Raw genomic sequence first — 116,767 nt, 5'->3', positions numbered from 1 at the left:
GCGAACCCGCTTTGAACTCCCGAACTGACTCAAATGATTCGCGAACCCGGTACGAACTCCCGAACTGATGATTCGCGATTCCGCTCCGAACTCCCAAACTGACTCAAATGATTCGCGAACCCGCTCCGAACTCTCGAATTGATTCAAATGATTCTCGATCCCTCTCCGAACTCCCGAACTGACTCAAATGATTCGCGATCCCCATAACTGACTCAAATGATTCGCGATCCCGCTACGAACTCCCGAACTGATTCAAATGATTCGCGATCCCCAAACTGACTCAAATGATTCGTGATCCCGCTACGAACTCCCGAACTGACTCAATCTGCCTTGGGCACCAACTCCCAGAGGGGGCACCATCCCAGTTGCTTCAAAAAAAAAAAAAAACTTCCTCCGTTCTCCCATCCGTGCTAGCGACCGCTCGCACCTCATATGTTTGCGGCTGAATGTTCACAATTAATGGATGAATCCAATCCAGCGAAGAGAAAAGAAAACTCAAAGTAAAAACAGACAGACATAAAATTGGCTTGATGTTGGACATTGAAGAGTCTCAAATTTAGGGACCTAAATTCTCTAAAGTTACATGCGATATTGGTATACACTTTTCTAACGTCAGTAGCATTTGAGGAGAATGACTTCTAGTCATAAAAACAACTGTAATTGTTCATGTAGGTGTCAGCTATAATGCACAATTGAATTAAATGTTTGATATTTTTAAAAATAATCTGTAAATCATATGTAAATTATGCTACTCTTTCACATGGGCTCAAACGCAAATTTAAAGCTCAAGAGCATTTGAAGAGAAAGACTTGCAGTCACAAAACAATTGTAATGTGTTCATTTAGGTGTCAGAAAAAAAATGAGGCCCGTTTATCATTTTCAGGCACAATCCTGTGAAAGTTTTTTTTTTTCAGGTTCCCTTACGAAAATTACCCATGGTTTTAACAATAACACCACAAATCATTGTTTTTGTAGCCATGGTAACTGCAAATTAACCATGTTTTTGTTACTTCAAATAATAATTGACAAAGTATTAATATACTGTAATATTTTTTTTTGTTGCTGTTGCTATAAAAATAGACCTAAGCCATCAATAGCCTTTAAAATGACAGCGGCCCTGAAGGTGTTGATATACACGTCTCTGGGAATGTGTGCTCTACTACACACACACACACACACACACACACACACACACACACACACACACACAAACACACACACACACACACACACACTCTGAAGCACGCATGGTGTTTTCAGCTCTTTACTATATTGACACATGATGTAGGATACACATGTGCACGTCAGCGCGCTATGAGAGGATTTCACCATTTCATCTGATAAAATCTATCGTCATTCATTCATTTAGCAGAATAAACGTATCGTATACACAGACTGACAGAAACGGCAATGTCTTTATGACAACCTGTCAAAATAAAATCTCGGTATAACTTGAAGACATTCAAACAGAACTATAGTACTATTGCACAGTAGAGTATGCTATACTTCAAGTAGGCCTAATAGCTAATAATAATAGTTTATTAATAAACACAGAAACTCTACAATTCACAAAAATAAAAGTTTGGTCTAACTCAAAGAAATTATGTAAGAAATTGCACAGTAAAATATAGCCTACTTTAAAAAAGTTATCCTAAAACATTATTTTAAAGGAATATCACACAAGTTTTCATAGAAGTTTTAATTTAAGCTTGCCAAAACAATAACACCATATTTTTCAAAAACAATTTCTAAAAGTACATTTGTATTTGTGTCTATAATGTTTATTTGTTTATTATTATTGTCAGCTAATAAAACCTATGTTTCAGGGACCATATTCATATAACATCTAAGGCTAATGTAGCTCTTGACTGGTTGAGTTAGATGATGATTAACACTAAACAGTAGAAAATCAGTTGAGTCTCCCCAGCTGGAAATGTCATTGGCTGTTAAAATCTTGTGTTTCTTATAATAAACTGACATATTGATAACACTGAATCTTTTATAATGCTCTTAATGACATGTCGATGCATACTGTATGCATTAGTGAGTGTGGTGGTGCTTATGGGGTATGGTCACTTATTCCTTATATAAACTGTTTAAAATGCAAGACATTGATTGCATGAGATTAAGTTTGTAAATGACAGCCTGTGCACTTTTGTAGTGTGCACATATATTTATCATCAAACTGTGATAACTGTGATTAAATTCAGTATATATACGTCTGCCCTATGTTGCCACCCCTCAAAAATTCCTGCCCCCTTCTCGCCACCCCATCAATATTTTTCTAGATCCGCCCCTGACCATAACAGACACATTATCGTAAATTATCTTTTTCTGCGGGCAGTTTTCGCTTTCTTTCATGATGAAGATTTGCTGAGCAAACTATTTAAAGTTTAAGTGTCACGGTCAGCTCCTTAAAAATTTTTTTAGGTTGCACTTGGTTGAAAGACATTTTGATCTCTATCGCCCCCTGTAGTTTGTTGACGTCACTGCAACAGAAGAACATGTAATTTCATCAGGATGCATGCTTCCAATGCTATGGTATTTGCATCCGAATTGCATATTTAGGTTTTCCCTAAGTATGAGCAAGTGCAACTTTTTATGACACTGGGGAAATATCTTGAAGTCCACTTTCATACCTGCTTTCCACAAACTGCATTGGCTGCTAAATGAGGTGGCGTATAATGCAGGTTATCCCCTATGTACGTGTGTGTGTGTGTGTGTGTGTTTGTGTGTGTGTGTGTGTGTGTGTTTGTCCTATTTGAACCTGCCAGCAATAATGTGTCAGTTCTCCGGAAGACCACCTGTCAAACCCATCCATGTGTAAAACAAGGAGTGTATGCGAGAGGAAGAGAGATAAAAAAAGAGGGAGAAGCGAACAAGCACGGCTCGTTCATTGATGTGTGTTTTTTTTCAGCCTCAAGCTCTCGACTACAAATGCAGAGATTATGAAACATTTACACACATGTAGTGAGCGCGAGAGGGAGGAGGTGTAATGGAGGGATGTGGAGGGGTGGATGGGGGATGCCGAGTGCTGTCACGGTCCGCTGGGGGATTGGTGTGCTTCCTGATCAACATGCAGCCGTCAGTCCTTCCCCTGCTCTTCATCTCTTCCTCTTCCTCTCTGCTGAAAGCCATTTATCGCTGCCTTTCATAAAGCTTTGTTTTCAGTCCTCCTGTTCCCTCTTCATCAAGGTCGTCGGCAAGGACATTCACAGCATCTCCTCTCTGATTGGCTGAGTCACGGGCTGTGGCTTAAAGAGACGAGCGATTAAAACACCAGCCATGTTGGATCCTTAGTTCTTCACAGAGCAAGCATTTAGCTTTTTAAACCCAAAATGGTCAGGAGCGATTGAAAGAGCATGTTGTGTTTCCAATCTAAAAACAAAGCCTGCATAACATTTATCATAAAAAAAGATTTTTAGCATATGTGAAAAAGACAAAGAACAAAACCAGATTATAAGGATTTTGCATTCACAAGCAGACTACAATTATCTTGAGGAGAATTGTGCATTACTATGACCTGATGATCGTATCGTTTGCAGATGTACAGAAGAAAAGACGGTGAAAGCAAGAAAAGAAAAAGGATATGAGCTTTTGTGTGATTTCTTATGTGAACTAAAAAGCAGGTTTGGTCAAGAATCAGGTCTAGGTTTCACAGCAACTGCTAGAAATACCATAACTGGATGCACTTTTTTCATATGTCTTGCACAGAATCAATGGTTTTTATGGAGAAACTGAAGCTTACACATTTTGTGCTAGATATGAGCCCAGAGGAATAATGAAGGAGGGAGACAGAGACAGTCTGAGTAAGAGGAGACTGTCTCTTTGGCTACTACACACACACACACACGTATGTATACATACTGCACAATGTTTTGGCATGCAAATCAAATATCCAGATTCAACTTAACCTTGCCACATACATAAATCTATTACGGCTGGACAGAAATCTAATTTCATTCATTTTGCTTTTTCTACATTCCATGCAAATTAAGTCTTCATGTATGATTGCAACATTTTTTGACATTTCATGCCTGCTGTCCACATATGACTAGATGTTCAAGTCAACCTTCTGAAAAGAGTTTTTTTTTTCAATGACATTTTCCTCTGCATCTGTTATGCAAAATGGCCCCATCCTCCTCCGTGCTTTGATTGTCTGAGCAGATCTAGTAACATCTTCTGTGCATCTTTTGTCACTTACGAAAAGAGAACATGCAAGTAATCCCTGTTTATTCTTTTCAGTTGCTGTAGAGTTAGTGTTTCAGACAAAATGAGAGGAGGGGAGGAAGGAGAGCAAGAAGAGGTGCTTAGAAAGAAAGGAGGGTAACCAAAAAAAGCAAACGAGAGAGAGAGATAGAGAATGAGAAACATTAGCAACCTAGTCATGTTCATGTCAGAGGAAGTGTGAAAATCTTACACTTGTGGAATAGTTCCAGCATTAATATTAGCAGGTGAAGCACAACTATTTTGTCTTGCTGGATGCATAAACTTACATGGAGGCTTAATGAGTCACCATTCACAGGTGTTTGGCCAGATGTATGTGATTAGATTCTAGTTGTCTGGTCACATGCACACCCAAACTCAGCTCTCTGCCCTCACTGGTGGGTTATGTAACAGCAGGTGTGGGGGTGGGTTTTAGCTGCAGAGGTACTCACAAGAATAGTAAAATTCAAAATGAATTATACAATCTTTTATTTCATAACTCCTTTGTTTATATTAAAAAACAATCACAGATACAAACATGCAAAATCAATCAAAAATAGACATTACAATACACATTTAAATTGTGTATTAAAAAAATATCACTCATTCATGCATTTGTGAATGTATTTATGTGAATGGTTGGGCTATAATGAACCTAAAATGTCCTTAAGGGTCAGTTTGGTGTTTACTTTGCAAAATCACCTTAAATAAAGTGAATGCATGTAAGTCACAATCAAATTCTTGTTTTTAATGGGATATTGCAAAGTTTATTATGAATGATTTATCTGTGCTCATCATTAATTAAAAAAAAATCCCATGCCCTCGTAATCTTTAATCAAAACAACTTTCCTCTCCCTTGCAGTGACATCTCTTCTCCTCTGATGTGTTTACCAGTGCAAGGACGGGACAATAACCTCGCCTCTCCGGTAAACTGTCACTGAAAAAACATCACTGTAATAGCAAGCGATGACTATCAAATGATCCAATCAATTCTTGATGGACAAAATCAAGTGCCATCCATTTTTTCTCGTTTGAGAAGCCATTTTACTCGGATATACAAAATGTGGCCCCATTTACTTGAATTCCCCTCATGACAACATTTGCACAGGCACACATCTTCAGTCTTACTCTCATGAGTAGGGTGGTGGTGGTTCAGGGCTCTTCAGGACTCATACTAAACTACTCATTTGCTAATTCAAGTCACTCGCGGCACCCAAGATGATTGATTAGCACCAGAGAGCTGTTATTTTGAGCTGATTAAAATAGTGCTGTGTATTTAGTTGCTGCAAATCTTGACATCATTTCAACACTAACTGGCATGAAAATGAATTTAAGGGTAAATATGGAAATCAATAAACGAATCTGCAGTTCTCAAAAAAAAAAACTAAAGATCTAAAAATCTATACAATAAACAATATGGTTTCTGTAAGTCTAAAGATGGCACAGTACTCCTGATGTTTAGATTTGGCTCAACTTTTGAACTAAAGGTGCTTGAATTATTCTGTCGTATACTAGGCTTCAATAAATATTTCAGATGCTTCAAAGACTTTTTCCTAACATATGGCTGAACAGTCATAGGCCTTTAATGTATGGGATCCATGAAGCACTTAGGTTCAGCTCCAATTTCTTGTCGCTACCACGAAATTGCTCTTCAAAAAGCTTTTATTTTTACTTTCACTAGAAGTTGGTTTTGCTTCAGAATCAGAACCCAACACAGGGCCGAAGTTTATAGTTAAAATATAAATAAATGAACATAAAAAAAAAATATCCTTAAAATTAATACTGAGGTGCATTACATTGACCAAGGACTCCATAAGCCCAACAACAGGCTAAATTATAAAAACAGTGTATATAGTTTGACTATGAAAACTGATGATTTTGTTAAATATTTATGAAATTTTTATGCCATTCATATGTTCTTGATAGCTTTCATGTTTATATGCTTTCATAAGTTCATTCCAATTATTTACATTTAACACTATTTTTACCTGCTTTTCTAGATCCTAGAAGAATATGCTTCTCACCCATTCTTGGGTTGCGACCGACCAGTTGAGATGCACTGCTCCAGAGAGTTTCACCAGTCTGATGAACCTCAGAGTTGAGTATCCATTCACTTTCACTACATTTAAGACATTTTGGGTACTTAAAAAAGCCTGAGCCATTGTAAATGGGACCGGTACATTATTGCACTGCTGAGACATGTAATTAAATTAAGAATTCAAGAAGCAGCATATAAAACAGCAGGTGGAATCCAACTGGACAAATAGCAAGATATTTAGGCATCCCTGACCCTAACCTTTGTATACAAAATGGAGACTCCACCACTGTACCGATTACAAATATAAAGTTCTTCAAGCTAGAGGTTTTGACAGTCTTGAATGCATATGTGGACAGATGCAACAAAAAAAGGTGTAGCAATGACTCATGTTAATTAACCTTTTGAGCGTGCACATAAGGAACACTGTGGGTCATGATAGTTCAATGTGTTCCAAGCACTATAAGTGAACACTCTTCTCTTATGAACAGCATGACCATTACAGTTCAACTCAGGGATCAGTAAAGTATTAAATCTATTGCTTAAATATTTAATATACCAATTACTGCAGGGCTTTACAGAGCATCAAAACAAACTTAGGAAAAGGAGAATGCAAGTCAATAGTAGAATATGTGCACTTCATATTCCTTCGTCAAAGGAATATGAACAGACGCTGTTTTAACTGCACTTTCAAACTAAACCAAATGATTAGCTTCATTACCTAAAACTTCTGTTGCAATCAAAATTCAGAAGTATTTGCTTAATTCAGAAGTTTTAGCTTGGAGAGGTTAATTAAACATGTCCTTCAGTCCCCCGACTGCATCTCCACAAATCATTTTCTCAATATCTTTCCAGCTTGATTAGGGGGCAAGGTTACTTAGCAGCTGTTGCTATGGGGACCTGATGGAGGATGAAATGAAAAAGAGGTTAAGTATAGTGTGGTTTGGATGCTGTCAGCTAATTTGTTCAAAGAACTTTGTTTGCAAGATTCAATGGGACTTAAACAGATGAATGGCAAACATGGGTTGCTAAAAACAACTGTAAAAGATTTGTGGCCTTGAGGACACAGTTGGAAGGTAATGTTATAGATTGCACAGTATCTTTTGGTTAATCTTATGTAAATACAGATTGACAACCACCTGCACTATTATATATATATATTTTTTCATCTTAGCATTATGTTAAAGGTAAGTACAGATAAGTTGCATGCATATTTAAAGTTTGCGGCATAGAATCTTTTAAATATGTCAGAGAGTTTACACACCGGTCTGGTATTGTGGCGACATTTCCATGCCTCAAAACGTAACGATGAACAAAACAAACTGTGATTGGTTGTTTGACATGTTGGTCAAACGGCCTCATGGGTGGGCAATTATTTACTTTACACCACATTTTTAGGTTTAAATGGAAAATTATTTCCACTACTTATTAAAAAAAAAAACTGCAACTTTTTATCTCACAATTCTGACATTTTATCATGCAATTCTGACTTTTTTCTTAAAATTGCAAATTTATATTTCAGAATTGCAAGATGTAAAAAGTCACAATTACTTCTCTTTTTAGTCAGTGGTGGAAACGGTCTTTCATAGTTTACAGCCTTGTTTAAATTAGCGTTTAAATAAATATTCATATTAATACAACTTTTTTTGCTATCACTGATGGTGATAGTGAGGTCTGGTTTTCAGGATCCATCCTGGAAATGTGATTCTCAGATAAATGGTGTGACCCTGATTATTTTAGTCCCCATTAATCTATTTTTAGCACCTGCATGTGGTGAAGCGCTTGAAATCTTCATGTCATCCTGAGTTTGTTTCATCCATTTGTCTCTCGATTCAGACACTGATTAGATGGCTGACTCATTCTGTCTCTTCAGCTCATTTATAACTCTTTTGTTGCCTGTGTTTGACTTTTTCTCACTGCTTTTAAAAATACCTGATCGCTGTATCTGTTGGCCCTTATCTGCCACTCATACACAAAATCACAAATATCCAGTCTTTATCACTAATAGATAGCATAATCACCATTTCATTGCAAGAAACATTCGCTCACACACAACCAACACTACCTAAAAACCTTTAGTCCATCATATTTACTTTTTACATCCCATTATTATATTTTTTGAAAAGTTATTATGTTTTCTCTCTTTTTAATTCTGTCTTATATCTATCTGTAATACACCCACACAGCTTTAATATTCAGTCCATTTCAGGGAACAAATAGTGCTGTTACACAGGCTGATCTTCTGGAATATATGCCAAGAATCAAAATAAGTTTGAGAAGCTTTTGATCATTTGTTGAACAGATTTATAAGTAATCGAGAAAACCATTGTAGCCTATACAGCTAAAAATAAAAGTTTTGAAAGGGGGGTTCCACAGCAATGCCATAGAAGAACCATTTTGGCAAGGGAGATTTCTGTGAACAGTTCTTAAAATAACATTTTTTTTTAGTGTGAAGGACATTTTTAATAATCTAAAGAAACTTTATCTACTGTAAAGAACCTTTTGTGGAATGGAAAAGTTAAAAGTAAAAAGTAAAGTAAAAAGGTTCTTCATGGAACTATATGCAAATCAAATACCTTGATTTTCGAATGTATATAGCAACATCTCAGTATAAATAATGACAATCCTTGACAACAGTTGTTTAGAGAACTGTTTGGATGTTTTGTTATATTAACGTATTATAGAAAAAATTAAAAATACTATGGTGCTTTGATTACCACATTCTTCTATGGCATTTGCACTCAAAGAATTTCGGATGATACCATGGTACATGCTAAAAGCATCACTGTAGTACAAGCGTACTAGTTGTTTGTGAAATACTATGTCCATTAGCCTGTCCAATGATTCGGCCATGATTCAGCATAATAATCCATCTTCAGGTATGCAATCGAACAAGTGTCTGCTGATATTTTTCATTGGAGACACACACTTGTAATATTCTCTTAATATAACCAGATTCTTCTGGAACATTATCTCATTGTCATGTCTGTACACTACAGGCGTTTACGGGGCTACTTTCGCTCGCGGAGGGATAAGAAGTTCTGGCCGAAGCACTAGCGGCGGAAGGACACAGAGTGTCAGACTGAGCGCGTCGGTTCTTCATCTCACCGGCATCATTCAGCCAGAGTCGCTTCATAATCCTCTGCGCTGCATATGCTCTTCAATCATTATATCAAAGGCAGCCCCATGTGCTTTTAAAAACCAATGCAGCTTGGGCCCTTCTTTAAGTTTATTCTTCATGAAGATCCCTTGTAATAAAATGCTATGCATGGTATCTTCAAGAATATTTCGATTTAATTTATAAACAAAGGGTCATTCAAACGCTGCCCGTCGGTATCAGTTTAAGAGCATCATTGTTTCTTCTCCCCTGCTTGACTGAAACCAAACGTAGTTTGTAAGACTGAAGAGACAGCGACTGACGGCTCCAAAATGGGGGTAAGACTCTATTTTAAATCCTTGCATTTTGCATCCCATACACATTAAGAATAATTCAGAATGGTAACGTGTCATTATGTAGCCTAGGCATTCCGTTCTCAGTTAACGTATTGCTTTATATTAATCAGTTATAGCCTACTGTGGGCGTTTTAACCACAGACTGCGGGTTTAACATCGTTGACACTAACGTTACGTTATATGAAATAACGCTGCTCTATCGTGTGGCAATTGCGCCATTTCGGATGCGTAATGATGCAGTTAAAGGGAACAAATGAAGAATAGCCTACTGGTGAATAGAAATGCACAAATTGGCATATGAGACATATAGCTAAATAGATAATATCTAAGGCGTTTGGCATCTAAGCTAGAAATTAGGCGCTAACCGTGTCACATTCGATGCAAAAAGGCGTACTGATTAAACGTTAAACGCAAAAAATGACAAGAAATATCCAAATTAACTGTGATAACTACTATCACATTCTGGTAAGATATCACAATAGCACATGTAATAGTAGTAAGCTACTATAACGTTTTTTCGCGCCTCACTTCGATCTGTCAAACAACAGCCTGTGAGGAAAATAACGTTGACGACCACAGAAATGACCGTTTGCCCTTAACGTCATTTTCATGTTTTTAAAATGACTGCCAAAACCTGAGTGATCAGTTTTGATTTGTGAACTCAGTTGCTTGTTTTTTATTTTAAATAGCCTACACTATTTATAAATGCACCATTTCCCTTTTAATGATGACAACAACGTTTTATAGCTAGGAAAGCGACATCTTGTTTATCCAGGTAAGTTTTTCGACAATTATTTTCTGGGAGTCTGGAAAGTCTGAGGAGATATTCCTAAATGAAAGGCGTTAACCACGGATGGGATGGGGGTGGGGTTGGGAGGGGAGGCATGGATTTGATGATTTCATCTGGTCTGACCCGTTTCAATAGTTCAGCAGCAGACTGTCCAACATGTATCACATTTATGACGAGAATTAAATCCCAAAGAGAGTCGAATTGGTCAGTAGACGCGCGGACAACTGCTTCAAAATGGTTGATTCACGCAACTGAAGCGCGAATATATCGAACTCATTTGTCACACCAAGAGCCTTCTAGCTAACGTTAGTTATTTGGCGACCTTGCAATAACCAGAACTGAATATCTAAAATTCATAATAAAATAAACAAATTATGAAGTCTGAAATGAAATGGTGATGTTGTGACGCAAAGACCATGTTGTCCTTCGATACCTTTTCCATCGCACGCCACGCGATGTTCTGTCTCTCGGTTTCTGTGTCGTTTTGACATGTTGTGGTGGCTGCGTCAAAGCGGAGGCTGATCAATGAGAGTGGAAATTCCCGAACAAGATCCGCGATTGGTCTGTGTAGCGCCACGAGGGCGGTGATGACGGGAGGGCGGGGTCGTATTCGTAGACGCTGATGATTGATTGGTCAATAACCTATCAATCAATAGCTTGAGGCTGCTTGATTGGCAAAATGCACTGGGGGCCAAAATGAAGGTTTGGGGATTGAGAGGGTGGTGGACCGATGCAGGAGGAGTCGAGGAGAATAAAATGAGCATGGAAAGTGCATGATGGGGTTACAGGAGGGTGTTACCTTGAGAGAAGCAGCTGAGTGAGTTTTTGTAGGAGGCTCAGGTGCTTAGGGTTTTTGGCAATTTGTGTTAGTTGAATTGGAGGTTGACTATGTTAGGAATAGTACATAGTCAATTCTACAATTTAAGTTTTCTTTTTCTTAAAAAAAATAAATAAATAAATGATAGCTACTATTTTAACTAACACCTGGGGTAGTTATGGTTGCAGTTAGAGAGTAAGCCTTATTGCCCGAAGGTTGTGGGTTCCATTCTCAGTACTGGCAGGGAGGGGGAGCAGGTTACTTATTAGACTTTTGCATATTATAATCAGGAACTTGGATGTGGGAAATAATGACATTAGATCATAAAAGATCAACACAGTGCAGATGCTACAGAACACAGTAAACTGACTAGCTGTATAAGATTGTGTGCTATGCTAATATATTACTTCAGAGGCATTCCTGCCTAGTACTTTTTATAGCCATAACATTATAAATTGACAGTTTATTGCTGGTCTGTGATTTTACAATGCTGTAATGTTTTAAAGATTTTAGACTATTGTAACGTGAGCTTTAAGAGTGTATTTCTATGAAAATCACACAGCTTCAGTGTGACATCAGTAAAAAAAGTAGAATCTCATAGATATCATTAATAATAGTTGTTTCATAATAAAATATGTATGAACTTAATACATGACTTAGGTTATTTATTTAGCTAAATCTTGACAAATTAATAAATATTACATGAAATTTGTAAAATTAAGCTTAGTGTGCTCTCTTTAAACTCTTCCTCACTGAACGTCTTTGTTAATACATTTACATTACATTTAGTCATTTTGCTCGTGCTTTTATCCAAAGCGACTTACAATTGGGGGATACATATTGCGATTCTTCTTAAAGAGGCAAACAGACACAGGAAGTGCTCGTAATACCAAGTTTTAGACATTGTTCAAATAAGTACAAGCTAGAAAGAGAAGGCATAAATAAAGATAAATAATTTTTTAAATTTATTTTTTGATGATGAAGTCAAGTAGCTTCGAAAGAGATGAGTTTTCAGCTGTTGCTTGAAAGTTGTCAGGGATTCAACATTCCTGTTAGGATTGAGGAGATCATTCTACCAGCCAGGAATGATGAACGAGAATGTTCTGGAAAGTAATTTTGAGCCTCTTTGTGATGGTAGCACGAGGCGTCGCTCACTAGCGGATCTCAGACTTCTGGAGGGGATGTCGTAATAGTGAGTGGAAGTAGACGGGTGCTGAGCCAGTGTCTGTTCTATATGCAAGCATCAATGTCTTGAACTTGATGCGAGCCGCAACCGGTAGCCAGTGCAAGAGATAAAGAGAGATGTAACATCGGCTCTTTTGGGCTCTTTGAAGACCAGTCGCACAGCTGGAAATACTTCAGAATCAGACTTGAAATATTAACTGATGGTTGTCACCTTAAGTTAAGTTAATTGATTTGCTATAGATTCTGTCAACTCAGATCTGTAGACTGGCTCTGACTTTTGACAATAGTGTTAACTTCTTCAACTTCTTCGTAAATCAGTGTATTCCAGCCTTAAGAGATTATAGATAAGATGACATCCATTTCATAAGAGGCTTCATAATGAGGCTAGTTTCTGTGTTCATCACCATGAATGAAATGTTTTATTGGTTTCTTTTATATGATTTTTGAAATTGTGTTTACTAACATAGCTGTACATGAATGCCTTGTTGCTAGATTTTAGTGTTTTATTTGTTATTGTTGTTATTGTTTTTTTTTTATTATCATTTAAAAGATTTTTTAAAATAAACAATTTTTTTTAAAATAATACACAGTGTGAGCTTAATGGGAACAGGGGTGTGCTTAATGGGTACAAACATGTACCCATTAAGCACAGCCAGACTTTTTGCATTTAATGATGTATATCTTAATTCAAATGCCTTTGTCATTTAAAATAAAATTAATGGCCAGGTTCTTATTAAAGATAAAGTTCATCCACTCTTTCCTAATGTTAGGATCAGAAGCAAGGCACATGTCTGTGTTTTTCGTCTGCTAGAGGCAGTGATGCAGGAGTAGGCGTTGATCTTCTTCTGAAGAGGTGGGCTTTCGGCACACTATGATGTCATAATGTGACAAGATCCAAAATGAGTCGTTTTAGCAGCTTGGCTGTTATATAAGCCATTTTAAGATGTACTGGCTGTCATATAAGCCATCATATCTAGAAGGTTTTGAGTTCTGACACTTACAGAATCTATGTAAAGTAAAATGACTTCTTATATGTCAAAAGATAGAGAAAAAATAGGTTTCTCAATTCATGACCCCGTTAAACAAATTCTGAAGTAGAAAAAGTATATTTCTTGTTAAATGTACTCCAATAGTAGGGCAGGAGAGGGGAACGATGGGGTAACGTCAGGCAGTTACCTGTCACCTTCAGAACAGCAGTGAAGCAAGCAGCTGTAGGAGGCTCAGGTGCTCAGGGTTGTCCGTAATTAATATGATGTGAATGTTTCTTGGAGAGTGACTCTGCGATGCCCTTGGGACATGCATTCAAAGACACAAGCTTGTCTGAAGGCTTCAAGGGCACTGCAGGTGATCAGGATATTTACAATCGCAGGAATGGCATCTGCTAGTGTGAAACCAAGCTTTCTTTTGGTTTTAGTTTCCTAAAATTTCACTTTGATGTCTGCCACCATTTTGTTTTGTTAATAAATCATTTTGTTTAAATATGGCAACAATGGAGTTTAAATATCTGTTTACATAACTTTAGATGTTACATGACTGATAATTGTGTATCCAAGAATGTTAAAACAGACTAGTGGTGAAAATCTTATAATTGATGGTTGTGTAATGGATGCTGTTCAATAGCTCATTCTCATTGAGTGATTTTGGATATGTATGTGTGCGTATACTTTCCACTAAAGCACACAATCATGCCTTATTTTGTGTCCAAGCCCGGGGTCATATGAAGCAAAGCTAGCAGACACGATATCAGTCAATTTACCAGACGCCAACATGATGTCATATCCTGTAGGACCTTCAAGGTCAGCCAGTAAGCTTATTTGATTGGCCCTCAAATGTCAATAGCAGGTTTTAATCAGTTTGTTCCATGCCAAGGTTGCTTTCCTGTATATTTAGCAAAACACAGTGACCACAATTGCATTAACAAACGGTCTGGTGTGTGCTATTTATTCACTTAGTATTATTATACTAAGATTTAAATTCTACTTCCTTAAAAATGTATGTAGCAAAAACAATTATGGCATTTTTAGCCACAAGGAAGTTATAAAATATGTATGGAACAAAAATATAGCACACATGTAATGTTTATTTTTCTTCATGTTTATATCAAGGTTTATTTGTAGTATTTCACTCATTTAAGTGAGCAAGTGAATTATGTAACATATTACAGAAAAAAAAATCTAGTTTGACACTAAAATTAAATGAAAATATATATATATATATATTTATGTTTAAATTATAGTTGAAAATGAAGCCTGTTTTAGAACCAGTTATTGCATTTGGATAAGCAATTAACCACATTTATTATTATTCTCAATTAAGATGTTCATTAATTCCCATTACTATAATAGAGTCATTTTTACTGTATGACTGTAAAACATAAGGGTTTTATTCAAATGAACATATAAGTGCTCATTTATTTATATGAAAATTATGTTTTTTTTTGTATTGTGGTAGTAAGAATTTGATGGGAGAGCTATTCTCATGAAAATGATGTCACAGTGCAAAAATCGTAATGGTCATTCAAATAGACTTAACTCTCTTAAGGAATTTGTTTTGATTTTGTGGTTATGATCAGAATAGTTTACATGAGATTAAACTACAGTATTTTAATAGAACATTTGTATAAAATACTAAAACCTAAGCCAAGCTGTCTTGTTTTCAGAACAAATTTGGTGTCAAAGCAATTTTCACTGAAAAATTGCTAGTAAATTTCACAAACAGTTCACAAAGATTTTTCTTAAAGAACTGGCAATTAACACATTGAATTAAACATGAATTTTTGTAGTAGAAAGAAAAGCTTAAATGGTATTTTCATGCAATGCATACTCGTATAATCTTTATTTAAAAGTTTGATCTTTTGCAGTGTACATCACATCTGTTATCAGACACTTTCTTACTACATTTTTTAATTCACACCCATGCTTTAGGAATTCATCCATAAACACCATTTAGGAAACCTGCTTCATCTTTGGCTAAATTGAATGAATGCACAGTATGCTTCATTTCTGGACATAACTCAGTGCACTTAAATTAAACACCACACATTCTCTTACTACTTGATTTTAGCTTTTCTGCTGCTACATAATGGATAGCTCTAATATTTAATTAGTAATTTAGTATCAGCATTCATATGTGGTTTGTTTTATTGGTATGTGTAGTTATCCAGAAGCAAGGTTTCTTTAAAAGCTTTATGGAGGGTGTAATCCATTACTGCATGTTTTTCCATATCCTCAAGTTAATTAAATTAGATAATTACTTGAGTAATTAATTGTAAAATGTACTAATTACTAATTTACAAAAAAACTTCCAATTGTAGATTTATGTAAGGGAAACAAATCTTAGTTGTGTTATGTGAATATACAAATATTTAAATCTAAAATTTCACAACAGTTACAAGACATGCGACAACCAGATTTAAAGCATCATTGACATCAAATCTTGCATAACCAATCTGTGAGTAATGAGTTGCATTTTGGTTTGTTCCTCAAATAAATCTAAAGACAAGTTTTTAGAACAACATGAGGGTGAGGAAATGATTAATTTCATAATTCATCTTTGTAAGAACTAATAATAAGAGCTAGCGGCAAGTATGATACTTTGAAATAAATGTGAAATTTTGAAAGAAAAAGGCTGTATTTTCTGGTAAAACGTATTCCGGTAATCTTTGTTTTATTTAAAGATTTGATAGATAATTTTTATAGTGAATCATTTGACCAAAAAAGTCTTGCAATATGGCAATCAAGTCTTATAGAGTACATGAATAGAAAATTATTATAATGGATAATTTTAAAGAGTTGCCCCTATCCATGATCACCAGGCAGGGAAGGTGATTTGGTTCAAAAACATTTTTTTGTTGTGCTAGTTGAAAGTTTCTTCACATCCAGATAGCAATCAATATGTTAAGTGGTCTAAATTCATTTCTATGTATCAATATCATCTGTGGAAGGTATAGGACCATAAAATGTTCTTGTAATCAAAATGTTAGGTCCAAAAATTATGATAGGCTGTCAAAATATATTTGCATACCTCCACACTGCTGCGTACCATGTTTGCGTAATCAGTGAATTCCAGTGAGAATGAAAGGCCTTATTATAGTTACTGTATATTATGCGTGAGGGTGAATAAATGATGGCAGATTTTGAATTTCTGAGTGAACTATTTCTGTAACATTAACATGATGGTCTCAGACTCAAGCTCTCATCCAGAAACCTCTTAAAATTCAGTCGTGGATCTTTTAAAGACAACGTAATCTTAATCAGGTTTGAGACCAAGCCCACTGGATTAACTAGTGTGGAGCAGCTACAGTTCTCCACACATCCTATGGCACAGCGACCAATGGGCTTGAACATGAATGTGCACGTGTCCCTCGTCTGATCTCAGTGTCACGACCGAGTCTGAATCTGTAACTGTGATGCACGTGTTCATGAGCGATGAAGAGAGAACTGCATGCAGTCGAATTGATGATGTTTCATGAATGACGATACAGCGATAACACTGTGTACCAGAACATGGCTGTGCTATAAACTTGATTAGACTACATTAGACAGCAAATAACAAAACAAGTGGATGAGTTAAGACAAAATACATATACAAATGGACAGTATACAGTGTATCTCAAAGCATCTGCGCGATCTCTATGTATGAATAAGAGAAAAGCAGGAGCAGGATTACAGTTGTTCAGTAGGTTAATCCAGACGGTAGTAAACAGTCTTAATCCTGCACTGCCGTCTCACCCAGAGGATAGAAAGAGGAAAAACCCTTGACAGATGGTCAGACTGTTTCAACACACGGCCACAAGGATGCTGCAATCTTGCCCTTTTTGTTTTTTGTAGTGTTTTTGGGTTTAAATATTTATTAGTTCTTGTTTTTTTTTTGTCTCTCTCTTTTTTTAACAAAGGAAATACTGTCAGTTAAACATGATGATGAAAATAGCAGTGTTATTTTAACATCACTGCGATACTCTAGGTTTTCTACTCATGCTCATTTTAGCTTTCTTTTAATTCAGGTCTAAATAGTTTTTATTACTCTTTATTTCAATTTTAGTTTGAGTTATTTTAGTACATAAATTGAACTAAATGAAAATTAGAAATCTTGCCTTGGAAACTAGATGAATTTTATTCAGTTAACTTTTTTTTTTTTTTTTTTAAATAACACTATCTTTTATTTATTTGTTTATTTATTTATTTCTATAGTTTTAGTTTTAGTGAACTATAATAATCCTGGAACATAGTTTATTTAAAATAATCTGCCACTTAAACAGAGTTTATCATCATTTAAATTTTTCAATATTTTTTCATTGTTTATTAAGGATTGTTTGATTTGTTTCCCCCCGTGTTTTGTTTTAATAATATAATAGTTCCTGAATATTATTGAGTTACTAATTTAAAAGCTACCCTTGGGTAAATTTATTTGATTTAACTGATTTTTACTTATTTTTTCTTTTTTATTTAATAGTTTTTGTTTAATTGAAGTTAAAACGTACAGTATAATACGCATAAATCATTCATTTTAGATTATAGAGTAGAGTTTTTATATCATTCAATGATTATATTCCATTACATTTTTTATATACATTTTTATGTAGAGTTGAACAGTATGATGGGCATAAATGAGAAAAGCTGCTAATAAAATACAAACTATTTCTATTTTAAATAATTCAATTCAATGTTCATCATGCGTCAATGGTAAAATTTAAATAACCACTTTGGATAAAGTTTATTCAGGCGTGACCATAATGTATTAAAATAAAAGCACTCATAACAATTTATTCCTTTAATATTGTTTTAGTTGTTTAGAATGCAATATTATCAAGCAACATCAGAATCATTTATGAATGCATTTTAAGTATTGCACATTAACATGTAAGCATGCTGGTGTGTGTAATGGTGGATTTGACTGTAATACCGTCTGGTTGTGCATTCAAGCTAAAATAGGTCACAGAAGCACACATGGCAAATCAGGGGATGCCACATCAATGCAAAGCCCTAATGTGGATTGAAGTGCACTACACCACCCTCAATGGCCCCCATGCTCACACAACCCCCGTATCCCGCATGGGGTTCCTGTTAAAGCTTCACGCTTTCAAAGATAATCAGGATAGTGGATGAAGCATTATCTGTTGCCATTTCCTCTCTCATCCTCATTCATGAAGAGCATTGCCTCCTCAGGAATGCATATCACTAATAAAAAATTAAGTTTTGATATATTTACGGCAGGAAATGTACAAAATATTTTCATGGAACATGATCTTTACTTATTATCCTAATGATTTTTGGCATAAAAGAAAAATGTATAATGTACATATAGAACATATATAGAATGTTTTTTTTTTGTTGTTGTTGTCTATTGCTACAAATATACTCCAGCGACTTAAGACTGCTCCAGGGTCACATATGTCAGCAATATATATTTTGTTTATATATGCAGCTTTATTTAAACAACATACACATCTTTTTTTTTAATACATGTCTTTCTTTTAAATTTACTAATACAATATCAACATGTATCGATGGTTTTTTTTCATGGATTGCATGATATATATAGTATTACACATACATACCATATGTATTTGTATTGGCTAGAAAATGTATGAAATTGTCCCAATTTCTAATAGGGTTTAGATAAAGATGAAACGTTTGATTTTAATAATCTATTAGCAAATGTTGAACTTAATATTAACTTAGATTAATAAATGCTGTATAAGCATTGTTCATGTTAACTAATATAGCTAAATAATTTTAACAAATTAAACCTTATTATAAATTTTTACCTTAATATGTACATATATAATATTTACCTATGCCTTCCAGTGTTAGCTGGTTTTATTCTAGGTCTGATTAAGTAGCTGATCCAAGAATAATCATAGTTTTTTTTTTTTTTTCTCAGTATGGACGGTCGGACAGCTACCGCGTGGCTACCACGCAGGACACAAATGAGAAGGAGTCTCCCAAAAAGGGAAAGGGAGGAAAAGATCTGGATGACCTGAAGAAGGAAGTACCACTGGTAAGACACATCCACACATATCATACATGTCTGTGTTCTTGTATGAATCTTTAAATGCACTCTTTGACAGTCAGTGACCTGTAGTGAATCATTTTATATTGTACTTATATTGTAATTTCACTGTGAGTTCACTGCCTCGTAAATGAATTTTCATACACTGTTTTGCCTTGAATCTAATGTAGCAAGATTGTGGTTCAGTCTTTGCGGTTGGTCGCACTCTATAGCAGCTCATCCTTTCTTTATAAATATAAACTCTCTTTTCTCTTTTTCTCCAGACAGAGCATAAGATGTCAATTGAAGAAGTATGCCGGAAATTCAACACTGACATTGTACAGGTGAGTTCTTCACAATTTAAAATATTGAAATCATGTAAACAAGCCAGCTGTTTTTATATGATGGTATTGTAGTGCAACATAAAAAAAATTAATAATAATAAGATAGTATAACAAGAATAAGGGCTCTTTCACAAAAGGCTTTTTCCTACAATAAATGTGTGGGTTTGAGAATAAAGTCATAACATTTTTAGATTAAAGTAGTAATATTTAGGGAATATAGTTACAATTCTAAGAATCAAAGTATCAATGTATTATGAGATTAAAATAATAATATTCTGAGAATCAACAAAGTGATATGGAGTGGTTTCTTCTGTGAGATGCAAAAAAATATATTTAGAAAAGTTTCTGTGTTTGTCACATACAATGTAAGTCAATGAAGTTTTCATTCAGCATCCATTAAGTTTTAAAATATTGGAACTGTTCTGACTTCCTTTACTCTTGTAGCATTAACTCTGTACTGTCAAATTAAAATGAATTAATTCTTGTAATTCTAAAGCTTTATTACCTACAATGTAAAGTTAAAGCTTTGTTTAATTTTAACATGACAGTCAAACTTTTATTATGCACTGCAGGAACGTAAAGCTTGTATTAATCTTAAAATCTATTCGGAATCATAATTGATACTCAAAATGTCCAAGGCCTCTAAATGATCAACAAGATCAAAACTTGCTGAAAATCTTTTCGTTTACAATTTACATGCCTTTTGTCATGTGTTTTTGAGGTGAAATAATTATATTTTTTAATGAATAAACACAAGAATAACTTTTATAATATGTCAAGATCCTTGATTACACGCAACGCTTTTTAATAAAAAGAAAACACCAAAAGTTGACACATCAGGGCTCTGATTAACGGATGTTCATCTTTTATTGATGTTTGTTTGCTCATATATGTTTTTCCCCACAATAAAAAAAACGAAGTGTTTAAATATCATCTCACTAAGATGCATTATTAGGCTATATAGAGTGACAGCTGATATTTATATGTATTTTATGTAAGTAATCTGATATACTGTTCATCGATACTGAAACACTTATCATTGATTTACATTACAAGCTATCAGAATGTCATCTTACTGGCCATATAAATATCATATATATATATATATATATATATATATATATATATATATATATATATATATATATATACAGAGAGAGAGAGAGAGAGAGAGAGAGAGATATCATAATATTTATGCTCAGTTTGGTCCTCTGAATGAAATTTTTTCATCCTCAAGTATGAGCTCCATATTCTCACTATAATCACACTATATGAGCCATAAAAGCCTGATGTATCAAATATGAAACTCAAAAAAACAACAAAAAACCTGCAAACATTTGGTCTTAAGCTTCAATAAACTATTTTATATATATTACTATATATATATATATATATATATATATATATATATATAAATCTGGTTATTTTTTCATATGTAAGGTTTCACAGCTTCATCTAAAGCAACTTAAAGGGACAGTCCGCCCAGAAATGCCTCCATTGACCCTCAAGTGGCTCCAAACCTGTATGAATTTTAACTATGGTTAACTATGCCTTTAACAGTGAACTAATTTCACTTTAGTGAGTTTATGTGAAGCACTAATGTTTTAAAAGAGGAACTGTGATCTCAACCAGGTGGCAAGGAAGTCGACCAGAAGTTGAAGTCATTTTGGCGTCACTTTGATAGCAAATAACTTTACATCTGAGGCGTTTAAAAACTCCGTTTGTCCATTATTTATTTCTAAAGATACACGACAATGTATAAAGGGCTCCATTACCTTCTATGTTACATTGGCCCCGTAGAAACAGTTTTTGTAAAAAATAGGCTAACTCCCCGCTCAAGCTCGCCGTCACTGCAAGATTAACGATGGCAGTTTGCACGCACAGCTACTAGAAGATTTACATCTGTCAGACAGGTTGCTGACGTCATCAAGCTTCGTTTGAGTCTGCGCGTCAGAAACGGAAGTGCTAAAAAACGCTAAAAATGGGCTTCACTTGTCTCAATTGAGTTCCAATGGGGTCGCTGTGTCCATTTATTTTACTGTCTATGATCTCAACAGATCTCCTTAAACACTGCGCCACCATCGCCCTCTAGTGGCAGTGCAGGAGTGTTTGACATGAACTCTTGAATCAGATTACTTCTCTCCTTTCCCCTGAAGGGTCTGACTAATGCCAAGGCGGCGGAGTACCTCGCTCGGGATGGTCCCAACGCTCTCACCCCACCCCCCACCACCCCGGAGTGGGTCAAATTCTGCCGACAGCTCTTCGGAGGATTCTCCATCCTGCTGTGGATCGGAGCCATCCTCTGCTTCCTGGCCTACGCCATCCAGGCCGCCACGGAGGACGACCCTGCCAATGACAATGTGAGGAAACTGCTCAAAATATGCATTATGCTGCTTTTTAGAGAAGGTCATGTTTGTGACATAATCAGTAATCCTATTCGTTCCTAGTCGAGAGATTGGGTTGAAAATAAAAACAGCCCCTCCAATTTAGATTTAGCAAATTAATTCTAAGACAAAACATTTTCGGTCCCTCTCTCTCACAAAAAAAATAAAAAATAAAAACTGTAAAATATTGTGAAATATTATTGCCATTTAAAATAACTATTTTCTAAGTGAATATGTTTTAAAATGTAATTTATTCTTGTGATGCAAAGCTGAATTTTCAGCATCAGTACTCCAGTCTTCAGTGTCACACAGTTGTTAAATCAAACTCCTTAAAAATGATACTGACTCCACACCTTTAAAAGGCAGTGCATTTCATTACTACATTTAAATAGCATTTATACATTTACCATACACTTTTCAGTATGTGGCATCTTGGAGTTTTTATAGCTCAATTAAAACACTAACTCTTCAAAGTAATAACAAAACTAAGATTGTTCCTTATATCATGGAGAAAAAATCATTTTGTAATAATTTGTCTCATATTCCCAATTGCATTGCCTACTGTACTTCTATGAACTGTTATTAGAATAAACACTGCGACGAGAAACAGGAAAAGAAACATTGATGCATGCAAAATATAGAGGAAAAACTGCCTTGATGTCATATGTATTCATGGTTTGCTTCAGATGAATGATTTTTGGGTAGCACAAATGCAAACAAGGTGATTCAGAGAAATAAAGGTCTGTGACTTGAGGATTTTCTCCACATTCATTTGATAACCTGTCCCTTCTGTCTTCTCTCTGCTCTACAGCTGTATCTGGGCATTGTGCTGTCTGCTGTGGTCATCATCACTGGCTGCTTCTCCTACTTCCAGGAGGCCAAGAGCTCAAAGATCATGGAGTCTTTCAAGAACATGGTTCCCCAGGTACACCAAAGCACTTTAATAACCTCAGTTCGGATTCCCAGTTCTACTTGACCTAAGTGATCATTTAAAAGTGACAAACTTTTTCAGTGCATATTTCTAGCTTTACTTCTCAACTCAAAATATATTCAACTCAAATAACCAATATACTCCAAAAAACTTTTGCTTTTTTCCCTCTCTGGTCATAATCCTAATTGTTGTCTTCCAGCGCTGAGTCTCTGACGCCTTCAGTTTGTATTAATGCATCTTTAATCTCTCCATTGGCCTTAGAGTCATTGGGGGCTGAAATTGATGTGTGTGTGTGTGTGTGTGTGTGGTCCGCAGCAAGCTTTAGTGATCCGTGAAGGTGAGAAGCTCCAGATTAACGCTGAGGAGGTGGTGGCTGGTGACCTGGTGGAGGTGAAGGGAGGAGACAGGATCCCTGCTGACCTCAGGATCATCTCTGGTCATGGATGCAAGGTACAGCAGCTACACAAAAACATTGATGGACATATTTACTATGAACACTTACATCTATCTATCTATCTATCTATCTATCTGTCTGTCTGTCTGTCTGTCTGTCTATTGTTCAATCTATCTATCTGTCTGTCTGTCTGTCTATCTGTCGTTCTATCTATCTATCTATCTATCTATCTGTCTGTCTATCTATCTATCTGTCTGTCTGTCTGTCGTTCTATCTATCTGTCTGTCTGTCTGTCTGTCTGTCTATTGTTCAATCTATCTGTCTGTCTGTCTGTCTATCTGTCGTTCTATCTATCTGTCTGTCTGTCTGTCTGTCTGTCTGTCTGTCGTTCTATCTATCTGTCTGTCTGTCTATCTGTCTGTCTGTCTGTGTGTCTGTCTGTCTATTGTTCAGTCTATCTATCTGTCTGTCTGTCTGTCTGTCTGTCTATCTGTCGTTCTATCTATCTGTCGTTCTATCTGTCTGTCTGTCTGTGTGTCTGTCTGTCTATTGTTCAGTCTATCTATCTATCTGTCTGTCTGTCTGTCTATCTGTCGTTCTATCTATCTGTCGTTCTATCTGTCTGTCTGTCTGTCTGTCTGTCTGTCTATCTGTCGTTCTATCTGTCTGTCTGTCTGTCTGTCTGTCTGTCTGTCTGTCTGTCTGTCTGTCTATCTGTCTGTCTATCTATCGTTCTATCTATCTATCTATCTATCTATCTATCTGTCTATCTATCTGTCTGTCTATCTATCTATCTATCTATCTATCTATCTATCTATCTATCTATCTATCTATCTATCTATCTGTCTGTCTGTCTGTCTGTCGTTCTATCTATCTATCTATCTATCTATCTATCTATCTATCTATCTATCTATCTATCTATCTATCTATCTATCTATCTGTCTGTCTGTCTGTCTGTCTGTCTGTCTGTCGTTCTATCTATCTATCTATCTATCTATCTATCTATCTATCTATCTATCTATCTATCTATCTATCTGTCTGTCTGTCTGTCTGTCTGTCTGTCTGTCTATCTGTCGTTCTATCTATCTGTCTGTCTGTCTGTCTGTCTGTCTATCTGTCGTTCTATCTGTCTGTCTGTCTGTCTGTCTGTCTATCTGTCTGTCTATCTATCGTTCTATCTATCTATCTATCTATCTATCTATCTATCTATCTATCTATCTATCTATCTATCTATCTATCTATCTGTCTGTCTGTCTATCTATCTGTCTGTCTATCTATCGTTCTATCTATCTATCTATCTATCTGTCTATCTATCTGTCTTGTCTGTCTGTCGTTCTATCTATCTATCTATCTATCTATCTATCTATCTATCTATCTATCTATCTGTCTGTCTGTCTGTCTGTCTGTCTGTCTGTCTGTCTGTCTGTCTGTCTATCTATCTATCTATCTATCTGTCTGTCTGTCTGTCTGTCTGTCTGTCTGTCTGTCTGTCTGTCTATCTATCTATCTATCTATCTATCTATCTATCTATCTATCTATCTATCTGTCTGTCTGTCGTTCTATCTATCTATCTATCTATCTATCTATCTATCTATCTATCTATCTATCTATCTATCTATCTGTCTGTCTGTCTGTCTGTCTGTCTGTCTGTCTGTCGTTCTGTCGTTCTATCTATCTGTCTGTCTGTCTATCTATCTATCTATCTATCTATCTATCTATCTATCTATCTATCTATCTATCTATCTATCTATCTATCTGTCTGTCTATCTATCTATCTATCTATCTATCTATCTATCTATCTATCTGTCTGTCTGTCTGTCTGTCGTTCTATCTATCTATCTATCTATCTATCTATCTATCTATCTATCTATCTATCTATCTATCTATCTATCTATCTATTTATCTGTCTGTCTGTCTGTCTGTCTGTCTGTCTGTCTGTCTGTCTGTCGTTCTGTCGTTTTATCTATCTATCTATCTATCTATCTGTCTATCTATCTATCTATCTATCTATCTGTCTGTCTGTCTGTCTGTCTGTCTGTCTGTCTGTTAATATTTGAAAGCACTTCTAATCTTTCAGACAAGGCTCAGTCAAACCAACAGCAGTTTGTTACACACACATACGGTATATATCTATTTGATTTATTATTTTTCAGGTTGATAACTCCTCCCTGACGGGCGAATCAGAGCCTCAGACCAGGTCACCTGACTGTACCCATGACAACCCTCTGGAAACCCGTAACATCGCCTTCTTCTCCACCAACTGTGTTGAGGGTACGGTTGCCATAGCAGCTGCATCACTGCTCCAATTTCTTTCTCCATGCTGTGTCACTCACACTCTTTCTATTATTTCATTTCCAGTTCTTTATGAACTCATCTTCTCCGATCGATTTCCTCTTCTTCATTTCACCCCTTTCCAATCTCTCTATTTTTCCCTGGTGTTTTTTTTTTGTGCCAGAAACAGCCATAGAGGGAAACTGTTGTCATGACAACAACCTCTCACTTCTGCGCCCCATCTCGCCACTCGTCTACTGCCTACGCAATTGCTCACGCCCTCGTTTTTCACACATTTCTCTTTTTGTGTCACTCTTTTGGATTCATTTTGATGGTGAAACACAAATCATTTCAGATCTTACTGAATAATAAATGAATAATACTGCAGGAGCTAATGGCATTTTCTCCTCTACATCATTCCAAATGAGGTTTCATCATTTGTTCATCTAATCTTTTAGGTTTTTTCTACCTTCAGAAAGATGTTTAATATTCATTATAAAAATCTAGCTGCTTCAATGAAAGCACTCACATGTATAGTTCTCTCAGAAATGCCTGGTTTCCCTCTCAGATACAGCTCTTGTCAGTTGCGTAATGCTGTTGTTTTGATGGGTCAGGAGACCTCACATATGCCCTCTGCTCAGCAGGGTGTCAGTGTTTTGGTGATCTCAGACCATGTCCTTCCTTTGTGTCCAGACTCAGCTGGGTGACTCTCTCCTGCCACCATGTGGTGAATTACAGGATTAAACAAGATCATTATGAGGCTTCTAGAATGTCACACAGAACTCTTTCATGTCATTACAAGACATCAGTCAGGATGTCATACTGGATATTTTTAAATGAAAAACAAAGAGCTAATATGAGACATTAATTTTAATTTCTTAAGGATAAAGTGTTCTTTGTATTTAAAGAGAGGTTCAAATAACACCATGCGGTAGTAGTCAATAAATAAAAAATATTTATTTTCATTAAAATAATATTTTTTTTATACTAATATTTTTTAAAAACATTACAATGTTACAAAAGATTTCTATTTCAAATAAATTCTGTCCTTCTGTATTTTATATTCATCTAAGAATCATGAAAAAGAAAATTTAAACGGCACAGCTGTTTTCCTCATTGGTAATAATGTGAAATGCTTCTTGAGCTGTAAATCATGTTTGAATCATTTCTGAAGGATCATGTGACACTGAAGACTGGAGTAATGATGCTGAAAATTCTGCTTTGATCACAGGAATAAATTGCATTACAAAATATATTACAATAAAAACTATTATTTTAAATAATAATATTTCTAAATATTGCTGTTTTTAACTGTATTTTTGATTAAAATAAATAAATAAATACATAAATGTAGCTTTAATGAGCATGAAAGACTTATCAAAAAGTCTTATCAACCAAAAAATTTGTATGGTGGTTTTTATATTAATCAAAATAAGGGATTTCCTTTGCCCTGTAATAGAAACATTAGTGTTACTGCCAAACCTATAACTAAAAGTTGTACAATCTATGTACTACTAGAAATATTGCATAATACTGTAGGTATACCAGTATACTGTAGGTCACACATTCTATCACTCTTTCTTCACACGCAATAAAATAATATCAACTTAGATTAATATTTCCTGTTCTTTTATTTATATATTTGCTAAGGCATCATGTGGTAATTGGGATAATGTCTTCTGATCTTTGTAACGATGTCTTTCTGTTCTCTTCTCCTGTCAGGTACCGCTCGTGGGATTGTGGTGTGCACCGGTGACCGAACCGTCATGGGCCGCATCGCTACTCTGACCTCCGGCCTAGAGACCGGAAAGACCCCCATCGCCAAGGAGATCGAGCACTTCATCCAAATCATCACCGGCGTGGCCGTCTTCCTGGGCGTCTCCTTCTTCATCCTGTCAATCATCCTGGGCTACAGCTGGCTGGAGGCGGTCATCTTCCTCATCGGCATCATCGTCGCCAATGTGCCTGAGGGACTGCTGGCCACCGTCACTGTGAGGACTCCTCTCTTTCTCAGTCTCAGGGTTTTGTAGTGTGTATTGGTGTCCCTGCAAGTGTTTTTGTGACACGTACATGTTTTTATTGTTATTTTTCAGTATAATTTGTGACTTAATGTTTATTTGTCGTCATCTTTATTTGTTTATTTTTTGTTCATGGCATGTTTGAAATGGACGTACAACATATTAACATATTTCATAGTACGTACAGTACTACATACTGCACAGAATGTACCGCATACTCCCTACTGAGTATGCAAAATATTATGTATAACATTACTCCATATGCAATGATAAATATATACAGTAGAGGGCTAGATTATTTTTGCTATATAAATTCACAAGGGACAATAATATGTCATTAAATAAATGTGCACTATCGTTTAAAAGTTTGGGGTCAGTAAGATTTTTTAAAGAAAATAATTATTTTATTCAGCCAATCAAATGTCTTTAAATGTCACTTTGGAGTTCATTTAATGCATAATTAAGTGAGAAACTTCTTTCAGAAACATTAGAAATATTACCGACCCCAAACCTTTAAACGATAGTGTTTTATGTAAAAAAAAAAAAAAAAAAGTAAATAAAGAATTAAAAATAATCAAATAAATATATAAAATATTGCCATTCAAAACAAATAATTAGACAATATATATATATATATATATATATATATATATATATATATATATATATATATATATATATATATATATATAGTGTATTACAAACATGCATATATTTATTTATTTATTTTTGTCTAATTATTTGTTTTGCATACAAAAATAAAATTAAAACATTTATGCAAAATAATGTTTAATCACAGGAGAATATATATATATTTTTGCACGTTCAGTAGATAAAAAAATTGGTTTCAGTAGATAAAAAAAAATTTGGTTTAATTTAGTTTCTTTTAATTTTGCAGAGCTAGTCAGGGGAGGTTACTACTTTTACTACTTTTTGTGCCATTCTGAACATATTCTCACACTTGAATCTGTGTTTGAATCATTTTTGGTCTCTGGTTGATTTCTTCTTGGGTGTAACTCTTGACAGTGTTAGTGAGTGTTGTGGCTTCTCGTCTGTGGTTGTGTGGTGTCAGTATACGCTCATCGTGTGTGTTCTTGAACTGTATTCCCTCTCTCTAATCCTCCATATCTGTGACTCTTCGTGACTCTATCACTGTCTCTCTTTCTCCCTGTCTGTTCCTCTCTTTCTCTTCCTGTGTTCTTTTACAGACTCTCACTGTTGAAAGCCTAGGTCAATATGAAAATCTGACAAAGTATTACTCTGTGGTATCTCTAGTTGCCTGTGCGAGCTAGTGGCTGCCACATAGAGACCGCCGGGGCTCTGGCTGTGCATCAGGGCTGTCCTGTGCCTCTTGCTGCGATGCACAACTAGACCTCAAACATACTCTACGCAGAAGTCAAGCTTGGTTTCATGCTTCACTGCATTCAGAAATGTGTAATTCATAATGCAAAGCAAATGTGCATGCTGAATATGCATGCTATATACACCGACACTGAGACTTTTTACAAATATTTTTTGACTGTAAGGTTTCTAATGCTTTTTGGACCAAACTGGCAAATTTGATATCATACTTATTTACAGTAAATGTTAGTTATTCTTTTAAATTACAAAAAAACATAATCTACAAATCTAAGGTTATTACATTTATTTTTCAGCTCTTTGTTTTTTTAGCAAAATTTCATGACTGTAAGAAAAAAATGACTGTAAAAAAAAAACTCCACTACCTTGATTTTTCTTGAAAACGTTTTGCAATCTTCAATGCTTATAAATAATAAGTTTTCTGTTTGAATATTTTTTAAATATAATTTATTCCTGTGGTGCAAACCTGAATTGTTAACAGTTTTCAGTGTCACATGATCCTTCAGAAATCATTCTAATATGCTGATTTGCTTCTCAAGTAACGTTGAAAACAGTTGTGCTGCTCTTTATAACTTATTTTATAACTTATATACTTTGACTTTTTTATAACTTATATCTTATATGTTTCATTGATTAAAGAAAGCATCTCAACATTTCCATAAGGGTGCGATATTGGACATTCACAAAAAAAATCACAAAAGTAAACAAAAACGTGGATAATAATTATTAATGTGATATAGAGAATTTGGATTTTTAAATCTTGTTTTATGCAAAGTGCAAAGCTACACCTCATGCTTGAAACTAGTAAAATGTTTTGGTTTTTTTTTGTATAAAATTTGGATGATCTTTATATCAAATTTTAACACTGAGTTTTCTCTAAATCTGATTATATTTGTATGAATTATAGTTGTAGTCTGTCACAGGACAGATTGTGGTCTAAAAGACCAAATCTGAAAAAAGTACACGTGTAACACCTGCATTTTGCATGTTCTCAGCAGCCAATAATTTACCTCAGAAAAATTATTATTACTGTTTTTTTCTTCACTGCAAGTGAACACTTATTTAAAATATTCTGGGTTATATATCTAGAGTATTTAAGGCGGTTTTGGATGTAAAGGGCATGTCACAACTGTTGATTTTGGCAGATGAATTTTGCAAATATTCTTTAGATTTTGATTGGCTGGTCTTTTGATGTCAATAACAAAAGACAGACGTTGTGTAGAGTATGTTTGTGACCTCTCTGCTTCTTGCTGTGCTTGCCTTGGCTCTTCAGAGCCTCTTTTTGATTTAACACTCTTCTCTTACTGCACGATGCTGCATTGTGCCACATTACCAACAATGTAATGTCACTGAAGTTCAGTTCGCTTCTCTTTCTCTCCACCTCCCTTTCCTTTCAACTTCTGCCTCACACTTCCTTGTGCTATGTTTTTCTCTTCCTCTGTTTCCATTTCTCTCTTTCTCTCTTTCTGTCTTTCTGTTTCTGTCTCTGTCTCTCAGGTGTGTCTGACGCTCACGGCCAAGCGCATGGCCCGCAAGAACTGCCTGGTGAAGAATCTGGAGGCTGTGGAGACTCTGGGATCCACATCCACCATCTGCTCTGATAAAACCGGCACCCTGACGCAGAACCGCATGACTGTCGCCCACATGTGGTTCGACAATCAGATCCATGAGGCGGACACCACCGAAGATCAGTCGGGTGAGTTGCTAGGGAAACTCCACCCTAAAATGAACATTTTTACATTAATCACGTAACCCCAAGTCGTTCCAAACCCGTTAAAGCTCAGTCCGCCTTCAGAACACAATTTAAGATATTTTGGATGAAAACTTGGAGGCTTGAGACTGTCCTATAGACTGCCAATTAAATAATAGTGTCAAGGTCCAGAAAAGATATGAAAAAAGCCGTAAGAATGCTCCATCTGTCCAACACTTTTTGTAAGCGAAGAAAACCAAATAATGACTTTATTCAAGAATTTCTTTGTGTGTTCCACGCCACTAGGGTGCGCTGTTTTAATTTAAATCAAAGCTAAATAAACGTAGAAACAGCGCATCCTTGTGGCGCGGAGGACACAGAAGAGCATACACAGCGCAATGATGTGGAGTGATACAGAGGAGATCGTTGACAAAGGAATTATTGAATAAAGTCGTTATTTTTGTTTTCTTCCCTTACAAAAAGTGTTCCCGTCACTACATATAACCCAGATTGCACGTCTGATAGCAGATGGAGTATTTTGACTTTTTTTCCACAGAATTGAAAGATAATAAACTCACAATTGCGAGTTATAAAGTCAGAATTTTGAGATACAGTATAAACATTTTTCCCTCAGAATTTGACTTTATAACTCACAATCATGAGTTCAAATCTCACAATTCTGACAAAAGAAGTCAGACTTATGAAAATAAAAGTAAGAATTGTGTGATATAAAGCCACAATTGTGAGAAAAAAGTCAGAATTGTGAGGTTAAAAAATTATTGTTTGAATTTTTATACAGTGGTGGAAATGGGCTTCTATATTAATGGAATAGTTCACCCAAATATTCTGTCATTATGTAGTCACCCTCAAGCTGTTAAAAACCTGAATGAGTTTCTTTCTTTTGTTGAACAAAAAAACAAAAAAACAAAACAAAAAAAAAAAAAATATATATATATATATATATATATATATATATATATATATATATATATATATATATATATATATATATATATATATCTTTTCATAATAAACAGAAGAAAGAAACTTATACTATTTTGTAAGTAGATAATGACAGAATTTAAATTTTTTGGGGTGAACTATCCCTTTAAATGGATCAAAAGCTTGTTATAGTTAACAAAAACTAAAACCATACAAATGTGTTACTAATAAATAAAAGAAATGTTTACAGAGACAAAATAAACTATTTCTCTTTTTTATGTAGTTAATACTGATGTTCTACAATAGCTGAAACTAAACCTGGAATAAAAATGAATAAAAACTATATAGACTATATATTTTTATTTAATAATTTAATGGTTTATTTAATCTATTTCACATCTTCCAACTGTTGGTAAAAATAATAATAACGTTTTTGTGGGCACTAAATCAGCATTTTATAATGTTAATATTAAATTAGAATAGTATAATTTCTTCTTCATGTGACACTGAAGACTGGAGTAATGATGTTGAAAATTCAGTTTTGCATCATAGAAATAAATGACATCTTAAAGTAAAGTATATTCAAACAGAAAGTAGTTCATTTGCATTATCCGGGTGTTCTAGCTGGTTGTTAAGCTGTATATAGATACTGTATTGATTCTGTGTGTTCTCTAACAGGTGCATCCTTTGACAAGAGCTCTGGGACGTGGTTGTCTCTGGCCCGTGTGGCGGCGCTCTGTAACAGAGCCTCGTTTAAGGCGGGACAGGACTCTCTGCCCATCCTGAAGCGTGATGTCGCGGGGGACGCCTCTGAATCGGCTCTTCTCAAGTGCATCGAGCTTTCCTGCGGCTCCGTCAAAGCCATGAGGGACAAGAACAAGAAAGTGGCTGAAATTCCCTTCAACTCCACCAACAAATACCAGGTTTGGTTACTGTTCAGTATCTGATGTGACTGAATTACGCATCCATTAACTTGGTTAATATTCAGTCAGTGTAACCTTACATAATAATATTGTATATTTACTGTCAATTCAAAATATATCAGTATAATAATATAAGTATAATATTATGTAAACTTTAATTTCCAAATAAAGGGTTGACATGTTCATGTCCTTTTTTTTTAAGTTACCACAAGATTTTGTTAAAATGTATATATATATATATATATATATATATATATATATATATATATCCCATGTTCATTCCATGTATTCATTTAAAAAAAGAAAAATTTCAAATGGTCCTTATAGATAAATAGATTATCGTCACACCACAAGACACAACTTTCCAAATTCTCTAAAATTTAATTTAAACTAAGAATTTTTTAATATAATTTTTTTGTATGAAATACTTGTACATTTTTGTTAATAATAAAAATACTTAAAAGTCATTTCTAAATTTGATTATGAATAATTTTGTCTACAGAAATCTACAGAGTTGTTTAGGTCATCATTATAAATTAAATGGTAAAGAAAAGATGTGTGTAGTCCATCATTAGACAATGCCATTCCTCTTAAATTTTTATTTTAATTCTTAAGAATGATTAAGCATACTAATCTTAATTCACGTGTAAAAGATTATTCAGTTTTCATGAACTTTTATTTTCATGTGTTTGGGTGTGTGTTCACATCAGCTGTCAGTGCACGAGTCAGATGAGGGTAACGACTGCCATTACCTGCTGGTGATGAAGGGGGCGCCGGAGCGCATCCTGGACCGCTGCTCCACCATCCTGCAGCAGGGCAAAGAACAGCCCATGGACGAGGAACTGAAGGAGGCCTTCCAGAACGCCTACCTGGAGCTCGGAGGACTGGGAGAAAGAGTGCTGGGTGAGAAAAAGAGATGTGACGTGGAATATCAAAATCAAACCACAGTGATGGATGTGCATGTGCTTTTCTGTTTCCTGATGCTTCATCACGAAGCTCTTAAAAATCATTTTAAAAACCACAAACATGAATATAAATCCAAGGCACATGACAGACAAAAACACTGGATCCTCAAAACTTTTTGACAGTCTTTTTTCCTCCTTTCCATCCAGGTTTCTGCCACTTGTTCATGCCTGAGGACAAGTACCCCAAAGGATTCGCCTTCGACACAGACGACATTAACTTCCAGACAGACAACCTGTGCTTTGTGGGTCTGATGTCCATGATCGACCCTCCCCGAGCTGCCGTCCCTGACGCTGTGGGCAAATGCCGCTCAGCTGGTATCAAAGTCATCATGGTGACCGGAGACCATCCCATCACGGCCAAGGCCATCGCTAAAGGTGTGGGGATCATCTCTGAGGGTAACGAGACCGTGGAGGACATCGCCGCTCGCCTGAATATTCCCGTCAGCCAGGTCAACCCCAGGTACAGACAACTTAAACCATGTAAAGCCTACTGTGTCAGATTTGATACACACATTTCTGAGGCCACTAAATGATCAACATGATGCTGTACAGAGTCTACTGCATACCTTTCGCCATTTGATTGATAGTTAAGCCTTTTTTAGTAAGTAAAATGCCTTTTAGTTTAATCGTGAAATCATGGTTAACTTGTCTTTTTGCTCTGAAATAAGAAGTAAACATTTTAATAACTTTGATACTTGGACACTCAGGTTTACTTGATTATTTATTCGGAAAATCATGTTAAAATTTGTCTTTTTTAAAGGCTTTTGAGTAATGTTTCTCTGTCTCAGTCATCATTGTATTGCATTGCTTTATATGTTTTAAATAAAAAAAACTAAAGAGCTTTGGTCATAAAACCAAGTATTATACGTGAACACTTTTTATTGGGAAATATAGAGTGATGACTCCTATTCATATATGTTTTATATATGCATTCTGCTATACTGTAATAAAGATCTCATTCATTTATATTACAATACTAGAATTTCATCTCACTTTTTGCCCATATAAATATCAGCAAATGCACCAAATTGCATATTTTTCCTCAGCTTGGGCCTCTGAATCAAATTGAGTTTTAATATTGGGATATTATTTCTAGGAATGACAAAGGATCTTGATCCAGGAACATGTCTAAACTGTTCTGAATCAATAATCTCTATACTACTTACAGTATATAATAGTACAATACTTCCTATAATAACTTCAGAAGTTTGTCACTGCTAAAACATCCACACTTTAAGAAAATAAAAGTTCTTCATTGGCATTGATGGTTCCATAAAGAAACTTTAACATCCATGGAATCTTTTTAATGCGTAAAATAAGTTTCTTTCGATTTTTTTAAATGCTCTTCACAATAGGAATACATGGCTCTTTTAAGGTTCTTTGAGCGAGTCTTCATTTGCAATTGTTGGTGTGTATGGGTTTTTAGGGACGCTAAAGCCTGTGTGATCCACGGCTCGGACCTGAAGGATCTCTCGCAGGACCAGATGGATGAAGTGCTGAAGAATCACACAGAGATCGTGTTCGCCAGGACCTCTCCTCAACAGAAACTCATCATCGTGGAGGGCTGCCAGAGACAGGTGCACACCTAAATAACACAAAAAAGGACTTAGTTCTATAATCATAATATGGAGGGAAATAACTGACTCATATTTGTACACACAGGGTGCCATTGTGGCGGTGACTGGTGACGGAGTGAACGACTCGCCCGCTCTGAAGAAGGCAGACATCGGTGTTGCGATGGGGATCTCTGGCTCAGACGTCTCCAAGCAGGCCGCAGACATGATTCTGCTGGACGACAACTTTGCGTCCATCGTTACTGGAGTCGAGGAAGGTAAGAGAGAGGATATGAGAAAGAGAGAAAGAAATCCAGAACAAGCCAGAAAACGAAGGCAGCTCACATCAGGAAATTGTTTTTGTCTATGGACCGGATTTTGATCTATATTTTTCATCATTTCTTCGTTTATTGGAGCTCCATTCAATTCCATAAATCTAGTTTTTGCTAGTCTACCTGGGGTCCATATAAACATGACATAACTTAACAAAAAAGAAATCGCTTTTAAAACTTAAGCTACAGATAATTAAATAAACAACAATTTGATGCAAAACAAAAAAAAATGATATCAATAAAAAATGTTATAGTTTCATCATAGTACAATATCGTTTCATATAGTTTAATCCTTTAATAAGAAAAAAATCTAATAAAATGACAACAACAGTGAAGAAAACTGTGTGTGTGTATATATATATATATATATATATATATATATTTTTTTTTTTTTTTTTTTTTTTTTTTTTAAGTATGTGTTAATTCAAGTTAAACATTTATTAACTATAACGATTTGACTTATGGTTATATTTAAAATTTGTCAAAATATTTGAACTAAAATTCAATAGAAATACTGAACAAAAATGTTATAAATAAAGAGTCAAACTTAATTTTAATTCATTTTGTTTGTCTTTTTTAAATTAATCATATTTTAGTTGTTTTAATACAGTATTTTAGTATTTATTTACTTATTTACTACAACAATACTACAAAAAATAAAAGCAGGTAATATTTAAACAAATTAATAAACACAAATTAGCATGTCATTGTATAATCACTTTAAAAAAACATATATTTTTGGATTTTGAAATATAATCCAAAAATATATAAATTAATTCACTATAACCATTTATTGAATACAGCCATATGGTTTTATAGCCTATAATTCCATTCAATATTTAATTCTATATTTAATTAAAGTTTTTACATTTATTCATTTGGCAGAGACTTTTATCCAAAGTAAATTACATTTGAGGAAAGCTACAAGCGATTCAACATATAAATGATGGTAATGAACACGAGAAGTGATAGTTACACAAGATTTCTGTCCTCGTTCAGAATAGTAAAATCAAGGACAGGAAGGGAAGAGGGGATAAGAAAAAAGTAAAAGCTTCAGTTTTTTTTTATTGCTTTAATAAAGAAATCTTAACAACAGTGAGGTAAAGGTAGATCATTTTTAAACCAAAGAATAAACACTATTGAGAGATTTTCCAGGCAGCATAATGCAAAGCATTTCTCTGCAAGCAATTTGTCTTGACAAATGTTGGAAAAACACAGAAGCACAAGACTTGACTCAGGTAATGATGATCTATGTTTCTTTTTTTCCTGTCCCAGGTCGTCTGATCTTTGATAACCTGAAGAAGTCCATCGCTTACACACTGACCAGCAACATCCCTGAGATCACTCCCTTCCTGTTCTTCATCTTGGTCAACATTCCTCTTCCTCTGGGGACCATCACCATCCTCTGCATTGACCTGGGCACTGACATGGTGAGACACACACACACACACACACATCTTATCTCTTTATTTTTTAACAATGAACATTCTGGTGAATGTAATAATGACTGTTCTTTTCTGTTTATCATACTTCATAACATTAACCAATCATTGCTTTCCATCTCAGGTCCCTGCAATCTCATTGGCTTATGAAGCAGCAGAGAGTGACATCATGAAGCGCCAGCCTCGTAACCCTCACAGGGACAAGCTGGTGAACGAGCGTCTCATCAGCATCGCCTACGGACAGATCGGTTAGTGAACTAACTGAAAAATGTCTCTAAGTTCAGGTTTGGTTTGACCGAACTGCTGTTGAATCAGACCAGCTGGTCTAACTGACCCAAACTGAATAAAAGTGACGTCCTGTCTCCCTTTTTTAAACATGTAGGTATGATTCAGGCCCTGGGAGGTTTTTTCAGTTATTTCGTGATTCTGGCTGAGAACGGCTGGCTTCCCAGTCTGCTGGTGGGCATCCGGTTAAACTGGGACGATCGCTCTAACAATGACCTGGAGGACAGTTACGGACAGCAATGGGTAAATCAGATCACACAAACTCAACATTTGGTAGATGCTCTTGTATGAAGCAACTGCATTTCTGTGTATTCATAAAGGAGATGCTTCTTAGAGCTTCTAAGAAACACCAACTTTATTGATTTGAACAAGCTTATCAAAACATAACATTACTACTGTAAGAGCTAATCATGTTTTTAGAGTTGGTCTGTTACTGGCTATAGGCTTTCATCTTAGCTATTAATATTCCGGTTTTGACGGAGTAGAAGAAATCAAAACAATTTAGCAATATGATTTTGAAGAGAGGAAGTGTGATGCAGAAGATGCAGAATCAAGGTTTATTAATAAGGATGCATCTATAGATTGTTGTTCAAACACATTTGGAGAGATATTCCACAAGTGTTTGACAATGTAGGAAAGGTAAAAAATCAACAATAGGGATATCTATAAACCAGGGTTATTTCATAAAAAAACTAAAACCATTAAAAAAATGTTACTTGAAATGAAATAAATGTTACATTTATTTTAATTATTAATTTAGTTTGCAAAGAGACATTTGCTGTACTAAAACTGTAAAACTGAAATAATATAATAATAATAATCTTTAACAAACATTTTAAAAAACATTTAAACAAAAATCAATTAACTGATAAAAAATTATATTTTCTATTTAAATATATTTTACATTGTAATTTATTTAAGTTATGTCTTCAGTATCACGTGATCCTTCAGAAATCACTAATTTTAAACTCATGAAACCAAATCATTTTTATTATAAACTAATATTGTGTTGCTTAATATTTTTGTGGAAACCATGATGCAATTTTTTCCGGATTGTTTGATGAAGGGAAAATTCAAAAGAACAGCATTTATTTGCAACTTTTTATCAATTGTGACCCTGGACCACAAAACCAGCCATAAGGGTTAATTCTTTTAACTGAATAAATAAGCTTTCCATTGACGAATGGTTTGTTGAGAGATGACAATATTTGGCCGAGATACAACTTTTAGATAATCTGGAATCTGAGGATGCAAAAAAATCTAAATACTGAGAAAATCACCTTTAAATTTTCCAGATGAAGTTCTTAGCAATGCATATTACTAATCAAAAATGAAGTTTTGATATATTTACAGTAGGAAATTTACTTAGTATCTTAATGGAACATGATCTTTACTTAATATCCTAATGATTTTTGGCATAAAAGAAAAATCGATAATGTTGACCCATACAATGCATTTTTGGCTATTGCTACAAATATACCCCAGAGACTTAAGACTGGCTTCGTGCTCCAGGGTCACAATTGATTGCATCTTTGCAATAATTTTTTGGAATCTTACTGATTCCAACCTTTTAAACAGCAGTGTATGTGAATGTGGAGAATGTGAGAGTGTGTAATGATAAATGTCTTTCTGTCAGACGTATGAGCAGAGGAAGATTGTGGAGTTCACCTGTCACACGGCCTTCTTCGTCAGTATCGTGGTGGTGCAGTGGGCCGACGTCATCATCTGCAAGACTCGCCGCAACTCTGTGTTCCAGCAGGGCATGAAGTTAGTAACGCTCACAATATCCCGTTAACCAACAGCACTTTTAGTAGTTAGATCAGATGTGAAGCTTGGGGTTTGTAGTGACTGAGTTTAACGGTTGTGTTTGTTCTTTGTAGGAATAAAATCTTGATCTTTGGCCTGTTTGAGGAGACGGCTCTTGCTGCCTTCCTGTCTTACTGTCCCGGCATGGATGTGGCCCTCAGGATGTATCCTCTCAAGTGAGTGTTACCTGCATAGAAACCTCCTGATGGAACATTACAAAGCAAATTAGATCTATGCTTCATCAGAGCAATAGCTGAGGAAACAACAGTTTGACTAATCTGAACTCTCTTTATTTTCCCCCCTCTCGTTTCTTCTCTCAGGCCCAGTTGGTGGTTCTGTGCGTTCCCTTACAGCTTCTTAATTTTTGTTTATGATGAGATCCGAAAACTTATCCTGCGCCGAAACCCAGGAGGTACAGAGCTTTGAATTATTCTATAATTATATATGCAGATATTTCCATAGCTTTTTTATAGCCATTTATAGTATCATTCAAATGTTTGTGGTCAGGATGGTTTTTTTATGTTTTTGAAGTTTCATCTGCTCACCAGGGCTACTTTTATTTAATATAAAATCTTGTAAAAACAGAAATATTGTTACATTTTAATAATGTACACAATTTAAAATAAATGTAAATCATACTAATATACTAATTTGATGCTAAACAAACTTTTTGGTCACACTTTATTTTAGGGTCCAATTCTCACTGTTAACTAACCATTAACTATGACTTTTGCCTCAATTAACTCCTTATTTGCTGCTTAATAATAGTTTGTAAGGTAGTTGTTAAGCTTAGGGTATTAGGTAGGATTATGGATGTCATGCATTATATGTACTTTATAAGCACTAATAAACAGCCAATATGTTAATAATAGACATGCTAATAAGCAACTAGTTATTAGTGTGAATTGGACCCTATACTAAAGTGTTACACACTTTTTTTAATCAACTGATTTATTATGGATGTATTCAATTAAAAACTGACAGTAAAAAAAAAAAAATTGTAAATTTAAAATATAAATTAAATGCTGCCCTGTTAAAAAACTTTATATTCATCAAATCCTGAAAAAAAGTTTCCACAAAAACATTAGGCCACAAAAATGTTTTATTGCATGAAAAATGCCACACGGACACTTATGTGAACAGTATAGAGTTCATGATGCAAATGAATCAATCAGAGTTTTGAATCAATTCACTGAAGTTGACCTTTTGAATGGATTCATTTAAATGATTTTTTATGCCATACATGCTCTGAGGAAAAATTAAAGTGCTATTAGTAATATTCACTATATTCCTCATATAAATATTGTGAATATTTGATCGCCTACAAAGAAGCAATGTTTATATTCATGTTGTTGATGCTGAATTTGAATGAACTTGTACTCTCTTTCTCTCTCTCTGTTTTACTTCAGGTTGGGTTGAAAAGGAGACGTACTACTAATTGTCAAATCCTTCACTCACAGATTTTTCCCTTTCCCTCACTCTCTCTTTCTGTCTCTCTCTCTCTCTCTTTTACATTCTACCCATTTTTCCCTCCACTATAAAATCACCAAAACAGAAACAACCATGTCACTCTGAAATATAAATAAGATGAGAGGACCAACCACAGAGTTTTTTGTATCGTTTCTTTGTTTCTGCCCAAAGACTACAGCTGAATCTGCCAGTGTGATAGTGGTAAGGTTTCCTAATACTGTTAAACACACAAACGCACGGCTTTTGTAATGGATGTCACACATCACGTCTGTTCAAGACTCCTTCACGGTCGACAGGGACTCCTGTACAAACACTGCCACGCTAGATTACTGTCCTACATCCCTCTCCATCTTTATGATCAAGAAATACAAATAACCTAATGATCATAATTCATCAAGGCTCTCGCCCTCTACTGGGGGAAACGAGGAAAACAGCCTTCCTCACCCCGATCCAGCATCTGCTAACTCCTGTCTGGCTCTCTTTCTTTCGCACGTCACTGTTGTTGTTGTTGTTGTTGAGTGTTTTTTTTTATTAATCATTCATACCTTTTTTTGTTCGATACCTTTTTATGTTAGAAGTGTGTCTGAGAGCTGCTTGGTTTCATTTTTCTCAGACATGACAAAGCACATTGCCACCCCCTCTTTCTCTCTCTCTCTCTCTCTCTCTCACTCCTCCTCTCCCTTTTATCCTGCACTCCCCCGTCCTCCCTCCCTGCTCTTGCTCCTTCTGTCCGTCTCTCAGTCCCCGTCTGTTTGTCTGTTCGTGAACGATGTGAAGAAGCCTCCCTCCTCTATCCGCCCCTGTTTTCCCTCTTCCCCTGTTTAAAAAAAAATCTTTCTGTGTCCTAGGAAAAAGAGATTTCGCTCTGATTTCATTGTTTAAATAAGTGCAGAAAAAATGGAATAGAAGCAATGTACCAATATGTGAAACAACAGCAAAAAATGAAATAAAAAAGAAGGATCTCTCTTTTCTCAGCTTGGCGTCAGTTTGTTTTTGTGTCTGATGTCTGGCATGAAATCAAATGAAATTTCATGTTTTTGGTTTAGCTGAATATCATCCAGAATGCATCCAGATGTCTTTTCAGTTTGGAATTCACATTATTATCAGTGATTGTCATTATTTAATCAGTTCTGTATTAAGGTAATGAGAATCATCCTGTTATTAAATTTAATTTAAACTATAAAAATGTATAATACTGATATTTTATTTTGTATTTTATTTATTTACTTTTATTATTTATGTATTTATTTGTATTTTTTTATACAAGGCACATTCTTGACAGGCTTTGTGTGATTCAGACAGTTAATTGTGTAAAAAAAATATATATATATATATTTGCAGTATGTTAATGAGAATATGGGGGTAAGAAATGTGATTTAAATGTTATTGAAAATAATTTGATAAAATAAAATGGATTTAATTATTTTATAATATCTTAGAATTTCTAATTTTTAATTATTTTACTTTACAAATATTTTATTTTTATTTTGAAAGATGGAATACGACCTATGCACATTCTTGATTCAGCCAGTAAATTGCTAATTCAGCTAATAAAGTATCACAACCACTCGCTCGATTAACATGACCAGTGTGAGAACTTTTATCTCTGTAATGGCTTTTCTCTGAACTCTGCAAATCTCTTAATGGTTTTACTATCATTAATTCACTCTCGCAGGTTTATGACCTTCTTTATCATAGATTTTATGAATTCGGTGCTCTGACATTTATAGAGGTGACTTCTCCCAAAATCATATCACAGCTATAATCACATTAAACACATCTCACTCGAAATCACTCCTTAATATTTGAGCAACATTCATCATTTTGAGGAAGTTATTTTTCAATAACATTTCGAAAATATCAGGTGGTCGTAAATTTAATTTGAGATAAAATTGTCTGTAAAAAAATAAATTAAATTGCTTTTTCGCAGACAGAGGAGTGGGTCACCCCGTTTAAAGACTGTCTGCTCACACAGATAGAGACCCAGGGCCTATAACAGCTCATATATTTATACAAGCTATTATATATATATACAGTTTGGGGTTTTATATGAAAGAGAAAGGAGGAGACGGGCTGCAGTAAAGTCTTTGATGAATTCCCTGGTTACATTCAGCCGCTGTTTCATTTTGATGATGAAGAGGGCTCACAAACACACACACACACAAAACCACACCTCTAAAAACAGAATTACAAACATGCCTTGAAGCCAACTCTCCAAAATAACAGAAATATGTCTCCTCATTATGAAACACACACACACACACACACACACACACACACACACACTCCTTGTCAGCTGTCCTGCCTGCTTTAATCTTTCTGCTCAATGCAAACCCCCAATCTCTCTCTCTTTCTCTCTCCCCCTTTCCCCCTCTCCCTCTCTCGCTCCACTGTTCTGTGTGATAGAATATCGATCGCTCGCCTCGTCTCAGCAGAAAGGGGGAAGGGAGGGGGCAATGGTCAGATGTGCTCCAAGGTTGTCTCCTTGGCAACTGCCGAATAGGTCATCGGGGTCACTTGGCTGACCAGTAATGTTTGGGTGATGAGTAATTGTGGACATGCTCTGTGTTTGGTGGGGATGGCAGTCATGTTCATTACCGCCGTGTTTTGACTGATCTCCACTTCATAAACACAGACTAAAACAGACTATATATAACTACATATTCCATAAAAAGGTGCTCTTTGCCACAACACAGCAGTCCAATCGAAATAAACCCTGATAGCACAAGTACATCACAGAGACGTTTATTTGACATCTGCATTGTGTTTGCTCATCTGCAATACATCTGTAGGACGTTTAGGATTTAGAATGTAAAACTTAAAAAAAAAAAAAAAAAAAAGTTTAGAATCTTAATAGACATCTATCAGATGTTTGTACACATGCTTTCTGGATGAAGTGATCTTAGACATCTTGCAGACGTATGTGTGCTATCTGGGAAAAGTGTGACTTTTGTGTGTAATTCTTCTATTAATAATAGCTAATAATATCAAAGGCTTGTGTGAGTTTCAGTTAAGGTTGCTGGAATCAGCTTATATTAAAAACTACTCCGGTAATATGAGAATGTGAGGTGTTAATTAACCATGGTTTTAGTAAAAAAAAAAAAGAAGAAAAAAACGGTTTAAACAAGGTATTTGTGGTAAAATTCTGGTCATACAAATATTAATCACTCCACGAAAATCAATGGTTACTTAATTTTTAGTACAATAAAACAATGCTTAATTTACTCTTTCCAAGAGCAGTCCGATTTAAATAAAGAGTTCAACTGTTGGTTTTAAATCTTAACATCAAAGGATCTAATATGAGTTTCTATCAGTTGAAGTTGCTAAAATCAGCGTTTGTTCTTCAAAACTAAAACTTTGAGGAACGATATTGAAGTAGACCTGGGCCTAACGTTATACAAAAAACGGAAGCAGTTTTCGCGTATATTTTAGTATATGCTATCCTTTAGACTTGTGTATTAACACTTTTTGAGATATAACGTTACTTGTAAAATGTAAATCTATAATAGATTGACACGAGAATAAATATATCGTATATTGAGACGAAAAGCTCTCGAGCGGTTAGTTGTTGCTATGGTTACTTTCTGAGGCCAACGGACTTTTCTGTTCATGAGTGCCCCATATACGTGCCCTTAATTAAACTAACTTTGTCTAACTTTTATGGTTACTACTAATGCTGCTGAAATCAACTCTTAAGACGCCATAAACATTTGTTTTTACTTCCCGATGGGGGATTCAACCCTTCATTCAGACCGCAACAGTCTCCACAAGCTATTTTGGGTGAGTCTGTCTCTTGTAAAGAACGATTCACACCGCTGGATGGCGACCTAACTTCCCAAATCATCTGATTTCTTGTTTATAATTGTCTGAACGGTCAAGATTTGGTTCAAATGGTTTCTTCAGCTCGGAGTTCATCCTTTTAATCAGGTGATAATGTTACACATTTATACATATGCACGTTTATGTCTGATTGTCACACAAATGGGGCTTCATTGACGAGATTTAATCTTGAAAAGTGATTCCGCTATTATTCTACTCTAGTATTCCTGTCAAGAGGGATTAAATGTGATGGAAATTATTTTTGTTGGAATAAAATAATCTAATAGGTTGGTGAGGGACTTGGATGAGACTCTTACCTAAACAAATACTGTTTATATTTATATTTAAGTAATATATAGCCTACATTAGCCTACATAAAATGTTTGTTTACGTTACATGATGTCAGCTGTTGTTGTTGTTTTTTTTTCAAAACCGACTCGAACTCTAGTCAACTTTAATCAATTTAATTTAGGACAATTTATGACAAAAAAAAAAAAAATTAAATCACTGAGCTTGTAGTTTGTAACAGGTTCATTGTCTAAACTGGTAATTGGCTAGTTAAATATTTCACACCATTTTACAAAGTCAACCTTAAACTTTTATAACCAGCTTGAAGCTCGTAATAGTTAGTAAAAATAAAAAAAATTGACAAGCTAGAAATGAGTTGCCATGTTGCAAAACACATCTGTAATTCCAGCAGTTTGAGTATGAAGCTTTGGTGTAAAGAACTGGTAAGAAACCAATGTACAATCAATTTTGATTAGTCTATTCAGTGTCAATTTGAACCAAATCTTAGTGGCTTAATTAAGTTTTTTAAGTGTTTCAAATAAGGATGTGTGTATGTGTGTGTGTGTGTGTGTGTTTTCAAAGAGGCAGGCAGGCTAAAGGCTAAAGCATGTCAATTTGTATCTGATTTAAACCGGTCAGCTGGTCTGATATTTGGAGTTTGGAACCAGGATAGAAATGGATGGAAAGATCTGGACTTGGATGAGTAGGAAGTCTTCATGTCGAGGGGATTTAAGAGACCAGAAGTGGCTGATCGCAGTGACCTGACTGGGGGTGTTCGAGTTTGATGAAGGATTTTAGGTAATGGTTCTATGGGCCACTGGCAGCATTGCAGGCTAGGACCAGTGTCTTGGGTTTAATTCGTGCAGTTACTGGCTGTCAGTGTAGAGTGCTGAGCAAAGGCGGAAAATGAGAGAATTTCCAGAGGTTAAAAACAAGTCGGGCGGCAGCGTTTTGGATGCGCTCGAAGGACCGTGTAACAGATACAGGTGGACCAGAGAGGGCTTGAGGTGCAGATGTTTATCTGTGATCAAATAATGCCTAAATGATATACGGCATTATTAGTGTTATATTCAGTTCCTTGCATTTGTCCCTTTGTCATCTAAGTGATAGTTTATTCTTTCTTTAGAAAGTAAAAGCACATGTTTATCATTCTAGATTTTCTTTAGGTTTACTTGATTTCTATACATCTTTAATTTATTTATTTTTTAGAAAAATTATGTTAAAATATAGTATCAAATATGATGCATTTGGCTTTTGAGGAATATTTATTTGCACATCTCTCAATTATCATTGTATGTTTTACCTCTCACAATAAAATGAATGAGCTTTGATCATCATTTAAATGTCTTAATACAAGATTGAATTGAGAGATATAAAGTGACAAATGCTAGTTATATTCATTTTTGTAAGTAGTCTTTACTTTTATAAAGATCTCAATGAATTAGATTACAAGCTATCAGAATTTCATCTTTGTGGCCATATTAATATCAGCAAATGCATCAAATTACAGGAATATACTGACATGACAAAAAGTTAAAGCGAGATTTGATTTTATCCTCTGTAATGTTGTTCAACATTTTGATGAAATACAAAGCCGATGGTTTTTTTCTTTCTTTCTTTGGAACAGAGTGCACTGACAATTCTTGTATTGAAATATAAATCTGATTGATTTTGAATTCATGGTGACTTTGAGTCAAACATTATATCTAATAGTACTGTGTAAGTTCTTTAGAGTATTATAGAGTAGTGTAACCTTGTGCTTCTATTGTTATACAGTACATGCAGAATTATAAATCTCATCCATTAAGTCATGAATGATGGATTTCAAATGTGCCAATGTCCATCAAGCGGAGTCCCACCCTCAGCAACTCTCAGGCTCCCTCACAAATGTGCCCCCTTCCCCATCAGTATCTACTCAGTCGTCATGGAAACAGCAAAGATGCTGGGTACAACAAGGGAAAGTGAGAGAAGGAGAGATGGAAGGTGAGGGACGCAGGGGAAAAAGTGTCTGAAGGTCGCTCACAGATTAAAGGTTGGTGAGGACAACTGTTAGGTGTTCAATTTTGGGTCCTCTTGTTAATAACATTAAAGATTTGATCTAGTTAACACTGTGTATTTGCGTAGTCCCGCACAAAGCCCCAAATATATCACGCTCGGCTGTTGTTCCTCCGGTTTCTCGCCGTGTCATGCCCATTGATCTTCCGCTTTCTCCTGATCTCTCTCTTTCTTTCTGGCTCACTCTTTCTCCCTGAAAGAGCCAGATGGGGTGAGCGTTTTTTATTCTCAGAGGCCCTCCTGCACGTGCCTCCTATTCAGAGCCTTAAAGCGTTTAATTCATGAGGGGTTTGATTCTACAGAGAAGGGGCCTCTACATCCCTCCCTCCACCCGTGTTCTTTCGCCCCTCTCTCTTTCTCTGATCCACTCTTACACCATCTTATTTCTTCCACTTTTTCCTTCTCAGCTCCTTTATGCACTCCCCTCCTCTTTTTGATGCTTTCTTTCCTTCGTGCATCTCTGTTGCCTTCCTGTATTCAGCCTCTTTTGCCTTTTACTTTTCAGAAGTGCATTTCTTAATATTAATATTTTAAAGCCCTACCTTCATAATGCTTTTGTTTGGAGGAAAATACAATGGTAAAAATGAGAGGTGTGATAATATTATATGTTTTGTTGTTGATCAAACTAATCAATCAGCAATCAGATTATTATTATTTTTTTTTAAAATTAACATGCAAACATAATCTTTGGCAAAAAAATTATAGCTTTTGTTTTTCAAACAAATTAGGTACAGGATTGACCCTCGTGTTCTCTGATAATTACACATTGAGTTAGTGACCATTATCCTGTCAGGTGCCTGCTTGATAAAGCTGTGATAAACCTTTCTCCTGTCCTTGCTTTCCTGCCTCACTGTCTTTCTCTGTTCTTGAATTTCAGAGCCGGCTTTCTTCAAAAGCTTGGGATTCTCTGCTTCTTTCTCTTTTACAAATGAAGTTTAGAAATTCGGACCTGCTGGTTGCTGAAAATGTTCCCATTTTTCACACCACTAGAGCTACTGGCACTGAAAAAATATTTTTAATTGCCTAAATAGGAAGTTAGATTATTTTAAAAATCAAATGGAATAATTCAGATGATGCTTAATAGGATTTAAAAGGTCCACTAAAAGCAAATCATTGACATTTAGAGGACAGGGCTTCACCAAATTATTCAAATGAGTTTGTTTTTCAGTAGCTGATTTTAATTTTTTATTGCACTCTATTACCAGATAGAAAATGGCAAGTCACACAAAGGTGTGTGAATATGCATATGCTAAGTTTAATAATTTATGTTAGGAATATGTTTTTTTTGTAATTAGAATAATGTTTATTTCAATTTATGATGAATTTATCTATCAAAAGACAGAACATAATGCGTAATCCAGTTTTAAAAAACAGGTTTTCTCTTCATTTTGACGACCTCTCCACCTGTCGAGGGGACCTCTGTGGCAGAAACAGTGGGATTATTTAGTACCGTTAGGCTTTAATTGATATTGAGTGTGGTCAATATTTACTCGGCTTCAGTTAACGCGAAAATAATAAGGCCTTATGTTCGCGACCGGTGTGTTCCCGGATAGAGAGGCCGACGCGCCGTCGAGTGGAAATCGATCAACACTGAGTTAATTATGAGAAATCAATTAAAAGGATGGAATTGTGACTTTTATAAAGAGCGAACTACCATCGGAATATCGACAGGTCGAGAGGGGAGCGAGACACACTTCCTCCCGGCGCGCGCCTGGTATCTCTCTATCTAGAGAGAGAGAGAGAGAGAGACGGAGACAGAGACATGCTGACACCAACAACAAAGATTCAGTGAAAATCCTCAGGTTTAAAGGCTGTCTGTCTTTCTTCAGCAAGCTGTATTTGCCGCGTAAAAGGGCTTTCCCATGAAATATAATTTAAGCTATAATTAAATTATTTATATGGAGTAAATATTTGAAATTTGAGGATTGTGTTTAAGGGTATTCTAATGCATGATTTGTCAAAAATATTCAAAATTCACCTTACTTCATCCTACGCAACCAAGATATACCCAACCCTTTTTCTCAATATACTTTTCTCTTTTTCTTTTGGCATCATTCACCATTTCGTAAGGGTTAGTCTAAAGACAAAATTGATGACAAACAGAAAGAAAAAAGGCACGAGTTTAAGATTAGTCTTACCCTTTTAATATTTTCAGAGACTAACTATAGGTTTGCCGTTGATTTTGCAATGAGGCGCTTCCATTGTTTTCTTTGCCAAAAGAAGAAACGCATTCACACACATTTGTGGTTTTGTGTTTTTCTTTTATAGCCTTAATGTGTGTAGTTGTTTTTTTATTCTGAACCTTTATCTAAAGCAAATGCAATATGCAAACTTTTCTTGTGTTCACTAGTTTATTTCAGAACAGAATAAAAAGTATTCGTATGTTTCTGTTTTAGTATGTATTTGAATGGTGTCCGATTATCCCAGTGTTTAATCTAATGTTTCCTGTAGGTTTATTTGATTAATTCAGGTGAACTGTTGTGGCATTGAGTGCAGTGGCTTTCGTTTAAAGAACTGGATCGTCGAATTTACAATTTAAATGTAATTTATATAGTACTCTTGCATTTCTTAAAATGTGTTTACTGCTCTTATGTGTGTGGTGTTCACGATATAGCACTGAATTAATTTATTGCTAAATGGTTAAAATATATAATATGTCAGTATTTGCATTAATGTTTAAATATGCATTGACATGTTTGCATTATTTCATATTCAAAATGCTAACGTGCTATGCCTAAGACTTTAATATAAGGAACATATTCAAATTTTAAAATCAAACGCAAATTTATGTAAAAAAGTGAATATTAATTTTAGTCTCATAATGCCTTTGACTCCAGTCGTCAAATTTCGATAAGGAACTGAAAGAATCTTTAATATTTCATTTTTTATTTTTATTTTTTTTATTTTTTTTGCGAATTAAAACGTTTAGATATTTGAGTTTAAAAATGCAAATATGCATTCATTAAATAAATGCATGCTAGTTACAGATAGACGTAGCCTGTGTACGCCAGCTAAGAGTTTTAGTAGGCTAATGCATGTGCGTGCTTTAATAATTTGATATTAATAAATTTGTCTAATTTTAATGTTTTTGTTTTTCTTTATTTTTATTTTTTAAATTTATGATAAATGTAGCATACCCACATCACATGACAGAGCAACTAAAAGGAAATCCATTTTTGACACCTGAACGTTCAGGTGTTGGTAAAAACTCGAAATGGAAGATGCAAAACTATGCAATGGTCACGCATGTGATTTAATTTGCACATCATTTCTGGTGGCCTCACATAGAGTTTTAGAATTGAAATATAATTCATTTAATAATTTATTATAACCTGCATGCATGTGTCACAAAAATTATATTTTGATCATTGTTATCTTAATTATGTAAAATCACGCAAAATGATTGCATAATAAATTACATGACTAATACGTTTAAAATAGCCTCATGTAAAAAAAAAAATCCAGATATTGAACAAATATTAATATTTGAATATCGTTTGCATTTCATGACTAAATGGAATGATATCTGTGTGAGTATTTATTTCATTTTTTTGTCATGAAGGACAAAATTTCGCTCACCTCGGCAAAATATCGATCCTTCAATTTAAACCTCAACTTTTGGTCCAAAAGGCTTTGAAGAAAAAAAAAGAAGGAAAAAAAAAATAACGTGGCATTAACACTTAAAAATACTAATAGTCCACACAATGTGCAAAGCCCATTAGCTCACGACCTCACAGTGTCAAAGGGCACGTGGTCAGACTCCAGACGCGCCGGCCGCGAGAGCGCGCATCAGCTTCTGTCCTCAAAATTATATCTAAAATGCTTTGCTAGATATCATTGTATCTAATATTTGAAATCCGAAGAAATAGACTCTATTGGAATACTTTAAATATCCATACCTGCTCATAATTGATAGCTGTTTTTGAATTAAATCTTAACCTTTGCTATTTAAAATATTGCACCACATACAGCCTATTATTTGTATTTTCTCATAATTGTAGAATATAAAATAGAAACCGAAAATAATCCATGAAAGTAAATTTATACTATTTAATATTTTATATAAAATATTTGTTCCTCCAAAATAATGCTAGATATTAAATAAGGATATTTCATGGTTGAATTTACTTTTAATTAATTTTGCCGGAGCATTGACACAGTGTGTAGATTGCATGTCAGGTTTGCTCTGTTTGTAATCAATAGCTTTGATTCTGGAGCTGATCATTGATTTTTTGATGTGCCATCATAAGGAGAGTTAGTGAGGAATTGACCTCATCGATGCTTTGCTTCGTCTTCATTGTGTGTGCTTTTATTACAGACCAAATCAAGTGTGTGTGCATGTGTTTGAGCTGCATTAAGGCTTTGCTGTATTACTTAAAAAAAAAAGAATAGAATAGTATGGTTAATTTTTAATAAGCTATGATATTATTGTCTACCATTGCCAATATATATTTAGGCTTGAGAACATGTATGTATGTTTTTCTATAAGTGAAACGATTTGATTGTTTTGTGACAAACACATATACGCATGCACACACACGCACGCTTTGTGAGCTAGCTCTGTGCTGGTTGGTTGTCCAGGTGCTTAGAATGCGGGCAAGCGATCAAGTTGAGGGGTTGAAGGTCAGTTTCATCCCAGACGAATGACCTCATTCACTAGAGTCTGACCCCTGTGGTCAAACTGGTATGGTGAGGAAAGAAAGAGAGAAAATGATTGGCACTGGGGCCGGTCATCTAGCAGTCATGATGGTGTCATTTCTTGGTGTTGTGTGCATTTTCGTTGTTTTGGTCAAATTCTGCCATTGTCCTTTTAGATTAAGTAGATTTTAACTCTCTGTGTCTCTCTCTCTCACTTGCTCTCATGAATTAACACCTGACCTTGACCACTGACACTGAACCTGACCTTCAAGAGGGCCTAACATCAACCCCCACGGCCCCAAAATACACAGTCTCACACACACGTACATAAAGAGAGAGACGGCAGAAACAAACACACACAGATGTAAAGGTAGAAGCCTGTGTGAGGATGTTAAGTAAATGTCATCATGAATTGCATGTTAATCTACACAGGTTTGTCCTCTAAATATTCCTGTTTTTATTGAACAATAATATGGGGAAGAAGAAAAAATGTAACCCCTAAATATGATTTTCTCACAACGTGCATGTTGTCATCAAAAAGGCCTGTAGTGTATTTTTTCAGCAGCTAAATAAAGTGGTAAGGGTGTGTGTGTGTGTGTGTGTGTGTGCGTGTGTATTTTTACTGAATACAAAAAAGACATATGCTCCCTATCTTTTTTTTATTTTGCCTTTTTTATTTTATTAAATTTTATCTTGAAGAACCTGCAATAGTTACTGTATAGTTAAGAATTTATATTTTAAAACTGAAATATAGGCCTACCAATAAGAATTAGGTAGGTAGACACAAACGAGGGAATGCAAGGCCAGAAAAGTTCTTAATTGAAAAAAAAAAATCTCCAGACTAAGTATTTACACTCCTATAGGTTTTGTTACTTCTCCTCCCCTCTTTTTCTTCCTGCTTAATCCCTGCCTACACCACGTTTTCTAATCCCAAATATCAGAGGTATCCCCCCTCGCCTTTGAGCCCCTAATGCTGAAACCTCCTTTGATACAACCTTCTTTGCTTCCTCTTCCCCTCTTTTTTTCCCTCGTCTTATCAGTCACTCACACTCCCTGCAATTGTCATCTTGTGCCTTGTTTCTCTCACTTATTTTTCTTTTGTTTGTGCAATGTATTTATCTTCAGTGATGTTCCTTTTTAAGCTACAATTAAATGCATTAAAAAAAAATCTTGATACTAAATCCCATAGTTATTGCCCATTTATTTTGTCTACTGTATCTTTATGTTGATGGAGTGTGAGTATATGCAGTGTCATGTGCATGTTTGTTCAGGTTGCCAAGTGTCATATCAATAGGTTAATGGGTATAGTGTCACATTCATTAACTCACTGATTAGTTGGCACTTCACCAATCCATACATCAGGAATCATAGACCCCTCCGCATTGATTTCCCCCCTTTGCCTTAAGAATGAGGTAGAGGTCAAGATGGGGTTCAGCTATTGATCGACCCCAAATCACAACTCACCCACTCTGCATCAACCTGTGCCACCGTAGCTTTCATAGACTGAGCCGACGGCGCTTCACTTTGCTTCCGATTGGCTGGATGCGACTTGGTCAAGGTGCATCAGTAATTGGCCCTTGTTTTGATTGACAGCTAGATTTACATGCTTACCCATGGATGAGCGCCCCTGTGTTCGGCCATCTGATGGGACCGTTGAACCAACTGCTGTACAGTCGCACATTAAAAACATGGCCGCTAACCTTTGACACCCTAATTTGCTTAGTCACCATTTAAAATTGTGTGATGGTCCATTTAGGTTGGCCGTCGTCCATAATTGAGTCCTCTCGCTGGCACTCGTTCATTATTTGTGTCAAATAATTCCACCCTTCCCTTCTCCCGTCCGCTTTTCCTCTCTTTTCTTCTCTGCTGGATAATAACATGTCTGATTTCGTCCTCAATTTTTCATCATCTCCTCCTGCTTCATTGACACCATAAATTCCTTTTCCTCGCCCACTTCCCTCTATCAATGTTCGGCTTTTCAGCTCCCCTTTTCTCAGCACTTCCTGATTCCCAGCTGTAATCTCATCGGCATTGCTCCCCTCATTCTCCTTTTCCCCCACTCTCTCTCTCTCTCGTCTTCACTGTGTAAGCAAGAGAGTAGAGGTTGTTAAACATTTTTCTTCTCTCTTAATTGTTTTGACTTGTGCCATCGGCATCCCGATTAGGGCCCATTGATTTCCTAGTGCTAAGTGCATTGATTTCTACATTTCTTATTGATCTCGGTTCTAAATCTACCCACACACAGTCTCAATGCACAAGGCAAGACAGAGAGAGAGAAAAGAGTGGAGAGGAACCTGTTAAGTGTGTCACTGTTAGACAAAAAAGGAGTTCAAAACTTATTGGAATTACCTTGAATGGATATTTCATAAATGCTATTACTTATGCTTGTCAACAAAAGTCTCTTTCGAAATATTTGTATATGCCATATAAACCATTTTAAATTTTATTAATTAATAAATATTTTAATAAAATATCACATTTATAATATTAAATATAGTAAAAACAATTGTTATATTAAATAATACAGATTTTTTTTATATAGTGATTTGTAAAATGTAATACATAAACACCTATTTTTAATGTAAAAACACTGAACATTGCACACACTTATTCACCACCTGCACGTAGCTGCACACACTTACACAGACGCCCAGCAACCCATAAAGATCACAAACAGGGTATTGGGGCATTATCCTCTTCCGCTGTAATGGAGGATCACATATTCAGCAGGCCTCTGACGGGGCGAAATCAGCTCCCCCTCTCAAGCTAGTCTGCGCGCTACTGATAGCCCCTTCCATGTCATAGCATTAGGCCGCGGCAGGCCGCTGCGGGCAAGACACATCGCCAGCACTTTGGGGGTCGATGTCTTTTACCAGCTCTGACTGCTGGATCTTCAGCTGCTGTCTTTGATCGTGTTAAAACTAGCATAGCATGGAATGGTGGTCAAATCTGTATGAAATGGAAAATACTTTTTGTGGCGGTTCCTGTAAAGGATGCATTAATAAAAAGAAGAAATAAAAATCGTGTTTTTGAATTTTAGCCGCCATAAGCAAATGTGTGAAATCGAAATATTGTAAGAGTGTTTGGCAGGCTATGCAAGAAGAGCAAAAAAAAGCCAAATGATGTAAGCAGCCTAGACTGTGTCTGAGATTAAAAAGGACGTTTGTTGTGGTATTATTCATTCATACTTTTGTCAGTGAAGAAATAAGCCAAATGTTTAATCCATTAAACAAGATATATAAAGAACTACAAATCCCAACATTCCCTTGCATTGATGAGCAGGCTACCTGTCAATAAGACAAGATCTGATGTCGATTGGTGATTAAGAGAAGACAGCATTAGCACTGTGTAATTATTACCCGACTGCGTGTGTTAAAAGAGAGCTACGGCTCAGAGGATGGATTTGAATTAGGGTTATTGGCAGAATTGAGCTGGATATTGACAATATGTCAGCACTGATCATTAGATCAACTGAAGAGAGAACGTGAGTGAGTCCCAGCTTGAATCACGTCTAACTCCATCATTCGGGAATTGAACAAATAACGGAGTACAGTAAAAGTTTATAATTTTTTTCAGATCTTTTTAGAGCTTTGTGTGTGTGTGTGTGTTAAGAGGTATACAACATGCACAAAGATTGAGCATACAAAGAGAAATCTAGAACCTGTTCTTGTATCCGTCAGTGTGTACCACAGTGGGAATGTGTCCTAGCCACGGTATTATCTGCTTGTTACAGCAAGAAGGGGTGTTGATATAATTGTAAGCTGGTATTGATTGGGGCGCCTTGTTATTGATGAGAGGGAATTTAATTCAACCAAAGCATTTGTCAACATGACATTGCCATTTAACGATGAACTCTTTCACTATCACTGTCTGGTGCACCCACCCAGACACACAGAGGAGGATGTTTCTTTTTATGTGTGCACTAAGTAATGATTATTTCTATTGATCAACAAGTTCCTTAATTTACTTTTTTTTTTTTTTTTTTTTAAACAGGAACTTGAATAATGATAATGATGGCAGCATTAATGCCTGTCAAAAAATGATGTTAAATAATTTTATTAGTGACTTTATTTTGTTTTTACCTTATACATTGTAACAGTTGCTCAAACTGTTTTAACTACAATGTCTTGCATGATACATTTGCAGTAGTTTTTGTGTTAATGATGACATGGCCATTGAAATTCCTATTGGTGTTAAGGGATTTGTGGAGTATGAGCTGACCATTGAATGTAACCAAATGGAAATGTCATATTTGGAAACAGTGTTTCAGTCTGCACACCTTTCTTCTCCGCGCTATAGACGCGCAAAACACACTATATTCTACAAGAAATAATTGCTTTTGTCTGGAAGGAGTTTGGATGGGGGGGTTCGCAACGCGTGGCCTTTCAGGCGAGGGGGATTCGTGAAGGACAACTTGTCGCTTCTTCTTCTTTTTTCGTTCCCCCCTCTCGCTCGTTGGACACGCGGATGTCATCTGTCAAATGAAGGGGGTGCTTGGGGACAATAAAGCTCAAGGAACCATTGTGAGTCTGTTGTGTTGCAGGAAAATATATTTTTGAACAAAATATGGCGTGTGTAATGCTTTATATATTTGGTTAATCAAATAGCTATTAGGCATATTGCATGTTTCAAATCAGTTGATAATTGAGTATTTGTCTTATTTTCTTATGAAACGCTCACACATAATTGATCTATATCACCTTGGATATAGTAGAACAGATAGACGTATAGATATAGAGAGACAGGAAGATTGGGGCGAATGTGAGTTGGGGTGGTGGGGGGATCAGGCGCTGAGCTTTCGATTTTTCCCATATTGACTGCGATGTTTAGCGTATAGATTTTTCTATTTAAAAAATCTATGTCGGCAATAATCTGGAGTGTAAGTGCGCGGCATAGATTGTAGCTTTATTACTGACAGCATTCAGTGTGTCGGAAAGAGAGAGAGAAAGAGAGATGAGATACCCTGAGACTAGCAATAGACCAAATGAAACTTTTAAGAGGTATTGATGATCGGGTTCTGTTTGTTGCTTTTTTACTGTATAATCCGCCACGTTAAATAATCACCATAACATATCAATGGCTTCTCCCTGGTCGTTTATATCGCTCGTATCTTTTCCACAAACAGCATACAGCCTACCTGCATGTAGATGAGGATATAATCACCTGATGTAAGCCACTCGGTGAATGTGTGTAAGCCTATCGATCAGCGGCCCACAGCGATCATCAGACTCATCATAATGAAGAGTAATCAAGCGATCAATACGCAGGATGGCTTGCCTTATATGGGATTAGTAAAAAAAAGGGGATGGGGAGAGAGGGAGGTATGGATGGAGGGAGAGAAGGGGGGGCGGGGGGAGTATAGCGGCTGCTCCTCTCGTTTCAGTGTTGCTTTCGTACCGGGAGGTGGACAGAGCTCGCAAGCTACCGGGGTTCCCAGATAACGGGACTGTCGTAACGGACACATAGGCTACGCACACACAGACGGATGGTGGTGGGACAGAGCCAAAGAGCTGAATTCCGCTTAACGGGTATCGTTTTGTTTTCTTTCCGTTCAGTTTTAAGATCTCGTGGACAAGCAGTGCTGCTCCTTAATTTATTTAGGCTATCGATTGATTGCGTTTTAATTACCGGCTCGTGAGTGGAATCGAAGGGGGACCGTATCGAGCCGCTGCGCAGCCTTATACGTGGTCATTATTTAAATATAGGCTACTAAGCGATTCTATTATATTTTATACGATAAAAAATGCTGCTTGAAATGCATGTAATGTGCGCGAGGTAAACCAAACAGTATACGAGAGCTAGAAACCAAATACAGAAACGAAATATTCCTGTTACACCTTTGTAAACCGTTTTAAAGCCAGCAAACGCGACTTGATTGTTTTGAACCAAATAGTTTTTGTACTAAAGGGAACACGATTTTGACTCGAGAATTGTTTAAAAAGCGAAACCAAAGTGGAACCAGATCGAGACGCGCGCAAGGCCATTGTGACGTTTACCGGCCGCACACCTGGTCTCGCGCGGGATATGCAAAACCCAGGAAACGTTATGACAGTTAGGACAACAAGTGAGTTTTGAATTTAAAAAAAAACTCAGTTTCAACCAACGGTTCGACATTTGCCAGCGTAGGTCTAAATGTCCCGTTATTCTAATTTGTATGTTAGTTTAACGGATTTTTCAGCCAAGCAGAGAAAGACTAAACAAACGTTAAGTGACAACAAAACACGTTTTATATGAATGTAGACTATATTTAGACCGCTTGAAAGATTCCGGCTATCCGTCTGTGTGTCAGTCCGAGATATCCCTGAGGAAGAAGTTATGACTGAGAGGCACAATACCAAAAATGTAAAGATAGCTTGAGAAATTTAAACCAAAAACTATTACCAAAAAAAATAAACAACCTCAAAACACAGTCTATATTTGACAGTATAAGCAACCAAAGGAAAAGAACCCCAAGACAAGCACCTCATACAAGAGCCCATAGAAGAAAAGCCCAGCCGACAGCGGATCATGTTTGTTCCCTTGCCGGTGCCGTTGGTGTTTCAGAGAACCGCTCCTGATTTCAGCGCCTGGCGACTCAAGTCTCCGCTGCCTCTGCGCTCCGGGAACTCCGGTAAGAGATACCTTTACCTCCCTCTGGTTAATGTCGGTAACAGTTTTTCTTTTTTCCCTCACCACTGAAAAGGAAAAGAAAGCGAGAGAGGGAAAAAAAAAAAAGTTAAACGTGGAGCCGAAACACCTGCTCAGCCCCAATAGCCTACATATTTTGGTAGCTTAAAAAATACGTTCAGATCCTTTTAGTTCTGTTTGTTTATGTATATGTATATATATATATATATATATATATATATGTATGTATGTATATGTGTGGTGCCACTTTGAGGGTGTATTAATTGAAGGCTGGCTGAGCTGAAAAGACGTCTGCCCATCATTGCTCTTGTTTGAACGGTTCGTCTCGGCCTCTTTTGGCTTCTTTCATCCTTCTGTCCTCCCCGTATCTGCTTCTCCATCTGCCGTCTGACTCTTCTCACGACCGGTTCAGGGAATATTCATGGTATTTTATCGATTCCGCCGAGATCGATACAAGCAGACAGCAGGGGGGAAAAACGGAGCGAGTGTGTGAATTTAACGACAAGTTTAAGAATGAGACTGGATGTCACTTTATTTGTTGATGTTTTTGTCGATTTTAAGTGCTTTCACTTTAGGCTTAAATAACGTAAATAGCTTAATCTAATTTAAAAATACACTCATCAATACCCGACTGCAATTTAACCAAGATATTAGGCTACTGACGGCTTGAAATGGCAGATATAACTTTTATTTTTAGTCAAGACTTTTTAATAGAATTTGCATATTTGTATTCGTGTTTCAAATAAACAACGTGTAGGCCTAGTTGTTTATGTTTTGTGGAGTTGCTTGGAGTCTTTTATAATACTATAATTACAGTAATTACTTGTATTTGCATGAAAATTGTAACAAGACTTTGTAATGCGAAGTGTTACCAAGAAAGCTTCTCGTCGGTTTGAAAGGAAAAAACATCATAGTTTTCCTTGCATAAGGAGTATTTGTTCTGAAGTAACCTACTGCATTAGTGGGGGGCGGGGGCGCGCAATGTGTGCGCGCATCGTCTGGCATTCAACGAAGCGGAAATTTTCCAACCAGCAGATGGATTAAACGTATGCACCACTTATAGATCACGTGTCACCTTAAACGCATGTCATAGGCCTCCACCAGCACACAATCAATGCAATGTAAATAAGGGATTTAAAACTTTGCGTTTTTATCTGTTTCATGTAAGAGCTAAATACTAAAATGTGGATCCAACATAGACCTTATTGAAAGTGGAAGCCATGTTTATATTTATTTATTTTTATCAAAAAGAGGCTGAGAGACAGAGTCCGCTCATAAGGTTATGCATATATCTATAGTTAAAGTTTAATTTTCCTATCGCCTGTTTTCCAGAGTTTTGTGGATATTTTTTTCTTTTTTTCATTGTTGGATCTGCAGAACGATTGGGGACAAAGTTAAAAACGAAATAACCAAAAATACTTCACAGCTGCTTCTTCACAAAAAGTAAATATGGCGTCTGCACTGAATAAGGTTTATACCGCAATAAATGAAAGCAAGATCGAGTCTTTAATTACTTACTGGCGCCTAAATGAGCAAAGAGCCAGACGTTAAGCTTTCATTAGCTGCATCACATAATGGGTCCACATGGTGATGGGCTTTCTTGAAATGCAGGTAGTGTTAAAATGGATTGGCCTGCTTGTTTGGTTGGGATTTGTCTTTATGTCAGTGAACTGGAGAATATTGAGGAAGGGGGAAAAAAAAAAGAAGCATAATTCCCGAAAATTATAGAGACATTGATGCTTAAATTTACATTAAAAAACAATTTAAAAAATAAATAAATAAATTGCAAGCCTAAACAATGACAGTGAACAACTAATTATGCACCAAGTTAATTTTGTACATACTAATGGTGGTTTTGTGTTTTTATTGACGGTGTGTGTACTTGTGTTCAGTGTTTGCTTTTATGTGTGTGTGTGTGTGTGCTAATTAGCGTTTTTAATGTCTGGTGATGAAATAATGTTACCACTTGATGTGTCACATTTTATAATTTCACTAAATGAAAAAAAAAAAGAGCTGTATGTATTTGGCGTTTGGCTGCCACTTGGTTTTAAGAGTTTTAAGACCTTTTCGGCTTTTAAAATTATGCCAAAGATACATTTCTTTTTTGATAATATAAGACTCAAAATGGACACCAGGTGCCACAGCTGACATTAAATGCTGCAGAGGTCAGAGTGACAAGAGGAAGAGCCAGAAAGGATCTCTATATTGGGTGAGGAAACCACATTTGTGTTCAGCCTTATTTACAGATGATAGACACAATCGAGGGCGTTGGTTCAAAGTTTTTACTAGGTTTTTCCTTGGCGATGACCATGAAGATATCTAGCAGTTTTTACCCTGTGTGTTTACTGTAGCATCTTAGTGTCAGAGATTGGGATAGTCTGCACACTATATTTATAATGTAACTTTGAGGGCTGATGCTGTTAGGAAGCGTTTATTTTCTAACAGATTCTGCACTGTTGGTTATGCCTCAGCGGTCTTTTTAGTAGTTCCAGAAATTCATATAGTAAACATTAAATTGCTAATGTGATAACCTTCCTGTAATTGTATGTGTCAAAAATTTCACAGATTTTCATCACATTGTGTAGCACACTCTCACAAAGAAATGCTATGCAGACCACCAAAACATTTGATCTGTCATTTCAGCTAAGCTTTGGTTAAATGTAGCTAATAAAACCAATGCGCTCAATAGTGTTTATCTGTAAGGAAAGCAGAAAATAAATGTACTGTCCCTCAATTAGCATCCATATTCATATTGGCTGTAAAAGATGTACTGGTCAGCCCAAAAGTCTGACAAAATATTAAAAAAAATATTTATTTATATTAAATTAAACCTCTTGATAAAAGTTTTAGAATTTATGAAAATAATTAAACAAAAATATAAAGAACATTTGGGAAAAAAGGAAATATTCTGTACTATTCAGTTAAAATAGAAGACATTCATGATGTTGGCCATGGTAACTGGTGGAGTCCATGCAAGCTAAAGTATCATTAAGGTAAAAAGTTGATATGCACTATATATATATGTGTGTGTGTGTGTGTGTATTATGCTGCTAATATAATTTGTAATATAATTAGATAAATATAATCCATTTCACTAGTTAACTCAAACATGTAGCCTCATTGTGTAATGTGTTTTTAGCTATAGGGAGCGAATGCTACAGATGTGTAACAGGTCCACTATTATTTTCAGGCCTTATTTTCCTGGTGCTATGATAAGGAACCACATTGTTGCATTGTGCTTTTTTGTGCTGTCTTTTTTCTAGTTTTGTACATCACTGCGACAAAACCTCAAAATAGTTTAATGTTGCTGTGTAAATCCAAGTAGCAGCTCTTTAGGAGAAGATAGGGGTGTGCTTCAGGTCAAAGGTCAAATGCGATCAGGTCAGTCTGTGTCTCCGTCGTGGTCTGTCTGCGCAGGTGAACTGTGTTTACACTGATACAGATTTACAGTTTGATGTGCCGTAAAGTGTTTTAACCTCAAACAGGTATTGATTAAGGAAGATCATCCCTGCTGTCCGCAGCCAGAGAGCATGAGTGTGTGTGTGTGTGTGTGTGTATAGATCGGATTTGGGCAGAAACGTCGGCAAGTCCCAGTGCTAACGTGATTGCGAATGACAAAATGTCCACCCGGGTTTGTTAGGGACATAATGGGGAATCAATAGACACAACAGAGATGTCAATACAACATGCTTTATTGCATTAAACCACCTCTCTCTTCCCCATCCCGACACCTAGGCTTACCCTCCACACACACACACACACACACACGTACTGGTTTGCATCCTTTTTTTTTTTTTGATGTTGCACTTACAGGAAACTGAAATCATTTGAAGTACTGCACTCATTGCACTAAGTATCTCTGGACACATACACACATATGCATTAAGCCAAACGCACTCACACTCGCACGAGAGTTCCCTGTTGAGAGCCTACCTTTCCGATCGGAGCCATCTCTGTCCCTCCATCCATCTCTCTCTCCCTCCTGAGTATCCATGGAGACATTCATAGGCCATTAAGCAGATGGTAATAAAGGGATGTAGGTAAACACTCTCTGCTCTGTGCTGGCCCTCACCTCTGCGATGGAGACCACCATCAAGACCACTGCCGACTAAATGGACCTCATTCGGTCTCCAATACCCCATATCTGACAGGGCCAAGTGGTTTTTTTCATGCTCTGGTGTGTGTTTGAGTTACCTGGTGTGTAGGTGAGGACGTATGCATAATGATCGCTGGAGGGACAGTGTGTTGGCCGATTTCTGATAGCTCTTAACACACTGAGCGCTATTACAGCCCAACCGTGGGAAATGGGATCCGGTGGTCATATTGTACAGACAGAGCAAGGCATCACAATCTCGATAGACCTTTATCAGACTCAAACCAAATTACACGGTACGGCCATGTTAATAAACTCCCGCTGGTCAACTGTGACCAGTACCTTTATGTTTCCATTCCTCTCTTGTTGGAAAAACCAGTTCCAGTTTAAAAAAATAGTTCACATTAAAATTTAAGTTAAACGTATGTCATTCCAACCTATATCACTTTATTTTTTCTTGGAACACTAAAAGAAGTTTTGATGAGCATTCTTGCTGCTTTTTCCGTACAATAATAGTGGATAGTGACCAAAAGTTGTTTAAAATAGGCTAACAAAAGTGCTATAAAAGCTTCGTAGAAACTTAATTTGTTCTAAAACCACATGATAGTTTAATCTGAGGAACAGCCTGAAAATTTAATAGCTATGGTCCATATTTACTTTCATTGTATGGAAGAAAGCAGCTTGGACATTTTGCTTAAAATAGCTAATTTTGTGTTACATTTTGAATAGGAATCAGTGTATCTTTTGTTCATTAGTTTTTTTATTTACTTTTAAAAAAGTATGTATTTTATTATCTCGGTTTTCCAGTTGTTCTTGCGTGAAAGTTATATCATACACTCAGGTCAATAGATTATTATTTTCCTTTTAGGACTATATTAGAGTTTAAAATATTTAATTAAAAAGTATTTAATTAATTAAACAAACTTACTGGGCGACCAGGATAGGCTGTGACAGTGATATTATACCCTGCCATGCCTAGCTGATGATGCAAAGCATAGAATTGATATCTACACAGAAGAAAGCTGCGCAGAACTGCAGAAGTTCCCGCCCACGTCTAGAAATCACATTTTCAAGCTGTATATTCACTAAAGATAAATGGTTCTGTTTTTTGGGAACCCAGAATGGTTCTTCTATGCCATGGCAAAACTGTAAAAAACATTTTGTAACATTTATTTTTAATAGTGTTGGATGACCTACCTCTATAGCATGAAATATATTATGTGTGTGAAATATATGGAAGTTTGTGTATGAATGCAAAATTTATCTGAACTCATAATCCAATGCAAATCCAACGGGATCAACACAGAAAATGTGGCTTTTGTTTTCCAGTTGAACATTTTCTAACAATTAAATATAATAGCATAAAGCAGAAAAAAAATCTTTAAGGTACTGCAATATTTCTATGCATGTTAAGTATGTATAGTGGGACTACGTGCTTGCAGTGCATTGGCCATGCATTCACATTCAAGTTTAGCATTAATTATGTTTCTGACCTAAGGTGGTCAAGCTGGTTTGTTGCTGTTCTAGGGTGGTCTACCAGCCTAAATAAGCACCAAGACAGTTTAGCCAATTGAATACCTAGCTGATATAAAAAACTAGACCAATTAGAAACCAGAGAAGCATCATCCATCATCTTAGTTGTTTGTACAGTATGTTCATAAATACCAAATATCTTTGCCTTATAAACAGATTGTAAAAATCTCTTCCTCTGGAAGCAGTGTGTGTATAACCATAGGGCTTGTCATTGAGGTCAGGGTCTTACTGTCTCTTAATTAAACTCAGGAATTAGATTTCACCAATCACAGATACATATTTACCCATTTGAAATCACATGCATCATTACAAGATTCTTATTTCGCCATCTTGCTTTCTCTCTCCACCTCACTGCCACTTTTTGAGCCCTTATCCAAGGAAATCCCGCTCTTTTGAAGGAAAAGAGTCAAGAGTTCACACATTTTGTTATGAGGAGAAAGAGACCGTAGCCCTCTGGTCAGCTGTGCGCCATGCAGAACAGAAATTGTTGGTTGCTGAGTGGCAGAAAGAATAAATGTGTTAGATGAAGACAGAGGGCCGGTGGAGTGTAAAGAGGAGCGTAAAACAATCAGGTACACATTCATATTGATTTTAAATTTTTACTTGCTTGAATTAATATTCGCCTTTAAACTTTTATCGATTGGTCTGGTCTCACTGTGCAGGTTTCAGAGTGTGTACGCATGTCTTTCACAAGTATCTACATTTGACCAGCCGCCCGTGATGTGGCCATTTAAGTAATAACGTGGACTCATAACAACCAGAGCATGTTTGATTGAATTTGTCCCTCTGCCCTGCATTTCATATAAGCTCCTGGACTGAGAGTGTCCAGTTTTGGGGTGGGTTTTCACCGCCCAGTTTAATTTGATGGACAAGCTGTATGAAAATGAGCACGTGCATGTATCTGTGTGTGTGTTTGGACCGCAGGGACGTGCTGCCCTTCCCCGTGGCTGTGTAGTGGTTACAGTTGGGTTCGAAGGGAGAAATTTAATATCCCTCAACAATGTATACACAATGAAGGAGGTATTGCAACAATGGTGCGGGAGAGAGAGAGGGAGGTAGGCGTGAGCAGCAGCTTTTAATAAATCAGAGTGCTTTTGCGCTTCAATCTTCTCAAAGTAACCGCATCTTTACCCTATACCCCTCTCCTGCAACACACATTCACACACAATGCGAGCATGTACTCTTTCACACTTTTGACACTGCATGTGGCCAAAAGAATTGATAGAAAGACAATCAAGTCCACATATTCATGGAAAGATTGGCGAGGAGCTCCTTTGAATTTCTTTGAAATTCATAATAATAAAATATGTATGTTTTTGTTTTTGCTTAAAATATTTGAAAATTCAACACATCCGAGGGTGTCCAATGGAATACTAAGAGCCTGTCCCGCACATACACATTGTTAGGTCAAGGTGCTTGTTTAAATTTCGACACAAGCACAAGTGCCTGAGTTCAACACTTCATTTTCTTGTTTTCTTGTTTTTCTTGTATGTCCACTTATACTCAAATATTTTTTTTTGGTCTTTCAGTTCTTTTGATCCTGAAATGAAACTAATCTACTGTCTTACAACCATCTTTCTTCTATAGTTGTCCCTTTAACTCTTTATTTGCCATTCTGCATGTCAGAACTGAGGTCTTGCAACTCTTCTAACTTCGAACTTTGAAATATAAATCTTTTGTAACATTATAAAGGTCTTTACTCTCACTTTTAAAACATTTTAAGTGTGTACTTGATGAATAAAAGTAATAATTTATTTTATTTCAGCAAATATTGATATATATATGATTAATTTGATGCAAATCATGTTATTTGGCTTGAAAATAAAAAAATGAAATCATATGATAGCACTGACAAAGGCATATAGAAAGCAATGTTTCCAATCTCCTAATGCACTTCTGTGTTTACTCATGATGACACTTCTGATTTGTGTATGTATGAATAATATGTATTTGTGAAGAATAACTAGGTCAGGTGACCCACCCCATCACTTCTGCTCCTCCCTACGTCTATCCATCTTGCCCTGTTCCATATGCAGGATGAATATGGTGAGTATACATGCTGGTCAGCTGCATAATTTTATAAAGAAATCCCGCTCTGATTACCCAAGAGGGTAACCACGGGAACTGTGCAGTTGGTGCGGGGTGTGGTTTACCTGACAGGCCGCCCGGCTAATCCCGCAGATAAGATAAATAGCTAGCGTAGCTCCGACCGTAAGTGGACTTGACCTCTGCCAGCACGGCAGCGATGCATGTTTTAAGATAATAAGGGAGTTGTGACGTGCAATCATGCATGTGTATTGCATCTATATTTAGAAGGAGATTTGTTATCATTTTCTTTGAGTCGTAACGTACAGGCAACAAAGGAAATCTTCAGTCACATTAGCGTATTCAAAAGAGCCCGCGTGCATACGTGAACTTGCAGAGCGGCTCTTGAAAAGGAGACTCTTGTCAGACTCTTGTATTCAAATTTCTCTTTTTAGAGACCTTGAAAGGAATCTGAATGTCTCAGTCGGTTCAAACAGCCTCAAAAGGATGAGCTGCGAGTGTGAAAAACGCTCTTTTCTACTTGTGGCTAAAGAGATACCCCAGATTGGAGTGTGTTCGCCAGTTGTCCATTCAGCCGTGCACTCTGACCCCTCGCGCCTCCCTTTGTCTGCCCATGAGGGGCAGTGGGGGGTTGACAAGTTGACCCTTGACCCTCGCCTCAGCCCTACCCCTCCTCCCCTCCTCTCTTTTGCCCCCTTTAATTCACATGCAGCCACTCATCATCCCCCTTTCCTCTTTTTCATCTCGTCCCGTCTTTCTAAAAGCACTGTTTTCTTATTGACTCGCCCGCTGTCTCAAGTTCAAGGCCTCGCGGGCCGCTTGCATTGAAGCGGGAACCTCTGCCTTGTGCCTTAATGCACCATGTGCTTGGACTGCAAACAACATTATGATGTGCATCAAAAGTGTCTCCAAGCACATTGTATGCACTCTTTATTGGCATCTATGGTTCCATGTAGTGTTGTTTTTGGTGGCCTGTTTTAATTTTAGTTTTAGGCTAGTCTTTGTATGAAGCTGTCATTTTTAGCTTTTATTAGTTTTAGTCACTTTCATACTCCTTTTAGTCTAGTCAAGTTTCAGTCACCTTAAAGTATGAGCAATTTAGTCTTATTTTAGTCAGAATTATCCATGACTACTGTCGTCAATTTTTAGTCTACGAAAACTGATGACATTTAGTCTAGTTTAAGTCATTGAAAATTTTATTTTAGTGTCTTTTTAAAAATGCAATTCTATTTAACCCAGTCCATATAGTAGGGTATTTGTCTATATAGTATTTTAGTATATAGTATGTTTTTATTTTAGCCAAACCTATTTAAAACAAGGTTATTTTATTATATTAATGTTACCATTTAGACTCAAGAATACATCCATTCCAGACTCAGAAGATGCTCTGATCTGAATTTATAAAATTTATTTTTACCAAACAAACATGTTAGAAGTACACACATCCTTATAACGTTAAAGCATTTCGTTTCATATTGTTTTGGTCAATTGAAAATGAAGACATTTTAGAATAGTTTTTATTTTGCAAACTACATTGTCTCGTTTTTATTCGAAAGCAATATTGCATTATACATTTAGTTATAGTCAATCGTCACATGACCAGCATTTATGTTGTGTCTCGTCTTGTTTTCGTCACGGGATAAAGGTCGTTGATGACAATATTTAGTCACAATTTTCTTTGATGAAAGCAACACTAGTTCCATGAAGAACATGTAAAGTTCTAAAAAGGTTTTTTTGAAACAGTGTCATTTTAAAAACATTTTTGGTTCCTCAAAAAACCTATAGTGAACAGTTCTTAAAAGAACCACTTTTTCTTTTATGTGAAGAACATTTAAAAAATATAAAGAATCCACTTTAAAGATCTTCTTATTGAATAGAAAGTTTCCATAGATGTTAAATGTTTTTCATCAATCCCAACAAAGAACTTTTACTTTTAAGAAAGTAGTTTATAAAAATATTCCTCAAATTAATAAAAGATTTTGAAGAACTGTTTACTGAATGGTTATTTGAGGAACCCAAAATTGTTTACGTTGTTGCCTTAAATCTTTGAGATTGCTTCCAAATTTATATCCAAAATCCAAGAAAATCAACTGTGGTTGGTTTGAATATGATTAGATGTATTTATTTGAACCATAGCTGATAAAAATGCATAATGATGAATATTCATTATGAGCCCAGTAGCACATGCAAGATTATTCAAAAGACACAATAACAAAAGCAAACCTGAATTAACCAACATTAACATTAACCAAAAGTGCCTCCAAAAATTGGACATGTTAGACATTTTATAATGTCATTTGCAGTAGATTTTTGAGATTGTCTTCCAAGTAAATCAACTCTGGGTGCTTTGAATATAATGACCTGTGTTGCTTCATTTAACCGGACTTGATGAAAGTTCCCAATGATGAATAAATGCACAATTCTTGCGATGCGTATAACAATTTGTGTGTTTTTAGTGACATGACGTATCCATTAGATGTGTCTTTGTGATGTTCCAATTCTTCTATATGTATTGATGCATTACGAAAGTGTTTGACCTCAGTTTCAAATATCCAATATGAGTTTGGCTCCTCTCACATGATTAATCAAAGCACGCAAGAATAACTGCAAACCTGAATGAACCAACATTGTGATGTGCACCAAAAGTGCCTCCAGAATATGGAGATATTGCCTATTGTATAATGTCGTTTGCAATATATCCTTGAGACTGCCTCAAATTTATCTCCAATATTCAAGTAAATGAACTGTGGTTGGTTTGAATATAATAAACTATGTTGCTTAATTTAACCAGAGTTGATGAGAAACGCATGATTCTTGTGGTATGTTTGATGCTTTATGCGTTTTTGAATGTATCCATTATGAATGCTTGTGTGACGTTCCAGTAGAATTTCTTGACATACGTATTGATGAATTTCGAAAGTGTTTGACCTCAATTTCAAATCCTCATTATGAGTCCAGCAGCTCTCACAAGATTAATCAAAACACGCAAGAATAACAGCAAACCTGAATGAACCACAAAACACTTGGCTATTAGTTAATACCACAGTCCACAGCAAATGACCTTTCGCATGTCACAGAAGCACAGACGGTGAAAACATGCCAAAGAAACGCACCATTGTGTCATTATTAGCTTCTCAGCAGACATGCATTCATATGTTTTCCCTCGGTGTGGTTCAGAATGGCATGAGAGGTGGAGGTGAGAGACGCATGAATCGTTGAATCGAGAAGAGACCAATGTAAAGGGGGAATAAGAATCCAGATATATTTGAACATCAACTCAAGGAATATTTTTTTGCACTTAACCATTTTGTGCGAATGTTGTTATAATGCCCTTTCTTTGTATGGTGTAATTGAATGATTATCAGAATTTGAGATTGAGATTGGGTCAAATTGAATTTGTCACATTTTAAATGCATGAGTTCTGAATTTAGTATCAGAAGTCACTTAGCTGTAGAACAGACAGAAATCTCTAGGACATGATGTATTTTCTTTAGTATTATTGTGTAGTGTAAATTACAGAAATGTGCACAGTCTTCAGAGTTTTTGGTATACTCAGTTAAACTTCATTAAAATATTTACTGAACATTATTAAAATTATCTTAATGACAACCGACTGTCTGAATGCTCTACCGTAGATGACGATAATAGTTCACTGTGTAATTGTAAAAGGAAATAAAACATTATGGTGTTTTTATAATCTGTAGATGCCGTTTTTAAGACCCCTCTCTTAACACACACACACACACAGATGCAAGCTCACATATACACACACCAACTATGCTTTCGGCCCTAAAAGCCCCTTTTTACTCCCTCAATTTTGTCCATTTCTCGTCCATCCTCTCGGCTTTTATATTAGAAGGCGGTGAGAAACCACATACAGAAAATAACACAAAAAGATGTGCTTGTCAGAATTATATGCCTCACCGCATGTGTCCTACCTTGAACATTTTTCCTCGCTCCTTTATTTATCTGTCAGAAATTACACTGATGACAATTAGGTGTAAATGCTGGGAAACTGGAGTATGTGGTCACTCACTGTAAGGCTATGTGCCTGCAGAAATGGTACTGTATATTGTGTGTGTCCTTTTCACTGCTTTTATATTATTTGAGCACCGGTGATGACCATGTGTCATTAGCAGGGAGTCCATGTTTAAGTAATGCTGAATGCTAGAGCATTTCCAGTCTAATTATTGTTGGAAAAGTCTCATGAATACACAAAAATGCTAATGTGTTGTCAAGTTGTCATATAGCATAGTGTATATTGTGTATGCTATGCTTAAGAATGCATTTAATACTGCCTGTTTACTAATATATTGTATTGACTTATACCTATAGCTTTTTATTATTTATTATTATTATTTTATTAGCAGAAGCTAAACGTTTGGGGTCAGTAAATTGTCACAGAGGCTTCATTTATTTGACCAAAAATACAATAATATTATTAAACCATATTACAATTTAAAATAACTGGTTTCTAATTTAATATTTTTCTATAATGTAAAGCTGAATTTTCAGCATTATTACTCCAGTGTTCAGTGTCACACGATCCTTCAGAAATCATTTTAATTTGCTGATCTGGCTGTCACATATCTTCTTCTAAATATTGAAAACAGACGTGCTTCTTAATATTTTTGTGCTTTAATATTTTTGAATATTTTTGAATTATGGATTACTTGGCAACAGAAAGTTCAAAAGCTTGCTATTTATTTGAAATACCCTTTTTGTCACATCACAAATGTCACTTTGTTTATCAATGTAATTTATCTTTGCCAAAAAAAAAAAAGTCTTATAATTTTTTTTTAACTTTTGAATCCATTTAAATGAAATGAAAATTTGTTTATAATTTTTTTTAAGCTTTAGAAACTCTTAATTAACATGCATTTGTTTAAATATGGTGTCTGATGATCAGATTATTCATTTATTTAACTAAAAATACAAGGTTGCATAGAGTTACAGACATCGTATTGATGAAGAGCGTCCAGAGAGGTCCTTGCGTGTTTGCATCTGAGAAGGCTAGTTAACAGGAAGGGGGGAGGTGACCGTCCAGGGTTCGGAAATGAGAAATGACCCAACGCCACACCACCAACCCCTCCACCTCTCCCCTCCCTGACTGTCCCATCCCCCTCTCCTTTATCCTTCCCCCAGGAAAGAACATAGCAGAGGGATGGGTCAGGAGAAGGGTGGAGGAAAAGGTGGATGGGGGGTATAACAGAGAGAGAGAGAAAGCATTAAAATTCATGGCCTTTTTTATTTTCCCCACTGAAAATCAATACTGTCTACTATGGATGAGGTGAACAGTGGACAACAGTGGTTGTGGGCAGGGGTGGATGGGAGGGGGTGTTGGGGGGTAGATAGATGGATGATGGTGGTGGGGGGGGGCTGTTGTTCATTAAGTGTAAGCTGCAGTGGTGGGGACATTCAGTAAGGGCTATTGTCCAACGATAGTGACATAAGGAAAAGGGGATGATGGGCCAAAGCAGGACAATGGAACAGGCGCAGGTACAAACAGAACTACTCATGGATTGATGGAAAAATAGTATTAGGATATTGGGCATTTACATCTGGAATTCAAAACCTGGAAAAGAGTAATGTAATACAAAGAAATGTTATGATGAAAAATTAATAAGTCAATAATTCATCATTATAATTCATCATTAGTTATCATTTACCCTTATGTAATTTCAAACTTTACTTTTTTCTGTATGGAATTTTTTTTTTCCCCCTGTCCATTTAGTGAAAGTCAGTGCATTCCAGTGTTGTTTTTTATGGACACAAAAAATTCAAACATTCTTCAAAATGTTTCCTTTCTGTTCCACATAAGACTATAATTCATGCAGGTTTGGAACGTGGATGAGTAAACGAAGACAGAATTATGCCTTTAAGGTTCTGCTATTTCTAAGGTCAATTATGCACATTTGTGATACTAAATGAAATGGTTTGTATGGAATCTGAATAAATGTAAGAATCTGCAAACCTTAAGATGAATTTGAATCCCCCAAACTCCATTTTGAATTTAAATCACATTTGTGATGATGTGAAGCTCAAAATCGAATTTGAATCACTGCAAGCTTCACTCAAATTCAAATTAATGCAAGTGACAAACTGAATTTGAAACACTGAAAGTTCCAAAACGATTCACTCCAACATTGCTGTTGCTTTTGAATCACTGCAAACCTCACACAATAAATAAATAAATCACTCTAAAATTCTTACTTACAGAAATTTGTGACCATGTGATGCTCAAAATCAGATCAAACAAAGATGCAAACTTTGAAATTAATTCTAATGCAAGTGTCAAACTGAATTTGAATCACTGCAACCTTGAATCAAATTCTATTACATTTGAAATAACTGCAAGATCCATATAGACCAGAATTACTTCAACATTAAAATTTACTTTGAATCACGTCAAAATTAATTCAAATCGTTCGAATCTATTTAATTTCAAATAGATTAGTGATCACGTGAAGCTCCAAATCTAAGCAGAAACACTGAAAGCTTTGAATCGAATTCAAATCAGTGCAAGAGGCAAACCACTGAATGACTCACTTTTTGAATCACTTTATGTTCGTGAATGGATCTGAATCACTTATAATTGACCACGAATCTCTAGAAAAAAATGAATTCAAATGACTGTAACTCAGAATATATTATTTGTGACCATGTTAACCCCTTTGTACAGAAAATCAGATATATTTTTCCTTTGGCAAAGATACAATATAGAAAACTGAAACCCTTTTCTATATTTCTATATAATGTCCTCATATGCAGACTGTCATTGTCCCATCAGATACGACAGCATCTTGTCCCAGCTAGTTCACACTCAGCGGTAGTCTGCCTTCTCACTCCATTCTCAGGGGCATGGAGAGACGCTCACCCCTCACACTTCCTCCCCAGGACACCAGGAAGCCCATTACCATTGTGCATACATGTATGTCCAAGCGTGCACTCACACATACTCCTGTATATGATATGTGCTCTGTGAGGGCTCTCTGTGCATATACAGGACTTGTGAGGCTGGTAACTATGGGGATAGGTGTGGAGGTGTAGGCCCATGCTTTTTTTTTTTCTTTTTTTTTGATGTGGGTAAAAGAGTCATAAATAATGAAAAAGAAACTGCATTGAAATGCAAAGGCTGAGGCTTAGACATGTGAGTCGTATCGACATTTGTGAATTCAGGGATCCACACAGCACAGAGTTTCTATCTCAGACCTGTAGAGCCTGAGAGGGACTGAAATGTAGGAGCGTTTCTACTGATCTTGACAAGTTGTCGCTTAACAGTTATGTCATAAATTATAAAGGTGTTTATTAAGCCAAAGAGAAAGTACCTGAGGTTTTTTGTGCATTTACAGTAGCACATTTTTATGCATTTAGATACAAATAAGTAATATGCAGATTTATTTATTTATTTATACATTAATTGAGAAGTACATTTATCGTAACAATCGTTCATGTTGACCTAAAAGAATGTTATTGCACGCATCCTTAGCATTCATTTGGCATTCAAATATTTACATTAAGAATACTTTTTTCTAGAGAAGTATTTTATTATGCATCAATAATTTGTGAATGGATTGTCACAGAAAATGTACTTGCTGCTTTTTATGCATTTTCAATAGCTTTTTTATTGCATTTAGACAAAAATAATAGAGATAGCATTAGTTAATGCATGTTATTTCATGCGTCTTTAGTTATTTTTCATTCATTTTTCATTTAACATTTTCACATGGTTAATTTTATTTTCTAGGAAAGTACTGCAATATGAATAAATAATTTCTACCTGAATTGTAAGTCACAGAAAACATACATGCTGATTTTATTTCTTTTTAGAATATAATCATTTTTTTCATAATTTGAACTATTAAACACTTGTATTGTTTTTAAACATAAGTGCAAATAAGCATGTTTAAAACGTTTAATAACTAAGAGCTTTGATTCGAATTTCAATTAATATAATCTTCAAACTCAATGTGAATAACCACAATGTTGAATTGAATTTGAATCACTGCAAGCTTTGACTCAAAATCAAATCAATTCATGCTTCAAACTGAATTTGAATCACTGCAAATATGAAACACTAAAAGCTCCAAAACAAATCTAAATCACTCCAGCGTTATAATTAACTTTGAGTTACTGCAAACTTCAAAAGTAATTTGAATCTCTTTAAACTCCTTGTAAAATTGAAACCAGTGCCAGTTCTAAACCTATTCAAATCCATTCAGATCTTCAAAGTGGATTCTAAAGAATGCTATCTATGAATTGATTTTGAATGACTGCAAGCTTTAAATCAGATTCTAATCCCACAAGCATCAAAACAAACTCCAATCACTTTACGTTTCGAAACCGCTTCGATTATAATAGGAGTGTTTTAGATTTGCGGTGCCGCTCGCTTGCAGTATACAGTAGATGGGGTTTTATAGACTTTCAGATGACAGATAGAGGTTTGAATTGCACATTGAATCGCACTTTGAGTGCCCTTTTTTATATCTGAGATTACACATGGAGGTGGACATCACGGATATAGGCCTGAAGTACAGATAGAGGTTGGAGTGCATTTCATGCTCACAGTTGAGGATGAGTGTGTGTGTGTGTGTGTGTGTGTGTGTGTGTGTGTGTGTGTGTGTGTGTGTGTGTGTGTGTGTGTGTGTGTTTGAATGTGTGTGTGAACGTGGAGCCTTTGAAGTGGAAAAGGCCTCTGGTTGGCAGTAGGCCAGTGCATCAATAAAGGCAACTGGAGTTTGAGAGCCAGTGAGAGGCATTTAAGTTCCATTTCTCCCAGGCCTTACAGCTCAGGAAAGACCTGCTCTCTCTCTCTTTCTTTCTCTGTGTCTGTTTTTCACGCATGCCCTGACAGAGAGGGAGAGAGAGAAATCAGGCCAGACTTGTGCACCACAATGTTGGAGTGTGCCATAATTGAATATGTGTGTCCAGCTGTTTATGTGTGTGTGATTGGTTGCTGATTTTGAAGTGGCTTGTTAGACACACTAGCACAGTATGGTTTACTTTCAAGTTTAATAATACAAGATGTATTTTTAAAGAAAGTACAAAGCACACAACTGCAGTGGGAGACCCAAACACACTTCTTTCTTTAGTTCTTGTCTGCTTGTCTGGCTTCATGTTGTCACTAATAACCGTGACCCCCTCACTTTGTCCATCTGTTTGCTCAGCAGTGATTTACTATTTAGCATCAAATACATGAGGTGGAAAACTGCATTTATGCAAAATGCCTGAAAAACTTGTGTTAACCCACCATATCTCAATTTCTTTCCAGAAATGTCACAATTTCAAGGCTTTTAGCCATTTTTATTCATTTTTATTGTGACTCGAACTTTTTGTTTTCAAGTTTTTGAATTGTACAGATTAAAAAAGTTTTTCAGATGCTTTAAGTCTCATAAAATTACAGACGGAAAGAGCAAAACAACTTATTTTTTCATGTTTCCCTTTCATTGACCTAACAAAACGCCCTCCTTTCTTTGTCCACCGCTGCCTTTTTTCTGTCCCGTTTGCTTCGTACAACTGTTGCATCACTTAGCTTTTTTTTCTGCCAACTCACAACCTATTTGCAGTACCCCAACAAAACACACAGCGGTCCTCCCTCTCTCTCTGTCTCTCTGTGTGTGTCTCTCTCTCTCCTTCTCTCTATTGATCTAGTCATAGTTTTCTGTCTTCAGCCTGCTGGCTGGCTGGCTTTAATCAATACAGATAATTGTCTGCTTTCTCCCGATGCCAAACAGTCTGTGTTTTTTCTCAATGAATCCAGGTCTTCCCCCAACTTACACACATATACACACACGCAGGGCCCACCTACCCGGGATTCCCCCCCATTAATGACGGGAGATAACCTGCTTTCCTTACCGATTTTTCCTCCACCCCCCCCCCTCCGCTCCCCCTCTCATCGATTGCCGTGAGATATCGCCCCATGTGCCCCGCTCTCAGTGTGTAAACACACCGAACACGTGGTGCCAGAACTACATATGCCCGCGCATAAACAAATATGCAAAGCGTGCATTAGCAAAAATGTGAAACATTTATGTTACTCTGACTTTGGCTCTGGTTTACTCTGTCTGATTAAAAGAGCTAAAGATGTCAAGTCTATATTCATCAGAAAGTTACAGAATAGTCTTTGCTTTGCAGTTCATTATTTGTTTTGCCATTCACAAATAGCTGAAAAGTATAAATGGCTTCGACTTCAATAGTGAATAAGTGAATTTGGCTCAGAAGTCTTCTGATTTCACTCTACTGATTGAGTTGATTACAACTGTGGTATGATATATATTGTTCAGTATGTATTGAATCTAACATTGACCTTGGATAAAAACATTTTTTTTGCAGACTATTGTGTGGGCTTTGAATCCTCAATATGAACCTAATTTTGAACCTAATTTTTGAGCATTGAGCACAGACAACTTGAATGATGTTATGAGCATCATTAAGCATGCAGGAGAATCTGTTTCTTTGTCAGGTTAATGCTACATATAATAGCCTTGTTAATTGTTAAAGACAACATGAAATCAATATCGACTCTGATTTACTTTATTAATAAATGCCCTCTGGTCTTATTTTGCACAATTCATCAGTACATGTTTTTAAAGAGAAAAAATGTAGAATCTGTCATTACTTTCTCTGCCCCTGATTTGATTAACTTGATGTAACTTAGGGCAGCATAAATGGGGAAAAACAATATTAACCAGGAATATCACAGTATGATATGTTTTTCCACAGCACTAATCAAATCAAGTCTGTCAGAGACGCAGATTGGTTTGCAACCAGAGTTCGAGTCTAGCTTTCCGTTTTCCACTTATATTGCTTTGAAACTGTCAAAAATCCTCACGATGGATGACATGAAATCCTGCCTACTATTATTTCTCTTTTCTAATATCCTAATATGAAATATTTTTCCACATTATGCATTTCATGTTGTTTTTAAAGACATTGTGGCGTGTCACTTTGCATTAATATATTCTTATATTAATATAGTCTTGCTACACTCTTACTGTTGCGTTACTTTGTGTTACAAATGTTTTCCTCTGTCCAGTCGTCAGTGGTCCAGTGTCCAGTATTGCGGTACTGGAGATTCAGCCATTTTGTGCGTCTGATTTTTTTGCTGGTGCAATGAGAACACGGCCTGATCCAATTTGTGTTGGTCACCAGTGTGAAATGGCGGTCGGCCGGGGGACCGGCGCTCTCCAAAGCCTCTCAGCTCTCTTCCTATCCTCGTTTTTCTCTCTCTTTCACTCTTTCTCTCTGCTGGTGATGTGCCATTCACCCAGCACCTCACTACCCTGGCACCCAGCATGACCACAAGCCAGCAATCAGCACACACCACACATACATACATGTGCATACACACACACACACACACACACATGCAGACACTGACACAAAGCTAAAGAAGAAATCAGACTAAAGACTAAAGAACAAACCTTTTTAATGTAAATACAAATGTATTTTTTTCCTTAACAGGTTACAATGTAAAATAATAGTTATTAATATTTTTAATAAATTATATTGTAATATAAACAATATTAATAGGTTATACTGTATAATTATTTTAAATGTAAAATGTTATAAAATCTAATTTTAAATATTTATATTTAAAAAAAAATATTTTCAAATATTTAATATATATTAAATATAATATCCTTGTGAATACTTCTAAAAAAAAAACACAAAATAACTTAATGTGCTTTTGATATATTTATTCATAAATATCTGATACAGTTCTTACTTTGATAAGTCATTTATAGATGAAGATCTTAAATAACCAGACTAATATGGATTTGTGTGTGTGTGTGTGTGTGTGTGTGTAGTGTTTGTTTTTTATATTCACTAAGATATCATTTTAAGGTTACACCGTTTAACAATAATAATAATAATAATAATAATAAATGATCATAATAATAAATTATGTGTAGGTTATACTGTAAAATTAACATCTAAAATATTTAAAAGTAATATTTTAATTAATAATATTGACTTTTTTTTAAAATATAGTAGTCAATGTGTATGTGTGAATACAGTGAATACTTTAACAACATACTATACAAAAATGTCCATATTTGTGTTATTTTCACATATGTTTTCCTTACATCAACATAATGTACAGCTGGTGTATACATCCATTTGTAACTTCAAGACATTTATTGAAGACTTTATTATTTTTTAAGTAGGAATACACTTAAACTCCATAAGTCATAAAAGTCATAAGATGGTATAATTTCATACTTTAACAGGTTAAAGTATCGATTTATTTTATACAGTTTTTATGAGATGATTTTATTTTTTTCCACAATAAGATCTGTTTCAGTTCTGTCTGCACCTTTTAAACGAAAGTGCAGTTCCCTAACACACTACAAATCAAAAGGTGACTTCACAAAGTACTTTTAAGCCACAGTGTGCACTCCCCTTTCAACATCTTTAACACAAAAACACATATCTTGCCATTTCCCCTTCAAATACACACACTCACTGTGATTTTGGCAAAATTGCCATGCTTGACGACCATATAGACGACGTCGTAGCAACAAAGAGAGCGGGCGAGCGATGGATGGATGGATGGGGGGAGATGGGGGTGTTTGTGTGTCATTTGGTGAGTGGACATAAGTGGCACTGAGGCGGTGGAAAGGTAGGCTGATGGAGAGGGCGAGGTAAAATTAGACAGCAGAGTGGCTACCTTTTTTTTTTTTTTTGTACAGCCAGAGCTTAGGACGACGTCCGAGAACGAATGTGGCCATGAGCCTCACAATTCAAAATGGAGTTTGGTTAAATAACGTGAAAGAAGAGCAGGTGCCGTGGTCAAAATGGACGGCGAACACCACAGAAAGACAGAAGAAGAGGTTGAACACACCCCAGGGAACCATGGGTGAAAAACCTTGCCCAAGGGCACGAGCGAAGGGTAGAGGGGGCCTTCATCCATTCAACTATCCCTCTATTTCTCCGTTCCCTCCATTCTTCAGGGGAATTGTCAGTCAGTGTATTTCCACACAGCCATCCTAATGTTTCCCGACGCTGAGGTGCTGTTAGCATCGCTGCGGCGCTATCCAAAGACAACACACCTACCTTACAAAGCAGCTTTCGATCCTTCGAGAGCAGCATGTAGCCGCCTGCAGATTTCTCTCTCTCTTGTCACTTTTTCACTGAAACACAGCGCTTAACCAAGTGTGTGAGGCGATAAAAGAGAGATGGGAATGAAGAAATTAGGCTGAGGATGAGGGAATAAGAGATCTGTAAGTTTGTGTGTATTCATCCATGTTTGAATTGTGAGGCCCTCTGTTGATTCGACTCCCCGCTGCACTCGTGCAAGAAGCGCTCAGGTAAATACACCCGAAGCGTCTTGAAACTGTGATTTTTGAATCCCCAGGCCGCAAAAATGACACAAAAAAGAATGCATGAGAGAAAGGAAAGCAGAACAAGAAAGAAATATGAAGAAGAAGAAGAAACGAGAGACGGGGGGAGGTTGAAGGCGTTGCAAAAGTGCCTCCAATATGCGCGGGTCTGAGCACCCTCTGAGAGGGGCCCCGATCGATACCAACTCGGAGCAATAAAGCTTTCTCCCTGTCATCTCCACAGAATACAAAGCAGAATGGGGGAGAGAAGGGGGGGTGGTGGTGGAGGGGGGATAGAGGGGTGAAAAGCTGTTCCGCTAGCCAGACCAATTTCCTAACCCTCCCTTCTCCTCTCCCTCCACCTTTTTTAGCCCTCCAACTACGACTACTACCCCTATGCACACCACATTTTCTCTCCCTTTTCACGCACTTCTTCCTGTCCGCCTCGACTCGAGGTGTTGTGTCTGCTTATATTATTAATAGTGTTTGAATAAATAAACTTAATAATTAATCTCCGCAGTTTTAAACTGGATTGATAACGGGTGAATGATTCTGCAGGATCCAGCCGATATTGAAAGAGGGACTGGCCTCCAGGTTGGACGAGCAGGCCAGAACAGGTTTGAGGTCGTAGCCTCAGCATGTGAGAGAGAGATGGATGTGCAGGTGAGAAAAGAAAAGCAAGAAAGACGTGCGGCGCAGGCAGAAAGAAAGAGGTCAAATAAGTGTTCTCTTTAATTGAGAGCCAATTTAAGTCCAGTGCAATCGATAAACCTATACACCGAGCAATCTGCCGTCCCCCATAACACATACATCATGCTGTTTAGTTGCTTAGTAGATTCTGTCAGGGACGGACACCGTCCCCCAGATGCGATTCGTTCAGAATGGCTCAGTGCTCATTGAACTTGGCGTACGATTTGGATTTCTGTAAATTCTGGGCATAATTATACGCTGCCTCTCTCCACGTCTGAGCCTTCCCTCTTATCCTTTATTAGGTGACAGCTGTGTAAATCTTCTGTCATTCCCTCCTTTTATTGTAAGATCACAATGCACCTGCACTCACTTTTCTTCTCCTCTCTTTGTCTCTCTACCCGTCCTGCATTTACTCATATCTTAATATGCTTCCTGCCACTTTATTTTGCCCGTCGTCCTCTCCATCCCTCCATCACTGACTCCTCCTGTCGGAGGGAAATAATAGAAGGACAGAGGGTCGGGGTGGATGGACAGAGGGATGGAGGAAGGGTGGAAGCATCGGCCTCCCTCCCTGTTTTGTGTGTTCCCCCGGGGAGGGTGGTAATAATGGTAGCCATACAGGGGAGGGGGGCGAGAGGAGCGATTATTGTCTTGTAGGGAGTCAGAGGTATCGATCGGCCCAGAAATATGTGGTGCGCGAAAGAGGTACTGTATCGGATATAATATACACTCCTGAGACGGCAGACGCAGAGGCGCGCACACACACAGTAATACAAAATACCAACCCAGAGATGCTCACGTATACACACAAATACAAAATACTCACCGCCAGAGAGGCTTAACACACACCCGAGCACGAATATATTTACGTAAATCCGCTCTTAGAAATGCGTATGGCTAATATGAACTCAAAATACATGCACACAGCTAGAGGTCGAGAAAACACACACAATACACTAACACAGATGATTCATATGAGCTGAAAAGCTTCTTAAAATTGCATTAAATTGCATTTAGTGAAGTGTTTTTATAAGTACAGAGAAACATTTTGACCTTGGAAATACTACTCAGGTGCATGGTGTTAAAGTCCACTGGATGGTATATTTAATTCACACTATGGCGGTCTGAATTTGTGATACATTCCTGTTTGAAGTGTGTATTATTATTTTAAATGTAAATGTTAGAGAGGAAATTTGCTTGTATGAACAAGAACAAACCAACTTATTATGTGAAACCAGAACATTTTAGTTTTTTAGTTTGATTATCACATACACGCTCTCTCTCTCTCTCACACACACACACACACACACATATACACACACATGCAGGTCTTTCACTGCTGTTGCCTGGCAACGAGGCTAGGTGTCCTATTGGAGAGCTGTGCTGTCCAGTGATGTCATGACCGCAGCTGACCAGCACTGAGGGGGGGGGGGGGGGTATACTGAACCACAGCGGCACGAGTTACCATAAAGTTTTGTGGTAGCATTAAGATTTTGTATATTTTATTGTACATATCATTGTGAAAACACCACAATGATATTTTGTGTGTGTATATATGATTCTACTAAATGTATTATTAAAACATACCATGGCTGAAGTGAGTCTTGAATACAAAGCCTGGGCAGCACATGATGCAACTTTATAAGTATATTTCGGTTACGGACAGAGAGAAAGTGCGAGGAAGGTCTTCTTTTATACCTGTACCCTCCATCCATTGTTCTGCTCCATTGTCTTTAAATCAGGTCAACAGCCAATAAGATTTAACACCCTAAGCTGCCTCTGCATCTCTCCTGGAGTCGAGGGGGGGTCACTGCTGTGCTTGAAGTATGAGAAGATGTGTGTGTGTGTGTGTGTGTGTTTGCGCTGCATCTCTAAACCTGTTCTTAATGTTGCATTGGTTTGGGTTAAAGGAATATGGTGAAAGGACCCTGGACACACGACTGTGGCATGTTCCTGAATATTACTGACACATCCTTTAATTTGTAAGAAAAAATAAACCTAATGTGTTGTGCAAGTAAGTTCATTTTCATGTTTTGGTTCATTTCATTCATGTTTTGTTTGTTTAGCCTGAAAAATTTTAACCAACAAAGTGGTAACATCTATTTTTCATTTTATTATTAAAGACAAAATATTAATTATGGTGTCACAATATTAATGAATAAAATGTTATTTAAAGCTAAATAGATTGGGTAACAAACAAAAGTAAATTTAAAGAATAAAGTGGGGTAGAAAACGAATTGAGATTGAGATTCACGGTTGTATTGCTTGGATATTTGGAAACCAAATATTTCAAATGTTTTCCCAATTGAATGCTAACATTTTTAGTAATATTACATGTAGTATTACAGTACATGCTATTTATTGATATGAAATCTTGGCAATATTATCAGAAATTGTGGCATATGACTTTTTAACCTCTTGAATATCAGCTTTAATATTAAAAGAAGACTGAAAAGTACAAATATATGTACATACATGTGTTTGCATACCCATCTTTTAGCACTTAATTACATCAAATCTAATTGGGACCAGCGCAACTAGTCTGTGATCAGCGGGCCAGAGTTATTTATAGAGCCGTCCCTGCGAGAGACCCCGCATCCTGTTCCTCCGAGGCAGACGTACCCCCTTCACTGGCCTCCCCAAAGGTCAAGGGGGGCAAGACCAGGGGGAAGGGGGATAAGGGAGGGTGCGCAGCGGACTGACCCTTGACCCTAACACACGCCACCCAGCATCAGTCCCTCGTACGGACACACACACACCCACGCGCCGTCTGTCACGGCCCTGACAGGCGTTACTGAGGAGCTTGGGGGGCACATAAAGGAGGCCCAAAAACTTGCTAAACCCCTGACCGTGACCCTGAGCATCACACACACACATACTCAGAAGACAGATCCATTATGAGTGCTGGGGTAAAAGGCTTAAACCAAAAGACGCATCAACTGTCCTTTGAGTGAATCAATGTGTGCGAGGGGTCCATGTGTGGCTTTTTTTTTTTTTTTTAAGTTCACTGCAAAAAATTGTTTATCTTACTTAGTATTTTTGTCTGGTTTCTAGTCAAAATATCTTACAATTCTTAAATCAAGATACTTTTACTAGATAAGCCAAATGACTTTAAGATATTTAGTCTTGTTTTCAAGGAAAACATTTTTTTTAAATTCATTTTGCTTAAAATGATCTGCCAGTGTGGTAAGTAAAATACTCTTTTTTTAAGAATTGTAAGATATTTCGACTAGAAACCAGACAAAATTACAAAGTAAGATAAGACATTTTTTGCAGTGTTTTAAAGTCAATGTGTATGTATTCTCAGAACCGATGTAAGTAGGTGATTGATGGTTGAATAGCTCAGATAATGCACAATATCTCACTTTTTCTGCTAAAACCTGCAGTGTTATTAGTAGTATTTCTATGTACAAGCTATATTTTGGATCCAAAAAACCTCGCCAATAATATCAGGCTAGAAATTGTGGCATATATGTAACTACTTACAATGTTTTGTCATGAATCATTTCAGCAAATGTGAAGAGTAGACATGCAGTCTGTTTAATTATTTCCCTGATTCTACATTGAAATTAAGTTTTATTGTTATATTCTAATATTTCCCGATGACAAAAATAAAAAAACAATCCTGGAGAAAAAAAGTGTTTTGAATATTACACGTGATAAAGGGCTTATTGTATGGATATGAAAACCTATTTTCCATATTATGGGGTAGGCTACGGCACCCGTCCCGAATAATGCCATTATTTAAACTCTTAATAACATAATATACACCGTCATCTGTTTTAAGTCCGAAATAAACACAACTTACTCGGAACAAAAGCAGCTTTCCAATGACAAAGCTCAGTCAAAAAAAAAGGTAAAATTAAAAACGAGAGGGAGAAGTTGAAAGCAGAAACGACTTATTATATAATTAATTCGCTCGTGCGGCGAGTGATTTAGTCTTACTTTCTTATAATTCACATAATTTACAAGTAGAGACTATATACCTTGAAATAAAGCTCAGGTAAAGAGTAAAATTAACAGGACGAGGAGAAAGCTGGAAATATCAAGGAAACGTCCGTTCGATCCGTGCAGGGTTAAATTTGCTCTCCCTTTTTAGCTAAAATCAATGTGCATTTAAAAGGCAGCTGTATTAATCAAAACCATAGTCTTTGAATATGTAAAATAAACGCGACAACAAATAAATAAACAAATACAAATAATAAATCGAAGTGGAAAAATCACCAGAAATCTGTAAAGCAGGTGTCAGGCGTGATTATTAAAGACAGCGCTGCCCTCTCGCGGTTCACTCGCGCTACTTCAGTTTCGTTTTCGCTGGGCAGAAGTGGTTATTTTAGCGCATTGAGAACGAGCCATGGAAAACAGAGGCGTGTGAAGAGCGAAAATGACATATACTTGTTTTTCGTTCTTGTGATGAGCACTTTCCAGCCACCCCAGCACTTGAGCTGTGTCTCGCTCTTTCTCTTTCGCTCCTTCTGCCTCCTTCTTTCTCAACATTGAGCTACACCACTTCAAACCAGCCTTGATAACTGCCCACAACAAAACAACATAGAATAACCACCTATTTAACCTGATATATGTCTCTAGAGAATAACTTTTTCCTTTTTTGTGTGAGTGTTCACTTGTACCCCTGTTCAGAGATGTCAGAGGAAGTGTAGGGGTGAGATAAGGTGGTGTTTGGGGGGTGGAGAGAAAATGTGGGAGGGAAATGAGGAGAGAGTGACTGTATGAACACATATCTCATTCAGTTTTTCATTTGACAATTAAATGCAGCTGAACCAGGACGGCCGAACACCTATCAAGCTAGAAGTTTGAGTCAATAGCCTTGTTTTGGGTATGGATTCTGATATTCAAATGAGAGCATGAATATTCACTCTGTAATTTGCATGAATTGATCATCAAGAGCAGTGATTGGTCAGCTCATTAGGGCTCTGTGAGCTGGACTGAAGTCTTGCACACTGATAAACCTGAGAGACTCAGACAAACGCAGACAGAAGGCTGTGGTTTATTTATAAAATGGCGGCTATGGCGAAATGTCTGAATTCCAGGTAAGTCGTTGTGTCTTTCTCTCTCGCTTTTCCTTCCCTCTAATGATCTCTCGAGAGGGGGCCGCAAGGTTAATTAGCTTGGCCTTCGCTAACAGACTCTGCTAATGAGAGGACATCAAAACTAACTGGACTGAGGCCAGAACTAATGAAATGTCAGGAGCAACTCTCTGGAGGAATGCAAGAGACTTGAATATCAGTGTGTGTGTGTGTGTGTGTGTGTGTGTGTGTGTATATGAGGTGTAATGTATGCTGGTGTATGTAGAGGCCTGATGTAAGCAAACAGTGTGTACAGACTCCCGTTACTTTATTAATACATTAAAATATTAGAGAGATGAGGCAATAAGTTTAAAAAAAATCAGTGGATTATGTTTTATTCCTATAAAAGCTTTTCTATACTAAATGTCACTCTATGACCAGAAAAGCTCCAGGTGGCATATCAGGCATATCAGATTACAAATACATAAACCACAGCCCAATAGCACAAATATGACGGCTAAAGATGGAGAACCCCAATATTGTTGTTAGAGAAGAGGAGCTTTTAGATTTGAATGTGTTTGTAGGAAATGTGAGTGGTGTACTGTACTTAGTTTTTTAAGAGGTTCACAGAAGGATTTACCGGTGTAAATGAAGTTGTTATTTGGGCAGTTTTGCAGTTTCTTGCTGTGTCTTTACTGCTTTACTCCATGTTAAGAAAATCATTAACATGCTTTTGAGGCTTTTAACTTTATTTGAATCACAACCTTAATATTGTTTTCCCACAACAACACACCTACATAACCATACATCTTATTATCTTTAATAATCTTTATATATATATATATATATATATTATAGCTTAAAAAAACTTGCTTAAAGCTATAGACGAAAATTTAATTAAATAGGTAATTTCATATTCATAATCAAATTATCATTACAATCACAGGCATATATACATACATATATGCATTATCAATGAATTAATAGGTGCATGCATACACTATTATTTAAATATGATAAGAATTTTCAAAGGCTTTTATTTTAAGATCATGATTTGTACATTTGTTTCCCCTGGTCAGCCCTTTAAGAAGATGTGACTGAAACTGATTGATCGAGTTTTTCCAAGAATATCTCTAAACCTGTCGTTCTGTGTGTGTGTGTGTGTGTGTGTGTGTGTGTTTGTGTGTGTGTGTGTGCGTGCGTGCGTGTGTGTGTGTGTGTGAGTGGAAGGCCACACAGTTAAACAGGAAATGGGGCTGACACTACACTGACTCACACACACAGAGGTTTGTGGGTAAATCTGACACAGAACCGAATGCATGTGAATCAACCTTCACGTTTTTCACACAATTTTGTATTTCATAACAGTGTCATCAGAATGATATTTCCACCTGGCTTTGTGAGGTTTATGGTTAGTTAGTCATGTTTGTTGTGTCCTTCGAATAAAAAGTTCAGCCATTTCTAAAATATACCACAGGCTTTCGACAAGCATATAAATGCCTTTCATTCCATACAGCTAAAAACTAATATAATAAAAACAGACTTTTTTATTGTTAACTATTTGAAAGGAAATTATATATCTTTGTGTCACATTAAATTAAATGTAAAAAATATATATATTTAAACAATCAAACATGTTTAGTAATATATATTTTTTTTAAGTTTAGTAATGCTTTTAAAAGCTACACACAACCCACACTGTAAAATCAACAGAAAAATAGATAAAGGTACTAGAAGTTTATTTGTTTTGGTCAGGACATTACACGTTAAGTTTATGAACATTTCTTTTATTCCTGAAACACATGCATTGTGTCATTTAAAAAAAAAAATCAATAGTTTACTGAGTGCAGTTTAGCATTTTTCCTTATTCTACCTCTATCCTGAGCGTCTTTCAAGTGTCTCTGTAGTTATTTTCACCGTTTGTTTCATCACAGCCTCATTATCAACCAGACTTTTGCTCTGAAGGTTCCTCGTGTCAGAAGGGTCTCGAGTCTCAGATAAAGGAAGTACCAGACACTTTTATGCAACCGGCGCGTCATATTGAGCTCTAGGCCTTTCGTGGCTTTGCATCATGACAGAATAACTCGGTGGTACACTGACTGTGATTTACAATGTGCTTACGATCGCAATCTCCAGTTCACCTCACCGGCGTGATTGTCTGGAAGCAGATGATCAACCTTTTCTTTCATTTCCACTCATTTGACTATCAATATCAGTGAGTAATTGATCCTAATTTAGTAACGCACTCGAATGAGGTGGGCGGCGGAGGATGGAGGTTTCGTTTGCTTCAGATGGAAAGTGACTTTAATTTGACTTTGCCTTCTATGACTAAAGCAAGTGAAATTTGTGAACCACCATAAAAAAAATGTAAAAAGCGCCCACGGCTGGTAAAGTGGCATATAGAGTGAAGGATCTGTTCTCATCGAGTGATCGGAGGACAGAGAGAGAGCTGAGCTAAAAACATTCCGGTGAGTCACAAACACACCGAGCTTCAGTAACGTGTCACTCTTCACTGAAGCGCGACTTAATCTAATATCACTTGAATATCAGGTTCAGATTTTTGCTTTGTGTGCGCGATTATTTTGAAGTGGTCAGTGTTTGTTTGTAGGGTAAGTTGAAAGGGTTTTGATTTGTCCAATCACACGTTGTTTTGAAATGAATTTAAATATTGGGATTTGTTGTCTAGATGTCTAAACATCTAATTGAAATGTTTAATATGCTGATTAAAAACGTTTTGTTTGGGCTCAAAAATTGCTAGTTAATTTTAAACATGAAATTTTCATATGGTATTTTCTTGTAAAACATCCTCCAGTCATCTTTGCAACGCCACAAAATTGACAGTAGGACTTACAGTAAGTTGTTGAATTTTTTTTATTATTTTTTTATGTTTTTCATCTTGATAATTAATTTAAAGCTATAAATAAAGCAAGAATCACTGGAGTTGACAGGAAAATACAATTTCAGTTTTTTTTTAACTTCAGAATTTCACATTTAATTCAACATTGCTTTCCATTTCTTTATCTGTAAAATTGACTAGCGATTTCTGAGAAAAATTTGTTTATTTCCGGTGCATTTGAATCTATATTTTTACAATGTTTGTGCTATAACTGTTGATTTGTTTGCATGAATGCCTGTTAAAATCTCTGCTGATGCATGATTACTTCCATACACATAATCTTTATAATAAATTGGATGTGCAGCGTACACGTTCCAGCCATGTAATATGAGCTAATTTAACATTGAGTAAACTGGACAGGGAAATCAATTTGTTCTGGGAAGAGATGGTCTGAGGTGGCCATCAATTTCACCGTGAGTAAGAAAGAGAAAAGCTGTTATCCTCCTATGAAGTGCAACACGTGCTCTCGCGGGATGAGATCCTCTCCCGCCTGCATTAACAGCTCTTTCTGGTGTGTGTGTGTGTGTGTGTGTGTGTGTGAGTGTGGATCTGTATGAACGATGGCATGCAGGATGGGACATGCCCCTGCATCCCTGCTGCTCTCTGGGAGGCGCAGGTGCTGTATTAGGATGAAGAGAGTGTCAAACAGGACCAAAACAGAATGAAATAGAAAAGGAAAGACAGATAGAGCAGTGGAGCTGCTGGAATAGTTTTGCTGATGGGAATTGACTTTTGATGCAAAGGTGTTTGTTTCATTAATTGGAGGTTTTGGGTTAAGGATTATTCACATTTTGGATGAAGTTGTTATTAATATTATGATTTTAAGTATATTTTATATTTATTAGGCTATCTTTATTATGTTATATATGTTCTTTTAGAATGTTATGATAAAATAATGTTATGTTGTTTAAATAAAGTTCAATTAAATAATCTGTCAGTGTTTTTGGAATGTGAACTATTATATTACACAAGCTATGCTTAATGATAATTATTTACATTTTATTTATTTATTTTTAATCTGAAAATTTGGATTTGGGGATTTTAAAATGAGGTGACAATATTTGTGCTTTAAGTTGCAGACTGTAGACTACTTAAGTGAGCTGCTAAAATTGGTTAAATTCGAACTCTCTTGTCATCCTAGGATCCTCAAATCAAATTTAATCCGAGTGTGTAAATTCATGTTTTTTAATTGGTCTCTAAGTGTTTACTTTAGTAAAGTATTTAATAGTTAAAAATAGGTCGATTTTTTTTAAACGGATATAAAATAAAACAAAAAATTAATCCACAAACCTAATAAAAGTACTAAAAACAACCAATAAGTTATTTTACTGAAAGTGTTATAGAATGTCAGTAGTGGGATGAAAAGAATAGCTGACCATTTTCAGCACCTACAATATACATTTAAATGTTTTAAACCATGACTCTTCGTGATGAAAACAGGTAATTTATCAACTACCCTTTTATGTGGTTGATGATATAAGTACGATTGAACAAATAAAGTGTTTTCAGTCAGTTTCTCTCTGTCTGTTTCAGTAGATATCAGGATGTCTAAAGCCGTCGAGGATGACAAGATGGGGACTGAGCTTCCAGTGGACAGTACAGGTAAAAATCCATATTACAACTGATTATTAAAGGTCTGTGTGAGCCTGAATGCTTTAAGATGTAGTAGAAACTTATATTATGTGCAGTATCTATAAATAAAATCACTATAATTAGTGTTATCAGTATGTGAAATCATGAAGATGGAGAGTGTGTAGGTGTGATGCTATTGTTGGAGAGAAACACTGCATGTGTAAGCATGTTTTATCATCTATACTACTATGATTCATGAATATTCCTAGATGTGTTGCGAGTGTGTGTGTGTGTAAGCGTGATGAGATTTTGTTTCGACATAATTCTCACATTTTCCACTTGGTCTGAATCACACACAGAACACTTTAGTCAGCCGTGGCCTCAATCTGACACTCACACACACACACACACACACACACACATAAGCTATGTTAAACGCTCCATGGTATTCCAATAATGCAGTGCCTCTGGCAAACCAGACCATGCTTTTGTTGATGTGAGGGCTGGAGCCTGAGGCACTATTCTGACCTGATGTGTGTGTGTGTGTGTGTGTGTGTGTGTGTGTTTGTTTCTACAGACTCTGAGAGGAACAGTCCAGAAGCCAGCGATCAGGTGTGTGTATAGTTTTTATTAGTTGTTTGATGTCAGTGAATGTGTTTTAACTAAAGAGATGCCCGTGATAGAGTCTCCAGAAACTTGACCATCTACATCAGGGTTGTCAAAGAGTTGATTTTGAGGAAAAACAACATAGGGATATTTAGCATATCTGGCAAAAGATGCTAAAAACCATTCGTATTCCCGACAGATCAAACCTTTCTTTTAATTACATGCATCATTTGTCATTTGCAAATGTCATCCCAGGTGAATGCAGGGACAGTCCCGTGGCTAACATGTTCATTTTCCCACTTTGAAGTGTGTCGCTTACTGCAACGAGAATATGGACAGATGCAGTGAAAAGTTCACAGTTGTTTGCAAGTCTCCCCTGAATGAATAATGAACATGGTGCATTAATACTGTTACACTCTTAACAATACAGGATTTATTTGCATCTGTGGTTCTGTGTAACCTCCTCATTGCACCAAAAGGTTCTTTCAAGTGAGAAAAGGTTGTTTAGATCATTAAAATGCACACAAAGAATAACGGTTCTTTTAAGAACTGATCACTAAAATGTTTTTTCTATGGCTTCACTACAAAAAAAAAAAAAAAAGAAAAGAAAACATGCTTTTGGAACCATGTTTTTAGGTTCCATGGTTCCATGAAGAATCTTTAACATCCTTCTTTACATTCCACAAAAGGCTCTTTATAGAGGAAAAGGTTCTTTAGGTCATTAAAAGGTTTTTTCTTTTTTACACTAAGAAAAATGGTTCTTTTAAGAATTGTTAACTGAAAGTTTCTTTAAAGAACTTAAAATGGTTCTTCTATAGCAAAAACCTTTTGTAACGTTTAATTTAGATTTTATCCCTAATCAATTTTTCCTGTCTCATTTAGACCCAGCCAATGAAAACTAGTCCTTTCTGCCTGTCTCCTGCACCCAGCAACACAAAGGTGTGTGTGTGTGTGTGTGTGTGTGTTTTTGCTCAGATGGAAGCCTTCAGGTAATTCTCCATTGCCACTGTAATATGCAAATGAGATGTCCTTAGTCATTTGAACTGCATTCCTAACAAGATGCCAGACAAGACACAAAGAAGAGAGAAGGAGAGCGTGAGAGAGAGAGAGGTAGAGAGTTGATAAAGTAAAGTAAAAAGAGATGGATCGACCGGAGCAGATACAGTAGTTAGCAGAGAGATTCTTGATTTATATTCACATAACTGTACAAGTTGAACTGCTGCTCTTCTGTTGAATCGGTGAGTAATCAAATGAACAACTGGAAGTGTGTGTGTTTACATATGGAAATGGACTTTGTGTGTGGTTTTTGTCTTTGTCAAGAAAAGGCATGAAGTGGTAGTTAGGGTAATCGGTCGTTGACATTTAGTAAGGGCAATTTGCATAGACGTTGAAAACTAGCTATACCAGTAACAAATGATTCATTGTTCATTTGATACAGATTAAGGGAATAAAAATGAATAATGCTGTTTAAGTCTTAATATTTAGAGTAATTATAATAATTTCTATTTCTATTTGTTTGATATTGCATTATGCGTTTTAGTGTGTTTTGTATTGTTGCTGTTTATGTGTGTGTGTGTGTGTGTGTGTGTGTGTAAAGAACATAAGTGTATTAAATTATTAGTTTTTATCTGAGTGTTTATTACACATAGCTCATAGATGAGATGTCCCATTATGTTGATTTCATCATCAAATTTAATTTACAAAATAGATTTTATGTACATAGAAAGCATATTAAATGCAAGTAAATTGACTTCTTGAACGCTTGTGAAAATAAAATGTCAAAATATGGGTGAAATAATGGTTCATCGTCATACTGATTCTGACCACTAGTAAAACACGTGATCATATAAAATGTTGTTATATTTGAATGATTAAGAACTTGCTGATAAATGGGTATAACCTAGTGGTTTGAAGGATAGTGTAAAAACTTGAATGAATTTGTTTTGGGAGCTGTGCTGTGAATGAGCTGTGTCTAATCTCATCTAATCATTCTTGTTATAAATATGCCTGACAAGATTTTTGGTATATGAACTGTTGTTACACTGAATGACATTTTAGTGAGTGTCTTCTGTAAATCATGGTAAAATGTATAATAGTCATTCATTTTTGCTCAGAAACAAATACAGTTAAACAGGACACATAATGTAGTGGGGAAAAAATAAAGCTGTATTAAACTTGTATTGCTTTGAAGCTTGAGAAGTTGTCTTTGATTAACATATAAACACAGATTGAGGTATGTGAATGTGTTTGATAGGTTAAAGCTGAGGAGGCAGCTGAGATGATCACTGTTCACGCTCCTCCACCTCCTCCAGCTCAGCCAGCTCTGCCACACACACAACTCATGCTGGCCGGCAGTCAGCTCGCAGGGGTATGTGCTCACACACACACACACACACACACACACACACACAATGAGACAAACAGGTTCTCTAGTGAAGATTCTAAAACAAGATGTTTCGCATTTTTGAGCGGGAACAACCACACTAGAGTAACAGTCTAAATTATTATTATTTTTTTTTTTAGTAAGCACCATTGAGATTTTAAGTGTTTATTTTAAAATTAAGTATAATAAATGATACATTTATTGAGTTTAAAAATGATCAGATTAAAACATTCTATCTTGATTGTCAATGTGACATTTTTACCAAATTAATCATTTTAATTATATATATTTTTATACACATTTTATACATGACCATTTTTTTTTATTCAAATACTTTGCTTTTTTCCATTGCCATAAACTGTAAACAAGCCATTCGTACTCTGTAAAAAAATATTTTTTTAAATTTTAAACAAAAAAAGTTTTAGGTCATTAGTATTTCAGAAAATAAATACTATTTCAGTCTTTCTACTTCAAATTGTTTAATTAAAGTGTTGCTTGCCAATTCTTTGTAATTATTTCCAACGTGAAGCATAAACACTGGCTTTGTGGCACTTTTATTTAACCGATAGTACTATTTAGGGCAGAAACAAACTTCTTTTTGATTTGCTATGTTATATAATAATAAATCTCAATGAAAACTTATGGTTATTATATGGATACAAACATTGGAGCATGGCTAGCAACTCCAAGGTCGTGAGTTTGATTCCCCTTGAAGCAAGGCTCTCTCTCTCTCTCTCTCTCTCTCTCTCTCTCTGCTCTATGCTTGTATTAACTAAATGCAACTACATGCCTCTCTAACTCAACCGCTACAGATGCCGCTTGGTGACACTATTCTTTTCTCTTCATCCCTCGCTCCTCTCCTTCCTGTCTTCAGCTTGCCGCTCTCCTCCCTGCGCAGCAGCAGCTGTTGTTGCAGCAGGCTCAAGCGCAGCTGTTAGCAGCAGCCATGCAGCAGTCGAACGCTGCGCATGCGGCCCACGCAGCTGCGGCAGCCAATCAGCAGCATCAGACACAACAGCAGCAGGCCAATCAGGCAGCAGCACAAGCCCAGTCTCAAGCCAAACCTGAGCAAGCTCCGCCTCCGCTTCTGTCACAGCCTATCCAGCTCACTGCCCAGGTACTTTCAGCGCTGCGCTTTTGGGTTTTCAGGAAAGCGCATTTTCCTAAAAAATATTTTCTGTATTTCAATCGAAGGAACATTCACGGTTAAATATACTCCATCAGCAGCATAGACCAAGGCTACTTTTGCGTCATCGAAGGTTAACGCCCCTTTTTGGGGGGAAAACAAACGCATTCCCCTGATACAGAACTCGATAGCAAAAATGGCAGAAACACACACACTCTCTTTGCCGGCCGAGGACCGGTATTTTGCCTGAGAGGTATTTAAAGAAGCAACTGGATACGGTGTTTACAGAGGTGTCCCTTTGAAATGATTGAAAACTGGATTAATAACCCCACGCAGTGGCCAAATATGGACATCTAACGTTACCATTATCTCGTGGAATCACCAAGTAACCTACTTTTGTCATTAACACACTCACAGTATGATAAACTAGACGATGAGGCCATGTCAAGAGGAGTCGGTGGCTTACTTGGATCCTATTTCACTTGATTTAAGCTATTGACAGTTTTGTTGTCGACTAGCTATACTAGTTAGAAATACGAAGCTGCTAGCAGCTACGTCATTAACGTTAGCTCTCATTAGGAACGCTACCTTGGCTGTTCACTGATTTTACGTTTGAAATATTTGCAGGCTAGGACTAAACCATATCTGTTTGAAATTGTGTCTGAAAGGCCTGTACAAATGAGAAACAATGAAAAACAAAAGGTCCCTGGAGCGAGTTCTGTATCAGGAATCCGTTTGTTTTCCCCCGAAAAGAGGCGTTACCCTTAGATGACGCAAAAGTAACGTTGGTCTATCTGTGGCATGCAGCCAGTTATGAAGAGAAAATTACTGCATTTAAATATTCAATGAATATATATTTAAAAAAAAAACTAAATTTGAAAAATTTAAATATTATTGTATTTTTAATTTTAATTATTATATTATGTTATTTTGTTACTTACATTTATGTAATACAATTTAAAAGTCATTTTGAATGAATGTTTTTAATTTATATTGTAATTTGTTGATTATATTATAAATTAAATATTGATTATATATTTATTTTATATTATATTATATTATATTATATTATATTATATTATATTATATTATATTATATTATATTATATTATATATTTTATATATTTTATACATTTTATTTAATTAAATATATATATACACACACACAAATTTATATAATCCTAAAACAAAAATATGATAATTTTAATATTGTTTTTATATAATAAAATTATGATATTGTTATTTTGTTGAAATGTAATACAATTTGAATATAATTTTGAGTAAACATTTTTTAATTCATTCAGATGATGCAAATTAGAATACAATTTGAATGCATACCATGTTTTATTTAATATTTAAAATATGCGTCTATATAATGCAAGGAAACATTTTGTTAGTCAGTCATTACCAGAATGTGAATTGCGACCACAGTTCAAATATTCAGTAAAAGGATCTACGACAAAAGTCAAATACAAATTATGATTTACTTGAGGCTTCTGAATCTTGGCTTTGTAGCTTAACTGTGCCTTTTCTCTTATTCCCCTGTCTTTTGTTGCCCACTCTCATAAGGCTCTCTGTCTCTCTCTGAAGGACATTCAGCAGTTTCTGCAGTTACAGCAGCTGGTCCTGATGCCAGGTCATCCTCTACAGTCTCCTGCTCAGTTCCTGCTTCCTCAAGCCCAGGCTCAGCAGGGGCAGCAAGGTGAGTTCACACATTCTCATCCTGCCAATGGGGTCTCTGTCACACCAATAACATTTGTGTGTACTGATATCTTTAGTGAGAAATTGCCATTCACGCTCTTTCAGGTTTGCTTTCGACACAAAATTTGATTCCACTACCTCAGCAAAGCCCAGGGAGTCTCCTGACCTCGCCATCTAGACTGGGCCTTCAAGCACAGGTATGCAACCAAAACAGGTTCAAACTACATTGCTGTCAACCTTATTATTGCTTATTTAATTAGCAAGTGGTGTCCAGTTATCATATCAGCAATAAATATGGTTATTTTTCTTTGTCTTTTTTTTTTTTTTAAATAAGTGTTAATTTTCGACAGTACAATAAAATAATGAGTCAACAAAGGAGTTTTATAGATGCACAAGAAATGGAAGGTCGAGCACATTACAGTGTGCTCTGATGTATACAGCAAATATAATCATTTCAATAAGTATGCTAAGAAATTGTTTCTTATTGTGCATTCATTACCAATCTAAAGTTTGGGGTTTGGGGTCATAGGATTTGTTTGTGTTTTTTGCAGTTGAATGTCTCTTATGGTTACCAAGGCTGCATTTATTTGATCAAACATACAGTAAAAACAGTAACATTGTGAAATATTATTGCAATTTTTTTTTAAAAATGCATAAGCTAGTTTTTTATAATTAAAATATCTCACAGACTCCACACGTTTGGAACATGAATGTACATATTGAATATTTTTGAAAGTATGTAGTATGCTTTCTAAATTCTAGATTTGTTCCCTTCAGAACAGTTCAAAACCATAGGGGTAGAAACGAATTTTCAGGGAATATGAAGAAGATTTTTTTTGTGATGTGTTTGAAACGGAAGCGCTGTCTGTGTCGCACCATACCTGTGTTTGAGAAAGTAGTGTGTTTCCCCAATCTGTGCTGTAGCATCATCTTGACGACAGGCTGTGGTCATTGCAGAGGGAGAAGAGCGTGGAGACCGCTGTGAGCTCCGCCCCCTCCTCAGCACAGCCAATGAGCTCCATTTCTACGGTGACAGCTCACGCAGAGGAGCCCAGTGATCTGGAGGAGCTCGAACAATTCGCAAGAACCTTCAAACAGAGGAGAATTAAACTGGGCTTCACACAGGTGTGTAAACATTTTGAAACATGTTTTAAAAATCTAACTCCAAAAAATATGATTTTTAGAAACGTGTAGAATTTAGGCAGCTTTAATGCATTTACATTTTTGGTAAATATATGCTAAAATATTAAATATTAAAATATGCAACTATGATCTTTTTTGTATTTTTATTGAAATAATACTTTTCACATTTGTATTGATCAAAATAACATTTTAATACAAGATTAATGCATTTGGAATTTTAATAAATATTTAAAATATGAAACTATCATCTTGCATTTTTAAAGAAATAAACAATACTTAGTTTTCATATATGTAAATAAGGGAGGCATTAATTACATAGAAATGACAGCTTTTAAATATTTGTGTTTTCATTTATTTAATACCAATTTAAATTACAATACAATTAAGTGTTAAAAATAATTTACCAGGCCTATCTAAAGGGTTAATGGTCCCACCTAGTGATCAACTGTAAAAAAATATATTTTTTTACCTCTTCCCAAAAGGAAAAATCAAAAACAATCAAGAATGCATGATTATATGGTGTCATGGCTTTGCAACCAAAAAATGACGTTTTAATGGAAGTCAATGGGGCAAATTAGGGAGAAAAAATTAAAATCTAATGTTGCACGAAAACTAACAATGCATCAAAGCCAATCTTTTTACTAATCTTTGACATGCCCAAGACTGTGATAAAAGTTAAAAAAATATCTAGTCCACAATCACTTATATTAAAAAATATGTAATTTTGTGTGTTTTTTCCCCCAAATCAGTGACATCATTTATGAACTTGGTAATTAAAGAGTTAATATCTTGGAATTTTTTTAAACATTTGGTAGTTTTGATCAGGACTGAGGTTGATTAATAGATTTATGCAAAAAAAAAAAAAAAAAAAATTTTTATCTGATACATTTTTACAGCAGTTTAATTTAGTGGATGTTTTCATCCACGAACATACCGAAAGGGTAGTGAATTTGCCCACAGTGTACCGTTGAGTTTTTGAAAAATGTCTAAGCATTTTCCCAAAATATGGGTCAAAATAAGATTTGTCACCAAAAATCATTCCATTAGCTCAAACACAGAGAAAGTTGTGGCCAAAATAAGACTCAACTTCTTGTGGACGAAAACGTCCCCAACAACGTATAAGGGTTCATTTAATTTTTTAATCAGATAGGACACCAGCCGTACTGTTATTTTACCAAGAGATTTGGCAAAAAGGTCCAAAACCCGTGATGCAGATGCAAACAGTTGCCATAGTGAGAAATTTTGATTTAGTAACGCTATTCAGTGAAGATCAAAATTAATTAGATGCTTTGTGAGAAAACAACACAGACATTTCTGTCAGATCAGATCAGTATGTCTGTGAAACATAAATCGAGCTGTCCTCAGACTTATCTATTCATGTCTGCATAGGGATAAATGAATAAAATGTGAATGTTAACTCTGCTCGATGTCTTCTTGCAGGGGGATGTGGGTATGGCCATGGGTAAACTGTACGGCAATGACTTCAGTCAGACCACCATCTCTCGCTTCGAGGCTCTCAACCTCAGCTTTAAGAACATGTGCAAGCTCAAACCCTTGCTGGAGAAATGGCTGAGCGACGCAGGTGTGTGTTTCTGTCAATTCCCGATCGCCGTTTCACGTTAGCGTTCCCTGTGATTCATGTATGTGTGTGTTTTTGTGTTACAGAAACCATGGCGATAGACAACATGCTGCCGAGCCCCAGTTCTCTATCCTCGCCTCTGCTGGGCTTCGAAGGCTTGTCTGGACGCCGCCGAAAGAAACGCACCAGCATCGAGACCAACGTCCGCATAGCCCTGGAGCGCAACTTCATCTCGGTTAGACACACACACATGAACACACACACCGCAACAAATGTTGTATGATTTTTTAGCACATCTCGGCTTGATAAACAAGTATATTGTTTTTTATTTTTTGAAAATGCTGATGCCATTTTTTTTCTCTCTCTATGGAGAATCAGAATCTACCAGCAAACTAATTTATTGCAATATGCAGTATAAAAATTGTCCCCGCATTAAAATCTGGCGTGATTGTAAAGGCATTAATTGAGCATATTATTATGCATTATTATCATAGGCCAGATTACTAGAGATACAGTAGAATGTCTTTGAAAAAGTGTAGTAATTTGACAGCGGTTCCCAACTGAGGAAAAATAACAAATAAAAAAAGAACATAATATAATAATAATAATAATAACTCTCATGATATCTTATTATAAATTGCTTGCAATGTTGTTCATTTGTAGATCTATTTGGATAAAATAATAAATAATAATACATTAAAATGAAAATATAATCCCAAAATATAACAATATGTCATATAGAATAAAACATAATTCCAGAATATAATATTTGATATATTTTCATCATAATGAGTTTTATGATATGCTATGATAAATTACAATATTCTTGGTTTTGGTTCTTGATAAGTCAATTTGGATACAATAAATAAATACAAGTAAAATAATAAAATAGTATTCCAAAATATATTAGTATTTCATATAATATTATAATGATGACATATTTTAAGATATCTTTTTGTATGTCACATTTGTATGTTGCTTTGAATAAAATAAAATATTCTTTGTAAATCTATTTGGATTAAATACATTTAAAAAAAAAAGATTAATATTTTTAAGTATAATAAAATATCATAATATTAGAATAATGATGCATTTTATGATATCTTATTATAAATTGCTTTGGATAAAATGAAATACAGTAAAATAAAAAATTGAGTGTTTATTGGTTCAAATGGTGGAACACCAAGTAGCACTTAGTGTTGGTGAATCTAAAAACCAACATGGAGACCAGGCCTAAAAAAAACTCATTTCCAGATCAGTTCAGTGTCTTATACCACACCACACAGATTCAGTAATTCCCAAAAGCAGTTTGTTGCACTTCTCTGGTAAGCACCACACCTGTGTTGGTAAGACTGATGCTTATTTCCAAGGAAAAGTGTCAAGAGATCAAGCCGAGGCAAACAGCCAATACACTCGCGGCACTGTATCGTTCCATTTCTGAGTAACTCTACTTGTAGGCATTACGGTCAGTGCCTAAATGCTCTTAAGGACTCAATAAATCTGTTTACATGCATTTTTGTGCATCAGTTGCTCAACTGCTTCTTTGATCATGCATTGAGTATTTCATGCATCAACATGAAATTGTTTCGGGCTGAAACTTGGCCTTGGTGCAAGAGTTTGGCATGTCTCATGTACTCATGCACCTCATCTCACCCCCAGAACCAGAAGCCTACCTCTGAAGAAATCCTGTTGATGGCCGAGCAGCTCAGCATGGAGAAAGAGGTCATCCGAGTCTGGTTCTGCAACCGACGGCAGAAAGAGAAGCGTATAAACCCCTCCAGCGCCACCCCTCCTCTGCCCAACCATCATCCAGCTTCAACGCACAAACCGCTCTGCTACAGCCCGCACATGGTACGCCCACTCACAGATTTAGCCATTGATCTGGCCCAAAGCCATTTCCGGGAAGATGGCTGGTGTTGAAATGTTATTTGGATGGTGCATGGTGAGAATGGGGAGGAGACATGTCCGGTCATGATGCGTTCCACCATAAAATAATCATTGGATCTGTGAAGGAAAATATTAAGAATGTCATGAGGAGACGCATGTCTGTTAATTAGTCTTATTCCTTTTTTCCTGTAGATGTCCAGTCAGGGACTGGCTCAGGTTGTTACCAGTCTCAGCACAACCGGTAAGAAGAGCAGTTTGAATGAATCAGAGTGTTGCACGACTTCACATTTGTGGTTTTGAAGACTGACACTGAATTCTTCCTCTTGAATCTAGCCGTCAGTCCCACACCTTCTGTGGCCTGCCCTCTCAACCCCAGTGGACATGCAGCAATGGGCTCCGCCCCTTCCTCTGTGACTCCGCCTCCTCTCAGCACAGTCAGCCCGACTCCACCCAGTCTCAGCAGCCCTGGTCTGAACACAGGGTAAGAAGCGCTTTCATCTGTTTAGGGCAGGAAAATGCTCTTTTGACACTGCTTTTATAGTAATAACGATTATTTTTATAGTAATAACTATTTGAAAGTGAAACAACAATAATAATTATAATAAATATTTGTTATTAATAGTAAATAATAGATTTTTTATTATAAATAATATGAATATTTATGATAAAGATGATTATGAAGAAGATGGTTATTGTTATTTAATCATTTATTTGTTTTCGGCTGTTTGAATCAGCTAAGAAAGTAATGTATCGAATGATAAATATGCGAATGATATATGTGATCCTGGACCACAAAACCAGTCTTAAGTGTCAATTTTTCGAAATTGAGATTCATGCATCATCTGAAAGCTGAATACATAATCTTTCCATTGATGTATGGTTTGTTAGGAACGGACACTATTTTGCCGAGATACAACTATTTGAAAATCTGGAATATGAGGGTGCATAAAAGTCAAAATATTCACCTTTAAAGTTGCCCAAATTAAGTTCTTAGCATGTATATTACTAATCAAAAATTCAGTTTTGATATATTTACAGTAGGAAATTTTTTTTTTTTTGTACAAATTTACAAATATCTTGGAACATGATCATTATTTAATGTCCTAATGATTTTTGGCATAAAAAATATACAATTTTGACCCATACAATGCTACAAATATACCAAAGAGCCTTTTGTGATCCAGGGTCACATATATGAATTTTAATTTATTCATGTGTATTATACTTTACAAATTTGCACAAATTCAGGATCCAATGCTGTGCATAATGTAAATGACAACAACATAACAACAACAATAATAATAATAATAATTATTATTATTATTATTATTTTTAATATGTGCAAAATTTGCTTAATTACATAATGTAAGTCTAATTGTTACAAATATTTCTAACAATAATAATATAATATAAAGATAATAATAATAAAGAAAAAAAATCTATCTTTAGGTTGTTTCAATCAATTAATTATATCTGAATATATAATATAAAATATTGTAAAAGTTCATTTATTATTGTTTATGATACCTCTGATAATCAATAATATTTGAATAAATCTGTCACCCACTGTTCTGCATTATGTGAAATGTTGAGGTCATAAGTTTGAAGCCTGTGATTACAACGGAGTGTAATTCTGTCAGCAGCTTTCAGTGTGATTAAGCCTTCTGAACTCAAATAATTACAGCTATGCTGTAGTCTTATCATACTTGTTTTCGCAATGAGATCTCTATTCTCAGTTGTGTTCCAAAGCTATCAACTGTAATCTAAACCGTCTGCTGAACTTCTTGCTCTTTAGTTTTCTTTCTTTGTCTGTCTCTATGCAAGTCTTTCCAGCATGTGTAATGAACACAAACTCCATGATGGACACAGTTGCTCTGGAAATGTCACTCAAAATGCTTGCTTCTCTCTGCATGTATGAATGGCGTGTGTTTGTGGGCATGTGTAAATGACACCACACACGTTACAGGAACACAATGATGGGTGTAAGCACAGGAATGAACCAGGCCCTCATCAGCAGCAACCCCCTGGCCACAATGCAAGGTTTGTTATAGTGAGAGGACGAGAAAAAGGGCAGAAAACGGTTGACAGATGGTTGCATGAAAGTGTTTTTATAGAATGATATGGAGGAGAACATAATTAGAGATCAGTTAGAATAACATTTCCATCAGTCATCACAAAGAGCCGTCTACTTTACTCTCACCGCATCTTCATCACATCTTCATCCTCACTACTTACATACGTGTGTTTGTGGTGTACGTGTGCGTATATGTGGTGTGTCTGTGCACTTTGTCTGTCTCTTTCAAAAGCACCTGCCATTTCTGTGCCCTTATGTTTGTTCTTGAACTCATTTTCATCCTAACCACTTAAAACCCTTTGCCCCAAACACAATGCTGGAGCCAATGTGCATTCTAGAACCGTTGTATTAGTTTACCCTGAAAAAAAGACAACTCTGGACCAAATTATATTCATTTTATATTTAATCATATTTTTTTTATATATTTAATCATATATTTTCTCTCAGAAAAAAAGGTACAAAAGTTGTCACTGTGGCGGTACCTTTTCAAAAGGCACACCTGCGTTTGGGCTTAGAAAGAAACATTTTTGCAAGAAATTATTACTTTCATTCAGCAAGAACAAATTTGGTAGCACTTTATTTTACAGTCCTGTTCCCCATGTACATGCTATGTACATATTATAGTAATTACAATAACTATGTAATAACTAGGTACTAACCCTGAATCTACCCATAAACCTCACCCTACCCCATGTAGTTACCTTGTATTACCATAATTTCTTAGATAAATACACTGTAAGTACACGTACTGTAAAATAAAGTGCAACCACAAATTTGATAAATCAAAAATAATTGTAAAGACTTACACAAATATACTAAGCAATACTGAGCACCAAATCAGTATATTTTCATGATTAATGATGCTGAAAATTCGGCTTTTTCATCTCAGTAATTAATTACATTTTAACATAAACTAATAATAAAAATATGATTGTAAATTGTAATAATATTTCACAATACTACTGTTTTTACTGTATTTTTGATGAAAAGCACCAGCATCTTTTTTTGTGGAAAAGAGCCATCTGATAGCAATCGTACGAGTATATATACACTGCATGCCCTAATTTCCTCTCTTTCCCCTCTCTTCTCTCATCTGTTTCACAGCCCTGGCTGCCAGTGGTGGGCAGATGTCCATTTCCGCTCTTGAGGGCAGTGGTCAAATGTTCCTGGGTGGAGCTGAAGGTCCAGGAGCTGGTCTTCGCCAGTCCCTCTTCCTAAACCGCCCCACTTTACTGCCCCTGGCGAGGAGCGCAGGCATGGGTCTGGTCGGCACCCCCAGGGCTTCTCCACTACCTGGCGCCAGTGGCACAAGCCCAGACTCCTGCTCCGTCTCCCCCTGCTCAAGCCCCGCCTCCTTCTGCTCATTAGGCGAAGCCTCACCACCTCCTCTGGGCGGAGCCATGGCTGAGTGACGCCCACACCAACCTGCTGCACCTGAGGGGAGTCAGAGGAGCGGAAGAAAGAAGACAAGACAAGACTCACCTTTTCAACCAAAGCCATCTCTCCCTCCCTCCATTTCTCTCTTGTGCTCGCTCTCTCTCTCTCTCATTATGTCTTTTAATGCCAAAAATACAGAGAAATGAGCAGAAGAGAAAAGGGATAAGGAGAGAACAGGATAACAGGGGACTGTTTAAACCAAAAAATTGACCTATACAGCGTGGAGAGGTGGCTTCAATGGAGCTACTTTGAGAATGTACATTTATTCCTTTCCAAATGGAAAAAGATAAACCTACACGAACAGATGAATTTGAGGGCAGGGTCGAGAGCCAAACATTTTTGCGAAGAAACAACAACAAAAAAGGAAAACAAGTGGCAGCGAATGGAACAAAGGAAGGACATTTGACAAGTGTCACTGGATGATAGAAAGAGAAACCAAAAAATAAACACATGGAGGAAGAACTGAAAGACTCACAAAACCAAAATACCAAAAACCAAAACCAAAAATCGGAGAGAAAAGCTTTACCTAAGACTTTGAAACCTGACTTGTCCAGGATCAGATTAACTCTGCACGACACCAAATGCCATTTTCCATGCACCCCTATAATTTAAACTTTCTTTTTCTTTTTCTTTTTTTACTATTTGTAAATGTATTTCTCAATCTACCTCTGCTACCAAGGATTTAGATTTTCTCATTCTTATTCATTCCATTTTCACTTTTGATCCATAATATTTTCAGCATTTCTTCCCTGTCAAAACATTACAGCAAACTAATTTAGAGGGGTTTTTTCCCACTTACACACACACACACATACACTGACACTTACTGTGACACACATTCCCGATTCCCTTTCCATTACTGATCACCCGCTGGAAACGCATCCATGCCTCAAACTTTGACTCACTTTTCTTGGATACCAAAGCGTTCGACTGGGCTTTTGCATCGGCTGTAAAGTGCTCAGACGTCAAAACCTCAGACATAAAAAAAACATACACAAGGATAAATTAAAAAAACGAATCCCCCGAGTCCCCACACCCCTGCCCTCCATCCTCTCTGGACCCCCTCCCCTGTGCCTCGGACAAAAAACGTCAGCCAAATGAACAAAAGGCAAGAGGAGCAGCGACTGAAGAGGATCCGAGGAAACTCGCTGGGGGAATCCAACAACCGTGATGCAGAGGAGAGACATGCGATGTCGCCGTTGTTGCTTTTTTTTTTTTTTTTCAACACATGGATTAAACCAAAAATGAAACCAAACCAAAACCAATGGACTAAAACTGAGCTTTACTCAATGGAATGAAACCAAATACTAGGAGTGGACCACAGGAGGTGCAGGAGGAGGAGGTGTTTAGAGTAGCAAGACTCGTGAAAAGACTCGACGTGGCTTCGACCAGAAGATCATTCCTTCACCTCCTCCCTCCTTCTTTCCATCAATTCAATGCTTTCACTCTCCTTCCTGGACGGGAGAATATTTATTAACCTCATTGAACTGAACATCAGAATATATATATATACATATATATTTTGTTTTATTGCTTTTTCCTCTCGGTCTGTCCGTTTATGCTGTGTGACTCGTCTCATTGCTTTATATTTTTGGGATAATGGGTTGACGTATTGCCTATTTTCATATTTCGTGTGTTTCGTCGTTTTGAATTGATCGTGCCGAGGGGGGTTTCCCCTCATCAGGCGGTTTGAAACAATACTGTGAACATGTAGCTTCCAAGTTTTGCTTCGATTGCGAATGTTGTGAAACAATAAGCCAAAACTGAAGACATACCAAAAGCTTTTTTGACACCAAATAGCAACCTAACCAATGCACAACGCGTGGAGAAAGACCGTATTGGTGCTAGGTCTCTTCGAGGAGAGATTGGGAGATGTGTGTGAATGTGGAAGCTCATCTCCAGCATGGATACCAAACCGAAACACGACCGTTTAGCCAACGTAACGTAATGCTCGGTGTCAGCAAAACTGTTTTCGACTTAGACGCAAACAAAAACGCAGACAAAGGAGAAATGTAGAGGTGGGTGGGACCGGGTGGAATGGGGGTTTAAATGCAACTGGAAGTCCAGTTGACGTTACACTTCTAGAGGGAATGTACCTGTTAGTGCTTTGATAGATTTTGTAGGAAAAAAATCTATGTTCAACTGCTTATTATTGCTAATGTAAAAAAAAAAAAAAAGGCTGTGATAAATATAGTCCTTATGAAATGATGACGATGACTTGATTTTAGACCAAAAGCTTTAAATTGTCTCTCTTTGATTTCTTTTCCCTCAAAAATTTTTATTTATTGTGCGAGGGGAGGGTGTATCGATGATTTATGTTTCCAACTCTTCATCTTATTTATTGGCTTATTTATGTATTTATAGCATTTTCATTTATCAATTCGGTCTTTTTTAATCTTCGTAAAACCAAACTGGGCAAAATATGGGGTAGCTTGGAAGAAAAATGGAAGTGTCATAGTTTATCAGTTTTTGAAACCAAAACTAGCTACTAAAACTGTTGTTTTCATGGGCACCTTTTCAAAAAATTTGTCCAACGTTTTCGAGAGATGACAAGTTTCTAAACTATATCTCTCACATTAAGTCAATGTAATGTATATGTATGAGCTAATTTTAAATATAACTCTTGTTCCAACTGTTTCTTTTTATTTAAATTTTGCTTTGTTTTTTAAAGATGCGTTGGATGAGGGAAAAGAGTGAGAGAGATACACTTCTGCATATACCTCATGTTCGATTAGAAATGCCAAATAGATGGGAAAAAAGCTTTAAGAATTTGACAAAGGGGAGCAGAGGAGATGTTGCTCAGGAGAGGGTCTTTTTCGCGTGAGTATAAGGGTTCACAGGATTCCCCAGATTATCTATCCTACGTCCGGTTCAACTATCCGGCCCACAATTGGTTTTGAAGAACAGTTGATGGCAGATTTTGTTTTCACATTGGTTTTCTATGTGTATGTTGCTCATGTGATTGCTTTTTGTATATAACTCTGTGTAAGTGTGTGTGGACGGCTCTGCCGTAGAGGGCCCTGAATGATACCAAAGTTAAACCTCTACTGCAGGACCTCTCACATGCTGGATGTGCTCAATTGCATGGACGTTCTTGTAGACATGCACACACAAAACTGTTCTTCAACCATTTACAGCAGGAATGTCCACGACTGCATCGTTGTCATTTTGTGCAGTATGTTCTGTTGTTTTGCTTTGCCATAAACAGGTAAATCTCACATTTAAATTAATGGAAATTTTCTATCTCAGCAACATTCAAATTGGAACTTAGAACAGTTTATTTAAATGAATATCCAATGCAACATGTCACTGTTTTTCCAGTTTGTTTCCCTTGAGCTACTACAGCTTCAATCCAAAGGTTACTGATTAGGTCAACGAAGGAAGATTTTCATGCTAAAACCTTCTCCGATTTCATGTTGAAACCAAAGAGTTCTGCCGTAACATGTTGTCAGGAAACATGCAGATGCTTTTCCTTTTGTTCTCAGAACACATACTCGCTTCTCTTCTGGACATTTGATGTTGATGACGATGGTCACTTTCGACTCTTTATCTGCATTTTTGAGAAGATCCCTTTCCCTCTCTGTCAGTGTGTCTCGCTCTTACCTCAGAAGCTCTTCATGGAATTTGTAATCCAATCTGGAATTTGTTTCAGAACTGTTGAACTGTCTGTTACTCATCGCTCTCTGTGTGCCTGTTGAATGGGGTGGGAACGGGGTGGGCAAAGAAGGGAGGGGGCCAAACAGCCAATAAGTGTTAGGATTAAAGTGCAACTTTAGACCAAAAATGTGTCCATGTCTGGTTCTGTTTTCTCCTTTACCTTTTTAAAAATTCTGTGTGTGTGGGAAAATAAGGATTTTAAGTTTAACTCTAGATTAATTTCTTTTTAACCCTGGGTTAAGAAACATTTCACGCCGCTGTTAACTCTGGGTTATTACGAAGCTCTTTTACAGTGCCAAAGGCATGCAGTGTCATATAACGTGCTCCTAGAACATCAGTTGTTTACCATCCAATCATAAGGTAAACAATGCCTGCCTTATTAAATATTCATGCAACTTTCATGAATACAGTCACAGAAACTCACGCACTGGGCTTAGTTTCAGTGTATGAGGGAATCGTGTAAAGTACAGTATTCAGTGATGGAAGAGTTCAGTTAAATAAATCAATTTAAATGACAGTTTTCCAACTAAAACAAGTTGCATGCTCGTTCTCTCTTGCACTTATCCAATGTTTTTAGTGTTGTAAAAATGTCAATAAGATCCAGTTTTTTGCAAAACCCTGACTACTTGGATTGTATTACTGTATAAGTATGTGGTTCAACATTGAACAAGAAGATAAATAGTTGAAAGTTCTTTTCAAGTGTGAAGAGCTCAATTAACTAAATATTTGATTATTCTTGCAAACTTATCCGAGCTCATTTGAAAAACGTAATGTTTGAAAAAACTGATTTATTTTAAATTCAAATCCTTAAGAGAATAAAACATTAACACTAACAAATAATTTCTCAGATGGAGTCTCTCAGAACCACTCTTTTAAAAGCTGGTTATGAGGTGTTTTAAGAAGACCGTTGAGCACTTTTCAACATCTACAGCAGTTCTTGACCTCTTTTGCTGTGTGACATCATTGTGCTGTCACTTCTAAAACTCATGACACAAATATTTGGACATTTTAAAATCCCTAGCAGTCTATTTAACTTCTACACGTCTAACTTTAATGAAACATGAGCTGGCTAGTCTTAAATAAGTAAAGCACACTGTGGCAGTATGATACAGTAATGGTATCAGAGATGGTTAGTCCATTTGATATATTTTCTTCTACATAAGTCTAGCATTCATTTAATTTCACAGAAAATTTGAGTTTTAAACCAATCATTAGAAACTACCAACTAAATCGTTTGTTTATATTCAATGTTTTGAAATCTGGCTTGAGTAGGCCGAATAACAGCCAACAACAGCACTATTTGTTCCTGGTAGAAAACAGCGGGCAAACAATTTGAGCGGTAAAACAGTTTAAACTAGATTGTTCCGTTAATGTTTTTTTAGAACGTGAGGAAAACAAATTTCGATTCAAATGATTTTTCCCGACTATTTTTGTACTAACTGGATTAGATGTGCAATACCGATATTATCCACTAGATAGACCCCAAACTCCTTCAACGACTTTCTGCATCAACCCAAACAGATTTGACTAGATTACGGGAAGATTTCCACTTGCAAAACCGACCTAGTGTTTGTGGTGAGAATTCATGTAAATAACCTCTTGACTGTTAACTTCCCATTTCGTGACATGGGTATGTTATTTTTAATACATATTTGAATGCAGGCCTCAGAGAGTCAGAACAGTGGTTTGAAGCTGTGTAACGTACGTAGCCTACTACAAATACGTTCTCACGTCAGACAAACTTCTTTGAATAAAATAGTTATTTTCGCATATTTAGTTACATTTAAAAGAGAGACTTTATTATATTTTACCTAACGTTAAATGTAAAAAAAAAAAAGCCTTGTGACGTAAGAGAAATATTGTGTGTTAGTGAGTTTACACAGAAACAAAAATCTCCAAATGGTCGATTTTGTTAAAAGTTCATTTTCCCTATTTAGCGTTTTGTCATAGAACGCTTTTGTTACTCACATTTTAACATGGATTCTGGGGGTTTATGATAACTAGTAGGGAGTAGGTCACCAAGGTTTTCCGAGTAGTCAGTTAATGGAGAAGACTAGTTAAAGGTGTCTAAAGAAACACGTAGGTGAACCTGAAACCGGCCTAATTTTACAGGGCTTCTGTAAAACACATTAGTTGACTTCTTGCAGGCATAAGAACCCAACTACTGGTGGGTAGTTTTGTTGTTGCTGTTTTGCACATCACTACTAACTAACTGACAATGCATGTATACTGGAGTAATGCAATTAACCTTAATTTGTGTAGGTGAGCTCTAGTCATTGATGAAACCTTTTACATCAATGATGAAAATTCATATCATATTATTGAAGTGTACTATGGCAGGCATTCAGAATCCCTCAATGAGCGTATAATGTTGTACACGCTGATTCGTATAATACCACACAAAGGCAAGACATGGTAAGATATTTCAACCTCGCTAATTTACTCATCCATGTCCTCCACATTTAAACACAAAACCAACAGTTCCAACAAACAAGGTCGTTCACTGTCAATGCCTTGTGTTATACACCAGCCAGCCAAACATGTAGGCTTGTACTTGCAGAGGCAAGGAAGACATCAACACAATGCCTGTCAGCTTAGAGTTTAAAATGTCCTGGCTGTGATGCGGTTCAGCGTGCCAGAATCCAAGGCTACATCCACAATGAATGCACAGAGTATCCTTCTACAAGAATATCTTAGGAAATACTCAACTTGTTCCAATCATGAATGATTTTATTTCTAACACTAAAGAAAATATTTTAAATAATGTTTCAACTTTCTTCATCCATATAATGTAGATCAGTGGAGTCCAAAACAATACTGGACCCCGTAGACTTTTATTGTATGGACAAAAAAACACTTCTTTAGGGTTTATCTGATAACAAAAAGGAGGGTGAGTAAATGATGACACATTTGTCTTTCTTATTTTACACACAAAAATGTAATTTCTCTGATAATGTGCTCACCCTCAGGTCATCCAAGTCGTAGATGACTTTGTTTTTGTTGTCATCCTCTGTCTGCTGTGAATGGATGCCGTCAGATTAAGAATCCAAATAACTGACAAAAGCAATAAATAATCCACAAGTTACCCACACCACAGTTAATGTCCTTTAATGTGAAAAGCTGTGTGTTTGTAAGAAACCAATCCATCACTTTTGACCAAAATACAAGTTCATAATGACGCTTCCTCCAGTGAAAAGTCCATCACCTGTTGTCCTCTCACATCAAAATCCACTGACACATTTATTATAGACTGTCTTAATTTGTAAATGTGGCTTGATATGTGTATATTTCTCTTCTGTTTCAGATGAGATGACTCAGTATCAAAGCAATATTATGGATAGAGGACCTTTTAACACGAAGCAACGATTTGAAGATAAGAATATCTTGATGGATTTGTTTATTACAAACACATCTTTTCACTTCACAAGATGGTAATTAATGGACTGGAGTGGTGTTGATTATTGTGATGTTTTAATCAGCTGTTTGTACTCTCATTCTGACGGCACCCATTCACTGCAGAAGATCCATTAGTGAGCAAGTGATGGAATGCTACATTTCTCCAAATCTGTTTTGATGGAGAAACAAACTCATCTAAATCTGGAGTACATTTTCAGCAAACTTTCTTTTTTTAGTGCTAGTCCTAGTGCTAGTGGTAGATGCATTAGACTAAATTTCACAGCCTTCGGAAGGTCACACTGCAATTACGTAGCATTCAACAACAACAAAAAAAGGCCTGAGTTTATACGTGTTAAATATAGTTACTTGAATCCTTTGTTCAGTATGCCAAACTGCAGTGTAGGCATCATGGCTTGTCATTATAACTGCATTTAATGATTATGTATTATTATCGTGGCTTATATGTACGTGCGGTTGGAGACTAATGGCCATAGCAACAGACACCGCGAGGTGTTTCTCGACACCCGACGAACGTGATTGAGGTTGGAGCATTGGCAAGCTGTCGGCACACCACAGTCATCCTGGCACTGGGTACGCAAACACATATTCTCACCCTCTTTCTTTATTTCTCTCCCCCTCACAAACCGACTCTGTGTTCCTCTGCAACACACACACACACACACATTTCCTCTGTGTTAAAAGGCAGGGCTGAGACTTCATTGCCAGTGTGGTAATGAGGCCGCAGTGGCCACACAGTCTGCAGTGTTTGACAGACCCACTTCTGGTCGCCTTTCACTCTTTCTGGATCGTACGCGTCGTCTCACGTTTACTTATAGTGTATATCCCAGTATTACCCCATCATTTTAATTCTCTCTCCATTTGTTCCTCATCCCAATGTCTTTTTTTTCTTCAATATAACTCGGAGCTTTGTTGCTTTAATATGAAGGAAATTTTCGGGAGACTTTGAGGACGTCTCCAACCAAAACAAAGTGTAGATGTCGGTTAGACATTCGTCACTCTGTGACTATTTTAGGCCGAGAGAAAGATGGAAAGAGTGCACGTTTGTGCACGGGAGGGAGGTAAAAGAAGAGTAGGAAGTCAGGAATAGTGCGAATAGGAGTAGGAAGAGAGAGTTCCTAGCTGAGATACAGGAGATGCTGTCAACACACACATGCCGGGCCCGATATAGACTGACACCATACCAGCGCTCCTCGCTAGCGCTTCTAAACACGCTCATGCTCTCGTAGCCATTCGGTGTCCTCTAACACTTAACCTCGCTCATGTTTCTTGTGGCTGGTGCCCCTTGTCTCTGCTCCACAATTTACTTCTGTTCTCACTTTTAATTCCTCACCCTCATTCCAGAACTCTCTCTCTCCTGCTCTCATAGGCTTGGCACAGCGCTTGGCAAAGAGCCTGAAATGGGTCAAATATAACTCCTGCATTCCTTTCCTTCAGTCTCTTTTCCTCGTTGGCTTATGAGGCCTCACACGCACACACACACACACACACACACACACACACTTACAAACACAGTCTCGCTCTCTCAGGGATTACAGTTGACTTTATTTACACATAATCAAGTGGTCGTAGGGCACCTGGTTTTACCACTTTTGAAATATTTACTTTAAATAGCTTGAGGGTGCCCTGTATGCACTGCCTGATGTGTGTGTGAGTGTGTGAGTGTGTGATGTATTAACACTGCATTCTCATTGCATTTGCTTAAAGGAAGGAGCTGGTTAGCATCACCAGCCCCACATGAGTACAATATCCACCTGGCTTTTGAAACAAATAAGTTCAATCGAGGCCTGTATTTAATTTTTCATCACTTTTTTCAGTCCGTTTCATTTATATTGCTCATACTTGGTGGTAACCCCGAGTATTAAATGTCAGCACTCACAGCACTGATTTCCATTGAAGGAGGGATGTGAGGCATATCCAGGGACTAGGATATCATTAGCTTTCTTTATTTTTCCATGCAAGTTATGAATGTAATTTCTTTGGAAAAATGGGAATATTTGCTAAAACTATTTGGGAAAAGGCAGGGTTTCTATTCCATGGGTTAATGCATGATATTGGTATTTTTTATTATTATTATTATTAGCACAATAAAAATAGACATTGTAGCTACTGAAAAATCCATTTTAAATGGATCAGATATGATCTATGACCACCATCAGAACAAGCAATGTCCTAGAAACCAAAAACACCATAGTAACTGTGTAGCAACACCCTGGCAACCACCTTAGGGGCATGTAATTACCTTGAAACAAAAAAAACACCATAGTACCCACATAGTAACACTTTTGCAACTACCCAGAATAGCCTAAACTCACCTTCAGGGCCAATAATGTCCTAGAAACTAAAAACATCATACGGCATAACAACTACTTAAGACAAACCACTCTGAACACCTTAGCAACCTGTTTTTCTTTTCTTTTTCATATGCAAGCTCCAATCCGGATCTCCCTCATCCACATTTAACCCAATAAATTGCTTTCCCTACTTGGTTTCTTACACCCCATCATCACTCTAGACATACATCTATCTGCTTTTCCCCAAAGTGAAAGTGTGGTAATCCTATTAGAAATGTGTGAATACCAGCTGGGGCAAGAAGAGCCAGAGAGAGATGGGACACTGAACAGAATGAGAGCGAGAGTTTATGTATACTTGAAAGGAAAAACATGGACGTTCATTTGCACGCTCCTCATCAAGAATCCCTTTGAGATGTGCATGCGGGTTTGAACAGGAGATGTCTTTGGGATCGCAGCACTGTAAAATCCATCTCTGCAGTTGTGTGTCGAGTCAAAGGTGTGTGTTACGAGGTTAGTGTGGCAGACAGCAGAGAGACAGGCCAAATGTGTTTCCTGAAGAGTTCAAGCGGCAAGAAAATAAACAAGTCTTTTGATCACAAAGAGTCTATTCACGCGCAACTTTAAACACACACACACAGATGTATGCATAAACTCTCTCTCTCTTTTTCTTTCCCCATTCCCTTCCCCCTCCAATTTTGGGCTGCTGCTTTTACCCCTTGCACTTTTAGCATTTTAGCCCCACCCCTTCCTTTCTCTCTCTCCCTGACACTCTTTCCTAATCCCTGATTCCCTTGAGAATTCCTCCCTGTCGGTCCCACAGCACTTCTATATCTCTCTCGGCCTCTTTTTCTCTCTCTCTTTCAGCTGGGAAACCTGGAAGAGGAGAGTTTTTGAAAACCTGGTGAGATAAATATAAAGGAATGCCATGTTGCTGACCTTGACACCTTTAAACACCTTCATACCAGCAATTACACATGCACACACATAAGAACCTTCCATCATTCCTGCACAATGCTCCCTTTGTGCGTTTGAGTGTGTGTGTGTGTGTTTGGATTCTGCATGCATGCATATGTGGATGTGTATATTGGGCCCCCTTCATGGGGTCAATGGGGGCCATCAACTACTAGAACTAGCCTATAGTCATGTTTGGAAGGTAACTAAGAGAGGACGCTTTTTCCTTCCGAACCCCAATTGCATTATCATTAGATTTCCTTCAACAGAAATGACAGAAACACCCTTCCACCCCCGTTCTGTCTGCTTGACAAGCTTGTATTTGTTGCACTGTAAACCTGGCCACAACAAATGAAAAGTTGCTTTGATCAGTACTTCATGAAGTTTAATGACCGCTCATTAATCAGTACTTTTAGCTGTCAGTGATTAATCTTCCTCATTCATTCTGAATCCTCAGTTGAGTGATCAGTGGCCTCAGATGTGTGGCAGATAGGACACTAATTGCAGTGATTGTGGTGTTTTGTGTTGACGTCAGTGGTTGAGAAGTTGAAATAAAGGACAACAGGCTGAAGGATCACTTTGATTTGTTATGACATCTATCTTGTTTCTATGTAAGACAAGTAATTTAATGCAGCATGGCTGAAATTAGTGATGTGCCATAAGATGTAGTCATGCATCGGAAAAAATGTGGTAATTGTTTGAATTTGTTGGTTATATAATTCAAGGAATGTGTTTTTTCAAGCCTAATCTTGCTTGCTGGAATTAAAAACAATTAAAGCATGCATTAAACTCCCATTAGACTGTGTTCACACTTGATTTAATTGCTTCGTCCAAATGTATATATCCGTAACTCCCTTGATGGTATATCCTTAACTCCCTGGAGGGGGAACATATTGTTTAGCATTTTATACCAATAATGCACTCTGATTTCTAGAGTGTACAGCCAATATATACAAGCTGATACTATATTGTTTATGAACTGGTGCTGCTTTTTAACTTTTTTAATGTCATACTTTGTATTGAGTGAGAATTATTTGTAATATTTGTTTTAAAATGCCATGGTTTATGCTTTTTTTTTCACTTTGTTTCCCATGCAGTGAACTAACCTATTGTTTAAAACTTTGGAGTCGGTAAGATTTTACAAATGTTTTATTTAGGAGACTTTTTTGTTGACCAAGGCCACATTTTAAAAATCATTAATACAGGAAAAACTGTAAAATTGTGAGATATTATAACCATTTAAAGTAACAGTTTTCTATTTTAATATGTTTTAAAATGTAATTTAATCCTTTGATGCAAAGCTGAATTTTTAGCATCAGTCTTCAGTGTCACACGATCCTTGCGAAAACACTCTAAAATGCTGATTTGGCACTGAAGACATTTTATTTTTACTCATTGTTGAAAATATTTGTGCTGCTTAATATATATATATATATATATATATATATATATATATATATATATATATATATATATATATATATATATATTTTTGTGGGAACTGTGATTTTTTCCAGGATTCTTTGAAAGTTCAAAAGAACAGCATTTATTATGTGTTTTTGCTGAATAAAAGTATTAATTCCTTTCAAAGTGGTAAACTACATTGAAAATAGTGATTCAGTGAACAAGTGAGTGAATTCGGACACAGTGACAGTGCTCTGATCCCGTTCTCGTCTTCACATGATCACGTGCATGTCAGGGTTCAGATTCATGAACACTCAAAAGTTTAGCCATCTGAGAATACCATGGAAAAAACAGCACATAAATTACCTCTTTCTACTCCCTACGAATCCATTTTGGAGTAATCTTTATGACGTACTTACACTGCTATGTCCTTCCATCGCTTTGATATTCTTGGATTCCCAAAAAAGGGTTATTTCTGTTAGCGCACAGTTATGGTTTTCATTAAGAATATGTGAATTGCCCATTAGTGCTGCACTAAAGAAGCACTACAGTTCGTCCCGTGCCATGTGCCACTTTGTATGTTCCCAAGGCCCATTTGCCTTGAGTATGACTCTTCTTTCTTTTTTTCTCATTTCCATCTCTCCCATCTCTTTCTCTCCTGCGCGTCTGTCTGTCATTCTGATTAGAGACGGCGGGGTCGTGCCACAAAGGAGGCCACAAACCAGATCTTTGTCTCTTTCTCTGTCTTGCTCGTTTTGAGTCATTTGCTTATGCTCCAGCTTGTGTATTCAGAGATGTACACCCAGAGCCTTCTTCAAATTGACATCAATTACTGGTAGATGTCAGTTTTTCTTCAAATGCTAATAAGAGGCTAATGATTGTGGGGTTTTGACGCATTCTCAGTATTTGGAAGTCCCCAGAGATGAGGTTCGCATACAAGTAGTAGTCAAAACATGGCCTATGTGCTTGTGCTCGCTTGTAGCATTAACGCCGAGTTGTTACTTTAGCACTTACCTGCAAATACTTTACAAATGTCATCTACTACCCTTGAGTTTCCACTGACAACTGCTCCCGCTCTGAGTGTGAGAAAGGGAGGCGGTGGAGAAAAAGAATGAGAGATAAGGAAAAGAGAAGGCCACCTACAGACTCGCATTCGTTTCTCACTCCAGCCCACATTTAGCACTCTCAATAACAATTGCATTTTTCTGAGTAAACAGCCTTGAAGAACATTCTGTCGCGCTCAATCCATATGCTACGACACTGTGACACTTCGCTTCACACACATAATACGCTACAATTTCAGCATCTGTTGGATCCATGGCCTTTTCTTCAAAAGGTTACTGCAGTCTGTATATTTATAGTCTTCAGCGTATATATATTTATGTCTGTCAAACTTATCTTTGATGCTAACAATACTTATTCTTCTTTTAAAAATGACCCTCTAACATTAGCATTCTCTATTCTCTTTCTATTCTATCTTATTGTTTTATTTTTATTTAGCTATTCTAACAACAACAAAAAAATAAATAACGAGAGTTGTCACAGCACTTCCATATAACTTCCTTTTTGTTAGTTCGATTGCCTCTATTGTCTTCATTTGTAAGTCACTTTGGATAAAAGTGTATGCTAAATCACTAAATGTTTCCTATGTTACTTTTTTAAGCTTGGTCATCCTCAAACTTTGAGTCACATTAGCAGGGGCGAAGGAACTTTTCAAAAAATAATTAGGACTTTTATTAGTGGCACTTTTGCATAAAATATCCGAAGAAAGACAGACATTTCGATGGATGAAAAGGTTAAATAAAAACAGATTTTCAGTCTGTGTTGAGCCATTAATCACTGAGTAACACAACAAGCCTTAATACAAAGCTAGTTTTTAGCAGGGTCAAGTTTGAGGAACGTGAGACCACCATTGAGGAC

The 116,767-nt window shown here is 36.4% G+C and overlaps 2 protein-coding genes across 9 annotated transcripts; both read left to right on the top strand.

The window, feature by feature from the left end:
• The first annotated feature begins 9,331 nt into the window (after positions 1-9,331).
• Positions 9,332-41,554, top strand: LOC113062584 (sodium/potassium-transporting ATPase subunit alpha-3-like). The gene is made up of 21 exons (XM_026232516.1): positions 9,332-9,676; positions 19,369-19,485; positions 19,761-19,820; positions 21,977-22,180; positions 23,016-23,129; positions 23,451-23,585; positions 25,683-25,800; positions 27,523-27,791; positions 30,675-30,873; positions 32,488-32,732; positions 33,443-33,635; positions 33,845-34,157; positions 35,124-35,274; positions 35,360-35,528; positions 36,858-37,012; positions 37,149-37,272; positions 37,407-37,552; positions 38,946-39,076; positions 39,190-39,291; positions 39,436-39,527; positions 40,525-41,554. Exons 1-21 carry the CDS (start codon positions 9,671-9,673, stop codon positions 40,551-40,553), a joined length of 3,072 nt encoding a protein of 1,023 aa, XP_026088301.1. The 5' UTR covers positions 9,332-9,670; the 3' UTR covers positions 40,554-41,554.
• A 2,632-nt stretch (positions 41,555-44,186) lies between these two features.
• Positions 44,187-105,304, top strand: LOC113062585 (POU domain, class 2, transcription factor 2-like). 8 transcript variants are annotated; one of them, XM_026232518.1, is made up of 17 exons: positions 56,730-57,727; positions 57,810-57,995; positions 89,153-89,221; positions 89,769-89,803; positions 90,680-90,736; positions 92,052-92,165; positions 93,055-93,297; positions 94,876-95,008; positions 95,113-95,204; positions 95,932-96,132; positions 97,591-97,732; positions 97,816-97,964; positions 99,389-99,580; positions 99,809-99,857; positions 99,950-100,097; positions 101,583-101,656; positions 102,795-105,304. In XM_026232518.1, the coding sequence occupies exons 2-17, from the start codon at positions 57,893-57,895 to the stop codon at positions 103,100-103,102; spliced, it is 2,109 nt and encodes a 702-aa protein (XP_026088303.1). In that variant the 5' UTR covers positions 56,730-57,727; positions 57,810-57,892; the 3' UTR covers positions 103,103-105,304. The 8 variants fall into 8 exon arrangements, with proteins under 8 accessions (XP_026088307.1, XP_026088309.1, XP_026088303.1 ...); XM_026232522.1 differs by lacking the exons at positions 56,730-57,727; positions 57,810-57,995 and adding an exon at positions 44,187-44,365; XM_026232519.1 differs by having other exon boundaries at positions 56,730-57,995; positions 89,156-89,221.
• Positions 105,305-116,767: the final 11,463 nt, after the last annotated feature.

The sequence above is a fragment of the Carassius auratus genome, chromosome 44, assembly GCF_003368295.1.
Source record: "Carassius auratus strain Wakin chromosome 44, ASM336829v1, whole genome shotgun sequence".
Classification (NCBI taxonomy): Eukaryota; Metazoa; Chordata; class Actinopteri; order Cypriniformes; family Cyprinidae; genus Carassius; species Carassius auratus.
Note: the sequence above shows the minus strand (reverse complement) of the source record. Positions and strands in the feature narration are given on the sequence as shown.

What these genes read in the sequence shown, in the direction of transcription:
- LOC113062584 (XM_026232516.1), top strand. An exon ending in TCAAGAACATGGTTCCCCAG is followed by an intron (nt 23,130 to 23,450) that starts GTACACCAAAGC and finishes TGTGGTCCGCAG; the next exon opens with CAAGCTTTAGTGATCCGTGA. An exon ending in CATCGCCTACGGACAGATCG is followed by an intron (nt 37,273 to 37,406) that starts GTTAGTGAACTA and finishes TTAAACATGTAG; the next exon opens with GTATGATTCAGGCCCTGGGA.
- LOC113062585 (XM_026232518.1), top strand. Translation starts at nt 57,893, where the DNA reads ATGTTTGTTCCCTTGCCGGTGCCGTTGGTGTTTCAGAGAACCGCTCCT. An exon ending in TCTGCGCTCCGGGAACTCCG is followed by an intron (nt 57,996 to 89,152) that starts GTAAGAGATACC and finishes TGTCTGTTTCAG; the next exon opens with TAGATATCAGGATGTCTAAA. An exon ending in TACCAGTCTCAGCACAACCG is followed by an intron (nt 99,858 to 99,949) that starts GTAAGAAGAGCA and finishes TCTTGAATCTAG; the next exon opens with CCGTCAGTCCCACACCTTCT.